This window comes from Trachemys scripta, chromosome 3, assembly GCF_013100865.1.
Source record: "Trachemys scripta elegans isolate TJP31775 chromosome 3, CAS_Tse_1.0, whole genome shotgun sequence".
In the NCBI taxonomy this organism is placed as follows: domain Eukaryota; kingdom Metazoa; phylum Chordata; order Testudines; family Emydidae; genus Trachemys; species Trachemys scripta.
In genome coordinates this window covers 20,913,320-21,057,498 of record NC_048300.1, presented here as the reverse complement: position 1 = coordinate 21,057,498, position 144,179 = coordinate 20,913,320, and the positions used below count along the sequence as shown (strand labels likewise).

Below are 144,179 nucleotides of genomic sequence, written 5' to 3'. Positions count from 1 at the left end.
GGTTTCTAAATGCATTTCTGACCGCAAGGAATCCAGCTCTTCTAGCAAGGGTCCAACTGTAGAAATCAAACCTTCTGGTACAGCTTAATAAAACATACTTTTTTAAAACGCAGGGTTCTTGATAGCTAGCTTTCCTTTGGCTGTCCATACGTTATCACAAAATTGTCTCCGTCTGGGGCTGTGTGCACTCCACCCTTAGCAAGGGGAGCAAGGAGTCTCATGGGGGGAAGAAAAAATGCCCACCCTGTTCCAAAGGGAGTGTGTGGAGGGCAGGGCTTAGAACAAGGCCTCACTAAGAAAGTGCTTTAAGAGGGATCAGACTCTGCTCTGGGTATGGGCCTCCCCACCGGGCCAAAGGGCACTGAGGGTGGGAGACTCTGAACTCAGTCTGCTTTCGTCTCATGGGACTGTCATAGTGATCCCTGTAGAACCAAGTGCAGATGTTGGGAGTTAACCCCTTTGGGGGACTGGAATAAAACTTTGCTCAGTAGCTACTCCTGTGCTGTGACTCGCTGTAGGAATTCCGAAGACACCCGGACCCGGCCCCATTACTCCCAAAGTCCCCTCTTCAGACATCAGTAAGTGTATGTCCATCAGATATATTAGAGAAGCATTCAAAACCTAATTGTCATAAAGCAAGAGTGCTCACAGGCTCACTGTATGCTTGTTTACATTGGCGGTGGCTGTAGGATACATGTAAAGCAGGGTGCATCCACACTGCAATGTGTATCTACACACAGCAGTGAAAGGCTCTGGCAGAGGGGAGGCAGCCCTGTTGCTGGAGCCTTTCCCAGCTGCTTCCCCCTGCCAAAGCCTCTCTCTGCAGTGGCTGGGGGGAAACAGCAGGACACTACACTGCTAACAACAGCAGGGTAGACGAGGGAGGCACTGCTTGGGCATATAGAGAACTGTGTAGGGTACATACCGTAAGGTTCTGGAGTGTCTTTACTTTACTCACCTAAGTCATGCCTCACCACTTACCCTGCTATTTATACCTGTGCTAGTGGGGAATGTAGTGTCAGTACTCTACACGCTGCCATAAGTGTAGACATAGTCACAATGTGGCCCACTTCTTAATAGAGAGAGTGCCTTGAGGATCACCTCCCCTCCCATTCACAATGGCGCAGACCACCTCCCATCCCAATCACAACTGCATAACATCCCTCTGGCAATTGTTCTGAGGGAGAAGTAACATTAGAAAAGTACTTAATGTATTTGTAGCTGTCTTGGATACAAAGCTAGCATCTGGAAACAAAAAGAAGAAGGCAGCTGCATATAACCAGTCAGCTCTCCATGGTCTCTTCTGCAGACCATTGGCATCTACAGACTACAGTTTGGGAACTAGTGCCATAAGGCAAGGCCCATGTGTAATTTTTGAGTGCATTTACTGCAGTAGTGTATGCAAATTGGTCATTTGCATGTGAAATTACTTTAAACCTATTTGTGCACATATTTATGCCTGATTTGTGCATACAGTTGTGACATTTGCACATACAAAAGTAGGTACCCAAATGACTGCACAGATGTGCCTGGATCTCAGGTTTCACTTTATGACTCTCAGGCCTTCAGAACTTTTAGTCCCTTATGCTTCATGATGTTTCAAGACTGAATGAAACTGGTTCCACCAAAACACCTTTCATCTCTTTTCCTTCACTCCATTTAAAGCGAGTTTTCCTCCCATCTTTCCTTTTCTCACTCCAGATTCTCTTCCTCCCAGCTCCCATATGAATTTGTGTCATCCTCATGCTCCTGAGTTCCTGATTTTCCCTTCAAATGATCCAGACCAAACCTGTTACCCAATTCCTGAGGACAGCCTAAAATGAACAGAGTATAGTTGCAGTCAGCCATGTGCTTTATCACCACCTGCTGGTCTGCCTTCAATACACCAGTGAGCCGAGCCCCTTTGTCCGCAGGACCCAGAATCCAAGGGTCTTGTCTTAATTTACCACTTAGTATTTTAAAGACTGTACTAGCCACTAGCCAGTTCAGTAACATACCCACCGTTTTTTCCAGATAACACACTTATCTTTTATGCTTTCTGGCACCATTATTAGTCTCCTTTTCTCTACAGGAGCCTTAGTAAGTCTTTGCATGTAGCCAAAATAACTTTTTTATTCTTCTTCCTCTTTCTAGTAAAACATTATTCTGAAAAGGAATGGGTGTAATATATCTTGTCTTACAGTTTTTGTCTTGCTACAATATTTTCTTTGGGACTATTTTGATAGAGAAATAGAACTTTAAAGTGGTAAGATAAAACTCTTCCTGAGGATTACGTTATTTAAGTACTGGAGAACTACTGAGTTAATCAAGGAGTCAGTGGGTATTGATCAACATCAGGGGACTCAGCTGTAGGGATATGTCTGCACAGATATTGCTGTCCGAGATCCTAAAAGAAAGAATGTGGTTAGTTTAAACCAGAGAGGAGTCTACTGGTTTAGCAATTACTTACATATCTCAGCACATGATCTGGGAGTGGCTGGTGGAATCACTGTTGCAGGAAAGTGGGCAGGAGCTGAGGGCTCCTGGAGAGAGTGGTAATTTTCCTGCTCCATACTTTGGCCTTGTACCTAAAAAAACACATGGCTTGAGGACACATAACCTAAGGTCAGCATAATTTCCAGTATTAAACAGTTACAGCTGTTGCGGATTTCCTAATTCCAATTTACAGGAGGCTGTGAAATTGCTTGTTTAAATTCATGAAGATCCAGGAATAAAAATGTAGATTTAAAAAACTGTAAAAATTGCACTGGATTGTACAGTCTAAAATTGTGATTTTGTGTATTTCAGTGGAATTACAACAGGACTGTCCTTGTATTATGATGTGTTTCCCATTGCCTTTAAACAGAATCACACATACAGAAGGATCCAGGAATAAAAATAAAAGAAACATTTATTCTTTCAAGGCTGACCTATTTTGTTCAGGTCATCCTCAATTACTTCTTGTTGGCCAGACAAGCAAACCTGTTATTTGACGATGCACCATGATCCAAGATAATAAACTTTATCATGCTAGGGTCATGAGAAAATGGCCAAGGGTACAGTTTGCTAACCTTCACCAGATAATTTTTCACAGTTATCATCTAAGCTCTGTAAAAGCACAAAAGATATCCTATCTTGGAGCTCAGTTTATTATAAGGTGTGGGTGAGAATCCCTATAAAAGCACTTACTAAGTAACTGTTGCGTGTTCTTCTGCACAGAAAGTTAAATCAGTAAGACATCTTTTTGACACTGTAAGACTCAGGAATAAAAGGACGGTCTCCTACAGGAGAGTAGCACATTATTTATCATTCCACTCTGCTTTTCCCTTCCTTGCCACCCACCTGCTCTCTCCACAAAAAAGACTTCACTGTTTCATTTGCTATTTTCTTATTTTTATTTTTTTTTACACATTAGTTACTCCAGATTAATATTCCACATAATGTTACTTGAAAATAGAGATGAGTCTGAGCCAAGAAGTTCAGATCTAGATCCAAATTTTCCCATCATTTTGAAATGTTTCAATTCAGGATTTTGATCTGGGGCTAGTTAGGAAATTTTGACTCATCTTTGAATGTCCCAAAAGTTCATAGGTGTCAAATTAGAGTTTCGATTCAGGCCCATCTCTGACTTGAAATACTAACTGTCTTCAGTTTCATTATGGACAAAATAATAAGCTAAATTCACATTCACTTCTAGTGTAACTCCATAGACTTCAAGACTGATATACACTGCTCGCTTCTGTCTTTCTCTGAATGTTCTTGATAGTCCAAGATTTTGTGGTCCACAAGATCATGTGTTTTAAATAGAGACCAATAGACCTCAGGGATGTTTACTGCTAAATTGAAGCGTAGCCTGGCAATAAAGTTCTACACTGTCTTGGAATAGAATAGCAAAACTCCTGGGCCAGATTCTCTTTAACTCTAAGGCATCTTTACATCACTCTAGCAGTCACCCTTTTCACTGCTTGCACGTCCATTAATATACATGAAAACCAGGCCCATTGAATCATTTTTTGAGACCTCAAGTATTGTTGAACAGCCAAACTTAGCATGGCAAAGTTCATTGCTGGCTGAAATTAAAGTAGGAAATTGTTAATGAAGATTTGTATGCTGAGTTTTCTTCACAGTTCCGCTGTTCTCTACAAGCACGCGGCACATCCTTATTATAGTCATTATTAGTATCGTGATAGTGTAACACCGGCAGCGGCAGGCGGGATTGAATTTGGGATCTCTGGAGCTTAGTGCATGAGCCTCTACAGCCTGAGCTAAAAGCCAACTGCCTGTTAGCTAAGGCTGTAGAGCAGACTCATTTTACCTCTCTCTCTCTAAGTGGTCTCAGTGTCACTAGATGGGACAGAACACCACACCCAGGAGGTGTGTGGGTTACAATAGCACCCAAGGGTCTCAGTCAGGATTAAGGCCCCATTGTGCTGTGCGCTGTACAAACATAGAAGAGACACAATCCTTGCCCTGAAGACTGGCTACAAAGTGTAAGCAAAGGGGCCAGTGCTCTGAGGCACTGAGCTCCCTCCACTTCCATCAAGGTAAAGGAGTTGGGGATGCTCAGCCTTTCACAGGACGCACGCAGCACCTCACTTTGGTACAATAGTACAGCATCGGATCATTTATGGCTCCTTATCTCACTGCAGTTTCACAAATCCGGGTTAATTCTTTTTAAAGGGTCACTTCTATCTGTATGGGTTATTCCCTTGTTGTAACAGACTTTTCAGTAGTGTGGGGAACCAATGGAGGTTTCAGTTACTCTTGTATCAATGTTCGTATCACAGAAGCTCATAATGCTGCTCTATAGTGAGCTTGAAACAAGCTCTCTGCAGTTACAATGTTTTGTGGAGCTGTAGCTGGCATTACCGAGATGGCTTGGATTGCGTGAATTTACCATTGATTGTAGACTTCCTGGATGTACTGCTTATTTGATGCAGTGCTGCTGCACAGACAACCATGGTTTTCACATATTTCCTGTTTAGATTTGGCGATAATAAATAATTAATTCGGAGAGTCTATGGCAATCATTTTTCTTATATTCATGAAAATTGTCAGGGAGACCACTGCAAATGTGCACAGTAATTGGTAGTTAGATTTCTAATTACCTGGTCTGCAGTAGAGTGTCCTGACAGCAAGTGTGAAAAATTGGAATGGTGGTGGGGGTGTGGTAATAGGCACCTGTATAAGAAAAAGCCCCAAATATCAGAACTGTCCCTATAAAATCAGGACATCTTGTCACCCTAATCTGCATACGCAAATCCAAACTTCCTAAGCAAACAAATACTTATGGCCCCAAATATGTGAAGTCAGTGTGGGTTGAGAGGGCTCAGCAGTTTGCAGGAGGCATTTGATATCTCTCCGTATCAGGCCTTAAAATACTTCTGAAATTTCCCCTCTCAGAAGCAGTTAACTTTATACAATCCTTAGCTCCAAATCATCCTGTGGCTGGAGTTGATAATTTAAGTCCTTAAGTGACAAGTTTTCAAATGATCTCAGGCCTGCTTCTAAACTTACTTCACAGAGGTAGCCGTGTTAGTCTGTATCAGCAAAAACAGTGAGGAGTCCTTGTGGCACCTTAGAGACTAAAATATTTATTTGGGCATAAGCTTTCGTGGGCTAAAACCCACTTCATCAGCTGCATGGAGTGAAAAATACAGTAGGCAGATATAAATATACAGCACATGAAAAGATGGGATTTGCCTTACCAAGTGTGGGGTCAGTGCTAACGAGGCCAGTTCAATCAGGGAGGATGTGAAATGGACATATTTTGAGACAGATATGTATGGTTGCTGCCCAGGACTGGATCAGATTAAATGCCATTCCCAACAGTTGACAAGAAGGGCTGAATATCAACAGAGGGAAAATTACTTTTTGTAGTGCTAACAAGGCCAAGTCAATCAGGGAGGATGTGGCACATTCCCAACAGTGACAAGAATGTATGAGTATGAACAGAAGGAACATTACTTTTTGTAGTGACCGAGCCACTCCCAGTCGTTATTTATGCCAAATTTGATGGTGTCAAGTTTGCAAATTAATTTTAGTTCTGCAGATTCTCGTTGAAGTCTGTTTTTGAAGTTTTTTTTGTTAAAGAATGGCCACTTTTAAGTCTGTTATTGAGTGTCCAGGGAGACTGAAGTGCTCTCCTACTGGTTTTTGAATGTTACAATTCTTGATGTCTGATTTGTGTCCATTTATTCTTTTGCGTAGAGACTGTCCAGTTTGGCCAATGTACATGGCAGAGGGACATTGGTGGCACATGATGGCATATATCACATTGGTAGATGTGCAGGTGAATGAGCCCCTGATGGTGTGGCTGATGTGGTTAGGTCCTATGATGGTGTCCCTTGAATATATATGTGGACAGAGTTGGCGACGGAGTTTGTTGCAGGGATTGGTTCCTGGGTTAGTGTTTCTGTTGTGTGGTGTGTAGTTGCTGGTGAGCATTTGCTTCAGGTTGGGGGCCTGTCTGTAAGCGAGGATTGGCCTGTCTTCCAAGGTCTGTGAGAGAGAGGGATTGTCCTTCAGGATAGTTTGTAGATACTTGATGATGCACTGGAGAGGTTTTAGTTGGGGCTGTAGGTGATGGCTAGTAGTGTTCTGTTACTTTCTTCGTCAGGCCTGTCCTGTAGTAGGTGACTTCTGGGTACCCTTCTGTCTCTGTCAATCTGTTTCTTCACTTCCTCAGGTGGGTGCTGTCGTTTTAAGAACGCTTGATAGAGCTCCTGTAGGTGTTTGTCTCTGTCTGAGGGATTGGAGCAAATGCGGTTGTATCTTTGGGCTTGGCTGTAGACAATGGATCATGTGATGTGGTCTGGATGAAAGCTGGAGGCATGTGGGTGAGTATATGGTCAGGAGGTTTCCGGTATAGGGTGGTGTTTATATGACCATCGCTTATTTGCACTGTAGTGTCCAAGAAGTGGATCTCTTATCATTTTTGGGCATCTAAGTATTTGTGAACACCTAGGTTTGTGCATGCTCATGAGGTTGTTAGACACCTAACTATGTAGACAAAGGGATCTTCATTTAGGACCTGATCCAAAGCCCAGGGACATCAATGAGAGTCTTTCCTTTGACATCAGTGAGCTGTGGATAAGACCAATCATCACAAAATCTAAACTGGAAGTAAGTGGAAAGCCATGGTCATTTGTGCTGCCTCACAGTGATGAGTTAGCAGTACATCCAGGAACTCCATAGTCAATGGTAAATTCAAGCAATCCAAGGCATCTCAGTAATGCCAGCTACAGCTCAATAAAACAATTACAGAGAGACAGCTGTACTGTTTCAAACTCACTATCACTTATAGAACAGAATCACACCATGAACTTCAGTGATAAGAAAAGTGATAAAACAGCAGCTAAAATCACCAATAGATCATGGCGCCACAGAAAAGTGTGTGTCTCTCTAATATCCTGGGATCGACATGGCTTCAACTACACTGCATACAAGAGTATAACACAGACAGAGGGAAGTGACGGTTTAGAGAAAATGAACGAAGACTTGTGAAACTGCAGTTTGCCATAAGTGGAGAAACCTAGGTTAATTTCAAGAACAGACTAAAGATCTTTCAGCCAAATTTACACCTGAGGCCTCATTCCCCTCTGCCTTGTTCCTTGTGTAGTCATTTAGACTTAGCATTTTTAGGGTTACCATACGTCCATTTCTTCCCGGACATGTCCGGCTTTTCGGCAATCAAACCCCCATCCGGGGGGAATTGCCAAAAAGCTGAACATGTCCGGGAAAATGCCGTCCGGGCACTTCCCCTCCCGCAGCTGTTCTGCTCCTCCCCTGACTCTTTGGCTCTGTTTAAGAGCCGAGCTGCCCGTGCGCTATGGGCTTCAGGCAGCCCCCTTGCCCCCGGACCCCAGCCGTCGGCCGGGCACTTCCCCTCCCGGGCTCCGGCGCCGCAGGGTCCGGAGGCATGGGGGCTGCCCGAAGCCCGTAGCGCTCGGCTCTTAAACAGAGCCGAAGAGTCAGGGGAGGAGCAGAGCCTCCGGCCTCCGGAGCTCTGCCCCCTGGCTGGGTGCTTTCCCTCCCGGGCTCCAGCTGCGCTGGGGAAGCACCAGCCGGGGGTGCAGGGTCTGGGGGCTGCCCGGCAAACCGTCAAGCCGGTAGCGCTCGGGCAGCCCTTTTCGCGTAGCTGGGAGTGGGAGGGAAGAGGGGGCGGAGTTAGGGCAATGGGGTCCTCTTTTTTTATTTGTTAACTATGGTAACCCTAATTTAAATACATGCTTACCTTTAAGCACACAAGTGTTTTTTTTTTTTTTTAATGGAGATATCCTATCTCCTAGAACTGAAAGGGACCTTGAAAGGTCATTGAGTCCAGCCCCCTCTGCCTTCACTAGCAGGACCAAGTACTAATTTTGCCCCAGATCCCTAAGTGGCCCCCTGGAGGATTGAACTCACAACCCTGGGTTTAGCAGGCCAATGCTCAAACCACTGAGCTATGCCTCTCCTTTAGTTGTTCCACTGAAGTCTACTTATTTGCTTATAGGTAAGTACACACAAATGCTTTATTGGATCAGGGCTCAGCACCTAGTAGAACTGAGCCCTAACTAGCCAAATGTGCAAACTGTGGAAGTGATGTCTAGCTTAGGGTACTAGCAAAAAGGACCGGAGACTCACAAAAAGTAGCTGTGCAATAAAGGAGCTCTCTGATTGAATCAATTGAAGCATTTAATCTGATCCAGTTCTGTGCAGCAACCATACATATCTGTCTCAAAATATGTCCCTTTCACAATGCAAAAAAAAGCAAACAAAAAAACCAGCTTATGGCCTTTATATTATTAAATATCTTAACAGTATATGCCAGTAAATGTATTCTCAATATGAAATTTTTTGAGTGTTATTTTTTCAATTGCTACCGAAGACAGATTCATATTTTAAAAAACTCAGTGCAATGAATTATCATTTGTCTTGAGACACCCACTGATTCGTACTGAAGTAAAACCACACACCTGGGCATCATCTGACCCAAAACAAACTGGCAATCTTTGTATTTATATCCTGCTGCAGTCAACCTGAAGGAGCACCATCTGGTGAAAGGAAGTACAAAACAGCCATGAAATGGAGGAGGATTTTTTTTTTTTTAATGCAGCAGTCAGTAATCCTGAAAATGATCACATTAGGTGGAAAAAAGGAGGTCTTTAGGGCAGCATCCTAGCATGTATATGCTCATGCTCCGAGCCATGGAAGAGCCCTATCTGTCTCACCTCTGCATTTCCTACAGTAAACATACATACATATGCCACAGTACATTTTTCATCTACTCATTTAAAAAAAAATTGGTTATCTTAACTATAATTCCTTTTCATTTGTCTGTGTTTTATTTCAATTCTATTCTAGCTACTGGTCTGGATAGATTATACTTATTGGCTTTCCCTATTATATTTTCAGGTTTTCATTTTTTATAATCCTTTGTTTTGTTTTTCTTTCTCATTTTGACTCAACTCCTTTTTCAAGTTTTAATCCCTTGGGCCTGATTCTCTACAGCCTTGCAACTTGGGTGACTATTTACAGCTGTGCAAAGTGAATATAGCGTAACCCAATGAAAAGTTACACCTTACAACTTCTGTTGCTTTTCTTACCAAACTTCATGTTCCACTGCACTTAATCAAATGTGTAAAATAACAGAATCTGGGTTGGAATAAAAGTGGATTTTTTTTTTAAACACAATGGTAACATTTTAAAATCCAAGTGTAGACAGGGAAAGTCATAGTTTTAACACATTTTAGCTGAATGAGGTGAACCCCTAGGTGAGGGAGAGAAAAATGAAGACACACATGCAAGATGAAACTATATGATCTCAGATAAGCTTTTAAAGGAGAAATACAGATCATATACTCATACTCCACCCACAATACTAATGGCTACACATATGAATAATTTTACATATATATGATTACATGATCTACTTATATGGGCAATATCTCGTCAGTATTTTCTTCTCTAGCTAGAATAAAAAATAGTACGAATACCTTGATCCTACTTGTGTTCTGACTCCCGTAAATAAGGTGTGGCCGCAGTGAAGTCATTGAGATTACACCAGACTCAGACTTCTTATGTATAGCTACCATGCAGTGGCAACAGGAGGTGATGACAATTCATACAGCTGATAGTGGCCCCCAGAATGTTCTTCCTGGGTCTTTCTCCTGCCTCTTCTCTCTAGGCAGCAAAAGGCTGGATCACTAGGCAAACCTGCACACATTACAATGAAGCCATCAAACTGGTATGGATGAATGCAAATTGGTAACCAAACCGATAAACTTTTTCATTAATTGATGCACTCTGGATAAACCTTACATCAGGTCAGATAGATAAAGTCCACAAAAGGAGAAATTAGATTAGTCTGTGAACCAATTTTGATATTTGATATTCCATCTGTTCTATTTGCATTGGCTAAAGACTCTGTCCACTCAGGCAATTTATAATGGTTATCTAAGTGAATATAACTCTAAATGTAACAATTTATTTTATGGCCTATTTTTCATTTGTCTGAAAAAGCAAGGATGCCCCCTTTTGACAACTTTAAATGTTTTCCATAGAATGCCAGGAGAGAGAGCAGTAGGTATACTTTCCTTTAAAAAAACAATGTTGTTTGCTTAGCAAACACTCTATTCCCCAGCAGATTAGGGTTTAATCTCCAGGTTTCTTAAAACCATATGGAGAACTTTGCCAGTTAAGATGCACATAAAGAGAAGATTGTCTAAAATTACTTGTGGCAGGTAACAAGGACTGTAAAAACACTCTCAAATCAATGGAGAGACAAAAGACGTGTTGGGAGATAGAGCATCCTCTGATTAATAGATAATGGGCCAATGCTGCTGTCTGGTATATCTATGTATCAGAGGAGTAGCCGTGTTGGTCTACCTTACAAGTGGAGAACCAGTGTTGACAAGGTCAATTCAGTCAGGGTGGATGTGGTTCACTCCCAATAATTGATCAGGAGATGTCAATACCAAGAGAGGGAAAATTGCTTTTGTAGTGAGCCAGCCACTCCCAGGCCCTATTCAAGCCCAAATTAATGGTGTTAAATTTGCAAATGAATTGTAGCTCTGCAGTTTCTCTTTGAAGTCTGTTTTTGAAGTTTTTTTGTTGAAGGATGGCTACTTGTAAATCTGTTATTAAATGTCCAGGGAGATTGAAGTGTTCTCCTACTGGCTTTTGTAGGTTACCATTCCTGGTGTCTGATTTGTGTCCATTTATTCTTTTATGTAGAGACTGTCCAGTTTGGCTAATGTACATGGCAGAAGGGCATTGCTGGCACATGATGGCATATATATCACATTAGTAGATGTGCAGGTGAATGAGCCCCTGATGGTGTGGGGCTGATATGGTTAGGTCCTCTGATGTTGTTTTTGTGGCTACAGACTAGCATGGCTACCCCTCTGATACTTGGCACCATGCAAGGCACTGAATTTAGCCGTATGAAGTGGAAATCCATCAACTTCATGAAAAAACTCGCACAGATACAGACAGACATCATCTTCCTCTCCAAGTGCAAACAGATGGACATCATACCAAATGGACTGAAGGTAAAAAATCCATTGCAGTCGACATACTACACTGACTATGGTGAGAGATTGTGCCACACACTCTCAAAGAAACTGAGGAACCACCTGATCTGCATCCTGTACAGCAAACAGGAGAAGATCAAGAATGAGCTCTCAAAACTGGAGACGCTCATACAAAACAAAAATAAATGTACTCCCCCTCTTCAACTATGCAAGGTGTAATGAAACATCTGAAGGAGCTACTCCAGCATCTACATCAAAGCTTGTAGCATTTGTACTGTTGATGATGAAGAGTGAAAGCTGTGGGCTGCTTCAGGTCCATTTGAAATTGTCATGATATTGAACCTAGTTTATAATAACAATTGAATATATACTGAATCTGAAGCCAATTTTGAACACAAAAATCTCTGCAAAGTTCAAGTCCATTCAACCCCTCTCCAAAAAACAGAATGTTTGTGAGAAGCCTTGTAATATTGCTTGAGGCTTAATTGGGTATGGACTTGCCCAGGTCCATAACTGTTTCTCCAGGGGAGACCATAGTATCTAGGGTACTTTTGCCATCCCTTCCTGCTCCTACCGTGCATCCATCTTCTCTTCTAGGCCCATGCCATCGAGGGGCTAGTATAACTCCCATTGTTCCCCAGGCTGGCTTGAACCAATTTCATTTAAACAAACTCTCCGTACAAGGCTCACAGAACTGCAACTTAGTTTTCCAGCTAAGACTCATGGCAGCTAATATTTATTTATGTATTTATTTTAATTAAGATTCAAAAATTGTCCTAAATAAATGAACACAAATTATAATAACTTAGTGACTTTCATCCAGAAGAATTCCAAAGAGATTTACAAAGTGATTACAAAGTAGTTTGTTCAGAACCTCACACCTAGCATCCTGAACCCTAGTCAGGAGACCTTGGGTTCTGTTCACAATCCCAGCTCTACCGCTGTTGTGTACCCTTAGGCAAGTCAATTCATCTCTCTGTTCCAGTTTCCCCACCTGTAAAATGAGGTTAATTATACTTACCTTCCTTTGTAAACCACATTAAGATCTATGGATAAAAAGCACTATATCAGAACTAAGTATTATTGTATATTACTTCTAGAGAAAAACACAGCAGCTGTTTAACAATGTGTAGCAACACTACACAACCATTTTATGATAGAAAGTGCAGAATCCTTTGGCCATTTGAAATAAAGGGAATTGTAGGCAAGCAGAATGGCATAACTTTGGTCAGTCACCAGGGCTAACATCCCTACAGTTTTTACTTCAGTTTCACATCTACTTGGCCTCCATACACAGCTGTAATTCATCATTACTGATCCTGTTCACTGATCCTGAAGTTCTTACTCTACCCTTACTCAGGCCTACCTCAGGCAAAGTCAGTGGGACTTTTGCCTGAAAAACGAAGGAAGGATTGCAGGAGTTGTCCCATTATTTATTATTTTTTATCTAGATCCTTAAGAGTCTGTATCACACACGCAAGTGCATACAGCCAGCCAGGGGAGAACTCCCCAACCACAGGCCCACTCATTAGGCCTGCCATGAGCAGCACGCTGGGTGCAGAGCCAGGAGGGTGGTAGGAGGAATGCAGTGCTACATACATGCTGCTGGGGGCTACTTCAGCCCCAACGGCAGCCCAGAATTGGGAGGGTGCAAAGTTGTCTTGGGGCTCCCAAAAGGCATATGACAAAATCTAATTCTATACTTTTTATCCTAAAGAAATGAAGTCTCCTTTTGCAATGCTTGAGAGAGTGAAAAATAGCTTCACTGTTGCTTCCTGGCTTTTGAATTTCAGGTCAATAAGTGGGTTTCCTGGGCCAGCAATTTCACCTCCAATATTGTTTTTGAGGTGCATTGCTGCATTCACCAGGGTCACTATGACCTGTTGCAACCCAGCTACTACATTTTCAAAGAGTTGCATGGCCATTTAGCCACACATGTCCCATTAAAGTCAAATTGTCTTAGATCAAAAAATCATTGTGTGTCTAATTACCCGTGCAACTCCCAGAGAAATTGTAAGAGACTATATTTACGTGATATTCTCACTTTTCCCTTAACGGAGCCAAAGATTTATCAACTCATTTCTTTCTTGAGCAAACTAAGTTTTCATGCATGTTTTCATTAGCATGTCATTCACTACTAGTGCCGGCCTTGACAATTTTTCATTAGCAGCACTGGCCTGACAATTTAAAAATTCTACCCTTCACTGTACTAGGTATCTTGGTCTAGATCATCAGCTGGTGTAAACTGTCAATGGAACTATGCTGATTTACACAAGCTGAGGATCTGGCCCATTATTTCTAAGCAAGGAAGAGACATAACAAAAAATAACCAAATTCTCTATCCTGTCTAACATTTATCCAAACAGTGTCATTATAATAGCCCACATCCAACAGAGCTGCTTCTTCCAAGTGCTATATCAGCACAAATATCAGGTGAAACCCGGTAACAGAAAATTAATTCAAGACCCTTTCCCAGAGGTATTTTCTGTGTTGTCATTGTAAGGAATCTCAGTCTGCTTAAATAGAGAAGTATTTGCTATTCTGTGAGCAAATTAAGGCCCTGCAGTTAAAGGAGGTCACCTTTCCTAAAGGTTCTCCATCCATCATCTAAGGGTCAGATCCTATATGGCCCTAAGCATAACCTGAGATATGCTGAGTGCCCTCCTCTGGAAATCTCAGTTAAAGCAAATAAGCACTCAGCCTCTTTTAGGACCGGGTTCTAACATACAGATATGACTGGCTAAATCCAATAGCCACAAAAACCAAACTTCAGAGTTCATTATTTATTTACTTTACCTTGATTTGATTTAATATATAGTTAGATTTTTTAAAATGTCTCTTCCAATGCTCTAGACCACAGGTTCTCAAACTGGGAGGCATGCCGGGGGAAGAGGGGTTGAGACGCTTCAGGGGAAAAAATGTGTTGCGCACATTTTACCCACAGCAATAAATAACAAAGCTGATTCCTCCAGACATATCAGCTCCTCAAATGGCACTGTGCATTTGATCCTAGATGGTGCTGTGCATTTTGACAGATTTCTGTTAAGCTTGCATACCATTATACAAAATTGTTGCCCTGTATACGTTAATCTGTTTGCTACGATGTGTGTGCACATTTAATTGTAAGTGTAGGGATATTAAAGAAGGTACTAACAGTGATTCCCCCAAGTGACAGTGACCCCCTCATAATTTGTCCCCCACACTTTAAGTCCAACAGTTTCACCAAGTACAAAAATCTCTTGGGTCTTCTGTTAAAACTTGTAAGCTACTGTCTGTAGAAACCATTGATTATATCTATCCTGTGAAAGATACTTTATTACTATGTAAAACTTACAAACAAGTTAATTGACTTTGTTCTTGAAGTAATTGATACAATGTAAACAAACACTATAAGCTGTTAAGTGACTTTCACTTCATTCAACGGCTCCTAGGACAGACCCCTACCCTCTGTGATTAAAGGGCCCGGAGTCTCAAATGAATTAGCACACACCCCGAAAGTGGTGGAGACAGTAAATTAAAATATGGTTAAGATATGGAATGTATACTGATGAATGCTTGATGTACATGAATGGTTAGAGAGGTGCCAGCCTAGAAAGGGAGTATCCATCGGCTGAAGAATGTGGCAAGTGGACCACCAGAACCCCCAGAGGGTAAATTGGGATCCACCCCATCCTGGAAGGATGAGAAACACAAACTTTGGACAGTTTGGAGCCACCAGGAATGTGCCCAGGAATGTGCCATCTGCTGATTGAGTCAGCAACAGCAGAATGAAACAGCTCCCATAGACTAACATAGGAATTAATTCCTATAAGAATGGACTCTCAAGACTGATGACTTTGAGTCTCTGGTTCTGCTGCCAACTTCTAGGAGCATCAGGTGCATCTGACACAGACTTGGCTCCATCCTCATGACCAAGATACCTGGCCAGTAACTTGGCATGAGCAACTTCTAGGCCGGTAACTATAACACCTATACAGAACTTGAATGAATGATTGTGTGAATGAATCTATGTGTGTGTGTGTGTGTGTATGTATGTATAAGGAATAAATAGTGATAGGAATAAGTAGTCAAACAATGTTGTTTACTTTTATCTTTTGCTTTATAATTATATTTACAATAAATGTGTCATCTTTGCCTTATCCCTCTTAAGACCCTGCTGGTTTTTATTCTATTGGTATAACATAAGCACTGAGCACAACCACAGTTTTGCTTTTGCTCTTATTACAATGGATCCTTGGCTCTGTTTGAATCAAAGCCTTACTGTTTTTAATAGTTAGTAAGAGTTGCGTTTTCATTTTTTTTCAGTATATGTACTTGTGTAGTGGGGGTGGGGGAATAAACTACTACAGACACACAGAAGGGGGACATGATCAAATCAATTTGAGAACCACTTGCCTAGACTCATCTACTAACATTATAAAAATATACATAGGAAGTAGGCTCTAGAGTTCCTAAATAGAAAGGTCCTCCTAAAATCCCACAGCTTAAAAACCCTCAGCATTGCAAAACAACGTGCCTTTCCCATCAACCTCACCCACTTTTAATCCCTCTTGCTCCCAATAGACCTGAGAGCTTTAGTTGTAGTGGAACCTGGAGGAAATAAATTCAGGTTAACTGCAATTCCAATCTTGATGTGGACTCATACACCCCACACCAAACTTCAGCAGGGCATTCATTTTTGTGGTTTTCAGTTTAGACCTATCTTTAAATTCCTGGTTCTACAGGTCCTTATATATATATATAGATATATATTGACTTCCTTATGCTACCCAGGCCTTTAGCAGCTTAAAGTGGTTTGTATTTGTTCCCTCACCTCCCTAATACTGCTATAAGAGGTTTTACCCTTCTCTTTCCTAAATATTGTTCACATTTATACTTAGTTTGGATTCTGGTTTCCTAAAGTAGGGCTGTATTCAGAGATAATAATCACTTGATAGATTTAGAAAATTAATTTAAATCATTTTAGCCTTTTTAGAGCTCCAAGAACATTCACGGCTATGCTTCTCTGACCACTCTTTTCATTATTAAGTAGCTTAGGGATGAGATTATTCTTTGACTTAGAGACTATATTATTGGCAGCAAGTTCCAAGGAGATCCTTTCTTTTCATATTCAGTGTGTTTAGCATTCACTATCAGCTCTGGGATTTACTGCAAACTCAGAAAAGTCTGTTCTCATATTTTGTCAAAGATTAGAAATTTTAGGTTTTTCTATAGACATAACGAATTGGATTCTAGACATCTCTTTATCACAAATGAACTCTGCTTTGCTGAAATTAGACTCGTAATATTTTGAAAATTCTCAAGATCATCTAGTCAGTATCAAAGGGATTGAATCAGTGGCTGCGCAAGCTGCACTTATTATGCCCCTCTGTTTACCAGAAAAGAAATGGTTACCTACCCCTCATAACTGTTGTTCTTCAAGATGTGTTGCTCACATCCATTCCAATTAGGTGTGCGCGCATCACATGCACGATTGTTGGAAGGTTTTTCCTCTAGCGGTACCCGCCGGGTTGGCTGTGGAGCTCCCTGGAGTGGCGCCTTTATGGCAGTTTATATAGGTCCCTGCCGATTCGCCGCCTGCTCAGTTCCTTCTTGTTGGAATACTCCAACAGAGGGGTAGGAGGGTGGGTATTGGAATGGACATGAGCAACACATCTCGAAGAACAACAGTTACGAGAGGTAGGTAACCATTTTTTCTTCTTCAAGGGCTTGCTCATGTCCATTCCAATTAGGTGACTCCCAAGCCGTACTCTTGGAGGAGGGGTCAGAGTTCATCTGGTTGCAGATTGCAGCACTGCCCTGCCAAATGCTGCGTCATCTCTGGATTGTTGCGAAATTGCATAAAATGCGAGGTGAAGGTATGGATAGAGGCCCAGGTGGCTGCTCTGAATATATCCTGAATGGGTACTTGAGCTATGAGAGTGGCAGTTGTAGAGCATGCCATCAATGTCGGGGCTGGAATCTTGGCCAAGTTGTAGCAAGTCCTGATGCACGACATGATCCAGGATGATATACACTGGGAGGAGATCGGAAGCCCTTTCATCCTCTCTGCAACAGCAATGAAGAGCTGTGGGGACTTCCGAAACAGCTTTGTGCACTCGATATAGAAAGCCAGGGTGCGTCTCACATCCAAGGAATGAAGCATGTGATCTCTGTTATTGGCATGCGGCTTGGGAAAAAACACTAGTAGGAAAAATGTCCTGATTTATGTGGAATTGAGAGACTACCTTAGGGAGAAACGTGGGGCCTGGGCCTAGTTGCAGCTTGTCTTTATAAAAGATAGTGTAAGGGGGCTCAGATGTCAGTGCCTTGAGTTCGGAGACCCTTCTGGCTAAGGTGATGGCCATGAGGAAAGCTACCTTCCAAGATAGGTAGAGCAAGGAACATGTCGCCATGGGCTCAAAGAGGGGGCAGGGGTACCCATAATCCTGGCGAGGACTAGATTGAGGTCCCAAGGAGGAAGAGGCTGCCTCACCTGAGGATACAGTCTATCAAGCCCCTTGAGGAAGCAGCTTACCATCGGGTTTCCAAAGACCGACCTACCCTCCACCCCTGGGTGAAAAGCAGAGACGGCGGCCAAGTGAACCCTGATCGAAGAGGTCTCCAACCCCTGCCATTTCAAGTCAAGCAGATAGTTCAAAATAAATGGGATCTAGGCTCGTGGTGCAGGAGTACCCTTCTGCATAGACCAAATCAATAACCACTTCCACTTGGCGAGGTAAGTGGCTCGAGTAGAGGACTTCCTGCTTCCAAGAAGGACCTCCTGAACTGAGTTGGAGCATTGAAGTTCAGACTGGTTTAACCATGGAGCTTCCACGCTGTGAGGTGGAGGGACTCCAGGTTGGGATGTCGTAACCTGCCGTGGTCTTGTGTGATGAGGTCCGGAAACAGAGGAAGGGCTACGGGCCTGTCCACTGATAAGTCCAACAGCATGGTGAACCAGTGTTGGCAGGTCCATGCCGGCGCTATGAGGATCAATGAGGCCCTGTCCAGGCAGACTTTGAGGAGGACCCTATGTATGAGAGGGAAGGGTGGAAATGTGTAGAGCAGGTGATTCACCCAAGACAGGTGAAAAGCATCCGTGATGGAACCTGGGCTGTGGTTCAGGAAGGAGCAGAAGCGCTGAAACTTCCTGTTGCTCCATGTCGCGAATAGGTCCAAGTGGGGAAAGCCCCACCTCCAGAAGATGTCCAGGGTGATATCCACTCTGAGGGACCATTCGTGCCCATTGAATGAGCGGCTGGACCGGTCTGCTAGCTCATTCTGAGCTCCCAGCAGATATGACGCCTCCAGGTGGATGGAATAGGCGACGCAGAAGTCCCACAGGTTGAGGGCTTCCTGGCACTGGGGAGAAGAGCGAGCACCACCCTATATAGAGTATCGCTGTGGTGTTGTCCGTCAGTACTGACACACAGTTGCCTTGAAGATGAACTTGGAATGCCTGGCATGCCAGATGGACCGCCTTCAACTCTCTGACATTGATATACAGCGATAATTCTGCCTGGGACCACCTGCCCTGTGTCCTGATAGTGCCCAGGTGTGCTCCCACCCAAGCGCCAAGGCGTCCGTGACTAACTCTAGTGAGGGCTGTGGTTTGACAAAGGGTACTCCCCCGCAGACCACCCGAGCCTGCAACCACAAACCAAGGGACTCTAGAGCCTGAGAGGGAAGTGTGACTATTTTGTCCAGAGAGTCCTGACTGGGCTTGTATACCTGTGCCAGCCACATTTGTAGGCGACGGAGAAGCAACCTGGCATGCAGGTCGCAATATGCCTCAAGAGTTTCTGGCAGTGGTTGGGGGGAATCAGCGGAGGTTCTTGATAATGTCCCTGAGAGCTTGGAAGTGGGCCTTGGGCAGGGATGCCCTGACTTGCGTGGAGTCCAGGAGAGCCCCAATGAATTCTATCCTCTGCATTGGGGTCAGTGTGAACTTGGGAATGTTCAGCATGAGGCCCAACCTGAGAAAGGTGGCACGAGTGAGGGCCAGGTGCTCCTCCACTTGTGCTTGCGACCTGGCCTTGATGAGCCAGTCATCCAGGTACGGGAAGACTTAGACCCGATGTTTGCGGAAGAAGACCACCATGACGACCATGCATTTTGTGAATACCCAAGGGGCCTCTGCGAGCCCGAATGGGAGCACTGTAAACTGGTAGTGCTGGACGTTGACCACAAACTGGAGAAATCATCTGTGGGACTGGATGATGGAGATGTGGAAGTATGCGTCCTTCAAGTCGAGGGCAGTATACCAGTCCTGCGGATCCAGGGAAGGAATGATGGAGGCCAGAGAGACCAAGCAAAACTTCGCTTTCTTTATGAATACATTGAAGTCTCGCACATCTAGGATAGCTCTGAGACTGCCCTTGGCCTTGGGGATGAGGAAAGTGTCTGGAGTAGAACCCTTTTCCCCTGAACTCCTGAGGAACCTCATCTATCGCCCTGAGAGCGAGGAGCGATTGCACCGCCTGTAAAAGGAGTTGCTTATGAGAGGGGTCCCTGAAGAGGGACGGGGAAGGGGGATGGGAGGGCAAGAACAGAATTGAATAGAATATCCCACCTCTACCATGCTCAGTACCCAGCGATCTGAGGTAATCTGGTCCCAGGCATGACAGAACTGTGACAGACGGTTCATAAAGGGGGGAGAAGGATCCGGGAGATGGACTGGTGCTCCGTCCTCGGGCACACCTTCAAAAATTAGGCTTAGGGCCAGGAGGCTGTTTGGACAAACCATGGCCCTGATAAGAGGGGGATCTTGATGGCCTCCTCCTGTTGTTCCTGCCCCTCTTTTGACTGAAGTCCTGCATCATGCTCCCCAAGTAGAAGTGCTGGGGAGGCTGGGACTTGAAGGTCTTCCTCTGCGGAGCTGGGGTGTGGATTCCCAGGGACTTAAGGGTTGCCCTAAAATCCTTCAGACTGTGCAGCCGTGAGTCTGTCTGCTCTGCAAAAAGACCAGCACAGTCGAAGGGGAGGTCCTGGATGGTATTCTGGACCTCCACAGGAAGGCCCAACACCAGAAGCCTGAGCTTCAGCGCATAGTAATCGCGGTGGCCACGTCCACGTAGCCGAGTCCACCGAGTCCAGGGCCACTCGGAGGGAGGTCCGAGCCACCACCTTATCCTCCTGGAGTATTGTGGTGAACTCCGAACTGGAGTCTGTGGGCAACAATGCCAGGAACTTGGACAGGGAGGCCCAGGAGTTGTAACCGTACCGGCTAAGCACTGCATTCTGATGGGCCCGCCAGTAGAATACACCTTGCAATCAAAGAGGTCCAGCTTCTTGGGCTCCTTGGAGCGGGACCGGGCTGTCCTTGTTGTTCCTTGCAATTGTCAGCATCCACCACCAATGTGCCCGACTGAGGATAGATGAAGAGGTGCTCATACCCCTTCTGTAGAACAAAATATTGGTGTTCTACCCCTCTAGCTGTTGGTGGGATAGAGGCTGGATTCTGCCAGAGAACCTTAGTTGTATTTACAATAGTCTTAGTAAGAGGAAGGGCCACCCTAGAAGGCCCCTCAAGAGTCAGGATATCAAACGTTGGGTGTGAATCCTCTGTGCCCTCCTCAGCCTGTAGGTTTAAGTTTTGTGACACACACCAAAGGAGCTCCTGATGGACCCTGGTGTCTACTGCTGGCAGAGAGGTAGTCATTCCTGCCACCGCCTCATTGGGCGAGGAGGAAGAAGATGCCCGGGGAGGGATTGGGTCCTCTTGCCCTTCCGAATCTCCCTGATGGTCACCGGGGCAGTTTCAGGTGCATCAGCTATAGGTGTCTTTCCTTGCACCGAGGGTGGGTGAAAACAGCTCCCATCTGAGGATTGGATTGCCCCAGGTTTTCCTCTGGGGATGCAGCTCACACTCCTAGATCCCTTAAGACCCATGTGGCCGACGGGGTCCCGAGGCCACTGAAGTTGCCCTCGAGCCCAGTCCCTGGACCTGATGGAGTCCAGTAGGGCCACTGCACTGACTTCTGCCATGACACCGTTGGCACCGGTTGGGGTGCATTGCTTTTCGAGTGGTGCTGGGAACAGTGCTGCGATTTAGAGTGGTACCGGCTCCGCCTGGAGGGGTAGGAGTCCACTTCCGACTCAGAGGAGTACTTAGATGCAGACCAAGGCGTGGCAGAAACCGATGGTGCCGGAGATCAGTGCCGCAGCAAGGATGAGTGATGACCCATCATCACAGATTTGCTCTTATGTCTGATGGAGACGGAACCGTCATCAGTGCCGTCATTGTCAGAGCCGTCGATGTCGGCACCGTGGTAGGTGGTGGTGCCCGGGGATTGAGCTGTCATGGCGATCAGATCCCAAGCCACTTGGAATGTGTCTGGTGTGGAAGGAAGATTGAGGTCTTCTCCCTCCCAGTCCTCCGGCATGGGAGAGTCCACCCACACTGGACTCGACAGCACCCCTGTCACGGCTGGAGTCGATGGCTGCTGGACTTGGAGGCCAGGTTTGGGGTGTCCCAACACAGGATGCACCTCACTGGTGTGCCATGCCAGCAAGCGGCCCCTGTCTGCCTTCTTCTTTTTATGTGGCACCGATGATTGTGAACGGTGCCTCAAGGTGGAGCTGGGCCTTGGGGCTGGGGAGTGGTGCTGATGCTCCATACTGGAGTCCTTTCTCGGTGCCAAGGGTTCCCACGCCGGTGCACTGAGGCTGCCGGTGCCATGGGAGAAGTGCAAATTTCACTAGGAGGAGCTTCAGGTGAGAGTCCATCTCCTTCTTTGTTCTGGGCTTAAAGCCCCTGCAAATCTTGCACTTATCCACCAGATGACCCTCCCCGAGGCACTTGAGGCAGGAGTCATGCAGATCGCCACGTGGCATAGGCTTCAGACACGTCTCACAGGGCTTAAAGCCTTGGGACTGGGGCATGCCCCGGTCTGGGGGAAAGGGAATAGGGGAAAATCCCGCAGCTAAGTACTATTCAACTAATTAACACTAATGGGTAACTAACTATTTACAACAACTATTTGAAGAAAGACCGCTAAGTAGGCACTTGCGATACAACAGAGAGTCCTGTGGCACCTTTAAGACTAACAGACGCATATACGAAGTAGGTATTCACCCACGAAAGCTTATGCTCCAATACATCTGTTAGTCTTAAAGGTGCCACAGGACTCTGTTGCTTTTTACAGATCCAGACTAACACGGCTACCCCTCTAATACTTGCAATACAGAAGACCGAGCTGCTCCAACAACCGTCACTAGCAGTAAGAAGGAACTGAGCAGGCGGGTTCAGCAGGGACCTATATACACCCATAAAGGCAGGGACCTATATACACCGCCATAAAGGCGCCACTCCAGGGGGCTCCACAGCCAACCCAACAAGTACCGCTAGAGGAAAAACCTTCCGACAATCATGCACATTGCATGCGCACACCTAATTGGAATGGACATGAACAAGCACTCGAAGAAGAACTTAAGGCTTATCTACTGACAGCCAGGAAACATTCACTAAACTGGAAATGTGCAGTATAGCCGTTACACACGAGTATGCAGTTTGTAAAGGTAAAATCTGAATAGTTCCCATGTTTTCCCTTTTTTTTTTTTTTTCCAAGTCCTATACATCAGGTTAGGGTGCTGTTTTGAATGGGGTTAGTTACAGTAGAGTGTGGAATTAGAAAACCTGAAAACCTATCAATCCTAAGTATAAGCAAACTTGACTAATTAACAATTTTTGTTATCTTCTTAGATACTCCATTGGTGGTATACATATAGAGGGAGTGTAGAATGAATCCACATCAATTTCAGATCTAGATATGAAGATATGGTACCAGAGAAAAATGTCTCCCAACCTACATTTCTGAAAAAGAAAAGGCATTAGATTTTTTCCCCCAGGAGTTAAAATCTGAAAGATTTTTTTTTTTTAAATCAAAAATACTTATCTGCATCATGTACGGACAGTCCAACTTTAGATCTCTTTGCTGTGAAAGGGCTTATGCACTGGACAACTGTACTTTTTGAGCTCTCTCTTTATTCTGCATCAGTTGTACAAATCTAGACAGTCTCTAGAACAGGGGTGGGCAAACTTTGGTCCGGGGGCTGCATTTGGCCCTCCAGAAGTTATAATCTGGTCCTCGAGCTCCCACCAGGGAGCAGGGTCCGAAGCTTGCCCGCTCTGGCACTTCAGCTGGGGAGCAGGGTCAGGGGCTTGCCCCACTCCACGTGGCTCCTAGAAGCAGCGGCATGTCCCTCCTCCAGCTCCTATACATAGAGGCAGCCAGGGGGCTCCACACGCTGCCCCCACCCCAAGCGCCGCCTCCGCAGCTCCCATTGGTCGCGACTCTGCATAGAAACCAGAGGGGGGACATGCTGCTGCTTCTGGGAGCTGCTTGAGGTAAGTGCCACCTGGAGCCTGCAACCCTGACCCCCTCCTGTGCTCCAACCCCCTGCCCCAGCCCTGATCCGCCTCCCGCCCTCCAAACCCTTCGGTCCAAGCCCGGAGCACCCTCCTGTATCACCAACCCCTCCTCCCCAGTCCCACCCTAGAGCCCTCACCCTTCCTGTACCCCAACCCCCAATTTCGTGAGCATTCATGGCCTGCCCTACAATTTCCATATCCAGATGTGGCCCTCAGGCCAAAAAGTTTGCCCACCCCTGCTCTAGAGGGATGGAACTGAATACGTGGTTGCTGAGATTCAAGGCAGCAAATTAGTAGCTCCTGTTCTGTTTCTGTATTAACAGTAAATATTACTTCAATCCCAACCAATAGGAGAGGTTTTAAGACAAAACCTTCTGTAGTGCTACAAAAGCTATACGAGGGAAGACTTTTTTTTTTTTAAAAGATGCAAAGAAGAGGGATTTCCCATGTGAACACCTTGCCTCCATGTTATGGAATTTGCATCAATGAGCGAGATATTTGACAAGTTGGCTCTCTTTTTCCTCTGATGAAAAATTGCATCTGTGGGTGTAATTTAGGTCTATTAGATGTCTCGGTACTTAATAGCACTCTACTACTTTGATATCTAAAAATTTACCTAAATTGTGCCTGCAAGTATTGGCACCACTAAATAGTAGGCACAAACAGGGAGACTCATTTAAGGCCAGGATGAAAATCAGCCTGTATGTTTCTACCTTTCCACTACTACAGACAAGGTCAAATCCTGTAACCTTGAAAGGATCACAAAAGGCCTCAGAACAGCAGAACCTCTACAGTTCTGATGCTGGAAGTTCCCAGCTGTGAAGTCTATCCAGAGGCACTCTGCCCCTGCCATGCTGTACAGAGCAGTATTCCGTAGTAACTCTCCATGCCACTGGGATCAGAGGCAAGTTCAGGAAGCAACAGGTGTGTGGCAATTAGACCACACGCCAAAACCTCCCATGAAAGTAGCGACAGAGGCTGCAGATAATGCACCCTAAAGGTTGCAGTAGTAACAGCCATGGAAAAGCCTCACAAAGGGTACTCTGCAGTGTGGGGAGCAGAAAAGCTTCCAATCTCTCACTGAGAATCCCTGCACTCTTCCCTGTTAATAAGCTTTGCACGGGGCTCAGTATTTGGCCCAAAGTGATTATAAAAATCATGGGGAAAACAAAGATGGATAATGTGTGATGAGTACCCAGATCACGGTTCAGATCTCTAAATCAGGTGTTAATAGACAATCCCCAAGACTTGGAAGAGTTTTCGGTTTTTGAAGTACCTTTGAAGTACTTTGGGGTTCTCTTCAGTAAAAAATCATCCCAATAGAGAGCCACTTGTCTTATTCAGGGAATCATTGCAACTAATGATACACAAACAGCGACAATATGTATTTGTTATTATTCCCTTTTATTAGCACGCATTCCCTTAGTCCATAGGTGCCACTACATACATTTAAAAAAGCAAATCAATGATCCATCAAGAGAAGGAAGCTGTGTGTAGTTTGTCAAATAGGATATTGGTGTGGACATGGGCCACATCCACTTACAAATAAACAACACTCCTTTTCCCTGTGCCATACATTCACCTATAGGACACATGGGGATACATGTCTGTTTTTATCCCCTCATGCACAATTGCAGCATCATGTATTTTCAGTGTGTAGCAGTTTTCAGTTATCTTAAATTGACATATCCCTTTATTTTCATGCCTATGTCCATGTGGCTCTTCTGCCAGAATTTGTTCTTCATTAGGGTGCATATGGATTTAGCTATGTAACTCTCTTTAATCCCTGTAAATGCTGGTTGTTTGCACAAGTTATGTAGCAAAGACAGAAAAGTATGTACAAAAAGCAAGTGTTAAAGTGTGACTTTTTAATCTTCTACCTGTCCCCAGCCTCACACTATAATAAAACATCCCCAAAGCTTGTCAGAGGAGAACATAATTAAAAACAACTATGTGCAAATTAATTAATACTGTTCCCTAAATATCTGCAAAGAATGAAATATTACTGTATAAAATAGCAAAGTGCAGAGCTGCAAGAGACTTGCCTTTGAACAGTGAACTGAACCATCCCAGGAGGTGCTACCATATCTAGTTCTCATCGATTAAACAAGAGCTCCTTATGGAAAACAAAGTGCTTCAAAGATGGAAACCTTATCTACCGACAAATTCCTACTGCATCAAAAAAGAGATTACTTGAAAAACAATAATACAGTACATTGGAAAGCAATGTACAGGCATCTACACTGCAAACACCTCCCTTTTTATTACATTATCACAGACAGCAAGTATATTAAGTGGAAGCTTTTAGATTAAATTGGAATTGTGTTCCCTAAAAGAAAAAAAGCAAATATACATCATTTAACAGGATGTGGATGGACCAGAATGGTACAAAACTAAATGCCACTGACACATACAGTAGGGATGCACTGAGTTATAGCACCTGAATTCTGTGGGCCCAATTCTCAGGCATACTAAGGCCACTTTACACCATCCCAGTAGTGTAAAGGAGTCTTAAAGTGAGAGTAAATTATATTTATAGACCCTCTAATGCCCCCTTTGCATTGCTAGCACAGTGGAAAGTGACCTTAGTGTACATAAGAATCAGGCCCTATATTTCAGTAGTTCCCTACTTTCTTTTCTGTTGGAGCCCCTCACCCATTGTGAGAGATTGATAGATAGACCCACATTTGCCCAATTCTCCAGCAGGTGTCATGACTGTACATCTTTCTGTCCATTCTCTCTCTTTCCAACCCCTTTCCATTCACATTCTTTTTTCCCCTTCACCTCCTTGTTTTTTCTCTCTTTTGACTTCTCTTTTTATTTAATTTTATACTTTTCCTTGGTTGTGGGGGTTATTTTAGCTCCTCTCTCCTGATTGCTCCCCTTAACTGTTATGTCACACACCAGAAGCCTACGTATTCCTCGGGGAAGGGGATCCACTGGAGCTCTGTGGAGATGGCATACAGGTTCTCCCAGCTGAATGATGTGTTGCAAAGACATAAAGCTTTGAACCTCTGAGCTGCTTCCTAAGGTCTCAGTTTAGCCAAACACTGAAATACATGCCTAACTTCAAGCATATAAGTAATCCCTCCGGGTTGAGGAAAGCACTAAGGCATGTGCATAAATTTAAGCATGTGCTTAAGGGACTTTGCTGACCAAAGATGGGATTGTTCACATGCTTTAAGTAGCTTTATATTCATGAGCTGTTCCTATGACCAGCTGTATTGGGACCAGAGCAGAAGAAATGTGGGTTGGTGGGTTTCAAAAAGCTGTTCACTGCTTTCCCCAAAGCAGCACATTTGCAGACGACAGTTGGAAATTCATTAGCTCAATATGGTACTTCTGTGATTAGAAGTAGAGTGCAAAAAGTTAAGGTTATTTAGCTTGGAATGGAGAAATGCAAAGGGGATTTGATTGAGGAATTTAGAATTATGAAGGCCATAGTGAAAATTGATTTGTCTTTCCTTTTTACAATGTTAAATAATACAAGAACAAGAGGACTTTTAATGACGTTAACAGGTAGCACCAATAAAGGGGAATAGTGCTTTTTGCAATGCACAGACAACCCATGGAATTCAATGCCACAGGTAATACAGACTATACTAGGGCTAGAGCTAAAAATCTAAGATAACAAAATTAACAGCTGTGCAAGCCAAAAAACCAACAACAGGATGCAAATTTCTCCCTAGTACAACATCTGAGATTCAGGATACATGCAGGAATCGTGGAGCAATGTGTCCCTTATGTATAGTTTATACCCACTGGCTAGATGCATTTTTGTCCCACCTTCTTTTGGAGCACCAGGCTACTGCTAGAGGCAGGATACTAACTAGACCAGCAGTTCTCAACCCGTGGGCCGTATATGGCCCAATTAGCACACAGCTGCAGCCCAGTTCAGCTGTGTGCTAAAGGCTGGCCTGCGTGCTGGGGTCCGCAGCGGGGGTCGGGGCAGCCAGTCAGCCCAGTGCAGTAGGGGGTCTGGGGCGGGCAGCCGGCTGGCCCAGCGCAGCGGAGGTCCGGGTTGGGACTGCTTGCCCGCCCAGTGGGGCCTGGGGTCTGAGGCTGCCAGCTGGCCCCACGGGGTCCAGGGTCTGACTGGTGCAGCTGTGCGGTGGGGTTCCGGGGTAGGCAGCCAGCCAGCCGCACATGGTGGGGGTCCAGAGTCAAGGTCCCGGGCTACTGCTGCCCTGCCACCCAGCCCCTGCAGCCCAGGTAACACATTGTGTAATACGTTGAGAACCACTGAACTAGACTATATATCAAGTCCCTGGTGGACAGGGGGGAGTATAACATACTGGCTATTAGGTCCCTTACTTGTAATGAAAGAAGACACAGTGAAGGTGAACTGTGAAACTTTTACATGGTTGAAAGCACATAGAGGAGCTGCTTTCCTAGTTGCCTACAATGTGCGCTCTGCCCCCTTGACCTCTGCTTACTAGTCATCAAGGTAATCAGGGCCGGCTCCAGGCACCAGCTGAGCAAGCTGGTGCTTGGGGCGGCAGATTGTTGGAGGCGGCATTCTGCCCAATCCTAGGGTGGCACGGCTGCTTTTTTTTTTTTTTGTTCTTGTTCCGCTCCAGCGTCCTGCAGGGCAGTTCTCTTCCTTCCCTCCCCGCCGACCGGAGCGGAGCCCTCACGGCAGGCGGCAGGAGGCGGCACAGCGGGAGGGGCCGCGTGGCAGCGCCCCTGCTGTAGCCCTGGCCGCCCACTTCTCTCTCTCTTCTGCCCGCTCCCTTCCCTCCTCTCCCCCCACCAGCCGGTGCCCCTGCACCTGCGCTCCAGCCACGCCGCAGGCTTTTTTTTGTTTTGTTTTGTTTTTGCTTTGCCATTCTGGCTGCCCCATTTTTTTTTTTTTTTGCTTGGGGCGGCCAAAAAGCCAGAGCCGGCCCTGAAGGCAACAGTGCTATGTTCATGTATACATATTTATATACAAACATGTAAAACAGCTTCAGGATATGCACATAAAACTACGTAACCACATAACCTTATTCTGTAACCGTTTCCTCCCTTCCCAAGTTCCTTGTCACATTGTTTAATAATAATTACACAGGAAATGCATCCCGATTATGTCTATCAGGAGTGGGAGCACAAAATGGAGGCAGACACAAAGGGAACAGCTGGAGTTTGTAGAGCCGGCCTACACTCTTTTGGTCCCCCTGCACCTCCAGCATTGACCAGAAGTGTAAGTAGTTGGTGAATACATGCAGTAAACAACAAAAGCTTTAAAAACCCAGAACAAATATGGAATTTACCTAATAAGAACTGAGGAAATCTTCTAGGTCAATAGGGCTCCACCTACACAGGTGTCCACCCACAGAGAGCTCATTGTGGGATGAGGGCTATGTCTGTGACTGCCTGCAGGTCGCATCCTCCTGATCACACTGACTATGGGTCCGATTCCAGCTCAGTAATTTCATATCTAACTTTTTATACAAGGAGCATTTATAAGAAGTGCTCATTAGTGATTTAGCATTTTACATTCAATCAGATACTTGGAAACTATTTTTTATTCACCTGAAGCTTTCCTTTAAATCGTGGGCCAGATCCTGAGCTGATGAAAACTGGCAAACTCGCATTGATTTCCATGGAGCTCTGTTAATTTACACCAACTGAGGATATAGCCCATGGTTTTCTCAAGGCCCAAGAAACAACCAAGGCACAGCAGGAAGCCAGGGATTTGAGAGTTCCTCACTATGAGTATGTCTGCACTGCAATGTAAGCCAAGTTCATGGACCCTGGATTTGAAAGCCCAGGGCTTGACTGTCCACACTCATTGGAGACCCCAGGTTAAGAATTTTTGAGCCCAGGTCTCACACCAGGACCCCAGAGTCCACACTGCAGTAGGCAGACCTGAGTCCAACCAATCATATCCGAAGTGACCTAGTGCCCTCCCAAAATGTGGCCACTCTAGCACTTTGTTCATGGTGTTGTGTGGGAAAACTTAACTGTCTCCCCATCAGACCACCCGACATCACAGGAAGATTTTGTAGGCTGCCAGCACATTTTGTCAAGCCATCATTTTGGTCTGCACAATCCCAGCAATGTGGAGAAATCACCATTTGAAGAATTTCTCTTGCTTGGGCTTTTACTCCTATTTCAGGAAACAGGCAGAACTGAAATGAGATGCTGATGGACCTTTTGGTGGTGTTTTCTGACCCACAGAAGGAACTTGACAGAACTCATGATGGAGCAGGAGGAGGAGGAGGAGGATATAGACGTGGAAGATCCCAACTGGCTGATGCCGCTCATGACTCTCAGAATAGCCACAGATGCCCCCTGCATAGATTGGCACTTCTGGAGCAGAGCCAGAAGTGCAGACTGGTGGGATCACATCATCAAGTGGACCTGGGATGACCAGCAGTAGGTCCAGGACTTTCGCATGAAGAAAGCTACATTTCTGGAGCTTTGCGAGCTGTTTGCCCTAACCCTCCAGCATCACAACACACACATGAGGGCAGCCACATCAGACCAGAAGCGAGTTGCTATAAGCATCTGGAAGCTGGCTACTCCAGACTGCCACAGATCCATTGCTAACCAGTTTGATGTTGGGAAGTCAACTGTAGGTAAAGTGGTGGCAGAGGTTCTGAAGTGATGAGGCATGTGATTTATGCAAAAGTGATGGACATAAACAATACTCCTAAAATAATTACTGGCTTTGAGAGAATGGGCTTTCCAAACTGCACTATTGATGGGACTCATGTGCCCATGGTTTGGCCTTCTGGGGGAAGCAAATACCTCTATACCCAGAGGCAGATTAAGCTTTTGTGGGCTCCTGGGCCAGAGCAAGTGGGGGCCTCTCCCCACCCTTTCTGCCTGCAATCATAGAATCACAGAATATCAGGTTTGGAAGGGACCTCAGGAGGTCATCTAGTCCAACCCCCTGCTCAAAGCAGGACCAATTCTCAACTAAATCATCCCAGCCAGGGCTTTGTCAAGCCTGACCTTAAAAACCTCTAAGGAAGGAGATACCACCACCTCCCTAGGTAACCCATTCCAGTGCTTCACCACCCTCCTAGTGAAAAAGTTTTTCCTAATATCCAACCTAAACCTCCCCCACTGCAATTTGAGACCATTACTCCTTGTTCTGTCATCTGGTACCACTGAGAACAGTCTAGATCCATCCTCTTTGGAACCCCCTTTCAGGTAGTTGAAAGCAGCTATCAAATCCCCCCTCATTCTTCTCTTCTGCAGACTAAACAATCCTAATTCCCTCAGCCTCTCCTCATAAGTCATGTGCTCCAGCCCCCTAATCATTTTTGTTGCCCTCCACTGGACTCTCCAATTTTTCCACATCCTTCTTGTAGTGTGGGGCCCAAAATTGGATACGGTACTCCAGCTGAGGCCTCACCAATGTCCAATAGAGGGGAATGATCACGTCCCTACTTAGTAATGCCCCTACTTATACCGCCCAAAATGTCATTAGTCTTCTTGGCAACAAGGGCACACTGTTGATTCATATCCAGCTTCTCGTCCACTGTAACCCCTAGGTCCTTTTCTGCAGAACTGCTTCTTAGCCATTTGGTCCCTAGTCTGTAACAATGAATGGGATTCTTCCGTCCTAAGTGCAGAACTCTGCACTTGTCCTTGTTGAACCTCATCAGGTTTCTTTTGGGCCCAATCCTCTAATTAGTCTAGGTCCCTCTGTATCCTATCCCTACCCTCCAGTGTATCTACCACTCCTCCCAGTTTAGTGTCAACTGCAAAGTTGCTGAGAGTGCAGTCTATGCCATCCTCCAGATCATTAACGAAGATATTGAACAAACAGTCCCCCCTCCCCCCCACACAGACACACTCCTGCTGGGGAGCAGAATCGGAGTGCGGGGGCTTCCCCCGCTCCCCGGCAGAAGTGCAAGGCAGGTGGAGCCCGGCAAGCCCTGCACACCCCAACCTCACTCCCCAGCAGAAGCACTGGGTGGGGGGAACAGGGCAAGCCCCCACCCCCTGACTCCATTCCCTGTCAGGAGTGCTGGATGAGTGGATGGAGCGGGTCAGGGTGCGGGGGCACCCATTTTTCCAGGGCGTCCCAATTGGCTTGGGCCCCTGGGCACGGGCCCCGTTAGCCCAGTGGGTAATCTGCCACTGTATATACCCTGTATTTATCTTTATTATTCAAAATACACATGATAAGATGTGATGTAATGATCACATCATTTGTATTACAAAACTAACAATATTAGAGCATTGCCAGGCTAGCCAGCTGCCACTAGAACACCTAAACATCAGTAATTAACCCACACCACAACCAGTTATCAAACACAGTGCACAGACCAAATGTTGAGCAGTGCAAACTGTGCTGTCAAAAAATCCCCTAATTTTGCATGTCCCCTGGCATGTTCTCCTTTCCCTACCCTATGTGCATAACATGTATTTTGGGCCACTGCACAGATGTGGAGACTTGCTTCAGATCCTAGAAGCTCTGTGGACACAACTGGGTTAATTACAGTGAAGAGTGCACAGAGAATGGCAAATTAAAAATCACAATTTTGTTTAATAATTGCAGACTGTTTTGTGGTGCACATTTTCTAAGTTATTTTTGTTGTTCTTATTGATCTTTTTTTTTTTTAGCTCTAACATTTTTGAAAGGTAATATACACTAAAAACACTGATAAATGCCTTCAACCTTAACTTGATTTTAACAAAAGATTTTTGTGTTGGATTACATTTGTCTTCTAATTTACTTTTCCCATTGTCATTCCTTCCAAATGAAACATAAGAACAAGTCCCTCTCCTGATTTTGCTGGGAGGTTGTCCACTTCTAATGTAATATCCTCTAACACTAAGGCTACCAGCCATGAGGGATTCAAAGTCATAACTAGCTGTCTATATCTACACAACTTTTAGTTTGTCCTCTCTGCTACCGGTGTTAACCTGTGTCTGAGGCATTACTTTTCCCTGGCCATTAGCAAATTATAAACCCTTTTTACAGAAAACACAGTAATCAAACTGCAGCTGGAGTCAGCGCCATGAATTATTAATACTGCACTATCACTTAGAACAGGGGTGGGCAAACTTTTTGGCCTGAGGACCACATTGGGGTTGCAAAACTGTATGGAGGGCCAGGTAGGGAAGTCTGTGCCTCCCCAAACCGCCTGGTCCTGACCCCTATCTGCCCCCTGCCACGTCCTGCCCCCTGACTGCCCCCCTCAGAATCTCCAGCCCATCCTACCCCATCTCCTTCTTGTCCCCTGACCGCTCCCTCCCCGTCCCTAACCACCCCCCAGGGACCCCACCTTCTTCCTGACTGCCCTGACCCCTATCCACACCCCTACCCCCTGACAGGCCCCCTGGGACTCCCACGCCTATCCAACCCCCACCCCTGTTCCCCATCCCTGACTGACCCCCCCCAGAACCTCTGCCCCATCCAACCGCCCCCTGCTCCTTGTCCCCTGACTGCCTCCTGGGACCCCCCACTCCCAACTCCCTTACCATGCCGGAGCCAGCCACGCTACCCGGCAGGAGCGGCAGGCCAGAGCGCGGGCGGCATGGCGCGCTGAGGCTGTGGGGGAGGGGGATCACTAGGGGAGGGGCCAGGGGCTAGCCTCCCCGGCCAGGACTCAGGAGCCAGGCAGGATAGTTTCGTGGGCTGGATGTGGCCCGTGGACTGTAGTTTGCCCACCTCTGACTTAGGTCTTGGCTACACTGGCACTGTACAGCGCTGCAACTTGCTGCGCTCAGGGGTGTGAAAACACCCTCCCCCCCGAGCGCAGCGCTGTAAAGCGCCAGTGTAATCAGCGCCTGCAGCGCTGCACGCTCGCTCACAGCGCTGCAAGCTACTCCCCTAGGAGCGGTGGAGTACATACAGCGCTGCGAGAGCTCTCTCGCAGCGCTGTGAAGCGCGAGTGTAGTCGCGCCGCCAAGTGTAGCCAAGGCCTCAGAGGCTGTAATCAAGGCCGCATTGTGCTAGGCACTATACATACATGCAATAAAAAGACAGTCCCTGTCCAAAGAGGTTACAATCTTAGCATATGACAAGAGACAAATAGTGGAGAAAAAACAAACTTACAGCACTCTAGAAATAATGAATGCTAATGACATAATATAGAAATACATCTCATGCACCAGTAAACTTCCCCTTTGTATTGAGAAATACAAAGGTCACTGAATAGTTATGAGAATTCTAATAATCAAGATCATAAGTGTTCCACTCAGTTTCACAAATATTATCAAATTAATGTGAACTCCTACCCTCACACCTAAAGCTTCTCTCTGCATGTCCTGAAACAACTCATTTACTGAGTAACTAACCATTAAAAGCCCCCTTCCTATGCTCTATCAGTTTTCCATTCTATTCTGGAGGTGCTCAATTGAACAGAGCTGATGCTTGGGCTGTTGGGCAAGAAGATTTTAAAGATTCTGTCTATATAACCTGTGTGTTGCAATGATTTTCAAGAACTGGTAGGGTCGGGGTGGAGGATTGTTGTTTAGATACCTTATTTGTGGAAGGAGCTGTATAATCCATTCTACTGTCATAAACCCAAAGCTAGCCATGCTAAAGGGAGGAGAGGTGGCAAAGAGAGATTTTCAGCAAACTCCTGGTTCTCTAATAATCAGTCCTAGTTTGCTCTTACTCTGAAGCGTATTGAGAGAGAGACTTCTCTTTTACGGGGCAGCACCAGAGTTGAGCAGTGTATGGAAAGAGGGAGTAGAGTAGGAGGAGGATGAACAATTTCTTTGGGATTGGGTAAGTGTGCAATAGAGGTGGGTCAGAGGGTGCGTAGCAAGGAGAGAACTAGCAGCTCCTTACCTCCCTTCATGATCTTCTGCTGGGACTGGGAGACCATGACATTTTAGGAATTGTTTTTTTTCAACCCATGGGATAGCTATCAGGAAACAACCCCTCACAACTCACCTGTAGGTTGCACTCCATCTATTGAAAAGTCTTGCTTTAAATGAAACAGAGGAGTCTTTCAGAAGACTGGCTCAGGTAATCAAAGTAGCAAACTACAAGCCATATACTGCCAAATGGTTAGAAGAGAACAGGTTGTAAATTTAAATACCACTTTTATTCATTAATCTCCAATGGCTAAAGACAAACTAGAAGCAAAATTAACATGATTGTAAACTAAGCACTCGTATCCTGTGGCTATGTTTTGGCCTGCTGAGAGAGAATGAGTTGGTCAAAGAAAGAGACCCTCATTGAGAGCAGTGAGATTAGCATTGCTTCTGTGAGCTCACAGAGAGTTTCTATAACCTAACTTGTTTTAGAGGCTGGTGAATACTACAATTAATCTTGGCTTCAATTTGGAGTGAAATGGGGGAAATGACCTGTTCAACACACTAATCCTAGTGTCCACTGGGATCCAGACTAATGTACAATCTCCCGCAAAGATATTTCTGTTGAAGGGGTGAAAAAATATAGAAAATCTTGTGGAAATCCATGGGTGCCAAGTAGAGCATAACATTAAGAGACATCTCTAGGCAAGATGAACACTATTTGTCTCTCGCTGGTTCAAACGGAAGCCTCGCTGTTCAAGCTGAAGTCTTAAGCAATTGAAAATAAGCAAGGATTGAACTACAACTGTCAGTACTAGACATGAATAGCTCACGCCAGTAGTAGCAAACCAGCTCAGTCAGAAAAATTACATACCACAGGCTAGCAGAGAAATCCCTTTCTTGGCTAAATATCCAGAGCCATGTTCTTTGAAGACAATTTCTGAGTATGTATTATAGCAGAGGGCCAGCTCCACTGTAGTTCAAGTAAGGGTCACTTTCTGTTTAATGGATGACTCTTCTAAGTGCTCTAAAATCTGGATGGTTACTTGGATTGCTCTGAAATTTGGTGTGCCTTATGGGGGCATGGGTTAGGGTTAATGAGCTAATTTTGGGGCCATTTGAGCACAAGGTGCCTGATATACAGTCTCCCCAAAAACATCTTTCCTTAAGCATGACAGATTCTATGAACATTTTTTGCAAGCCAGGTCTCTGATGAGTGCCTGAGACCCTTTGGGGACCAAACATCTAACCCAATTAGTGCTTGCCATCCACTATCCCTTTGGAACAGCAATACTGGGAACACTATTCAAGAAAGAGTTAGGTTATACAGACAGGGTCATGCCTAATCCTCACACATCAAAAGGATTACACTGCTCATATGCAGATAGAGTGCCCAAGAGGGTGGCTAGCCATCTGCTATTCACCGGCTCTGTGTGGCCGGGACATATTATGTCAATTAAACCTGCACACCATTCAAGCACCGCAAATTCAAACCCAACCTTGGGCAGAAATCTGAAAATGAAATGTAGACATGTTGCTACCATTGGCCTCTGTCAAAGGGTTTTAGCAGGGGAGAAGGCAGGTTATGTTGAGGAAATGTAACCCTACTACAAGCAGAAAATTCAGAAGACCCCCAAAGTATTTTCCAAAAGAAAAATAAATGACATACATAAATGCTTGCTGGGAGAGGAGAGGGAAATGGAGGTGGGGGGAATAGGAGGAGAGGGCTTTGGGGCTGCAGCAAGCAGAGGGAAATTATGGGAAGAGGGATAAATAGGGATGCATGATAGGGGATGAGAACTCCGGTTGGGGGGTGGAGATGTAGAGATTGGGAAATTGCAAGGGAAGAGGAGAGATACTGGAAGGGGTTACATGTAGGCAGGTAGCAGGATGAGTGGGGGGCATTAGGGGTCCTGGGAACCTGTCAACCACACATTCTCCCATCCTGTGTATGCTGGGATCTGGGGGTGGGAGGCTGTCCCTCTGTGGGTGTCCAAGCATCTCTCTCTGCCTCCCATTTGAGTGCAAGGATCTGGGGACACCCTCTCCCTCTAGTATGTAGAGCCCCTCTCCCTACCCCGAGGTGAGCCAAGATCTGGAGGCCCATGTGAGCCAGTATCTGGAGAAGCCCTGCCCCCCTGGAAAGCTGAGTGGGGAGCTGAGAACAGGCATGCTGGGAGCATGCACCAAGAATACACTGCTGAGACTGGGGTGAGGAGTTGAGAACGGGCATGCTTGATGTATATCAAAGGTTCTCAAGCACTAGCATTGAGGTAGGTGTGGGGGAGGAGGGGTACTAGGCCACCCATTGAGATGAATGGAGAAGTTTCTATGTCTCAGAGCTATTTTTCAGGCTGTATTCATCACAACAAGGTGTTCTCATTCATCTGAAAATATCACATTGAGATGACTGGCCACTTCACACCTCTCCAAGCCCCGTGTTGTAGATGGAAATGTAGGGCCCCTCCCAAGTCATTTTTTGTGCCTCAATTTCCTCATCTGTATAATGATGTTTTCCCTTCCTGGTAAAGTGCTTCAAGCTCTATTGAAAAACACTAGCAGCTAGGTATAATTATTACCTGGCCACAATAGCATGTCAATTGCAAACCTACATAACTACAACTGCCTAAATAACTACTAACTCCTACCAACAACACTTCTTTCTGCTTAAAAAAATTAACAGACAAAAACTTAATGCAGAGTTAAGGTTGCCCGATGATATCTCATGCCCTTTCAGAACAGTGAGTTCAGCAAAATTCAGACTTCTAAACCCCAGGAAATATAGTGTTAAGGTAAATGCCCACATAACCTTAACTCTGCCCCTTTTAAGAAGGGCACAGAACCTTAACTCTGCCCCAATACACCCAACGCACATACTTGTATAACCTTTGGGTCAGCTAGAGTTCACTTCATTGCCCTTCTCCAGTGCCTAAGAAAAAAACAACAACAACAAAAACTCCCATGGAAAAGTAGCTAGAGACCCAGGGTTCAATCTCTAAGGATTTTCAGCAAGGATTGCACAGGGTCAACCTCCCCACATTCAAGTCCCAAAAAGAACTAAAGAAATGAAGTTAATTAAATAACTTTATAAAATCTTATAATAAAGAAACAAATAATCTATTTTTTACAACATAACATGGCTATTTTATAACCCAGACATTGTCTTCACAGTTATACATAAACATAAAGAAAGAAAACAAACCAAAATCTGAACAGTTTAGTCCCTAAAGAAACTGAGAGTTCCCAAAAGCTTAGGTTTAGTTCACCTAAGACTCACAGTCTTAGATAACCAAATCTAGACAGTCTGCTGAGTTTAAAACAACATTTTCCCTTCACTTGCTTGTAGGAACCTTCAGTTGGAATCCATACAGATTCTTCCTCTGTTGAAATCACTGCTAGCCAGTCAGCAAACTGATTAACCAATCACTCAGTTAAGTCACAAATGTACAGATTTAAAGAAAACCCTGCTGTAAAATGCTTCCAAGTTAGGGACAACAACCTGCTTTCTGCTCCTGGGCTCAGCTTCTCCCAACTCACCACACAGGCCATGTGGCCTTTACTAAAGCAGCTGCCCTGACTCTTTGCCCTCATGGAGTCTGACCCCAGCAACAAGGGAACCCATTGGAACATACTAGAAACTACCACACCCAATTCCAGAAGCTTCTGGATATGGAGTGATAAATCTGCCTAGCAACAATGACCCAGACCCAACTCACTCCTACCTCCCCTCAATAGGTCTCTTAAAGAGATATCTCCCTATTAGGCACCTGGGTTACACTTGCACTCTGCATGTGCACTGTACTGAACAGGAGCTATGCCGGCCCTCCACTCAAATTTATACTTAGCCTACTCCACAGAAAGAATATATGCTAAATTTTACAACCCCTTCATCCTTATGCACATGATGCCATCTAACATTGCTTAGACAGTATTTGGTCCTGCCATTAGGGCAGGGGACTGGACTCGATGACCTCTCGAGGTCCCTTCCAGTTCTAGAATCTATGAATCCTTCATTAAACCCACAGACCATACTCATCTCCCACCTAACTGCTGACAATCCCCATAGCAGGAAGACCCCTGTGCCCTATTACTGAAACAACCTACACAATGCAGTGCTGAAATTAGACATTCCGGATCTCTCAGTGTACACATGCACCTCTTTCCTTTGATTACACACACAGGGATCTGGGAGAGGGACTCAACCTGCTCCCAGAGGGCATGCGCCCCCCGGCTCACCTCATATCACAAACACAGCTCTAACAAACTGCTCCAACTAATCCTTTCACCATGCAGTACAGCTACACATAACACAGTGAATGCAGCTGGAGTACATGCAGAAAATTCCCAGTAGCTATTGCCAGCTTCACAGGGCAGCGTTGAGATCACATTGGTATGTACCTTAACTCTACATTTCTTGGTTTTCAGAAATTTGAGTTGTGCTGAAGTTTATGTTCTGGAAGGGCATAAGATATCAGCAGGTAACCTTAACTCTGTGTTAACAAAGTTTTTTGTCAGTAAATATAATTACATATGCCAAGTAGTGTGACAGGCAACCTTAATCCTGGCATTTCCTAACTTTTGAGTGCTTGACTTTGCAACCTTTACATCATTTCCAAATTAAAAAAACAGAAATATGATGAGGAACCCTACAGACCCATAACTTGGGTCAGTAGCAGGGTCCAGTGTTTAGATCCACAGCACATACCTCTACCACTTGAGCTAATGGTAACAGTAGAAGCCTGTTATCCTCTATGTGAACCAGTCACTAGAACACTTTGCCAAAAGGCTTCACAGCTTTTTGCCGACAGGACTCATGAGCTCAATTTCAGGTTCTGCATAGGAGTGTGAGATAATGGTTATAGATACTTCTGCCCTTAGCCCATCTCCTTCCCCATCTGCTCTTACCCACCCATCCCAACCCAGCTCCTGTCCCTATTTCCCATCCACTGCTCCATACCAGCTCCTTGCCCTTCTCTCCCTCTGCTCGTATCCTCCCAAGAGCGGCGCCAGGGATTTTGGCACCCTAGGCGGGGGGTCCTTCCGCGCTCCCGGTCTTCAGGGCACTTCGGCGGCGGGTCCTGGAGCGAGCGAAGGACCTGCCACAGAATTGCTGCTGAAGACCCAGAGCGCGGAAGGACCCCCCGCTGCCGAATTGCCGCCGAGGGCGGCAAAATGCCGCCCCCCCCAAATCCTGGTACCCTAGGCAACCGCCTAGGTCACCTAAATGTAAGCGCCTCCCACATATCCAAGCTCCGTCCTGTCCATCCACTCTGCTCCTATCCAATCCCCTTTCACCCTGACTCCTGTCCCCCTCCTCTGTTGTTGACCCTTCCCCCCTATTCCTGACCTCCTCTGCTCCTATTCTACCCACCACGCCAGCTACTGCAACCTCCCCATCCTACTGTCCTGCTCCTCTAGGGCAGTGGTTCTCAACCGGGGGTCTGGGATCCCCTGGGGGGCCATGAGCCGGTTTCATGGGGTCCATCAAGCAGGGCCAGCATCAGACTCACTGAGGCCCAAGGCTGAAAGTCAAAGCCCCACTGCATGGGGCTGAAGCCCGAGGCCCTGAGCCCCCCCCCCCCCCTTTAGCTTCATGGGGCTCCCTGTGGCCTGGGTCTCCAAGCAATTCTCCTGTTTGCTAACCCCTAATGCCAGCCCTGGCTTTTATATGCAGAAAATCAGTTGCTGTGACACAGATGGGCCATTGAGGTTTTATAGTATGTTGGGAAGGCCTCAGAAAGAAAAAGGTTGAGAACCCCTCTTCTAGGGCCCTCTCTGCCTATATAGTCCCCAATCACTTCTGCTTCTACTGCCCCCCTCCTCAGCCTCATCCAAACCCCACTGAAGTCAATGGAAAGACTCCCAATATCAGGCCCCTAGTACAAATTAAGGCCCCAATCCCGCAAACACTTATGCAGGTGTTTAATTTTACTACTGTTGCCCCTTTTTGAACCAAGCAGTCAAAGTTGAGGGTGAAAGTAGAGACTGGTGGAGTCTGGTATTTTCCTTAATGCAGTCTTATTTATTTACAGGGAACATATAAAGTCCTTCTCAAAAGGCAGGAGGAACTGAGACCAAAAGGAGCCATTTCTTAGCTTACAGCTTCAAGCCTCTTTTGCCAACAGAGCCAAGCCCTGGCTCTCTGTCTTTTTCTAGGGTCACTGTCAGGATGGACTGAGAACTTGCAGCTGTAGCTGCCCAGTCTCCAAGCAGCCTATGAGCACAGCTGAACCACAGCAGAGCTACTTGATTGACTCCACTTCCTGATTGGCTGGGGAAGTCAGCAAACCTGCTCTTAACCCCAACAGCAAGAGGTGATTTCTGGATATTCAATGCTTGTGCTATCTTTCCCCTTCCTCCTGGCTTTGTAATTCTAATGCTGACCCTCTTGGCTTTAGTTTTCTGTTGATAGCTGTGACCTCTGGCTGTGGTTCCTGACTCTTGCTCCAACCACTAGGTCTGAGCTCCCACATCTTGGTTTGTGATGTTTGTATGGTCATATTTTGGCTTTCTATGCTTGGCTTTCTTGCTTTTTTTCTCCTCTCTGCAGTAGTGCTGGAACACTTTTAGTAGTAGGGGTGCTGAAATCCAGCCCGCTTACCCCTATCTCCCCCCCTGCCCTGCTAAGGCTTGGAGCAGAGCTATGTCTCCAGGAGGGGGGGATCTGGATGGGGTAAGGGGGCCAAAGCCACAGTTGCAAGTGGGGCCAGGAGTGGAGCCCCCAGCAGGGCCTGGCAGCTGCGACCCTATGTGTGGAGCCAAAAACAGAGGGCCCTGGGAGCTTAGGGCCAGGCATGGGGCTGGTGGCTGGGACCCCAGGACCTGAGCTGCAGGAGTGGGGGGTGGGGTGGCTGGGCATGGAAGCCTGGGAGCGGGGGGTGGGGCTAGGGCCCCAGGCATGGGGCTGGGAGTGGGGTTGTGGGCACCGTGGCTGGGGAGTGGGGCTGATGGCCAGGACTTGACCACCATGTGAGGTGGGGGGTTGGGGAGTAGAGTGCGGGCGGAGAGCTGGGAATAGGGCATAGGTATGGGAAGCACCCCCAGGATTTATGCGCCAAGCCAGCGAGTGGGGTGTGGGGCCAGCAGCCCTGCATAAAACCTGGGAGTGCTGCAACACTCCCTGCACCCCTACTTCTCATGCCTATGCCCTTCTGCCTCTCTCTGTTCTTGTCTTTGGTCTTTTCTGCCTTACCGCATGCCCAAAACAATACTCAGCCAACAGCTCCTGGACTGGTTCAGATGCTCTTTTAATCTTAGGTGGGGGCGTATGCTTACTTAATTACAGGGTGAGCTTGCACAAATCAATATCAATGGGGGTTTTAATGCAACCCCAAAAACCATTCCACCCAGCTCATTACTCTTGCCATGAGCAGTCCTAGTGATTTTTAATGGGACTGTGTGGGATAGTAAAGTTAGACACTGGAGTAAGTGTCTAGAAGAGCTCCCCTGGACTTCCTCTTCCATGGGATTGATATTTGTATTTTTCTTCTTTAGGCATCTAGCTTACTTTGATTTAAATAACAAGCTCAAGGGGAGACCCCATTTGGTATAAATAAGATTCTGTCCTTTTCAATATTAAAGGTAAAAATAAAGTAAGAACATACCATTGATTTTTTTTATTCCATTTACTGTTTTAAGATAAGCTATTTTCTTTAACTAAGAAAAAGATCACCAATGAAGAAAAGAGCATTCAGTGCACAGTGTATAAATATACAGTGCATAATAGCTATGACTGCAAACATATTGATAATTCTGTGTATACTATTGCAGAGGAGATCCCAAAAAGATCCTGTTTTCCTGTAAATTATTACAAAATGGGTGGGAGGAACAAAATAATGAAAATATCTCTCAGATCCAGAATTGTGTCTAGGCAGATTGTTATAAACATTTTTCACAAGGCATTAGCTACTCTTTAATAAGCTGTTATATCTTATCTGTATCTTTAGGAAAAAGTGATGTTTAAAACTCTTGAAAAAGAATTTATTTTAAATAGAGTGGCGTTAAAGATTAAGAATTTTTCCTAAGTGGGATTGGATAATTGTGATGGGGCTTTCACTACTTAGTCAGTAGTAACCAAAAGTTGTTACAATCTGATGATTTTTGGTGCCCTGTTGAGAAATGAGTTTGCTTTCTGTTTAGATCTCAGTGGCCACATCACAAAAATCACCAGTTAGTATTCACTGTCAGTTTCATCAAAGAGACCAAGAATGACTAAGTATGGAGACTGATCTACCCTTTCACCTCTAGAGATAGTCACCCTAGGTCAGGCTTGAAACAATGCCAATGTGCATAAGCTTCAACTGCCACTGCTATACTTGTTCTGTGAATATATACAAAGGACTTAGGCATGGATGGCACGTGAACCACTGGCTGGGGAGGCTAACCCCAACCCCAGCCATTCTGCACCCCTCCCCCCCCAGTGGCTGTCAGTCCCCAGCCCCAGAGTGCCGGGAGGCATCCCCCCACTAGCCCTGGAGCACTAGGAGGGCGGGTGGCACAGCCGCAGGGCCCCTCCCGGAGTGCCGAGCCAGGGCCCCTGCACAGGGGGAACTGCAGTGGTTTGCAGGAGGGGGTCTGGGGATGAAGCATGGCTGGGGCCAAGCCCGGCTGTTTGGGGAGACACAGCCTCCCCCAGCCTATGATACCCGCCGCCCATAGACTTAGGCCCCAATCCTGCAAGTTGGTTCATGTATGCAGACGCCTTATAAAACTCTACAATAGATAAATACTGCTATCCATTCTGTAACTTTCACAAGCACTAAATTTACACAGACACAGTATGACTTAAGGAGAGCAATGAAAAGTAAGAATCTTTATCCACCCTTGTAAATTGTACTGAGAGTTTCTGTGGCAGGTACTGTAAAATGATTCTGCACCGGCAGAAGGGTCAGCTCTTGTGGATCACTTTCCAGAATTGGTGCCTAAGTGGACTGAATAAAGAAAACTGAACTACTGACACCCTACCACTAGATGGACCTTAAAATTACATTTATCCTTTTATCTGAACTGAGAGGTGCAAATCCAATAAAGATCCCTGCCACCTGATTTCCCAGACAAGAGCTGTGAGGCTAATAGGTACAGTGTAAACCAGTAAAAGACTTTCACAGAGTTATATCTTATCTTTATGAGAGATGTACAAAATTATTATTTTGATGAGCACCTGGATTTTCTGTTTGGGACCAAAGGAAACTCAAGGGTATATTACATGTTTGCACACAGATGGCTTTTTAAAAATTAATACTATTGGCTTCTTTTAGACCAACAATTTTCCGAAGATATTATAAAAGTTATGGTGTATATGCTTGAGAGGGCTAACAACTTAATACAAATAAAATATTTACAGATTTTAATGAAAAATTTCAAAATGATAATAACATTGTTCTGCCATGTTGTGAACCCAGCATTACACTGGTGCAAGAGAATCAAGAAATGATCATGACCAGTTTGGTTTCCCCATCCAAATACATTCAGTGAAATACAATAAACCATATATACATTATTAATTTTAATTAGCAAAAGCTGTTAGTAGGACAAGTAAGTACAATGAAAGTGAGTGTGAGCGTCTTTTGTGTACATCTTGGCAGTTTCCACTGTGAGAACAATGTGAATGGGAAAGATTCAATACCTCATTGAAAAACACAAAGGCAATATGCACTGCATACTTGAGATACCAAAATAAGGTGTCACTCACAATAGATTGTGCAGACTTAAGTTCTTTGGGAAAGGGACTGTCATTTTCTATATGTCGGTGCAGCACCTAGCATAACAGGGTCCTAGCCAGGTCAGCTTCTAGGCACTACTTCAATATAAATATTAAATAAGATCATGTGTATCCTAGGGGCTCTGTTTCTTCCCTCAGGTTAACTCCCCCCCTTCCCTCCACAGTGGGACTCAAAAGTGCATCTGGGCTGCTTGGACTTGATTCTTTGCAGAAAAAAATAAGGGTGTCTTCACTGCAGTGTTAACCTGAGTTAGCCTGGCCCAGGTGTGAGCTATCTACAGGGGAAAGGGGGAACAGGGCAGAAAGCCAGATACCCAATGCCCACTGCCCCACTACCTATGAGGGAAAGGGGGAACAGGGCAGAGAGACACCCCCCCTCCCAATACCCATTCTTCCCACCACGCTACAGAGGAAAGGGAGAACATGGCAGATAGATAGATACCCTGATCCCCTCCTGCCCCAGCATCTACTGGAGAAGGGGAGAACACAGCAGAAACAGACACCCAAATTTTCTTCCACCTCAGTAGCTACTGGAGAAACAGGAAACATGGCTGAGAGTCAGACACCCCAACCCTCTTCAATCCCACCACTGCCAACTTAGCCCAAGTGACCAGCATCCAGGTGTAAGCAGCCACATTGCAAAGCCCTGCCTGAGTTACTGTGTCCTCACTGGTGCTGTGCTCCCCCTTGTGTGTCACTTCTGGGGACACATCCTGTGCTTCTTTGTGCTTCAGCTCTATGATTCTCCCCTGGTAAATTGTGGGAGAACTTGTCTGTCCTTCCCTGGGCAGAATTGTGGGACTATTACTGCAAAGGGGGTTGGTAACCAGCTCAAGGCCTTTACTTCACTGCTAATAGAGGTACGGTATGTTTTTATACTGAGGGAACTAACATGCATGAGCTATCCTGAGGTAAAACCACTATGAAGACAAGGCACTTTAGTTTTAACATGAGGTAAACTAGGTGAGGTCAACCCCAGGCAAGGGTATTGTGCAGACCTCACCTGGTTTACTTTGTGGTAAAACTAAAGTGCCTTGTTTCACTGTGATTTTACTTTGGAATAGCTCACAAGCCTGTTACCTGAGATTAAAAAACACACCTTTTTAGCATTAAAGACAAGGCCTCAGCAAAAGCCTGACTCTGGTTCTGTTCTAGCTCCAGATAAGCCGGTTACCCTCAGTTGAAAGCATCTCTCAACTTTGGAGAGAGAGATTTGTGTGTCGACACAAGGGGGTTAGGAGCAACTCCTGAGTAAGAGCCCAAATTAACTTTGCAATGGAGTAATACCCTCCCCAAGACATTCTCTCCCAAGTTGATGGCACCAAAAAGAGTTGTCACTCAGGTAGATTGCTTAGAGTTTCATAATATGATCTACTTCTTTATTACATGCTTTGATGGGCAGTGAAATAGTCAACACTTAAAGCACCATCATTGGCATCTGAGTCAGCACTCACAGAGATGAATGGGGCAGATCACACTTGTCAGTGCCATGGCTGCAAACTCTGCACAGACATGCCTTTACCCTTGTTTCTTGGGAGAGATGCTGGTATACACTACTGCCAAGGAGAGCCCCAGCTCATGCTTTCCTTCATAAAGCAACATCCTCCAACTACAAAGGAGAGTCACCAATTTGAAGTTAAATTCCAGTGAGTGAGGGGCGCCTGGAGCAGCATCTGTGGGACAGAGTCTCCTTCCCATGAGCAAGAGGGGCTCAGGACTGGGTCTGTATGAGGAAGGGTCCCCCTAAAGAATGAGGAAGCCCAAGACAGGGTCTCTGTGAGGGAATGTCCCCCTGAGGAGTGAAGGGGGAAACAGGACAGGGTCTGTGTGAAGAGTCAGTCTCCCTCCATGTGCATTTCCCATCAGAGACTGTTTACACTCCCCAATAGGCTGCAGGCTGAGGGAAGGGCGGGGTAGTCTTTGGCGTCTGGGGCTACTGGGAAAGCTGTGACTTGAAGAGGCGTGGCACTATATAGAGGCAGGCAGGGGCCGGCGGCAGCTTGCTTTTGGAGCAGAGTGTTGGTTGGTTTCACATGTGCAGTGCTTGCAGTGGAGGCTATGAAGGAGATGTGTGGGTGAGGATTGGCTGAACAGCCCTGGGGAGCTACTTTATTGTAGCTGCAGTGAAGTTTTGGGGCTGGTCCCTGCCCCCCTTCTCTGGCTATATATTGGTGTTCTTGGACTTGGCTACTTTCCCTGGGGTCCTTCTTTTTACCATGACTGTTGGGGGTGGATGGAGGTTTCACTAGAGCTGTTTGTTCTCCTTGGGCCCGGCTGTCTGAGGTTTTGGGGTGGACTTTAGGAGGGGTGAAATTAGCTGCTAGAGGAGCTCTGCTGTGGCAAACTGTATGGCCAGGTTCTTCCCTAATGTTTAGTTATCTCCATTTCTCCCTATACCCCATCCAATCATGCTGCTTTATGCCCCTTTTCTCCCCCCACTGTCTTAGGAGAGGGGACCAGTTGAGGCCAGTTTCCCTGTGAGATTTTTTTCACAGCCCTGAGTGATTCAACTAGGTCAACCTAAGTTTTAGGTCTAGTCTAGGCCTGATCTTCTTTCTTATGTGGTTTGATGAGCAGTGAAATAGTTAATACTTAAAGCCCCAGCACTGGCATCTGAGTCAGCACTCACTGAGATGATTGGGGCAGCTCAGACCTATCAAAGTTATGGCTACAAACTCTCCACAGACATGGCTTTACTCTCGGCTCAACTCTTGGGAGTCCTGGTATGTGTTCCTGCCAAGGAGAGCCCCAGCTCATGCCCTCCTCCATAAAGCGACATCCTCCAGATACAAAGGACAGTTGTCAATTTGAAATTAACCTCCAGTGAGTGGGGATGGGGACCTGGGGCAGAGTCTGTGTGAGGGAGCCTCCCTCTCAAAGAGCAAGAGGGACTGGCGGAAGGGCTGTGTGAGGGAGTCCTTCCTCCCCCTCCAGCCATAATGAGTGAGGGGATCCCAGGGCAGCATCTGTGTGAGAGAGTTTTTGCTTCCCTCTGCTAATGAGTGAAGAGGGCTGAGGGCAGGGTCTGTATGAGGGGGTGCCCAGTTCAGGGTCTGTGTGAGGGAGTCTCCCTGCCTTCCCCCCCAAAATGGGGGGGGGCAAGTCAGGGTCTTTGTGAGGAGTCATGAGTGAAGTGGGGATCCAGGCCACAATCTGTGTCGGCTGTTCTCGATAACCACTCAATCTCCCTGCATCTGCACTTCCTACCAGGGACTGTTTACGCTCCTCAGAGGCTTGAGGGGGGTGGCCTCTTCCTGCAGGGGCTGCTGGGATGGCTGTAACCAGTGGAGGTTTCATTATGTTGCAGATGGTGCTGCACTGCACCATATAAAGGTAGGGCAGCGGGGCTGGGTTGTTCTTGGAGTGGAGTGTTGGTCTGTTTTGCACTCATGGAGCTTGCAGCAGAAGACATGATGGAGATGTGAGGGTGAGGATCTGCTAAGCAGCTCTAGGGCAGGGATGGGGGCTGCTTTATTGTAGCTGCAGGGTAGCTTTGGAGGTGGCCTCTAGGGCCCTCCTCTCCTGGCTGTTTGAGGGAGGTCTTTGGACTCGGCTGCTTTTCCCAAGCCTTTGCTTTTTCCCCAGGCTGTCTGGCAGGGTTATTCCTGGACCCAGTCACTCTTTCTGGGACCTCCAGTCTAGGGTCATGGTCACATTTACTAAGCCTTGGACAGGGTGAAGTTAGATCCCAGAGGAGCTCTGCTGTGGAAAAACATATATGGCCCTTCTTTAATGCCTGCTTGTTTCCCTCCCCTCCATCCAATCATGCTGCTTCACATCCCTTCCTCCCCATTTTGGGGAGATTGGGGGAGGGTGTCTGCTTGAGGCCAGTGTCCCTCACCTTCCTACTGACTGAGCCCAGTCCACACATTCCTGATAAGCATGTGGGGAATCCTTATTGTCTTGCACTCAACCATGTCTTTCCCCCGTGATGGCTATGGGGCCCTTCAGCCCATTTTTATTACTCATCTTCTACTGTCTGTTAGCCAGTGTTTAAAGCACCCCTAATCTAGAGTGACAGGGATTTGTGTGTGAACAGGTAGGAGCAACACCTGAGTAAATGCCCAAGTTAACTCTACAATGGAGAAATATTCTCTTCCAAGTTGACAGCACTGAAAAAAGTTTCAGTGATTGCTTAGAGCTTCAATATGATCCATTTCTTGCTTTCATGCTTTGTTGGGCAGTGAAATAGTTAATATTCAAAGTATCACTGGCATCTGTTTTAGCACTAAGATGAGTGGGGCAGCTCACACCTGTCAGAGCTATGGTGCCAGCTCTCCACAGACATGGCTTTACACTTAGGTGATTCAGCTCTCAGGAGGGATGCCTGTGCCCTGTGAGGGCAGTAGAATGCCATACCATTGTTCTTTGCCACCTTCCGCCCCGCCCCCAACACAAGACAACAAAACATGACTGAGTGGGGGCAGTGCACTCCAAAACAAGGACACAAGTGGTTAACAGGCCACCTGAGAGGGTTTGAGCCAATGAGCAGAATTTGGAGGGGGAACAAAAGAACCTGGAGCTGCCCCAGATGGACTTCAGCAGCACAGAAAGATGCTGAAGCCCAGGGTTGTGCGAAGTCAGAACTAAGAGCTGCTTGAAGGAGAGCCAGCTGCTGTACTGGTGATTGTGCCCACATGGGTCCCCTTTTTGCAGAGCCAGACCCACCCTTTTGAACTCTCAGCGCACCTTAATGTCTGACTGCGTGGCCAGGTTGGACTGACCCTGGGGTGGGGTGGGGGGTTGCATTGATGTGGGCAGAAAGTCTGTGTGTTTCTTGCTAGGTTAGAGGTCAGGGCTGTGGGGTGTATGTTGTGCTGGAGCTGTAATGTCTGCTAGAAATTCTACCCTGGATTTACTCCTGACTTTGCCTGGGTTAGATAAGTGTTCTGTTATTGTGTGGTACCTTTTACAGGGGTTAACTCTGACCCCTAGGAGGAGGGTTGGTGTTTGTGCAGAGGCATATGGCTAGGACCCTTTCCCCAAACCGGGGAATCCCACACCTGACATGCTGGTATGTATTGCTGCCAAGTAGACCTAGTTCCTGTTCTCTCTAAAGCAAAATCCTCCAGATACAAGACAGAGTCACCAGTTTGAAATTAATTCCCAGCGAGTGGGGGCAGATGGCTGGGGCCAGGGTCTGTGTGAGGGAGTCTCCCCACCAGTGAATGAGGGGGACTGGGTTAGGGATTATCCCCCAAGGACTGGGGGAGAGGGGGTCAGGCCAGGCCAGAGTCTGTGAGGGAATCACCTCCCAAAGACTGAAGGGAGATAGGGACAGGATCTGTGCGGGGAATCCTGGACAACTAAGTTCCCCCTGGCTGTGCACTTCCTGTTCCTCACAAGTTGAGTAGGGGTGCCAACTTTCTAGTCACACAAAACAAACACCCCTGCCCCTTCCCTGAGGCCCTGACCCCCGCTCGCTCTCCCCCACACTCACTCACTTTCATCAGGCTAGGGCAGGGGATTGGGCTCTAGGTGGGGCCAGAAATGAGGGGTTCAAGGTGTAGGAGAGGGCTACAGGCTGGGGCAGAGAGTTGGGGTCTCCGGGAGTAAGGACCCCGGGTAGGGATGTGGGCTCTGGGGTGGGGCTGGGGCTGAGGGGTTTGGAGTGCAGGAGGGGGTGTGGGCTGCAGGGTGGGGCTGGGGATGAGGGGTTTGGAGTACCGGAGGAGGCTCAGGGCTGGGGCAGAGGGTTGGGGAGGTCCAGTTGTGGGCTATGGGAGGAAGTTTGGGTGCAGGAGGGACTCCAGGCTGGGGCAGGGGTTTGGGGTGCAAGAGGGGATTCCAGGCACGGGGTCCCAGCAGCGCTTACCATAGCTCCCAGGAAGCGGCCTCCTGGTCCTTGTGACCGCTAGGCGTATGGGAGGCCAGGGAGGCTCTGCATGCTACCTTCGTGCCTGCAGACAACGGCCCCCAGCTCCCGTTGGTCTCAGTTCCCAACCAATGGGATGCGCAGAGTCTGGGCGAGCAGGTAGCCTGCCTTAGCCCCAGGCCCCCACTGTGCCACCGACTGGACTTCTAATGGCCCAGTCAGTAGTGCCGACTGGAATCGCCAGGGTCCCTTTTTGACCGGGTGTTCCGGTCAAAAAACAGACACCTGGCAACCCTAAGGTTGAGGTGGGGCTGGTGTCCCTACAGAGGTTGTTGGGAAGGCTGTGAGCTGTGGCCATGTTGCTGAGGTTGCTGGCCATGCTATATAGAGGCTGGCTGTGGGAGCAGGGTTTTTTTTTTGGAGAGGAGCATTGGTCAGTTTCTCACACACAAAGATTGTAGTGAAGGTCATGAAGTAGATGCGGGGATGAGGATCTACTGGGCAACCTCTAGGGTTGGGGGCTACTTTATTGTAGGGTTGGGAGTGGCTCCTGGACCCTTTCTCCTGGCTCTCTGGAGTGTCATTGGACCCCAGACACTTTCTTTCGGGGGCTGTTTCTCCCCTCCAAACCCCCTGGCCCTAGCCCCACCCCCAGGGCAGCCTGAACCCCTAAACCCCTCATCCCTGGCCCGCACTCCCCACCCCAATTCTCTCCCCTAGTCCTGAGCAGCCTCCCACACCACAATCCCCTCATCCCCAGCCCCACCCCAGAGCCTACACCCCCAGACAAAGCTCTTACCCCCCCTTCCCGCATCCCAACCCTCAGTCCCACCACACATCACCTCCATATTAGTTCACATAATAAAATTAATTCCGCTCATGGACATAAAAAATTAAAGGGAATGCTGCCCAGTCCATACATTACTGCTAAGGGAGTGTGGGGATCCCCATTGGGCCTGTGTCACACTCAACAATGTCTGTTCTCAGTGATGGCTATGGGGTCCCTTCCATTAATTTTTTTTTATTCATCTTCTGCTGAGTTCAGCCTTGTCTAGGTTAGGAAAAAGATCATTTTAAAAAATAGATGACAAACTCTATTTTAAATATCATGTAGGCTTTGTCTAGACTAGGATATAAAGGTGTGATATCACTGGCAAATATTACATAGACAAGGCTCCCTACTCTTAAAGCCACTGAAAACTCAGCAAGTTTAGCAGATGTTAAATGCAATGTGTCCTGTTGTCAACATTAGACTCTTTCAGTATGTTAGCTACGCCATGACTAAGAGTTGGTTGAGGAGATCTCTGGCCTGCTGATACTGTCTTTTACTAAACCTTGGAATACCAGGGATATTCCAGAAGAGGGTTAATGTTGTACCTATGGTCAAAAAGGGTGAGCTCAATGACCCAGGTAATGATATGTCAGTTAGCCTGACATCAGTCCTAGCAAAATATGGGATTTAACTGAGAATTAAAAGGAGAGAAATATAATTAATGCCAATCAATGTGGCTTTATGGAAAATATGTCCTGTTATACAAACCTGATTCTATTTGAGATGACAAGATAAAGGTAATTGCATAGATTTAGTATACATGATAATATGAAATCACTGCTGATAAAATCTGCAGATGACATAAAGATTGGCAAGTCGTAAATCAGGACAGGGCAACTTCACAACATGATCTGCATCATTTGGTAAATGGCACATTCAAGAAAATGCATTTTAATACAGCCAAATTAGAAATTTAGGAACAAGGAATGCAGGCCATGCTTACAGAATGAATGGGGGCCAATATCCTGGACGGTGGGTGACTCTGAAAAGGATTTAGCGGATATGGTGGGCAAGCAACTTGATACGAGCTCCCAGTGCAATGCTCTGGCAAAAAAGGGCTAATCCAATGCTTGGATATGTAAACGGGAGTTAGTAAGTAGAAATAGGGAAGGGATTTTTACCTCTGTATACAGCACTGATACGGCTGGTACTGGAATACTTGAATATAGTTCTGGTGTCAATATTTTATAAAGGATTGAGCAATTGGAGTGTAGAAAAGCCACAAAAATGGTTTGAGGGCCGGAGAAACTGATTTATGTAAGTTCTCACTGCAAGGCAATCTGAGTTAAATAGTTAATACAAAAGATTGAGGTGACTTGATTATTCTGTAGCAGTTCTTGTGCTGGGAGAAAATACCAGGTGCTAAAGAGCTCTTTAATCTAGTGGAGAAAGGCATAATAAAAACCAACAGCTGGAAGCTAAAACCAGAGAAACTCAAATTAGAAATAACAATAATAATAATAATACAAATAACAGATTTGTAAGGGATGGTGTTTAACCATGGAAACAAAATGCCAAGGGAAGTGGTGGATTCTCCATATCTCGATGTCTTCAAATCAAGACAGGATGCCTTTCTGGATGTTATGCTGTAGCCATACACAAAATATTGGGCTCAATACAGGGGGTAAAGGAGTGAAATTTAACCTCCTGTGATATACAGGAGGCCAGACTGGATGATCAAATGATGTCTTCTGGTCTTAAATTCTTTGTTTAAAAGTGTATTTTAACAAGTGTTAAAAGGAAACAGAAGCTTTTATGCCATAATTAAAATGAGTTATGCCAAAATGCTGCTGTGACTCACCATTGTTGGCCCATATCTACTTTCAGAGGGGCATAACTGTCCAGTTATTGACTTTGAATGTGGACACTGACCTATTGACACCCCTCATGCGAAGGCAAAGACACATTTGGCCTGTCATAAATATTGACTTTGTACACACTTTACAATGCTGCGTACACATTGGAGAATAACACTAATATTGTATGTTAATTATATATATTAAATTAGAAGGAATTTTAATTTATTAGAAATATGATGCCTTCATAAAATCAACATGATTTCACTTTCAATGAGACTTTAAAAGGAGGGTAACATGAAGGGAAACAAATTCACATAAATACTTGATAGACCAGATCTGAAGCACCTACAGATGTACATTCCAAATAAATGCTCTTACTGAGGGAGATTAGCTTTGAAATCCCTAATTATGTCTCACAATGCTGCTGCATGTTCTATTAACTTGACTTTATCATTGATGAACCTTAACCCAATCCACAAAAAATGCAGGGTGTTGTCCATTTTGTGAATTGTTCACTTCTAAAAATAAACCAACTCAGGAAGATGCGACTTTAGTCATTGCTTTCTATACCCCTCTCCCAGAGGCTGCTTCCCTATCCTCCCCTTCTGGTGTTAAAGATTGTAAATCATTATCCCTATGCTCATTCTCTAACATGAAGAGGTTGAACTAGGTTTCCTTTCTCTTCCCCCTCTCCTCCCCTCTTTCACAGCTCCATTAATACCTGACTCTCTGCCACTGTTGATCAGCTGTTCTCTTCAGCTGATATGCTGTGATGGAGCCACAGAGAATTCTGTAAACATGAGAAGAAAAACTTTAGGACTAACACAAATTGGTTCAGCTTTACTTCTCTTGCAGACACCTACTTTCACTATCAACTTTCTCTCTAGAGTCTTGTCTTCCCTAGGAAAAAAGTGTTCTTAACTTGTTAGCTAACTTGAATTAATAAACTTCTGCCAGGAGAGCCTTGTTGAACCTGTGAAGAACAAGCCACTTTATACCTCTGCTATCCTCCTATGCTACAGTTGGGTGTGCAGAGCCTGTTCCCCATATGGTAGGCCCAGATTTGGAGTGGGGAGTCTGTATCTCCATGCTCCTTTCCCTTCCTGGCTCCAGCTGGTACATATACTCTTTACTGCCCCCACCACCTTCCCTTCTTATGTAACCCCTCAAAGTTTACCAGGGGCATGGAGAAATCTGGAAGAAATGGGATTTGGTAGCTAAGTGGTGATGAAGTATGCCCAGATGTGCCACTGGGACATGGGTAGTGGTTGTATGCAGATTCATGGTCATTTGGTGAAGGGAGTTCCTGAGATACAGCACCTCCAAAATGACCTGCTTATAAATTTCATAGTGCTTTAAAATTGACGTGCAAAAGGAAATAGCTTTAAAAATTGGGGTGGAGTTTGTGCTTCTAATTCAGTGTTACTTGATGAAGTTCCCAAAATGCATCCCCAAAACTACTTTTTAATTTTAAAAATGTGCTAAAATCCACATGGATAGCTAAATTGTCTTGAATGTTATCCTGGAACAAGGGCAGGGCTATATTTTGGTGAAAATTTGGGATCATCTGGCCCAACGTACAGATACAGCCCCCTAACAAAGAGCTCATTTTAATACTTGATTTAAAGCCCATCTGCATAAGGAGATTGGTTTTTAAAATTGGTATGCTACAACAGTGGCTGGGCTAGGATACCTTTTATGGGGGTAAGGGAAGAACGCTCATTGCAGAGGTGCAAAATGACTCCTCCATCTCAGTCCTCATATGCTGCAGAAAATTATGCAGAGCCCCTTCTCCTACACTACCCCTGAAGTGAAGCAGGAAGTCTGGAGCTCCCCCTCTCCCATTTACTGCTGGTAAACATGCTCCTCACAGCCCATTTCATACCATTTTCCTTCTTCCATAGATCCTCTCCAGCCCTACTTTGGAGCTGGTAGTGGAGGGGCAGTGGTGTCTTCCCAGGAAGACACTTCATTCCTACTACCATAGGTACTTCAGTCATGCCCTCAGATTACCACCACTTTTCTCGGAAAATGGTTTATAAGGCTTATTTTGTTGAACTTTAAATGACACTGGTTTACTGTATCTAATACGTAACTAAAAGTAAACCAGTAGTGAGATGTTCACTTCATATGTCTTCATCTTGCTGGGTTTGGAGTTAGCAGGAAATAAATTGAAAATTAACTATAATTTGAAAAAAGGTGGGGAAACAGAACAAAAGTAAAACTTGAAAGTAGCCACTGTTATCTTTACTAGCCCAGTGACCATCTTTGTCCACCTGACTCTATATGTAAATGGCTTGTATTAAGGTCTTGAGTATGGCAGCAGTAAATTTCTTTTCCTTCTAAATCTATATTGGTTAATAAAATATAATGCTTTCATTATCATTGCAGTGCCATTAATTTGACCTCTTGCATTTGGATAAGCTCATGGATAATCATTACTTTCTCCTCAGTCAGGATTAAGTCTGGCTTCTGATTTTGCACCTGCTTGTCACTGTGGGTGAAAGAGCAGAGGTTGGTTTTGAAAGTGTAAGCAAAAGTGGTGTAACCATTGACTACAGTAAGAGTACCATTTCTGGCATTGGTTATATTTAACATTACTGTTTCCTTCAACAGAAATTCTATGCTGGAGAATCAGCCTCAGAAGCACTATGGAATAACATCTCCAATTAGCTTGACTCCTCCTAAGGAAATAGATTATATTTACACTCAGAAATTAATTGAAGCCATGAAGCCATTTGGAGTATTTGAAGATGAGGAAGAACTAAATCACAGGTATAACTTTTAATATAATTGAAACACATTGCTTGAATATATTTTAAAACGAAGTCTAATGATAATTCTCATTACAGGCTGATTGTTCTTGGTAAATTGAATAAATTAGTCAAAGAATGGATTTCAGAACTCAGTGAGAGTAAGGTAAACCATTTTTAAAATTCCAATTCAAGTAATTCTCAATCTTGTATTTTGGATTCTGTCCTCTGACTTTCTGCAAAGGAATAATAAATTTTCCATCTACATATTGGGCAATAGACTTGTAGCAACTGTCACTCAAGTTAAGGTTTGGAAGATTTTAACTACCTAGATCCTTAAACCTTGTTGTAGCAATTAAGTGAATTGGCCGTAAATAAATAATCAGTGTTTAGCAATACAAATTAGAACCAGATAACTTTTAACCAATGAGTGTAGGGCCTGGCAAAATGAGATTATTTTTTTTTTAACTTCCATGATCTTATCAATGTGCTAGAGATTTTTTTTTCTAGTAACTATTTTTATTTTTACAGTTACAGGGGGTAGGGTGAGGGTAGTTCTGACAGCAGGGCTGCAGGGGGCTCCTGGTGTGGCCAAAGGTCCATAGCCACCGGGGCACAAGATTTGGGGGTGGGTGCAGTCATTTTGGCTCGGAAGAGCAGAGGCCCCCTCCTTCCAGGACTGTAAAGAAGAGGAAGAGCCTCAGTTGTGGGTGAGGCCACCCTGCTGCTCAACAGTTCCTGCCTGGGGATAGCTCCTACGCTCCTGGCTGGTGAGTAGGCGAGCAGGGCAGTGACAGCAGAGCTGCAAAGGGCTCCCGGGATGGCCACAGAGCTGGTGACGCTGGATCCCTGGAAGGCTGGGATCCGGGTGGGTCAGAGCAGAGAAACCCTGGCCAGGGCTGAGAGGAGTCATCATCCCTAGCCAAGGAGGAGGCCACCTGCTGCTAAATGGCTCCTTCCCAGGGATGGCTCCTCCTCCTCGCCCTGGTTGGGGGCTCTACTCAGCCAGGCCAGGACCGCAGCCTTTCTTCACCTTGTTCCTGCGGAGATTCAGTGTCACTGGCCCCACTCAGTCCTTGCCAGCAGTGAGGAAGTTGTCTCTGGGCAGGAAGTATTAAGCAGCAAGGTGGCCGCTACCACCGCTTCCTCCTTGCAGACCTGAACAGGGGTTTCTGCTCTGCCCTGCCAAAACCACAGCCAGCCTGCCGCCGTCCCCCCCACCCCACCCTAGTGCCTGCAAGGATCAGGTGCCGCTAGTCCTGAGGCAGTGCAGGGAGCCCTCTGCAGCACTGCTGTCACAGACCCACTTGCTCCAGTAACAGCAAGGCTACAGAGGGCTCCCTGCATGGCTGCAAGACCAGTGACACCTGATCCCAGCAGGCATGCCCACTGTTAGGACTGATAGTTTTTCGTCAATTTCAGCATCAATCGAAATTGACATTTGTTGACAGTTATTAATTAAATGTAATCCTGCAGAGCCTCTCAATAAAGCAGAGAGTGACAGTCTAGCCTTGATCAAAGTTTTAAAAGTATTTCAGTCTGGCAGTGAAATAGCTATTTATAGCTCATCAGTTATGATCCAGTTTATATCCTATACTGGCTGTATTTAATTTATTACATGGCTCTTCAAATTCACATAAATGGAAGTATCTTTTACCTACACTGCAGATGTTACTTTTATAGTAATAAATGCTTCCATTGTATTTTTGTAAATCCACCAGGAAATGATTGCCACCATGATTTCATATTGCTGTTACTTCAGTTGGCTAGAGAAGATTGTTACGAAATGGGTAACAAAAGTTCTTAATCCAGTGACAACCTTTTGTACCTGAGCAATCAGTGTGTTGCTGTTCATCAAGGCAGCCTAAGCTAATGTCCCCACATACAGCAATTTTTATTTTTGTTTAGAAATTGCTGAGATCTTCTTCTCAATTATTTCACCTGTAGTAACTGCACTTTATCTGTTGAAATCTTACTAACTGCCAAAACAAGCCAACTTAAGCTCTTTCATAGTGCTAATATAGCTTGTAGGGCTCTAGACCTTGGGAACCAAGAGCTGTATTTTAAACTTGTATTTCTGCTCTATTTATAGAACCTCCCACCTTCAGTTGTAGCAAATGTTGGTGGGAAAATATTCACATTTGGGTCCTATAGGCTTGGAGTACACACCAAAGGTATGTCCTTTTTAATAGTGTCTAGTCATATAGTGTTTCAGACTAACTGCTTGATTAACTGAAGATGTATGGGATATTTTTGCAGGTGCTGACATAGATGCTCTTTGTGTTGCTCCTAGACATGTGGAAAGATCAGATTTCTTTCAGTCATTCTTTGAAAAGCTAAAGGTTCAAGATGGAATCAGGAATTTAAGAGTAAGTTTTCTACTTGTATTCAGAGTAATAAACTTGTCCATGTTAAAGGGACACTGTCAACTAAACTCTTAAACTGACCAATTTCACAAAATTACTGTTGCTGACAGCAGTCTTCAAATAGTATTGTACACACAACTCTGTTAAAACACTAAGGTTGCAAAGTCAAGCACTCTAGGTAGGAAATATCAGAATCAAAGTTGCCTGTGAAACTTCAATCAACCCCTTTGTATATATGCATTATGATAGTGGTTAATATTCTTTCTACAAATTACACACTAATTTTGTGTGCCCAATTTGAGAGACCCTGAGAAAAAGCATGTCCCAAGTGGTTAGTATTATACTGCACTTAACATGTTTAAATCACAGCGCCCATTGATTTCACTTGCAGTTGAATGCTCAGCATTTCTGCAAAATCAAGCACAAAGGTCCAAAGTTGGGCATCCAGACGATGAGAAATGCACACATTTAGTGAAATTTTTGGTTTTAAGTGACTTGCCTAGATTACATAGGAACTGTGCAGCAGAGGCAGGGATAAAATTCAGTTATCCTGGGCAGCATTCAGCTGATCTAACCAGGAAACCATCCTTCCTCTTCCTACAGTCCCCTGCCTCATTCGCTACATGCCTTCCAGCTTCTGCAACACGAGTCCTATAGGAACAGCCTCCTTTAATATACATCCCCAATTCATCCTCCGCGCATATCCATCCTGTGCATTGAATGAGGCAAGGGTCCTGCAGAAAAAACTAATTAAAACTGTATCATCATGCAGGCACACAAGGGGGTCAAATGAAGGTTGAACAGTCAACCTTAATTTTGGCATTTCCTAAATTCTGAATGCTTGATTTTAAGAGCATTAAGGTTGTAAAGTCGTTTTTTGTAACTTCCCATAATAATAATAAAAGGCAAACTGAAAAAACAAACTCCCTCATGTTGCATTATACTGATACCTACAGGGGTCATCAGCAGGGCTGGAACATTTAAAGCTGCCACACAGATTTTGCCCACTTGAACTAACTGGGTAACTGATACTGTAACCATTATGGAATAAAACTAAACTGAAGCATGTGAAAAAAGGCTGGTGTGTCTTTCTCCTCTTCCCACTATCCCCAACAACATATAATATACCCTGAATCAACAGCTCAGATGTGTGAACTACTCCATTCATCTCAGTAGGTGTTCACCCCTCTCCCCAAGCCTGTGATAGGCATGAAGCTGGCTGGTTCTCGGATCATCCCAGTCTCAGCAGTGTTCTTGGTGCAAGCTCCCACTATGCTTGTTCTCCGTTCTCCACCCAGAGGGACATGGCTTCCTCATATGACAGCTTGGGGGAGGAGGCGAGAGAAGGGGAAATCTGGTAACCCCCCTTTTCCCAGATCTGAAACGGGAGTTGGACATGGACAGGAAAAGGGATTTTGACACCCACATGGGGCAGGTGTCTCCTACATCCTGGCACATATATGGGAAAGGAGAATATGGGACTGACAAGCACCCCGCTCCTAATTCCTTCCTGTAGTCTCACCACCCACCTTCATGTCATCCCTCACCTTGCAACTCCCCTTACACCTGCTCCTCATCCTGAGTCCCACAACCCTTCTCCCCTGCCATCCCTCCCCATGTATCTTCCTCTCCTCCCAAGAAGCATTTCCTTGTGTAATATTATTTTCTTTTCAAAGATAGTTTGAGTGCACTCAGAATACATGTTCCCAAAATTTAAAAAAAAAATCCTTTGACAGAGGCAGATTTTTAGAAACATGCTTACATTTTTGTCCTGATTTATTTATATTTTTGTCCAATGGCCAGATTAGAAGTTACTGTGCTCGGTGTTGTTCAGGTTCAGTGGTAGTAATATGTACCTTTGAGCTGCTCAGGTCCTGTACTTCATGGCTGGCTAGCAAGCCTTTTGGGCTCTCTTTCTGCGCGCACACGCACACACACACACACACACACACACTGTAAACAGTTGACACTTGAGCATTAGGCATGTACATCTCTAGAGAGCTAAGCTTCCTGGGAAATACTATTCAGTTTTGCTCCCCCAAAGGTTTAGTGGGTGCCTTGCACTAGCTGGAGTAAATGTCAAGCAACTGAGAGCATTTTGCATATGATCAGAGCCATGGCTTGATTCCCAAGTCTGTGCAAAGAAGTTGACTGACTGGCAACCTTAAAACAAGCTTTTTTTGGGAGGTGGGGGTGGGATGAAAGCTGTCTCTTAAGAAAATGACCCTAAACTTGGTTCAGTAACTCTGCCCAGTGCCCCCCCGAGTTAATCCTAGTTTCAGTATCTAGCAATTGGTGGAAACCATAAGAGAGAACAGAATTATCAGACACATAGATAAACGTGATATATTGGGGAAGACTTTGTAATGATCTTGGGGTTCATTAAATAACAAACCAATCAACAAGAAAGGAATAAAACTTTAATAAAACAAACTGGAGAGCTTCTGTAGTGCGCTGCTGCACACAGCCAATTTGATGTTCCCAATGCCTGCCTCCAGGGTACATCTCCAAATTCCTATGCTCATAATACCCCTTATGAGGGAGCATCTCTAAATTATACTCTTCTACAAACATATCCTTACAGACTCACATGGCTTTTGTAAAGGGAAGTCATGTCTTGCCAATCTATTAGAATTCTTTGAGGGTGTCAACAAGCATGTGTATGAGGGTGAACCAGTGGATGATAAAAGAACAGCAGTACTTGTGGCACCTTAGAGACTAACAAATTTATTAGAGCATAAGCTTTCGTGGACTACAGCCCACTTCTTCAGATGCATATAGAGTGGAATAAATATTGAGGAGATATATACACACACATACAGAGAGCATAAACAGGTGGGAGTTGTCTTACCAACTCTGAGAGGCCAATTAAGTAAGAGGGAAAAAAAACTTTTGAAGTGATAATTAAGATAGCCCAGTACAGACAGTTTGATAAGAAGTGTGAGAATACTTACAAAGGGAGATAGATTCAATGTTTGTAATGGCTCAGCCATTCCCAGTCCTTATTCAATCCTGAGTTGATTGTGTCTAGTTTGCATATCAATTCCAGCTCAGCAGTCTCTCGTTGGAGTCTGTTTTTCTGTTGTAAGATTCTGCGTGGACTCCTCCGGATGGTCGAAACAACAGACTGGATTTCTACATAGATTGCTTCCGTCAACGTGCAAAGGCTGAAATTGTGGAAAAGCAACATCACTTGCCCCATAACCTCAGCCATGCTGAACACAACGCCATCAACAGCCTCAGAAACAACCCTGACATCATAATCCAAAAGGCTGACAAAGGAGGTGCTGTCATCGTCATGAATAAATTGGAATATGACCAAGAGGCTGCTAGACAGCTCTCTAACACCATATTCTAGAGGCCATTATCCTATGATCCCACTGAGGATTACCTAAAGAAACTACACCATCTGCTAAAAAAACTCCCTGATAAAGCACAGGAACAAATCTGTACAGACACATGCCTAGAACCCCGACCAGGGGTATTCTATTTGCTACCCAAGATCCATAAACCTGGAAATCCAGGACGCCCCATCATCTCAGGCATTGGCACCCTAACTTCAGGCTTGTCTGATTATGTGGACTCTCTCCTCAGACCCTACGCTACCAGCACTCCCAGCTATCTTCGAGACACCACTGACTTCCTGAGGAAACTACAATCCATAGGTGATCTTCCAGAAAACACCATCCTGGCCACTATGGACGTAGAAGCCCTCTACACCAATTTTCCGCACACAGATGGATTACAAGCTATCAGGAATAGTATCCCTGATAATGTCACAGCTAACCTGGTGGCTGGACTTTGTCCTCACCCACAAGTATTTCACATTTGGGGACAATATATACCTTCAAGTCAGCGGCACTGCTATGGGTATCCGCATGGCCCCACAATATGCCAACATTTTTATGGCTGACTTAGGGGACGAGAGCTAAGGAAGCATTGTTCTAATGCCCCTACTCTACTTGCGCTACATTGATGACATCTTCATCATCTGGACCCATGGAAAAGAAGCCCTTGAGGAATTTCACCATGATTTCAATAATTTCCATCCCACCATCAACCTCAGCCTAGATCAATCCACACAAGCAGTCCATTTCCTGGACACTACTGTGCTAATAAGCGATGGTCACCTAAATACCACCCTATACCGGAAACCTACTGACCGCTACACTTACCTACATGCCTCCAGCTTCCATCCAGGACACACCACACGATCCATTGTCTACAGCCAAGCTCTAAGATATAACCGCATTTGCTCCAATCCCTCAGATAGAGACAAGCACCTACAAGATCTCTATCAAGCATTCTTAAAACTACAATACCCACCTGCTGAAGTGAAAAAACAGATTGACAGAGCCAGACGAGTACCCAGAAGTCACCTCCTACAAGACAGGCCCAACAAAGAAAATAACAGAACACCACTAGCTGTCACCTTCAGCCCCCAACTAAAACCTCTCCAGCGCATCATCAGAGATCTACAACCTATCCTGAAAGATGATCCTTTACTCTCACAGATCTTGGGAGACAGACCTGTCCTCGCTTACAGACAACCCCCCAACCTAAAGCAAATACTCACCAGCAACCACACATCACTGAACAAAACCACTGACCCAGGAACCTATCCTTGTAACAAAGCCCGATGCCAACTCTGTCCACATCTATTCAAGTGACATCATCATAGGACCTAATCACCTCAGCCATACCATCAGGGGCTCGTTCACCTGCACATCTACCAATGTGATATATGCCATCATGTGCCAGCAATGCCCCTCTGCTATGTACATTGGCCAAACCGGACAGTCTCTACGCAAAAGAATTAATGGACACAAATCTGACATCAGGAATTATAATACTCAAAAACCAGTGGGAGAACACTTTAACCTGTCTGGTCATTCAATGTCAGACCTGCGGGTGGCTATCTTACAACAGAAAAACTTCAAAAACAGACTCCAACGAGAGACTGCTGAGCTGGAATTGATATGCAAACTAGACACAATCAACTCAGGATTGAATAAGGACTGGGAATGGCTGAGCCATTACAAACATTGAATCTATCTCCCCTTGTAAGTATTCTCACACTTCTTATCAAACTGTCTGTACTGGGCTATCTTAATTATCACTTCAAAAGTTTTTTTTTCCCCTCTTACTTAATTGGCCTCTCAGAGTTGGTAAGACAACTCCCACCTGTTTATGTTCTCTGTATGTGTGTGTATATATATCTCCTCAATATTTATTCCACTCTATATGCATCCGAAGAAGTGGGCTGTAGTCCCCGAAAGCTTATGCTCTAATAAATTTTAGTCTCTAAGATGCCACAAGTACTCCTGTTCTTTTTGAGGATACAGACTAACACGGCTGCTACTCTGAAACCAGTGGATGATAGTGTAGTTGGACTTTCAGAAAGCCTTTGACAAGGTCCCTCACCAAAGGCTCTTAAGCAAATTAAGCCATCATGGGATAAGCCATCCTGGATCAGTAACTAGTTAAAAGATAAGAAACAAAGAGTAGGAATAAACAGTTTCAGTAATGGAGATAGGCAAGTAGTGGGGTTTCCGCCAAAGACCTGTACTGGGACTTGTGAGGTGGCAAAATTTGCAGATGATACAAAATTATTCAAAATAGTTAAGTCCAAAGCTGAGCAAGAAGAGTTAAAGGGATCTCACTTGACTGGGTAACAAAATGGCAGAATAAATGCAATGTTAAGTGCAAAAAAATGCACCTTTAAAAAAAAAAAACTACACCTATATAAAGGTGGTGTCTAAATTAGCTGTAGAAAGAGATCTTGGAGTCATTGTAGATAGCGCTCTGAAAACATCCATTCAATGTGTGATGGCCATCAAAAAATAGTCAGGAACCATTAGGAAAGAGATGATAAAACAGAAAATATCATAATGCCACTATATAAATCAATGGTATGCCCACACCTTGAATGCTGCATGCAGTTCTTGTTGCCCCATCTCCCAAAAGATGTATTAGAATTGGAAAAGGTATAATTTGTGTTGCCCTTCTTTGTTAAGGGTATGGAATAGTTTCTATATGAGGAGAGATTAAAAAGACTGGGACTGTTCAGCTTAGAAAAGAGATGACTGAGGGGATATGATCGAAGTCTATAAAATCATGAATGGTGTGAAGAAAGTGAATAAGGAAGTGTTATTTACCCCTTCACATAACACAGGGGCCACCCGATGATATTAAGAGACAGCAGGTTTAAAACAAACAAAAGGAAGTGCTTTTTCATACAACTGACAATTAACCTGTGGAACACATTGCCATAGGATGTCATGAAGGCCAAAAGCATAACTGTGTTTAAAAAAAAATTAGATAAGTTCATGAAGGCTATCAATGGCTATTACACAAGATGGTCAGAGATGTAACTCCATGCATGCTCTGGGGATCCCTAAACCTTCAACTGCCAGAAGCTGGGACTGGATGACAAGGGATAATTCACTTGGAATTGCCCAGTTCTCTTCATTCCCTCTTGGTCATTTGGCACTGTTAGAAGACTGGATACTGGGCTAGATGGATGATTGACCTAGTATGGCCATTCTTATGTTCTCTCATACTCCAAATTTCAAGGCAAGGCAATCCAAGTAATCATCTAAATTTTAGAGCAGCTAGGAGTCACATTTCAAACAAAGCTTTTCTCAACTTTGAAGATAGCTGAGTGTTAACTGTTGTCAGTTGCAATCTTACTGATTACAGTAGACAAATGTAAACACCTTTTTTTTTTTTAAAGAAATAGTGGACTTTCCACCTTCTCAAGAGAAATGGGAAGACTTAACTAAGTATTGTATTGCATATATGCAAAGTAGTCTAGCAAATTGATTTGTTAGTATTTTTAAATACTGGTAAAATACTTTTTCTGGCCTTACACCCAGGAGGTGACAAAAGGTCAGAAGGTGAAACACAAGACTTGCTTTTAAAAATGCAAAAACTATTAGACTTTTTCCCTTCCTGCTTTACAGGCAATAGAAGATGCGTATGTACCAGTTATCAAGTTTGAATTTGATGGTATTGAGGTAAGAATTAAAGCTTAGTGTCTAGTTAAAATGCAGATTGTTTTTTTGCTTTGGAATTTGGATGATATAACACTGGTTCTGGTCTCACTGGCACAACAAGCTATTTTGCAAGGTTATTCATTAGTACTCCAAAGTCTAAGGGCTTGTGTACGCAGCTCTGCAGTTCAGATTATGGGGGTGTGAATTGCAGTATGCACCCAAGTGCTACACTGTAACTGCCACATGTGGACGCTGCTGGCATGAACTAAAAGACACCTAGCTTGGGTTAGAACCATGTTAACATGAGCTAGGTGCCTTTTAGTTCATGCCAGCAGTGTCCACATGGGGGAGTTGCAGTGCAGCACTTTGGTGCATGCTGCATTTCAGACAAGCCTTAAGGGATGTCTACACAGCAAAGAAAACCCCCCAGCTGGCCTAAATCAGCAGACTCAGGCTGCGAGGCTGTTACATTGCTGTGTAGACTTCCGGGCCTGGGCCCGAACACTAGGACTCTCTCACCCTGCAGGGTCCTAGAGCCCAGGCTCTAGCCCAAGCCCAGAAGTTTACACAACAATGAAACCGCTCCACAGCCTAAGCCCAAGTCAGCTAGCACAGGCCAGCCACGGGTGTCTAATTGCTGTGTAGACATACCATAAGAGCTTGTCTCCACAAACATTAAGCTGGGATGTGAATCCAGCCTGCACTAGGTTGCTGCAGTCTCCTTGTTTGTGTCCCCCCTGCTGACATGAATTAAGTCTTGTTTCAAAGAGGACTAGATCAAAGCGTGTTAACAGACTGTTAATGTATGTCAGCAAAGTACTTGAACAGATGGTCTTATTGTGGGCTAGATTCACTCCCCAGCTTGCCACTAACTAAATGTTCACGTCCTTAAATGACTACAAAGTTAGTCAGGCTCTCATGTGGGCCATGCCTTTCCCCAGATTGCATATACTAAACTTCTATTTTAGGAAAAAGAAGAACAGGAGTACTTGTGGCACCTTAGAGACTAACAAATTTATTAGAGCATAAGCTTTCGTGGACTACAGCCCACTTCTTCGGATGCATATAGAATGGAACATATAATGAGGAGATATATATACACACATACAGAGAGCATAAACAGGTGGGAGTTGTCTTACCAACTCTGAGAGGCCAATTAATTAAGAGAAAAAAAACTTTTGAAGTGATAATCAAGCTAGCCGAGTACAGACAGTGTGATAAGAAGTGTGAGAGTACTTACAAGGGGAGATAGAGTCAACGTTTGTAATGGCTCAGCCATTCCCAGTCCTTATTCAAACCGGAGTTGATTGTGTCTAGTTTGCATATCAATTCTAGCTCTGCAGTCTCTCTTTGGAGTCTGTTTTTGAAGTTTTTCTGTTGTAATATAGCCACCCGCAGGTCTGTCACTGAATGACCAGACAGGTTAAAGTGTTCTCCCACTGGTTTTTGAGTATTTTGATTCCTGATGTCAGATTTGTGTCCATTAATTCTTTTGCGTAGAGACTGTCCGGTTTGGCCAATGTACATGGCAGAGGGGCATTGCTGGCACATGATGGCATATATCACATTGGTAGATGTGCAGGTGAACGAGCCCCTGATGGTATGGCTGATGTGATTAGGTCCTATGATGATGTCACTTGAATAGATATGTGGACAGAGTTGGCATCGGGGTTTGTTACAAAAGTTTTTTTTTTTTTTTCTCTTAATTAATTGGCCTCTCAGAGTTGGTAAGACAACTCCCACCTGTTTATGCTCTCTGTATGTGTGTATATATATCTCCTCATTATATGTTCCATTCTATATGCATCCGAAGAAGTGGGCTGTAGTCCACGAAAGCTTATGCTCTAATAAATTTGTTAGTCTCTAAGGTGCCACAAGTACTCCTGTTCTTCTTTTTGCGGATACAGACTAACACGGCTGTTACTCTGAAACTTCTATTTTAGGGTATGTCTACACTAGAAACGTAAATTGAGCTATATTAGGTTGATTGACCACCAGCTCAGTAATTATTGCTGTGGTGCCTGTCCACACTAACCTCCTTGAGTCGGTGCTGCATGTCCTCCCCAGGTGTGCTTCCACTGGTCTGAGAGGCAGTGTGGGGAATTCAGAGGCCTGTCTCTCAGCTCTGCTTGCAGCTTGCCCCACAGGCTCCCAGCGGGCTGCCCCCATCCCTGTTTCCTACCAGGAGCGGGAGGGGGGAGAAGCTGCTCATGGCTTTTTGGCTCCCCACTGGGAGCTGGGCAGCCTGGTCAATTTCCCAGTGGGGAGCGGGAGCAGGGTCCAGTAGCCCAGGGATTTTTGCCCCAGCTCCCAGACAGGAGCAGGGTCTAGCCACCCGGGGTTCCTGCCAAGAAATTGACAGAGAGCCAACAGCTGATGTAAGTAACACACACACTGCATTGCCCTAACTATATGGACGTAAGCCCTATGCTTCTCATGAAGGTGGAGTTGTGATGTCAATGTAGTAGGGCACTTACCTCATTGGGAGCAAGGCTGTAGCATAGACACTGACATAATTAGGTCGACATAAGCTGCCTTATGTAGACCTAACTGTGTAGTGTAGACTAGGCCTTAGTAGAAAAAATATCTGCAGGATGAAAATAAGAGCTAGGGTTTTGGGATACACATGTTCCTACTCAGTGACCCCTTTTCTTCTCCCTATTGCCGCTACAATGTATAGCATGAATTGACTTGAGTAAATGTGGTGAGACTTTCAAGGAAGAACCTATCACATTAACAAAGCAAAACAGACTTGCCACCTTTTAGAACAGGATTTTCCAGTTTGTCCCTGAGGCCTCTTGTGACCCTTCAAGGAAACTTACTTAAATACACATTTTCTTATGAATTAAAAATATGTTCCCTGAGCCACAGACTCTTAAAATGAAGTCTTTGAATTAGCTCTCACTGTAGTGAGTGGAGAGTGTTGCAGAGGAAGGCAGTTCTGTGGAGTAGTTCTGGTGTGAGCCAGATGTGTGCTGAGCAACTACCATCCCTTCTCTGCTGCAGCCACTTAGCTTCCTGCTGGCTGGCTACCATATTCCAGCAGAGGGAGGTAAGTAGCTCATTTGCTCCAGTCTGCCAGAGACCCAGAGCAGGATTTTGTCTCCAGAAACTGTCCCTGAGCAAGGGAAGGGGTTTCTAAGTGCAAAAGCTGGTGTTCTCTTCCCCCACATGGTTACCCTGGGAAAGACAAAGCTGGGAACTAGCAACCAGTTCTCTCTGAATCTCAGCCCCAGGTTCCTTGAGTCATCTGGCAAATGGTTCCTTAAGACTAAGCTGGGGAAAGGTGCAAGCACATTCCAGCAACTCTTGGGGCTGTGCAGGGGGAGCCATATGAGCTGGTTGAATACATTAGCTGGGCAAAATAATAAACAGGTAGTTGCAGAAACCAGTTGATCAAACAGCGAGATAGCCACATGGGACAAACGTGAAAGTTTGAGGAGCAAAAGTCGAGGCAGTGATGGCAAACAAAGGCTTCTAAAAGTTCCTCATTTAAGTCCTGGTTCACAGTGTCTGCCAGTTGCGGGGAATGCTGTCAGAAGTAAGTAGTGTATTTGAGGATCAGGGTGCTATTTACTTGTTCTATGTTGACAAGTTCTATGTGCTAATATAATAATATAATATGGAGCTATACCTCTCTCATAGAACTGGAAGGGACCTCGAAAGGTCAAGTCCAGCCCCCTGCCTTCAATAGCAGGACCAAGTATTGATTTTTGCCCCAAGTGGCCCCCTCAAGAATTGAACACTCAATCCTTGGTTTAGCAGGCCAATGCTCAAACCACTGAGCTATTCCTCCCTCCATACTTGTTCTATGGTTAATACCTAAACAGTACGTTACCAGAAAGTCTTGGCACTGTATATTGGTGTAGACTTTAACTCTTTTACAAAAGTAGCTTATTGTTTACAATCCCACTTAAACTGTCTAAATACTAAATATACATCAAGGAACAGGAGCTGCAAAATGAGAGGGAGTTTCAGAGAACTTAGGTAACAACTGGGTTTTTTTTTAGTCTTTCCTGTTTTGGATCACTATCTAAACAAGATATTGTATTTTGGGTCCTTATTTCCTTGAGATTAAGCACTGTTTTCATATAAATAGGCCAGATTGCTATATATCCTCTCCCCCCCTCCCCCCAAATGAACTGTATTACTATATTGCCTTAATATGTTGACAAGACAAGTCAGACTACTCAGAACAGTACATCTGCTCTGATGGGCGGATACCTCCTAGAAAAATGAAACTGTTGGCAGAGCAGTATAGTGTTGCTGATTTAACTAAATCAAAATCTAAAAATTCAGAGGATAGGAGATTAAGAAACAGTACTGAAAACTAGGGATGTAAATATTGGTTTTAAAAGTTAACTGGTTAAATTATATCATTTAACCGGTTAACCAAGGTCACTGCGGCCGGCCTGGCACAGCGGGGGCAGGGGTAAAAGTTAAGGTCGGTTAAGGGTAAGCGTAATGCTTATTTGTTTAGAAAACCTCCACTTCTTGAAAATTTTGTTTTGAAAATTAAATTATAGACAAAATGGCTTCTTCCCTTTTAATAGGCCGTGGGGGAGGGGGGGAGTGGCCTTTCCTGTCAAAAGAAAAAATGTGAAATTTCAAACAAAGCACACAAAAAAAGTTTCCCATGAAACATACTTCTTGACACTTCCAGTATATGTCCTGTTTTCTTGATATATCTAATGCATTAAATCCTAATAATCTGGTAATGAACTCTCCAGATTTGCGCAGTTGTAGCATTCATTGAGGAGAATTTAAAATTGTTACTTAGCTTGTACTTCTCTATAGATGCAAAGTATAATGCACTTTAAATTTTTCTTCCTAAGATTGATCTTGTGTTTGCAAGGCTGGCTGTACAGACTATTTCTGATAACTTGGATCTTCGAGATGATTCACGTCTAAGGAGCCTGGATATAAGATGTATACGAAGCTTAAATGGTAACTTCTGTTTTAATCTTAAACCTGATAACTCTTATTCATGTGGGATAAGAACATATTTTGTAAAATGTTAAGTTGAATTACTAATGGACATGTATTTTGTTTACAAATTACTACCTTTTCCAAATTTGTACAAAAAAGACATTACTCCTGTTGCATAGATTCCTAATATTCTCCTGTATGCTTTATTGGATGAGATCTGAGATATTCAGATACCACCGTGATGGGTAGGTTAAAAAAATCTGGATAGATCAAGGTCCTGTCAGTTCTGGATATTAGACACTTTAATGGGTCGGGCAAATGTCTGACCATACCCAACATTTTCCTGCTTCTTTGTTCACTGTGCTTATGCCAGTTGGTTGCCTCTTCCACTACAGAGGGAGCTGTATTCCAGTACCACTGTATGTAAATAGCTAAAGCTGGGGTGGGCAACCTTTCAGAAGTGGTGTGAAGAGTCTTCATTTATTCACTCTCATTTAAGGTTTCGTGTGCCAGTAATACATTTTAACGTTTTTAGAAGGTCTCTTTCTATAAGTCTATAATATATAAGCTAAACTATTATTGTATATAAAGTAAATAAGGTTTTTAAAATGTTTAAGAAGCTTCATTTAAAATTAAAATGCAGAGCCCCCCAGACCGGTGGCCAGGACCCGGGCAGTGTGAGTGCCACTGAAAATCAGCTCACGTGCCGCCTTCGGCACGCATGCCATAGGTTGCCTACCCCTGAGCTAAAGCATTTGACATGAGGTGATAACTATAAAAGTAAACTATTGCTATTAATTACTTAAAGTAAAGGAAGTCTTCTGATACTTCGAGCTTAACCTCACTACTCAGCAATCCTGAGTTCTGTCTAATTGTGTATGGCTCTTAAAACTGACCGACTTGGCTCTCGGATCCACTCCCACCTCCAAATGATCTCATGGCCTTTCACTTGTTAAAAATTGGTTGATTATAGCTGCAGCCTAAACTCTAAAAACCTCTGATATTCACAAGGTATGTGGATGCATACTGGAGGATACTAACATGTCTGCTAACCATAGTTTACTACTGTAAATATGGTTCTAAAAGCAATTGTTATCCAATGCTTACTTTAGAAACCCTTTCACCAAGACAAAAAAGTGGTAAACTAGTAAAAACCTGAGATTATTAAATTTGTAATTTAAATCTCTCTTGCAGGTTGCAGAGTTACTGATGAAATTCTGCATTTAGTGCCACACAAGGAGAACTTCAGACTAACACTTAGAGCAATTAAACTGTGGGCAAAACGTGAGTAAAACAGTCATTCTTGATCTCTACCAAGAAGCTTAATTGTTCTTGAAAAGTTCGTGAAAATCTAGATAACTAAAGGCTGAGAGTAACATGTCCAACCACTTGAGGAATATTTCATGGGGTAACTCAGGAATCTTTTAAAATGCCAAACTTGCCATGTATGTGATTGTGAATAAGAACTGTGATCTTTATTTCAAAACTAAATTTTATTCCAACATGCTAAAGTAGTAAACACTCATAAATAGGGTATTGAGTAGTCATGATGCTAGGTAAATAGTCATACATAGAAGGTGAGGCAAATGTCTCCATGGGGGTCAAAGTAGCTTAAAGCATGTTCATATATTTGTCATGAGAACTGCTGAACACAACCTTTGTACACCATAACCCTCTACTTTTCATGTGCCTATTTGCACAATGGACTATATAAACTTAACTAACATTCTTCTTTGAGTGTCCTCTGCATATTTTCAGTCTTGGGATGTGCTGATCAGTGCAATTTGGACAATGGAATTTTCTGGTAAGAGTGCTCATTAGAGCGCTCCCACACCCTTCCTGCCCCTCACCCCAGTGTTTGAGTACATTCTGAGGCTTTGGCACCAAATCTGCCTCAGTCTCTTCCAACTGCAATGGACAGATGGATGTGGACTTCTCTAGATCTCTTAGATCCATAGTTTAAGTGCCTTGGTGGTGGGTGGGAAGGAGGTGTTTTTTTGTTTTGTTTTTGTTTTAATGTTTTTTTTAAAGATTAATCAATTAGGTTAGGTTAGGTTTTAGGATAGGTTTTAGGATAGTTCAGATATTCAGCAGGACTTTTTACAGGTGTCCATGGCAGATCTGAAGATGAAGAAACATGGCTTTAAAAGATATCATGCCATGCAGTCAGACATCCTTATCAGATGTCTTAAATGCCTTGGGAAAGGCATTCCCCTTTGCCTTGCACTATTTATAGTACGTTCATTCCCCAGGCCAGAAAGACTCCAAGCCTTCTTATTGCAGGAAGCTTTGACTGCCAGACCTCTGGGATTGTAGGTGATGAAGAGATCTGAAGGAAAGGATAGGAGGCCTGAATAGGCTCAGAGTATTTCTGCATCCAAGCAGAATACCATGGTAAAGGTGTCTGCCTCAGCACCAAGCTCCGGTTGCAAATCAATGGAGCTTTCGGTACCTAAGACATCCAATCTGGTTCCAAAACACTCAAGCCCCTCTGACATTCTGGGGGGCAATCTAGACCAGTGGGGGGTTGTCAGCACTATCCTGCAAACTTAGGTGCCTCACAATGCTTTGCTGCTGTAGCTCTCACCTGGGCCACTCAGACTTCCAGCACGCAGGTAAGATCCTGAGTATCTGTGTATACTGAAGCCTGTTATCCACACATCAGTCACACTTTGGCTTCCACCAGGTTTGGTTATCACTTGCAAGGTGACCCCAACATATTCCCAGTCCCAAAGTTTCCCCCCAAAATGTGTTCTGTACTGTCCAGCCCTGTCCTGGACAGTCCAGGTAACTTAGAGGGGCAATGGATCGAATATTTCTACCCTAAATGGAGTTACCCGCACAGTTTAAAACACTGGATTAGTCTTGATTAAAGAACGAAACAAACTTATTTAACTACAAGGAGGTAGGTTTTAAGCAAGTACAAGTATAAAGCCGTAAAGTCAGAGAAATGGATACAAGAGAAACAAAGATAAAATGCTTCCTAGTACTAAAACTTAATAAACTAGACTTGGTTCAAGGTGAAGTACCTTACCATGTGTTCCCAGTAACATTGCTGACTGAATTCTCAGGCCAGAACCTGCTCCCAAAGTCCAAAGGCTGTTTCTTTCCTCTTCTTAAGGGAAAGACTGAGAGATGGTTAAGGAAAGATAACTTGGGATCTTTGCCCCTCACTTTTACAGTTCAGTCACACTCTGAAACACATTTTTCTGAGGGTTACCCTCAGATAAAATTAATTCCCACTGTGAGGATGGAGACAAGGAGTCCGGTGGTGAAAGAGGTTCCATACTGTTTGCTAAAATGTAGATTGATCTGTTCCTGCCCTGCTTCTTTGCCACAGAATCATCATTTGACAGGTGATTGCCCATCAATTTTGACATCTGGCTAGAGGCATCAGCTTGTCCTTTGTCTTTAAGAAACTGGTTTACCCAGACTTATCTGGTAAACACATTTCAGGCCTAATTTCAGCTTATGTTCATAACTTAACATATAATGTTGCTATATGCATTTCACCATGATATTATTCAGCAGCAAGTTATTAATTTTCAAATTATACCTCACAAGGCATATTTTGTACAAAGATTATTACAGTGGTTTGTAGGGAGGCGGTTCCAGATAAGGGACCCAAACAGCTAGATAACATACCAGAACAAAGAACTTCAGTACCAAGGAAAAGGAAGGCTAAATCAAAACATGTCTGACCTCCTCTCTCTGGTGACTCATCAAAAAAATTCTCACCATTATCCCTTCTACAAATTCCAATTTCAGTCATTTCACCAATAGGTTTCATTATTGGGTCTGCTTGTGTATATAGTTTTAGAAGTACCCTTAGTATTTATTTAGTTAGGATTTAGCCTGATGTGATGCCTTCACCAGGTTTTAAACACTGCCTGTTGTGTGGGGTGGCTATCCCTAAAAGGGACCCCTCCCCCCCCCACACCACACACACACACACTGCATTTACTCTGCCTTGGAGAAGGGCACATTTAAAGGAAAGTGCTCTATCTGTATGTCATTCAAAGAGAGCACTGGTGATTAGAGATTTCTGCTTGAAGCAGCACCTTATGGAGCAGGCCATGAGCTTGCTTTGGTACTGGAGAACTCTGCCAATTGTCCAATCTCTCAGAGCACTTCAGAGCCGGTAGGGGCTGTTCCACAGCCAGATTCTGATTTCTATCTTAATTGGAAGAGAGATCATTCTCTGAGGAAAAGGAGTCACAAAATGGATGAGAGCCATTGCAAAGCTAGGAGAGATTCCTCCTCCTCCTAAGAGGAGTGCAGACTGACAGAGATTCCTCTAGTACACAGGATAGTGGTGGGCTGTCTTACTCTCTTGTACTGAGATGAGAACAATTGGACAGCATACTGTCAAGTCCGGTACCAATGACATTGGTGTTGACACCGATTTGTTTCTGCTCTGACATATCAGGCAAATCTGACTTGCTTTGCCTTTCTGCCCCAGACATTCTATTAATTCAGCACCACTCAACTGTGGTGGCCTCTTCTGTGTTATCAATAGCTCATAGACTGGGTTAGATTATTCACTGTTGCCAGCACTGTCTTCTGCACCGCTTAAAAATCAGGATGCAGAGCTGAGTTTGGCCCCTTTATCGGTACTGAGGGGTCATCAGTGCAGCTACAATCTTCAGTAATGGACAGTTTAGGAGCAGACCACATCTGCAGGACTAGTACTGGGCTCGACTTCATGACTGATGTCCATTTCAGTGTTGTGTGAATGCAATACCCCTACCGCTACTCCAGGCACCAGCTGCTTTGCCATCGACAGCATTGATGCAGGCTGTACGTTGGGCTTCAGATGAGTCTGGATGTTTGCCTGCTCTACCTGAGTGGTTCCTCCATTGCCACAGGACTGCTTGGAAAGTTCTTCAAGAGAGAATTTGGGAACATCTTCTGCCTCTCCGTCACCTTCAAAATACCATTCTCAAAAGTCTGAGACCTCCTGGGGAATCACTAGAGGTACAGATATTAGCACTGCTCCCACAGTAGAGATAAGGGTCTTGGTCCAGTTCCCACTGGCCACCAATCCTCAATGGCCTCCTTGGGATGTTCCTCAATCTGCAAGGTCCCAATGCTTAGGTTAGTCCAGGGCAAGGTCACTGATCTTTGTTCATCTCCATTCTGAGCTAGTTTAGCCTCAACCATTGTTACAGGGGCAGGTGTTTCCACAGGAGATTTCATTGGTTCCACTTCATTTTTCTTTCTCCTCACTGGATAATTCTATGGTGCCAGCTTCCTCTTGTCCTGTACCTGAGGATTTTAAGTCCTATCAAGATCTCCTGAGGTGAATGGCTACAAGCTTGGGCATTCAGACAGAGTTTGTTCAGGACAGTACTAATAAGTTGGTATATTTTCTCGAGTTCTCTCCAGCGAGAGTAGCTCTCCCTATAAATGAAGCACTTTTTGGAGCCTGCAAAAATGTACCTTACGTTCCTTTTCATTCTCAGTGAAGCATACTGAAAAGAGGTATTGTGCCCTTATGCAGGGTTTTCAGTGCTTCTACTCTCATCCAGCCTCTAACTCACTTGTCATAACGGCAGCAAGTGAGAGGTTGTGTCAAGGGAGATATAAGTCAGCACCTAAAGACAGAGTCTAAAAGGTTAGATTTAATGGGAAGGAAAAACTTACTCAACCTCTTCTTTAGAAATTCACATTGCTAATCAGCAGGTGCTGTTAGCCTCCTAATTTACAAAATCCTATGTCCAAATTTACATATAAATTGCTAGAATCCTCCAGGGAAGAGTTTAAGACATTCATTGTGGAAGGTTGTCTGGTGGCCAAGACGTCACTGCAATACATGGAGGACACTCTTCTCTCCCCCTCCCCCCACCCCCCTGGATTATTATCTTGGCTGTAACAATGAGAAGAGCCTCATGGTTACAGAATTCTGGCATAGCTTCTGAGGTCCAACAAAGCATTGAGGATTTACCTTTTGATGGTTGGTTTTTGTTTCCAGAAAAAAACATGGAAGGCAGCAGAAGCAGCAATACCATTCACAGTTACTTCTGGCAGTCAGCTTACCCCACTAAGCAGCAAGGCTTCTCTAGGAAGGGACATAAGTCCCAGCAGAGGTTGTTTCCTAGTCCCAGTAGTAACCAGCCAGCCCCTCACCTATCAAGAGCAACACTCCAGTCATCAACTTCCCGACCATATCATCTCCATTTGGGGGCAAGCTATTTCACTTTTACAGGGCTTGGGGAAACAATAACTATCATAGAATATCAGGGTTGGAAGGGTCATCTAGTCCAACCCCCTGCTCAAAGCAGGACCAATCCCAGACAGATTTTTGCCCCAGATCCCTAAATGACCCCCTCAAGGATTGAACTCACAACCCTGGGTTTAGCAGGCCAATGCTCAAACCACTGAGCTATCCCTCCCCATGAACAAATGATCCTAAGTACTGTGGGATAAGGTTATGCCATCCTGTCCATTTCCCCATTCCTACTCCCTACCCCATCCCTTTTCAGGGACCCCTCTCACAAGTCACTGCTCCAACAGCAGGTTCAGACTCTGTGTGCTTCGGGAGCTGTAGAAGAGCTTCCTCTTCATCATTGGGAGAAGGGGATTTCACTCATGGTATTTCCTGATTCCCCCCAAGTCTAAGGGAGAGTTGAGAGCTATGTATGAACAAGTACAACAAACACATAAGAAGCAGCATGGTTACCCTAGTGATGATTCTCACCAAGTTGGATCAATATGACTAGTGTGCTGATCTTCAGGAAGCCTACCTCCATGTGGCAATTCTCCCAAGCCACAGAAAATTGGGATTTATAGTGGTAGGTCAACAGCAGTACATAGTGCTCCTCTTTGGCCTATTCTCAGCTCCACATGTATTTACTAAATGCATGATTGTAGTAGCAGCATATCTCAGAAAGAGGTATTAATGTTTTTCCTTATCTGGATGATTGGTTAATGAAGGGAAAATCCAGAAACCAAGTCCTACATCATGTCCATTTCATGCTGTTTCTTCAATCTTCTGGGTCTGATTTGAACAAAGATTTAAACACAAAACATTGAGTTCATTGGGGTCCTACTGGACTCTGAGTTAAGGGGATTTTCTGCTCAATGAGAGATTTCAAGCAATTCGTTGCCTGTGTCTGTCCCTCTGATCACATCCTTCAGGCATACACAGACTATAGTTGAAGTTGCTTGATCATATGGCCACTTGCATGTACATAGTCCAGCATGCAAGATAGTCTTCATCCTCTTCAAGGCTGGTTGAAGTTGACCGATCTCCTGAATTGTCAATCACTGGACAGCCTAGTACAAGTGCTACCCAGCCCTCCTAGAGTTTGTAGAGTGACGGATACTCTACATCCGATCACTCTACATCAGATCAGTGAATGCACCAACCTCCACCAACCAGGACCATAATTATAGAAACCTCCAACAGATTGGAGAGTACATTTAGGGAAATGGAAAGTTCAAAGTTTGTGGACAGAAGAGAGGTTCTCCATGTCCATGTCCTGGAACTTTGAGCCATTTACAACACATGCTGGCCCTTTCAGGCTCAGATCAAGGGCACAGTGGTTCATATACTCACCAACAATACCACCACAATGTGTTATGAAAGATGCAGAGGAGCCTGCCTCAACCAGCTCTGTCCTAGAGCAGTGAAGTTTTGGCTTCCTTGCTGCAAAAAAGTGCCATCATTCCCACAGCGGCACTCTAACTGGGTGCTCCGAATCACTGGCTGATCACCTTAGCAGGCATTTCTCCCAGAATCACAATCAGTCCATCACCAGGGTTCTGAGGTCCATCTTCAAAGAATGGAGTATTCTGACAATTTACCTGCTTAGAACAAAAGACAGCAAACAGTGCTGCCAGTTTTGTTCTTGAGCAGATCTCAGTCCAGGCTCTCTAACGGAGCCTTCCATCTGAACTGGGGATTAGCAATGATGTATGCCTCTCCCATCCCCCCCAGCCAATCCCACTCATTCCTCAAATTATTCTCAAACTGAAGTTAGATTTTGCCAAACTGATACTCGTTGCACCACTGTGGCAAAGGCAGTGTTGGTTCTCTGACTACCTCAATCTATCTGACCTCCCAAATATCTTCTGCTGTATCCCAACCTACTGATTCAACACCATGGTCAAATTTGGCATCCAACACTAGGCAAGCTGCACCTCCGTGTGGATGCTGCATGGGTAGATGAAGAGGAAGGACATTGTTCAGAAGCAGTCCAGCGACTTTTACTTAACAATAGTGGAATGTTTTCTACTATTATTGATTTGGCCAAGTGTAAACATTTTTCCAGTTTGGTCACTAGCTCAGAGAATTCAGGTGAGTCTAGCCCACATTCAGGACACTTTGGATTACCTGATTACACCTTCAATCCTCAGATTTATCTCTGTTTGCTGACTGTCTATTTACAAGCAATCTCTGCATTCCATTCTCTGATTCAGTGGAAGTCAATTTTTTCTAACTCCACGGTAGTCATATTTCTAAAAGGTGCTGTCTATCTCTTTCCACCTCAGAAGAAAACATTATGGGACCTTAGCAGTGTACTGGCTGCCCTCCTGGAACCTCTGTTTGAACCCCTAGCAATTTGTTCTCTATTCCTCCTTTATTAAAAAACAGCTTTTCTTACTGCCATAACATCTGGAAGGAGAGTAAGCAAACTGAATTCCCTAATGGAAGGACCTCCAAGCATTTCAAAGATAGTGACCCTAAGGCCACATTCAAAAAAAAAATCTGAAGTGGTTTCACAGTTGGCTATTAAGAGCAATTTGCTTACTGGTATTCTTTCCTAAGCTACGCTCAAGTCTATATGAACACCGGCTTCATATGTTGGATGTGAGACAATGCTTGGCATTTGTCAGGGTTCCCTCCCCACTCTGAACTCTGGGGTACAGATGTGGGGACCCGCATGAAAGACCTCCTAATCTTATATTCTACCAGTTTAGGTTAAAAATTTCTCCAAGGCACAAATGCTTTTCCTTGTCCTTGGACAATATTGCTATCACCACCAAGTGATTTACACAAAAATTTAGGAAAGGGTCACTTGGAGTCCCTATTCCCCCAAAATATTCCCCCAAGCCCCTTCACCCCCTTTACTGGGGAGGCTTGAGAATAATATACCAACCAATTGGTTAGCAATGTGAGCACAGACCAAACCTTTGTCTTAGGACACTGAAAATCAATCAGGTTCTTAAAAGAAGAGTTTTCTTTATAAAGGAAAAAGTAAAAGAATCACATCTGCAGAATCAGAATGGAAGGTAACTTTACAGGGTAATAAGATTTAAAACACAGAGGATTCCCCTCTGGCTCAGCTTCACAGTTAAAAAAACAGGAATAAAACTACTTCTGTAGCATAGGAAAATTCACAAGCCAAAACAAAAGATAACCTAACACATTTCCTTGCCTACTTAGAATTTTTGTGAGTTTTAGATCATTCCAGGTATATTTTCAGGAGATGTTGTTCCTGCTTGGCTTCTCTCTCCATCGAGAGAGGAAACAAAGCCACAAACAAATCCTCCTCGTATTTTGAAAGTGGTTTTTTTTTTTTCTCATTGGTCCTTCTGGTCAGGTGCCAGCTAGGTTATTTGAGTTTCTTAACCTCTTACAGGTAAAGCAATTCAGTACAGCTGCCCCAGAGGGATTTTATGCTAACCTTATTTCTATGTGGAAAAGGCTAGACCATCTCGTTCATTGCCTTGATTCTTTCTCTCCTATGCAGGATGGATGAAATGTCAGGCAATTTCTTCAGACAGTTTCCAGGTGGATAACTTCTTGCTTTACCATGGCATATGGAGTAATTCAGACTACAACAATCATAGTCTGCAGAAGAGAAGAGTGAGGGGGGATTTGATAGCAGTATTCAAGTACCTGAAGGGAGGTTCCAAAGAGGATGGAGCTCAGCTGTTCTCAATGGTGGCAGATGACAGAACAAAGAGCAATGGTCCCAAGTTTGAACAGGAGATTGGACTAGATGACCTCCTGAGGTCTCTTCCAACCCTAATCTTCTATGTTTCCTAGGCGATGTTTTGATATTGGACATTTGCAAGACCTTCAATGCATATTTTTACCAAATACTATGCTGTTACAACTGCATCTAGGTTAGATGAAACTTTGGGAAGTTTGGGAAAGTTCTGCAGTCGTTCTTTAAGTAGACTCTGAGCCCCGAGTCTTTGTTACTGCTTGTGAGTCAACTGAGTGGAATACAGATCTGCAACCACTCAAAGATGAAAAAACCTACTTGTACTGTAACTGATATGTGGGTGTAGATGTCTATTCCAGGACCCACTCTGTCTCAGTTTGCTGTTCAGTGTGAAGGAATTAAGGGAAGTCAGGGTGGTGCTGCACTTTAATAGCCAATGGAGGGCTATGAGGGGCCAGAGTGCCACCCTGACAGGTAGTGCTAAGCAAAGGTCACCAGTATCAGTGTGCTGGGCACGCACGCACCTGAATGGAATACATATCTGCACTCTCATCTTGAAGACCAACAAATACATTACAGGTAGATAACCATTTTACCTTCAGCGGCTTTCGAAGAGGTCACCAACCCAGTTTTTGACATTTTAGATACCACTTCAAGAAATCAAGTACCTTTACCAATACTAGATGGACTTTGGGAACCAGATAAATCAATATGATCCAACCCTTATTCCTATCAGCCAGTTTCAAAGAAAGCTGACAAGTCATATCAGATTCCTGTTTTCCTGTACACCTTCCTCTTAACTGACTGACTCGTTGTATCAGCTATGGTCAAATGATCCAAAACTGGTCATTTACTCCTTGTCAAAGAGAAGGGACAGAGTTAATTCTCTAGGAAGAAAATTGAACATAAGTGGCCAATTACTAAGCAGTCATGTCAAGGTACCAATTCCATTTTGGGGAAACTATCTCCCTTTTCACTAAAAATCTTCCAGAGATCAACAAAACTAGCTAATGCCCTCCTAAAAAGTCAGAACATCACAAAACATGCACTTAAAGCATCATCTGAGGTATCTGACACTGTGTCCAGATCAATTCCTTCATTCACTGATCTCTGCAGATATGTGGCTAAGATCATCTTCTCTGCTTCTGGAGACAGCCTAGAACAGAGGATCTTCCTTTTAAGGGTGACTGTTTATGTAGTGTCAAAACTGATGAAGTTCTAGAAAAGACAAAAGAAACAGTCTTCTGCAAGATCATTGGGAGTGTTTCAATCCTTTAGATGGTCACCTGGCCCCACGTTTAGATATCATAAGCAATACTACCCTCCTTCATCCTACTACACTCAAACAGTATCAGCATCAACAATAGTCCTCCTTTGTCTTAGCAGAGGAAGAGAGCCTTCAAGCATCAGGAGGATGAAGAATTCTTCAGCTATGTCTTTGTTGCCTTATGTTAGGCTGCAGGTTTGAGATAAGATTTGAGCGCTATGAACCAATCCTGGATCAATTTATCCTTGTTTTAGGAGAAGTCTCTCAGAATTCCATGAGTCGTAAAAATCACTTCAAACAGGTGAATGTTGGACATAATAAAGGAAGGCGTATACCATCCAATTTGAACACCTTCCTCCTTACAACCCCCCCTCACTCCTCCCTTTCTAGGGGGTCCATTTCACAAGAGGGTACTAAGACCACAAATACAAACTGTTACAGGCAGGAGCAATAGAGGAGATCCTAGAAAAGCTCTGGAACCAAGGGGTTTATTACAATTATTTCTGATTCCAAAGAAAAAGACCAATCCTAGACTGGACAGTATGTTCAAAGTCATCACCATTCCCCCCAAAAAGCCACTAGCCTCTTTACTATAGTGGTTGAGCCTAGAGAATGCTCTCAGAGGAGTATCATTCTACCTCCCCCACTCTCCTGCAATAGCTATATCAAATGTATCCAAGAAGGGATGGGGGAGGGGTATCTCAATCTATTCAAGGTCTCCGGAGTTCTCAAGAGTCACACTTGCACATGAATGTTAGAACTGAAGGCCATCTTTCTGGCTGTCAAGTCATTCCTCCTACAAGTACAGGACAGGGTGGTTCAAGTCACCACAGAAATATATCAGCAATGTAGTATGTGAACCAATAGGGAGGCACACGTTCATCTCAGCTTTGCAAGGAGGCAAGAAAGCTATGGAATTGGTGTATTCTACACAGTCTCTGATCGCCCTGAATGTAGTGGGAGCTCACGAGCAGTTCATGAGCAAGCTGAACAGAGATTAGACTAAGATGCTTGAGTGCTTAGTAAAGGACTCAGTAGTTCAGGACATTTTCAGCCTTTGCGACTTTCTGGACATGGATATTTTTGCACCAGGTTCAATACAAAATTCCTTTGTTTTTGTTCAAGTGACAGATGCCTTTCTTCTCTGCTGGGGGACCAGTTTACTGTATACCTTTCCTCCTTTCCCACTAATGTTAAAGGTAGTGAAAAAGATCTATCAAACTTGGCCAAAATTATGCAAGTTGCTCTGGCATGGCTGAGACCGCAATGGTAGACCCACATAATTCTTCTTTCCAAGGGGAAATGCAAACTTCTACCAGTAACACCAGCCCTATTGTCCCAGCAGAGAGGGAGAGTTCTTTATCTAGCTCTCCAATTGTTACATCTAACTGCTTTGGGCAATAGGACTTTAACAGATCTAGAAAGATCTTGTTCTGTAGAAGTGCAGCATGTCCTAATTCTAGGAAACCGTCAATTAGAAAATGTTATGATTTTAAATGGAAAATATGTCTGATAAGGCTATTGATCCAGTATTTGCTCCAATTCAATGTATTTTAGAATATCTCTAGTACACCTAAAATGTGTGGGTTTGTCTATTTCTTTGCTTAAGGTCCATCTTGTGGAAATAGCCGCCTTTCATAATCCTACTGATGGTAAATCTATATTTTTCACTTGACTGTTTTAAAAACCTTTTAAAGGGTTTTTGATCTTCTGTCCATCATTAAGAAATCCAGTTCCTCCATGGTTATCTAAATTTGGCATTAATACATTTTATGGCTATACATTTAGACATCTCTCAAATTGTTCATTGTTTCATCTCTCCATTAAAAACAGCCTTTATAATAGCAATCTCTTCAGCTAGAATAATTAGTTAATTGTAGGCCTTGATGGCTGACCCTCCTCTTACAATTTTCTGTAAAGACAAGGAGGCACTTTAGCTTCACCCCATATTTCTTCCTAAACTAATAATTAGTTAACATGAAAATCCGTTTCTCTCCTCCTCCCCTAACCTCATGTTGATACGTGAATCTGGATTGCATTATTTAGATTTTAAAATCTCCTTATTTTACTGTCTAGACAGGACTTAGGAGGTTAGGGTTTTCCCCAAAACTGTTCACTTACTGTGCTGAAAATTGCAAATGCCTCAATTTTTCTGTGCAGACATTGTCTAGATTGGTTAGACAGAATATAAACTTATAAGGAATCTTCTCTCTCCAGCATTGGGTCTCAGAACTATCTCTACTAAAGCAGTTCCTACCTCCGTAGTGTGTTAGATATGATCCCCCTTACTGAGATATATAAAGCTGCCACTTTGGTGTTCAATTCACGCTTTCACTAAATTTTATGCTTTTAGATTTATCTGATAGATCTGATGCTCAGTTTGGCAGGGCAATGTTTCAATCTCTATTTAATTAGGACCTTGTGTCCCTCCATCCTTTGAATATTGCTTGTCAACCCCAAGAGTGGGAATATGCAGAGGACATTCAAAGAAGGAATGAAAGTAACCGGAGTTCTTCCAGATGGACTCTGCATATTCATGCTCTCCACCGATCTTCCCCTCTTCTGCAGAGTCCTAACTAAGTAATACTAATGTACCCTGCACTAGTTGTGGGGGGAACTGAGCAAGTGCTAAACACCAGGCTCCTTTTTATAGCCACACCCTTACAACATGCTTGAACACTGAGGGGACTAGTATGAGAGGCATGTAGGCACTTACCAGCCATACTACCAGAAAGTTCCATCACAGCGGGGAGGGATAGCTCAGTGGTTTGAGCATTGGCCTGCTAAACCTAGGGTTGTGAGTTCAGTCCTTAAGGGGGCCATTTAAGGATCTGGGGCAAAAATCTGTCTGGGGATTGGTCCTGCTTTGAGCAGCAGGTTGGACTAGATGACCTCCTGAGGTCCCTTCCAACCCTGGTATTCTATGATGGCACATCACAAAAGTGAATATGCAGAGTCAGTTTCAGAGAAATTGGGTTACAAGTGAGTAACCTTCATGTATAACAACAAAAAAGACACAAAATTAATGCCTTCAGGATAAATGTTATGGGAATTGAAATAAATTGGAGCAGTAAACTGGATGTTTGATAGATGACTCTATTGACCTGAACAGACTTAATCTTGTCTGACTTCTAAAAGTAAACCAGTCTGAGTCTGGCTAATGTTTAAATGGATAACTGAGAACTGTTACTGTTCTAGACTTGTTGCTGCTTTGTGATAGCAATGGCTACTCTTAATTATTTTGTCTTGCCTATGAACAATGTGAAGTGTTATGAATGGTCTTTGAATGAAAATTACAATCTCTAGCCTATGATCTTGGTCAGCATGAAATATTACAATATTAGGATGGAAAAGTCCATGGGTAATCATGTGCACCAGACTATATATGTTAACTTGGGAAACATTCTATGATCTTTGAGATGGGAAAGAATTGCAATCTGCCTTGATAGGAGGGATCTCAGATAGTGCTGATCCAAAACTGGCAAAGCTTTCACAAAATTTAATGAGAAAATTCTTACTAGGCCTCTTTCAAAATGTTGACCAGCTCTAGTCTCTGAGCAGGACCTGAAATCCTGTGAAGTCAGGGAGATGAGTTGCTGAATCTGGCTACAAATGCTTTCCTTCCCTGGCATGACTAGGGTCTGAGGAAGGCTGCCTGGAAAACACTGATGAAAATACTCATTGACTAAAGCAGCTACAAATACACTGTCAACACTTGTCTCTGTTCTTCATGTGATAGGGGCTGATGGGCCTGAACCACAAGTCTTGAAAAGGAAGGCAAATTTTAAAGGCTCCCCTCTCCAGCCGCCAGAACAGTGCAAAATGAGTACAGCCAAAGAGCGCACTGGTTCTGCAAATTGGCAGTATGAATGGGGCCTTCAGTATATCTTACTGTGAGAGAAGGGCAACTGGAATCAAATATCTTTTTGGCTTATAAATATGAATAAGTAGACATAATATAAGTATAATCTGTAAAGTTTGAGTTGTAACCAGTTTTGGAAATCTTTTCTAGAGCTCTAAGTTTGGAAGGAAACATACTTGCACACTTTAAAAATAAAGGCTAACTTTAAAATGTATCTATTCTAGGACGTGGTATTTATTCCAATGTGCTGGGATTTCTTGGTGGTGTTTCCTGGGCGATGCTGGTAGCAAGAACATGTCAGCTCTATCCACATGCATTGGCATCTACTCTAATTCACAAATTCTTCCTAATTTTTTCAAAATGGTAAGTTTAAACACTTCTTATAGCAAAACAAAAAAATTTAGCTAAGCATTGTCTTGTCAAACTAGTTCTACACTTAATTAGACTTAAGCTAAATTGTCTTCATTTTGTGTAATTTAAAAAAAAATTACTTTAAATGGACAAAACTATACATAAGTCATTCTTTGGTCTCTTGTACAGGGAATGGCCAAATCCTGTGTTGCTCAAACAACCTGAAGATAGCAATCTAAATTTGCCAGTCTGGGACCCTAGGGTATGTAGATAATGTATTTTCTTACTTACTGGTAATTTATAATCACTTTAAACACACTAATTGAACCATTCTAATGCCATAGGTAAACCCATCTGACAGATATCATCTAATGCCCATAATCACGCCAGCCTATCCACAGCAGAACTCTACGTATAATGTGTCTACTTCAACACGAGCAGTAATGGTAGAGGAGTTCAAGCAAGGTAAGGCATTTCAAACCTCTTCATACTTTTTATGGATATAAAAAAGATTTGTAATAAATAGATGCCAAGTAAAAATTTGTTCAATCTCTTCCTTTAGAAGAAAACACTTTTACATGTTAAACAATTATATGCTGTGAGAACCAATCCTGCACTGGCGGGAGGATGGAAGAGATGAGCTAAGTCTCTTCTGTTTCTCACTTCTAGGAATCAGTTTGGACTAGCATGGTGATGCAGAGGGTCAACTTTCCAAAATGTATTGAGATTACGGTAGTAGGTGACCCAGTTCTGTGCAGTGGCAGGAATTCACATTTGTTCTATCCTTTAGTGAACAGTGCAGGATGATAATTACTAGCTTTCATATAGATTTATTTATTTATTTTCATTGATAGATCTCAGAGGACTTGGTATCCAAGATCTGGGTAGAAATTTAATGTGCTTACCTGGTCAGGTTAACTGTCTACAAAAATAAAACATAGCAAGCTTTTTTTAAACATAGGTCTTGCTGTCACAGATGAAATTCTCCAAGGAAAATCAGACTGGCCAAAACTCCTTGAACCACCAAACTTTTTTCAAAAGTACAAGTATGTATGAATCCATTGTCTGTTTGAAATATTTTGAACTACAATGTAATTGGAATAAATTTTTTGCTGTGATTTAATAATTTAAAAAAAAAAAGGAAAAATTTTCCAGGTTAGTACAACTACCATAATTTGCTGTTTGCCTGTAGGGACTTCATTTTCTCCCATCCCTATTCTGCCCAATGAATTAGAATGCAGTAAAAGTAAAATGCAAACTACTCTTCAGTGAAAGAACCTGTAACTTTTATACTATGCAGAAATGTTTGCAGTACCTCTAAATGTGGCTTGAAAATAGTTTTGAAGAAAAGGGGATTGGAAGAGGCTTATTTCCATTTAGGCTGAAATAACTGAACCATTCCCCACATTTATCCTGAATCTATGAAGAAGCATTACTTAATTCACCCTAAAGAGCATAACTCCTAGCTTATGGTGTCATGTAGAGTACAGGCATTACACATGTAGCTACATGTGGCAGTGAAAGGCTCCGGCAGCGGGGAAGGGCTCCGGCAGGGGGGACACTAAGCAACTAAAAATAATGTAGATGTGGGAAACACTGTGTGGATGAGAGCCTACCATAGGGCTTCAGGTGTGTAGAACATTTACTCTACTAAGTCATACCCATGCTAGCAGGGCATGCAGTGTCTTTACATATGTACAGGTATGTACGTATGTCTCTACATACCACCATAAGTGTGTAGATATACCCCCAGACACATAAGTACCTATTCCAAAGAGAACGCATTGGTTGTACATAACTAGAGTTCTTTTAAGAGCCATCCTAGAACAGTTAAAATATTCCATTGGTTTGGAGAGATTAAACTTTCAAACTGCATTAATGTTTTAGGATTGTTCCTTTGTTAAAATATAGTATAATGCTAGATGATGGGTGGTTAAGCAGTAAGGTATAATAATACATTAATGAACTAATACAAGAGTAAATTGCATGTGTATGTTTTGGGTTCAGTGGAATGTGATCTTTGAATCTGTTTTCAGTTACAACTATCCAGGGTAGATTTATTTTTCATAGTTCTGGGAAAGTATGATCCAGGACTTCTTTCATGTCAAGAAGTCTTGGAATTGTTGCAGTGAGTTTTCTATTCTGAGTTTGACGACAAAGCTCTCTGATCCCAGAGACGGGCTAAATATTTTAATGTTTTTCAGGCATTATATTGTGTTGACTGCTAGTGCCTCTACTGAAGAGCATCATTTAGAATGGTATGTCATTCTTAAATATGGGTTTATTCTTTTTTAATTTGAAATGTGGTTTAGAATTGGATTTTCTTCATGTAATGGGGGAAATGGCGGAGCACTAAACTCTCCTTTGCCTAAAACTATACAACTTGGAATTAACTATGGTAGTGTATTTGAACACACAGGTATGGATGCTAAATGTGGAAAAGCTTTCTATAATTTTCTTGGAAAAGGTAGATAAGTGTTAAACCTCCAACCTTCTGGTGTAGTTTCTCAAAACACCACAAGCAATGATGGGTGCTAGTAAATGAAACAAGTGCTGCCCGACTGTTTGGCAGTATGCAAGAAGAAGACATGCTATCGGCACCAGATAACTTGAAATTAAAACACACAGTGGAGAGCAATAATGCATCAAGTGACCAATTTAATCATAAAACTAACCATTTTTAATGTTAGTGATAAATTTTGGCTGATCAGTATTAGTGGCCTGGGCAGAAGTTTGATTAATGAGGAATTTGAAAGATGATAAAGGATTGGGACATAGATGATATGTAAAAGCATACAAGGAAAAATGTTTGAGTGTTTTTCTGTTTTTGTTTTTGGCCCTGGGTAAACCTTGCTCCTGTCTAAAAAGCTCCATTGGTATGGTGACTCTGAAGCAAGTGGGGAGTGTTTGGTGCTCTTATGTTATGCAGCTGTATGGTCACTGCTCTGAAATTGGCTCTTCAATTAATGTCTTTCCAAATGCACGATTTCTCTTATTACTTTCTTCTGAATTACAAGTGTATGCTGGAGTTTACAAGTAAGCTTCGGTTTCAAAAATAATTTTTCAGTAGTTATAGTATCACCATATCACATGATTTGTTCTTATAGGGACTTGTTTCAGTAATCAACCATCTCTCTGAGATCTAGATATGGGATCACACTTCTGAGGCTGAGAATTTAAACACTGACATGGTGATAGACTTTTTCCTAGATTAGCCAACAGCATTGCCTTCAAATCAAGCTCGTTTCTATTCAGAGCTAAAAGCAGTCAGGATTCAAAAACAGTTGTGTAGCCATAAGCTTTTAATAGGCTGCAGAACACTAGCAGCTTTAAACTAATCTATAGGACTCAGTGTGAGAACACTATATCAGAATAGCAATTCAAGAAAAAATTGGTTGGCACCAATTGCTATATTCTAACCTATTTCTATTTGTTCTAATGAAGTGTGGTGTGACAAAGTTCTGTCCTTGACTCCGTGGGTCCTGCGTTTCATGACAGATTTTTGCTAGCCTCAGAGACTCACTGTGACCCTCCACATACCCTTGCATCTAGAGAGAAGAGCTCACAGTCTATTGAGCCATTTTCATCATAAGCCAGCAAGGGAGGTGAGGAGAAACAACCCTCGCTCACACAGTCTGTTGTCTCCCAGTATCCGTGATTAATCAGGGAGAGGAGGGGGGTGCCCGGGCCCGCCCTCTACTCCGGGCTCCAGCCCAGGGACCCTAAACTTAGCAGCTATGAAAGCTGACTTTTTGGAAATAGGGCGTGTACAATTCCCTGGGCTACTTTCCCACAGCAGCCCCCACTCAATATCTTCTTCACAATTACCTCAGGGCCTCCTTCCTTGCACCTGATATGGATTCGTACTACTTCGTTCCTCCAACAGCACAGCTCCCTCCTATAGCTCCTGACACCCACACCGTACTGACTAACTGGGAGGCTTTTAACTAGTTCCAACCAGTCCTTAATTGGCTTCAGGTGTCCCAATCAATCTAGCTGTCTCTCTTCCTTTCTAGAAGGATCTTAATTGGCCCCAGTTGTCTCGATTACCCTGGAACAACTGCCATTTGGTTACCATGGTACCAGGGATTGTTTAGCCTGGGGCTAACATACCTGTTCCTCACTGTAGCCATTTGGCCTTGCCCCATCACATATTCCCACCCCCTCTGCTCAACACCATAGAGTTGGGCAACTTGGGATGCCAGGCAGTGTGCTCGTGACAGACCATCAGCGTTGCCATGGTGGCATCCAGCCCTGTGCCGTATGCAGAACTGGAACGGTTGGAGGGATAAGAACCACTTGCATTCTTTTCCTTATTCCGCTGCATCGACTGGAGGGGTGCATGGTCCGTCACAAGAGTAAATCGCCGGCCTAAGAGGTAATAGCACAGTGTCTCCATGGCCCATTTGACAGCAAGGCATTCTCTCTCAACTACTGCGTATTTCTGTTCTTTTGGGAGAAGCTTTCTGCTTAGGTAGAGGATCAAGTGTTCCTCTTCTCCTACCATTTGCAACAGAACTGACCCCAACCCCACCTCAGAAGCATCTGTTTGTAAGATAAATTCCTAGTTAAAGTCCAGGGCTATGAGTACAGGGTCATTAGAGGGCTGTCCAAAGGTCTATGAATGCCCCCTCTGCTGCATCGGTCCACTTCACCATGTCTGGACCTCAGGCCTTCACCAGGTCTGTTAGGGGACTTGCCCTAGTGGTGAAATGGGGAATAAAATATCGGTAGTAGCCTACCACCCCTAGGAACACGCAGACCTGCTTCTTTCGGGTCAGCCGGGGCCAGTTTTCAGTCGCCTCTAGCTTATTCATTTGGGGCTTCACTATGCCCCTCCCTACACTATATCCCAGGTACCTAGCTTCTGCTAGCCCTATGGCACATTTAGCAGGATTAGCAGTGAGGCCAGCCTGCCTTAAGGTGCACAGTACTGCCTCAACTTTCTCCAAGTGGGATCCCCAGTCTGACATATGGATGACGACATCATCTAAGTATGCGGCTGCATAACTAGTATGGGGGCGCTGCAGCTTATCCATGAGGCGCTGGAATGTGGCCGGGGCCCCATGTAGCCCAAAAGGGAGGACAGTGTACTGGAATAGCCCATCCAGGGTGGAGAACGCTGTCTTTTCTTTAGCTTCTTTGGTCAGGGGAATCTGCCAATACCCTTTTGTCAGATCCAGTGTAGTCAAGAATCGGGCACTACCCAGTCGGTCAACCAGTTCGTCGATGCCTGGTATGGGATATGCATCAAATTGGGATACTTCATTCAGTCGGCAAAAGTCATTGCAGAATCTCATGGTACCATCAGGTTTAGGCACTAGAACAATTGGACTGCACCACTGACTTTAAGATTCTTCAATAACCCCTAATTCTAACATTTTCTTTACTTCAGCCTTGATTTCTTCTCTTTTTAGCTGCTGGGATTCGGTAGGGTCTCAGTGTTACCTTGGCTCTGGGGATCGTGCGGATATGGTGATAGGTCTCAGTCGTCAGCCCCGGTTTTGTAGAGAACACATCTCGGTTGCGATTAATCATGTCGGCTGCCTCGATCTTTTTGGATCGGCGTCAAGTCGGGTGATATCCTCACTTGCTCATGTAAGTTATCCTTCTGGGGAAGGATCTCCTGGGTGACTAAGCATGCCTCTCGATCATGCCAAGGTTTTAGAAGATTGATGTGGTAAATTTGTTCCAGTTTCCTGCGGCCTGGCTGCCGCACCTTATAGTTTACCTCTCCCAGGGCTTCGATCACTTCATAGGGTCCCTGCCACTGGGCCAACAGCTTACTTTCTGCTGTGGGCACCAGGACCATCACTTGATCCCCTGGTTGGAACCGTCGAAGCTTTGCTTGGTGGTTATAATGGGTTCGTTGGGTTTCCTGTGCTTTCTCTAAGGGTATGTCTACACTACGAAATTAGTTCGAATTTATAGAAGCCGGTTTTATAGAAATCGGTTGTATACAGCCGATTGTGTGTGTCCCCACATAAAATGCTCTAAGTGCTCTAGTCAGCGGACCGCGTCCACAGTACCGAGGCTAGCGTCGACTTCCGGAGCATTGCACTATGGGTAGCTATCCCACAGCTATCCCACAGTTCCCGCAGTCTCCGCCGCCCCTTGGAATTCTGGGTTGAGATCCCAATGCCCGGATGATGCAAAACAGTGTCGCGGGAGGTTCTGGGTACATGTCGTCAGGCCCCTCCCCCCCGTCACAGCAATGGCAGACAATAGATTCGCGCCTTTTTACCTGGGTTACCTGTGCAGACAACATACCACGGCAAGCATGGAGCCCGCTCAGCTCAGCTGAGCTCACCGTCACCATATGTCCTCTGGGTGCCGGCAGACGTGGGACTGCATTGCTACGCAGCAGCTGCTAACTGCCTTTTGGCGGTAGACGGTGTAGCATGACTAATAGCCATGGGGCTGGCAGCCGTAGGGCTGCATTGCACCAGCCCCTTGCCCTTTGGCAGTAGATGGTGTATTACGACTGTTAACCGTCCTATTACAAGTTGGGTCATCGCACATTAGCAGAGTCTTCCCTGAGCAGCAGATTGTGCAATAGGCCTGAAGGCCATCGTAATACACTAACTGCCAAGCACCCAGTATTTGCTGCCAAGCACCCAGAAAGATGCCGAGGGCTATCAGTCACGCTGCACCGTCGTCTTAAGATGTAAAAAATAGATTTGCTCTGTATTCATTTGCTTCCCCCTCCCTCCGTCAAATCAACGGCCTGCTAAACCAAGGGTTTTCAGTTTAATCTTTGGGGGGACCATTCTGTGTGACAGTTGTTTGTGTTTCTCCCTGATGCACAGCCACCGTTCTTGATTTTAATTCCCTGTACCTGTACGCCATGTCGTCACTCGGACCGCCCTCCCTCCTTCCCCTAGTCCGTCAGATACTACTTTCGCGCCTTTTTTTTTTTAATTCTGGGTTGAGATCCCAATGCCCGGATGATGCAAAAAAGTGTCGCGGGCGGTTCTGGGTACATGTCGTCAGGCCCCTCCCCCCACACCCGTCACAGCAACGGCAGACAATAGATTCGCGCCTTTTTACCTGGGTTACCTGTGCAGACAACATACCACGGCAAGCATGGAGCCCGCTCAGCTCAGCTGAGCTCACCGTCACCATATGTCCTCTGGGTGCCGGCAGACGTGGGACTGCATTGCTACACAGCAGCAGCTGCTAACTGCCTTTTGGCGGTAGACGGTGTAGCATGACTAATAGCCGTGGGGCTGGCAGCCGTAGGGCTGCATTGCACCAGCCCCTTGCCCTTTGGTAGGCGATGGTATATTATGACTGGTATCCGTCGTCGTCGTACTGGAGTGGCTGTCAATCATAGTGGATGGTTTTGCTGAAATGGGATTCCCAAACTGTGGCGGGGCCATAGACGGAACCCATATCCCTATCTTGTCACCGGAGCACCAAGCCACCGACTACGTAAACCGCAAGGGGTACTTTTCAATGCTGCTGCAAGCCCTGGTGGATCACAAGGGACGTTTCACCAACATCAACGTGGGATAGCCGGGAAAGGTACATGATGCTCGCGTCTTCAGGAACTCTGCTCTGTTTCGAAAGCTGGAGGAAGGGACTTTCTTCCCGGACCAGAAAGTAACCGTTAGGCATTTCAACATCCCCATCGTGATCCTTGGGGACCCAGCCTACCCCTTAATGCCATGGCTCATGAAGCCGTACACAGGCAGCCTGGACAGGAGTCAGGACCTGTTCAACTACAGGCTGAGCAAGTGCCGAATGGTGGTGGAATGTGCATTTGGACGTTTAAAAGCGCGCTGGCGCAGCTTACTGACTCGCTCAGACCTCAGCGAAAAGAATACCCCATTGTTATTGCTGCTTGCTGTGCGCTCCACAATATCTGTGAGAGTAAGGGGGAGACATTTATGGCGGGGTGGGAGGTTGAGGCAACTCGCCTGGCCGCTGATTACGCGCAGCCAGACACCAGGGCGGTTAGAGGAGCACAGCAGGGCGCGGTGCGCATCAGAGAAGCTTTGAAAACGAGTTTTGTGTGACTGGCCAGGCTACTGTGTGAAACTTCTGTTTGTTTCTCCTTGATGAACCCTCCAACCCCCCCCCCCCCCGACCCGGTTCACTCTACTTCCCTGTAAACCAACCACCCCACCCCACCCTCCCCTCCCCAATTTGAGCACCACTTGCAGAGGCAATAAAGTCATTGTTATTTTACATTCATGCATTCTTTATTAGTTCCTCACAGAAGTAGGGGGATAATTGCCAAGGTAGCCTGGGATGGGTGGGGGAGGAGGGATTAAAAATGACACACTGCATTTTAAAACTTTAACTCTTATTGAAGGCCAGCCTTCTGATGCTTGGGCGATCATCTGGGGTGGAGTGACTGGGTGGACGGGGGCCCCCCCACCGTGTTCTTGGGCGTCTTGGTGAGGAGGCTATGGAACTTGGGGAGGAGGGCTGTTGGTTAAACAGGGGCTGTAGTGGCGGTCTCTGCTCCTGCTGCCTTTCCTGCAGCTCAACCATACGCTCGAGCATATCAGTTTGATGCTCCAGCAGACGGAGCATTGACTCTTGCCGTCTGTCTGCAAGCTGACGCCACCTATCGTCTTCAGCCCGCCACTTGCTCTTTTCATCCCGCCATTCAGCCCGCCACTTCTCCTCTCGTTCATATTGTGCTTTTCTCATGTCCGACATTGACTGCCTCCACGCATTCTGCTGTGCTCTATCAGCGTGGGAGGACATCTGCAGCTCCGTGAACATATCGTCCCTCGTCCTCCGTTTTCTCTTTCTAATGTTCACTAGCCTCTGCGAAGGAGAAACATTTGCAGCTGGTGGAGGAGAAGGGAGAGGTGGTTAAAAAAAGACATTTTAGAGAACAATGGGTACACTTTTTCATTACAAGGTCGCATATTTCGGCTTGCAGGCAGCCATGGTAGGCAGGCCACAGTGTTTTGGCTTTTTGAACCTTCTTAACATGCGGGAAAGGTTTCAAACAGCAGCGCATTTCCCATATCCAGGATGAATTGGGTTGTCCATTTAAAATGGGTTTTCAATGTAAAAGGAGGGGCTGCGGTTTCCCGGTTAACATGCGGCACGAACCCAAGTAAACCACCCCCCCCCCCCCCACACACACACACAATTCTCTGGGATGATCACTTCACCCCTCCCCTCCACCGCGGGAAACATTTCTGTTCAGAAGAGCAGGAACGGGCGCCTCTGAATGTCCCCTTAATAAAATCACCCCATTTCAACCAGGTGACCATGAATGATATCACTCTCCTGAGGATAACAAAGAGAGATAAGGAATGGATGTTGTCTGCATGCCAGCTAACACCGGGACCATATGCTGCCATGCTTTGTTATGCAATGATTCCAGACTACGTGCTACTGGCCTGGCGTGGTAAAGTGTCCTACCATGGCAGACGGGATAAGGCAGCCCTCCCCAGAAACCTTTTGCAAAGGCTTTGGGAGTACATAAAGGAGAGCTTTCTGGAGATGTCCCTGGAGGATTTCCGCTCCATCCCCATACACGTTAACAGACTTTTCCAGTAGATGTACTGGCCGCGATTGCCAGGGCAAATTAATCATTAAACACGCTTGCTTTTAAACCATGTGTAATGTTTACAAATATTTACAAAGGTACACTCACCAGAGGTCTCCTGTGTGCCCTCAGGGTCTTGGGTGAGTTCGGGGGTTACTGGTTCCAGGTCCAGGGTAACAAACAGATCCTGGCTGTTGGGGGAAAACGGTTTTTCCGCTTCCTTGCTGCTGTGAGCTACCTACAGTACCTCCATCCTCATCTTCCTCGTTCCCCGAACCGTCTTCCCTGTGTGTTTCTCCAGTGAGAGAGTCATAGCACACGGTTGGGGTAGTGGTGGCTGCACCCCCTAGAATGGCATGCAGCTCCGCGTAGAAGCGGCGAGTTTGCGGCTCTGCCCCGGACCTTCCATTTGCTTCTCTGGCTTTGTGGTAAGCTTGCCGTAGCTCCTTAATTTTCACGCGGCACTGCTGTGTGTCCCTGTTATGGCCTCGGTCCTTCATGGCCTTGGAGACCTTTTCTAATACTTTGCCATTTCTTTTACTGCTACGGAGTTCAGCTAGCACTGATTCGTCTCCCCATATGGCGAGCAGATCCCGTACCTCCCGTTCGGTCCATGCTGGAGCTCTTTTGTGATCCTGGGACTCCATCACGGTTACCTGTGCTGATGAGCTCTGCGTGGTCACCTGTGCTCTCCACGCTGAGCAAACACGAAATGAAATTCAAACATTCACGGGTCTTTTCCTGTCTACCTGGTCAGTGCATCTGAGTTGAGAGTGCTGTCCAGAGCAGTCACAATGAAGCACTGTGGGATAGCTCCCGGAGGCCAATAACGTCGAATTCCGTCCACACTACCCCAATTCCGACCCGCAAAGGCCAGTTTTATCGCTAATCCCCTCGTCGGAGGTGGTAAAGAAACCGGTTTAAAGGACCCTTTAAGTCGAAAGAAAGGGCTTCGTCGTGTGGACGTGTCCAGGCTTAATTCGATTTAACACTGCTAAAGTCGACCTAAACCCATAGTGTAGACCAGGCCTAAGTGTTCCCGTACAATGGGTGTAACTCCGGCTATCCGATCCCTCCTCTGCAGTATATGCTCGACTATGTTCCTTCCGGGATTTGGCTCCTCTTCCCAGGCTTCTCTGGCTATATCCAATATGCCCTGGGGGTGGCGCCCATATAGTAGTTCGAACTGAGAGAAACCTGTGGAGGCTTGTGGGACTTCCCAGATGGCGAACATGTGGTAAGGCAATAGGGTATCCCAATCTTTCCCATCCTGGCTCACCACTTTCCTGATCATGGCCTTGAGGGTCCTATTGAACCTTTCCACAAGGCCATCTGTTTGAGGGTGGTATACAGAGGTCCGTAGGGCTTGTACATGGAGCAATGAACAGAGATCTTTCATCAACTTGGATCAAGGTGTCCCTTGATCAGTTAGTATCTCCTTGGGTAGCCCAGCCCGGGAAAAGATCTGTACTAGCTCCTTAGCTATTGTCGAGGAAGCAGTGTTGCATAGGGGGACGGCTTCCGGGTATTGGGTTGCATAGTCTAGTACAACAAGCATATGTTGGTGGCCCCTAGCTGTCTTCTCTAGGGGCCCAATCAGATCCATGGCTATGCGTTCAAATGGTACCTCTATTATTGGAAGAGGTATCAAAGGGGCCCGCAAGTGCGGGTGAGGGCTATGTAGCTGACACTCTGGACAAGAGGTGCAGTATCGCCGGACATCTTCATGTACTCCTGGCCAGAAGAACCTCCGCAGGCTCCGTGCCTGGTTTTCTCTACCCCTAGGTGTCCTCCAAACAGGTGACTGTGAGCGAGGCTCAATATGGCTTTTTGATGTTTTCATGGCACCAGAAGTTGATGCATTTCCTACTCCTGCATTTGCACCACGCGGTACAGGAGATCTTTCTTCACTATAAAGTAAGGTCCTTGACCCCGGACCTTCCCCTCCACTGGTATCCCATCTATCTCAGCCACCTCTTTCCTGATGTTATATCTAGGGTCCTCTGCCAGGTCCCGCCCAAAAGTCTCTCGCCCGGGACTAACCTGTCTAAGCTCCCAGGGGCTGGCTTTGGCTTCTTCCAACGGCTCACCGCTGTCATGGCTGGGGCCAGCCTCTGGCTCACCTTCCATGGTGGTAGTTTCTCTGATGGCTGCTCGTGTCCCTCTGCCTATTAGGGCGATCTTCTGGCCCTGGGTCAGGATCCGGGTTCCCAAGGCCTTCACAGCCTTCCTCTTTTTTTTGTCTTCTGGGCCTTTTGGGGGGCTGGGAATAGATCCTGAGAAATCTCAGTGAACATTGGGGGTTGACATTCCCCAATGATGAGTCGCTGCCATCAGGGTCCCCACTTCCCTCCAGTCTCTCCGGGGGGAGTAAATTATCAAACCCTGGATAGTCCCTCCCAATGACTACAGGATATGGGAGTTTAGGAACCATGCCCACTGTCACCTCAATGGGGTTCCCCTGAACCTCTATCTCCACTGGGATGGTGGGGTAATGGCTCACGGCCCCATGCACGCACGTCACTGCTACATGTTTGGCTTGTAGCAGCTGGCTACTTTACCAGCTTACCTGATATAAGGGTGATAGCACTCCCCGAGTCCACAAGCGCTGTAGTCTCTGCTCCATTTATCTTCACCGGCCCGGTGTAGTTATGCGGGGCTAATGCGATGCCTGCAAGGTGGATAAGGGAGCACAGGATCTCCCAATCCCCCAAGTTGCATTGCATAGGCTCCTCAGTGCTGGGACTCTGTGCTGCTATGTGTCCCCACTCCCCACATGCATAACAACTATAATTGTTTCTAATCACTCCCCTATCATGGAGGTTAGGGGGTTTAGTCCCAGGGTTCCCCCCACTCAGGGCAATCCCTTCCTCCTGAGGTCCCCTCTGGTTTTCAGCCCCCCCTTTCTCCACCTAGGACTCCCCAGAGGTTTGGCTGTCCCACCTTCCAGGGTTGGGGTCGGGTGCTTGCTTCAAAAGGGGCCTTCCTTGGGTAGTCGGGTCAATTCCCTGGCTGTCATGCGTCTTTCTACCAGCGTGATCATCTCATCATGGATGGATCGTTCTGGCCTACCCATTTGCGGAGATCTGGTGGCAGTCCTCGCATGTAATGGTCCATGACCAGGGTTTCCAAAATCTTCTCTGGACTGCACACCTCGGGCTGTAACCACTTCCGTGCAAGGTGTATAAGGTCGAATAGCTGGGACCTCAGGGGTTTGTTCTCCTGGTACTTCCACTCCATGAACCGCTGCTGTCACCCCTGATTGTGCTAGGATCTCTGCCTTCAGTTGGGTATAGTCAGTGGCGTCTGTGGCAGGCAAGTCAAAGTAGGCCTTCTGGGCCTCTCCGCACAAAAAAGGGGTGAGAATGCTGGCTCACTGCTCCTGGAGCCACATCTCACGCTGAGCAGTCCTTTCGATTGAGAGGAGATATGCCTCTACGTCATCTTCTGATGTCATCTTTGGCAGACAACCAGTGGCCCTCAGGGTTCGCGTCCCATCTGACCCCCGGGCCTGGGTGGTGAGGATCTTTAGCTGGTCCACTACCTCTCGTAAGAGGGCGTGATCTTGGGTTGCCTGGCCCATTAATAATTGATTGGTTTCTTGCTGTAGCCGCATAGACTCTTGCGCCTTTGCCTGAACCCGGGTGGCCTCCTGCTGGGCTGCAGTGGCTTGTACCAGAGCTCTTACCGCCTCCTCCATTGTGATACAAAGCAAACCAAAAAAAAAACCAAAACCAAAAATAAATCCAAAACCCCAGTGCACTTTTTTTAACCTCTTTCTTCTGCCACGCTGTGAATGATGATCCCACCTCTGACACCAGTTGTGACAAAGTTCTGTCCTTGACTCCGTGGATCCTGCGTTTCCTGACAGATTTTTGCTAGCCTCAGAGACTCACTGTGACCCTCCACATACCCTTGCATCTAGAGAGAAGAGCTCACAGTCTATTGAGCCATTTTCATCATAAGCCAGCAAGGGAGGTGAGGAGAAACAACCCTCGCTCACACAGTCTGTTGTCTCCCAGTATCAGTGATTAATCAGGGAGGGGAGGGGGGAGCCCGGGCCCGCCCTCTACTCCGGGTCCCCAGCCCAGGGATCCTAAACTTAGCAGCTATGAAAGCTGACGTTTTGGAAATAGGGCATGTACAATTCCCTGGGCTACTTCCCCACAGCAGCCCCCACTCAATATCTTCTTCACAATTACCTCAGGGCCTCCTTCCTTGCACCTGATATGGATTCGTACTACTGCGTTCCTCCTATAGCTCCTGACACCCACACTATACTGACTGAGAGGCTTTTAACTAGGTCCAGCCAGTCCTTGATTGGCTTCAGGTGTCCCAATCAATCTAGCTGTCTCTCCTGCCTTCTAGAAGGATCTTAATTGGCTCCAGGTGTCTTGATTACCCTGGAGCAACTGCCATTTGGTTACCATGGTACCAGGGATTTGTTTAGCCTGGAGCTAACATACCTGTTCCTCACTACTTTACTGTAGCCATCTGGCCTTGCCCCATCACAGTGGTTATAATAGTTTATTTACCTTCTGTAGCAACACCAGGTAATAGTTACATATTTCAAAATATCCTCCTATTTGTTCTGTAACTAACAATCCAAATGTGCTCATTTCAAACAATGCCATATTTAATACCAATAATTTTTAAGCCAAAACTATGTATTATTTCATAATAGCCTATGTTAAGCATTAGTTTTGTTTCTAAAATGAAGTGCTTAACTGTGTTAAGGCTGCATGTTAGAGTTAATGGGGGCACCCTGCTAGAAACTCCATACTTAGAGTTCTGTTTCAAAAAGGAGCATAAATCTTACTGCTCTAAAAATAAGTGGCTTTTTGATGCAAAACTGATTTTTTTAGGCCCTTTGATTTTTCTGTGCAGCCTTAGCTTTTTCTCATTTTAATAGGAAAGATTTGAAATTTGGCTCTCGTTTTCCTTGGCAGTCTGACCATCCACTGGCAGCTTTCTCTTTATAAAATGTATGTATGTTCGCACGCACACGCGGCAAAACAGTACAGTATGTACCACCATTCGTTCATTCACTCAGATGCTGCTTCCCTTCACACACTCCTCTACCAAATGACCCTGTCCTACTGGTGTTAGTTGTGATGCACTGGAAGGGGATAACTCAGAGGTGATGAAAGGCTGGCATATGTAGGGGACAGAGTTAAGTTTGTAGTGTAAATAATTGTGGTAATGATAAGGTATCTGGGTATAAAAGAGGACATGTACTGTTGAGTTGGCATATCCATTTCTGTTTTTGTGGTTTTGAGTCAAGTACGAGTGTAGCAACCCTAACTGTTGCACATTTTGTGTGTGTATTAATACAGGCAGGAGTAACTTACAACGTGCTATATAAATGCAGTTAACATATGCTTGTCACAGTTTCAATAAAATATTGTTTTAACTGAACTAATAGTTGTCACAGGTGGCTACTCAAGAGCAAAATCCATCTGTAAAACATGGCTGTTCTGAGGATATAACTTATGCTATGTTGATTAACAGTATAACTGATTGTTTCACTATACTTTTGGTTCATTATGAAAAATGTTCAAGCCCAAATCAAATGTAACCAAAATTTATGGCCTATAGACACACAATGCAATACAAAAAGGAGACATACATACCCACCTTTCAGGAAGCAATTCTTACCTTCCAGCATGTTCACCTTACACAGTAAGTGTGCATTGAAGAGGCACCTCCAAAATTACCTCCATTTATATCATGACTGTTTACAAGTTTTAAAAGCACTTTATACATCACCTACAATCCAGCCCACCAGTTCCTTAACATGTTGTTCTGTACCTTTCATTACCTCTGTTTTGGAAACCACATTCCAAACCAGTTGGACTTAGAACAGGTTGGGATTTACCTGTAGGACACACCATTTGCGTAATTTGGCTTTGACAGGCTTCTTATTTTCTAATGCCAAAGCTGACTTCAGCTTTGCAGTCTTGCAGGATACTTGACATGGGTGAACAGAATTGTGGGAAGAGTATAATACATCCAAGTAACACAACTTTCCAATACCTACACATATTAACGCTGTGCACGTAATACCAATTAATGTAGTGTGTACTATGGCTAACATGTATGTATTGGCTAACAACTGTTACCATACACTTAGGGAGTTTCTTTTGACATGATCCATGTATCTTTTTAATTGTAGCATGATTGATAACTAATTATGTTACAGTTCTAATGTATGATGAAACAATTTATGTACAATAACATTCTAAGGAACAAGGAAATATATTTTTAAATCACTCTTTATGTAATAAAGCAACATAAGGACAAGTTTGGTCTTTTTCCTGTCCTTAACATTTCTTTACATGATACCATGAATTTAATTGTTTGACTTTTTAAACTTACTGGTTTATGCAATAGATATGCTAAAGTACTAAAGAAAAGGGGGGAAATAGTTTGTCATTGTGTACAGAAAGAGATGTCAAGTCTTTCTTCCTTTTGTCTTCCACACTGCCATAAGAGTTTTTAAATTATATTTTCCTAGTCAAACAATTTTCAGGTGGATTCAGGGGTCAATACAGTACCTGAATTCTTTGAAATTTATGGAATTGACTAGAAATTTCAATTTTTTTTAAACTGGCTTCAGGTTAGCATTCCCTTAAGTAACGGAGGAAAACACACTACTGTTCAGGTCTTCAACATAATGTTAAGTGTGTTCCAGAATAATTTGGATTATTCTGCCCTTATCCTCCTTACAGACTTTCCTCTTGGTTTGGAGAGGAAGGCATTCTCCCTACACTTTCACAAGGATGGACAGCTAGAGCTAATTGGGAAAATGCCAACAAACTGTTTTGTTGGCAAAATCTAAACATTTTGGTTAGATTTAGGCAAGATTCTGATGGGACCCAGAAGAAGCTCCGACAGAACTTAAGTATACCACTCCTTTCCCTTTTACGGGGAATTCTGCATTTTTGGCTTGCCTTCCAAATCAGAACAAGATCAAATTTCAAAATGTCTCAATACTTCAGAAACAGAACTGTCTTTCTCTACTTAGCTCTGACAAGAACTCTGCTCTTCCAGCTAAAAAGCTCTGAAATGCAGTTTTCAAAACACAATCTGCCCATGACATCTCAAACTACAAACTAAAGTACCTTTCCAAGCATAGTTTGCTTCAAACTGACTTTCCTGCCTACCTACAATCCAACCAATGTTAGAACTTGCAACCTAGTATCTTGATCCTACAACCCCTTGATGTCATAGGCTAGAATGGTAAGGGCTGTATTTTAACTCCTTTCGAGGATGATGGTTATCATGAACTTGTCACTAGTTTTTCAGTCTTATTGTCTAAAGGGAACTTCCTCTAGTCCTAATTAAAGTGAACATAAATTTTGAGATCCAGCCTTGGGTGGTTGTATTTAAATCCCCAGGGCCACCCGGGGGAGGGGCAAGTGGGGCAATTTGCCCCGGGCCCCGCAGGGGCCCCCATGAGAATATAGTATTCTATAGTATTGCAACTTTTTTGTATGGAAGGGGCTATCGAAATTGCTTTGCCCCAGGCCCCCTGAATCCTCTGGACGGCCCTGTAAATCCCACTGAGCTACCTGTCATATTGGGCTGATTGGACTGGTGTCTAACTAGTAGCTCAAACTATTGTATAGTGCCTGATTCAGTAAAACCAAACTAACCTAACACTTGATGTTTTTATTAGGGTTGGTCTAGTTGAATCTAAAATTCGGGTACTTGTTGGGAACTTGGAAAGGAATGAATTTATAAACCTTGCACACATTAATCCTCAGTCTTTCCCTGTCAACAAGGAACACTGCAAAGAGTAAGTTAAGTTTTTAATTTTTTTTTTTTAAGTTTAAGAATGTGGTAGTTTGGTCATTGTTAAAATTAAATTGAAATCTACTAGTCTTCAGTTATTCTAGATATCTTGCAAGAATGCATGTTGAGCAGGGCCGGCTCTAGATTTTTTGGCCCCTCAAGCGCTGCCCCCCCCCCCCCAAACCCCCCCCCTGCCCAACCCCCGGGGCGCCCCCCCCCCCCCCCCCCCAAAAAAAAAAGTGGCCGGAATGCCGGCCCTGAAATTGTTCCACCCCAAGCACGTGCTTGGTTTGCTGGTTCCTAGAGCCAGCCCTGATGTTGAGTTATTTCAAGCTAGTCAAACATTGCTCCACAGCTGTATATCTTCAAGAAAAGGCAATCTAAACATGTCATCTCATTTAAGAATGAGTGAAATATTGTGCCTCTGACTAGTATACCAAAACACATAAATACTAAAGTACAGCTTAAATCTGAAACGCTAATATTAATGAACAGCTAAATGATGTAGATTACTTTATTTAATCCACTTCCTGAAGGTCAATTGGAAACATCCAAATAGAACTGACATTGACACACAAATAAGACACATCTGTGATATATATATATATTTTTTTTTAAGGAGCAACTATGTATCAATGTGGTTCCTTGGAATAATTTTTAGGAAAATGGAAAATGCAGAAAGTGTTAACATTGACTTAACATATGATATACAATCATTCACAGATACAGGTAAGCTTATATTTCACTTTAGTCTTGGTATGGTTTTTAATTTGACTCTTACAAGATTGTCTAAATAGCTAATATAATCAATAAACTCTCTTTCCAAACTCTGCCTCCTCCAGGGTAGTTATGGTGAAGCTCTAGGCACAGAGCATGTGGAGGTTTAATTTTAAAATAGTAAACTTCCTATTTTGACCACAAAACAGATATCTTGGACGTGTACCTGCTATAGCCATACAATGAGTGAGAAGGAGCATCACTTGTCACATACACAAACCATATTAGGAACATGGTGAAGACTGAATTGAAGCACTCTATACAATAGTCTCTTACTCTAAAAAGTTCTGCTAGACTTCTAAACATGACACTATTTATATTCAGGGCCGGCTCCAGGGTTTTGGCCGCCCCAGGCAGCCAAACAAACAAACAACAACAAAAAAGCCGCGATCGCGATCTGCGGCGGCAATTCGGCGGAAGGTCCTTCGCTCCGAGCAGGAGTGAGGGACCGTCCGCCGAATTGCCGCACGTGCCGCCCCTCTCCGGAGGGGCCGCCCCAAGCACCTGCTTGGTAAGCTGGTGCCTGGAGCCGGCCCTGATCATATTTTTTTTTTTTTTTTAGTGGCAGAAAAATCAGTAACATCAGAGCTACCTGTAAAACAATTAAAATACACATTCTGTCCATGTAGCACAGTGGTAATGAGGGAAGAGCTAAAACTCAAGTAGCACAGTAGATGTGTGAACCTCTTCTCTGGCATAGAATCATAGAATATCAGGGTTGGAAGGGAACTCAGGAGGTCATCTGGTCCAACCCCCTGCTCAAAGCAGGGCCAATTCCCAACTAAGTCATCCCAGCCAGGGCTTTGTCAAGCTTGACCTTAAAAACCTCTAAGGAAGGAGAGTCCACCACCTCCCTAGGTAATCCATTCCAGTGCTTCACCACCCTCCTAGTGACAAAGTTTTTCCTAATATCCAACCTAAACCTCCCCCACTGCAACTTGAGACCATTACTCCTTGTTCTGCATCAGGTACCACTGAGAACAGTCTAGATCCATCCTCTTTGGAACACCCTTTCAGGTAGTTGAAAGCAGCTATCAAATCCCACCTCATTCTTCTCTTCTGCAGACTAAACAATCCCAGTTCCCTCAGCCTCTCCTCGTAAGTCATGTGTTCCAGCCCCCTAATCATTTTTGTTGCCTTCCGCTGGACTCTTTCCAACTTTTCCACAGGGGATAGCTCAGTGGTTTGGGCATTGGCCTACTAAAACCAGGGTTGTGAGTTCAATCCTTGAGGGGGCCATTTAGGAATATGGGGCAAAAATCTGTTGGATGATTTAATTGGGGATTGGTCCTGCCTTGTGCAGGGGGTTGGATTAGATGATCTCCTGAGGTCCCTTCCAACCCTGAAATTCTATGAAATCACTTTTGCTTCCCCTACTAATTCTTCCCAGTTTGTGAGCAGCAGGTCTAGAAGAGCTCTGCCCCTAGTTGGTTCCTCCAGCACTTGCACCAGGAAATTGTCCCCTACACTTTCCAAAAACTTCCTGGATTGTCTGTGCACCACTGTATTGCTCTTCAAGCAGATATCAGGGTGATTATAGTCTCCCATGAGAACCAGGGCCTGCAATCTAGTAACTTCTGCTAGTTGCTGGAAGAAAGCTTCGTCCACCTCATCCCCCTGGTCTGATGGTTTATAGCAGACTCCCACCATGACATCACCCTTGTTGCTCACACTTCTAAACTTAATCCAGAGACTCTCAGGTTTTTCTGCAGTTTCATACCGGAGCTCTGAGCAGTCATACTCCTCTCTTACATACAATGCAACTCCCCCACCTTTTCTGCCCTGCCTGTCCTTCCTGAACAGTTTATATCCCTTGTCAAGAGTAGCAACCAAGAACTTAGAACCCAAAATTTTTATACTATTGATAGTTCTGAACTAACTCCCATCTGAGTCTTAAAACTAGATTGAACATCAGAAAACATATTGTCATGGACACTTCTACATTGGTAAAGGCATGAATACTCTTCTCAGGACTTGAGTATGGAGTCATTCTAATGTTACAAACACACAACCTTTATTAGCTTATTAACTCAGGTTATCGACTCTTCCCTTCCCTTTCATTTGTGATGTGTTAGAGCCACTGAAGTGTAGATCTGAATGGACAATGTTAATTTAATTCCATAATATTTTACTTAGTATTGTTGCAAGTAATCCCCAAGGCTACTATAACTGAAAAATAAGATTTTTTTGTTTTTGTTTTGTTTAGTTTGATCATTTGACAGCAATCTGGCTTGTTGCTCTTTTGGCTTACAGTTTCTCAGTATGTTGTTGGAGCTATGGTGAACTTATTGCCTTGAGTGCATGGGACTGGACTAGATGACCTCTCGAGGTCCCTTACAGTTCTATGATTCTATCAGAAAAGTTAAGTTAAATTCCACATGGGCATCTGATGAGTAATGAAAAAGTGCTTGTTAGACTTCAGTTGTAAATGAGGTGGCAGTGGTGCTTGGATAATATGGTAACTTCTAAAAGCTCCTCAGGGCAAGAGTCATTGAGAGCTAAAGCAGTTGAGAAGCTTGAAGAAATCTGGCATACAAATGTGTAAGCATTTGAAAATCTTAGTGTGGAAGCCCAGTATGCTAGTTTGTTAGACTTAGGAGTGGACTACCTGATACTTACACTGCAAAAACTTTGCTCATGTATATATTTGAATGTCAACTGTCTTATTTAACCTTTAAAACTTTAATACTGTACTGATGTATTTTTTTTCTTGCATTTAAGTTATAACGATTGGCCCATATTAATGCATTTATGGATGCAGTTATGGATATTTTTGTGTGCAACTCTGTTACCGGACACCTGTTTGAAGTCATTTAGGCAAATGTTGGGCCTTTCTAAACAAATTGTACCATTTTAACTATAATCAGTATAATTAGTAGTTCAACACTTAAACTGGTATAACTGCATCCACAGTAGAAATTTGCTTTATATGACACAGCTTATTCCTTGCTTACCCAAGCTCTGCCTTGAGGCACAGGCTTTCCTAATCAGATTGGCAGGGGGAGGGGAGACACAGAAATCCTGTGTTTAGGTAAGCCCTTAGACTTTTTCTATTGATTTGAAATCAATATAGCTAAATTGGTGCAGCCCACTAGTGTGTATGAAGTTATACCCAGGAAAAGGGGCTTACGTTGGTAAATAAGCTATGTGTAAACTTACCAATATTAACACTTTTATACTAATAGTACATAGTTAAATTGGTACATAAACCCACTGATTTAGATTTAAATGGGGGGGTTTTGAGTGGAGCAGGGTGAAAGATCAATTGAAGCCCAGGATCTTTTAATTAATTCTAGTATCCCACATGCTCTTGGCAGCCTACTGAACAATTAACTTAAACTTAGATTGCTACGCATCAGTTAAACAAATGCAGAATATAAAGTCCAATAAGTAAACCCTTAAGACTGAACATCCACAAAAGTGATGGCCAGTATTAAACTTTGAATCAGTAAGAGTAAGGATGGTATCACTGTGCTTGGTTTATAGGGGATGGAAACTGAAGATGCTGCCCTAAAGGGATACCATCAAAAAATGTGCCTAATTTTAACTTACATTATCAGTTCTATTTTGTGTCTACCTCTGCTTTGCCTGTCTGCTCAATTTGTGGGCAGTCATGCTAGTAAAACAAAATAAACTGCCTCGAGCTTTTTTTGTCTGCATTTTTAGATTTAAATATTTAAACAGCTGAGTTATTTGATCTGCAAATTATGCATATTTGAATCCATCAATTACCCAACACTGTTTGCAGAGGCTAAAGTTAACTGAACTTTTAGTCCAGTGAATCAGAGGGAATTAAATTTTTTAATTTAAAAAAAAATACATTCCTCCTACTTTCCACCATTGTTTGCAACCTTTTTAAGCAGCACAGACACCTGTAATTAGTTGTTTTAAAGAGGTATCTTTTAAACAAAGTTAAAATTACTACAGGATGGTGACGAACTACAAATATCAAATGGACCAGGTTGATTATGAAATGTAAAGTAAAATGAGCTTCCCAGCATACAGTCCCCCTATTTTTATCAACTGGCATGAATTTGGAAACTCTCCTGGTAACCTTCTGTTATTGTAGCTTTAGTTTAAATGAGCTTCAACATATTGACAATATTCCAATATGATATGTTCAGTGTAAAAACACTTAATGAAGGCCTGCTGTTGGCTTCTTCATTCAGAAGCATAATTTTACAAAAATATAATCTAAGTTGAGGGAATTGGAATCTACATGTATTGTGGCTTTAAATTGGGTAATTGCATATTACAGTTCATAGGCAGGCAAATAACATCAATATGCTAAAAGAAGGCATGAAGATTGAAGCAACTCATGTGAAGAAAAAGCAACTGCATTATTATTTGCCTGCTGAAATCTTACAGAAAAGAAAGAAGGTATGATGAAGTTTTGATCCTTCACATAATATTTGCGTGTGTGTGATATATATATATATATATAAAATTATATCTTGTAACCTTTGTTTTCAGCAAAGCATACCAGACATTGGTCGAAACATTAGTGGACTTCCATCCAAAAGGGCTTCAGTGGATGTAAGCTCTTTGGATGGTTCCACGACCACAGACCCAGGAACACGATATAGCTCCCCTTCTTTGTTAAACAGGATCTCTAAATTGGACAACTCTCTGATAGAAACAGAAAGGTTAGTAGTTTGTAAACTTGGATAATTCAAGGAGATTGTACACTTGTTACCAATTGATAGACGAGCTTTGTAACCTAAAATATGTGTAAGAGCATATACAATGCTTATTTAACAGGAACACTCTACTTCAGAGAACCAGTGCTGCTACCAGTAGAGAGAAGCCATTGAATGTCACTATGCCATCAGTGCCTGTTAAAGGACTGTCCATTCCAGTTATTGGTTCAAGTATGTATCTAAACATAGTGAGGAAAATGTAACCTTTAACTTTATGTAACTACATTTTAAAGGCTGTTTTCTTTGTGCAGAGACAGAAATTGCAGGTACAACAAAAGCAGTGCTACCTCCAACTGGATGCACCATACCTACAGTAGTAGGACGAAATGTGATTCCTCGACTTATTACACCTCCTTCTGCACAGGGACAACAGCTCCTAAATGGAATTTCAACTATAAACTCTAAAAATGCTGCACCTAAAAGACCTCATTCACCTTCCTCAGAAGAATGCACTAAAAGACTTAAAGATATAGAAAAGGTAAAAACACATTTCAATATGGAATCAAAGGGAGAAAGAGTTGGAGAGATGTGTATAGATAAACTTCAAAAGACTTTGCAGGTAATCTTATAGCTTCAATTTCTAATACTGTCCTTTAAAAAGAAAATACTGGCTGCTAGAATTAGAGTAGTGTTTAATGTTCAAAATTCGTGTATGTAGAATGCATTTTTTAGATCTGACATAACCATTTCATTCCAGCAATCCAGTGACTAAATCCTAAACTTTGATTATAGGCTCTCAGAAAGTTGAAACAATTGCTATACCACACCTACCACTAGATGCTCTAGGAAGAAAGAAAAACTGGTCTCATAGGAACAACGTCTAATCTGAAGCTCTATGAAACATTTTAAAATAACCTGGAAAAATTTTATTTTTATTTTTTTTTTTTAACTAGGCTTGTGCCCTTTATTTGTTGCTTAGTGATTTATAAAGTAGGCCCAAAAGTTCCTATTGTTATGCTTATTTTAACCATAGAAATAGTCCAGAATTAACAATGCTGATATCTTTTTGCTGAATGACCTAGATGCATATTGTTAGTGCCTTTCATTATAGGGGTGGTATTGAAATCTTGACCAAAGCCTATCTCCATAATGTTCATTAGTCATTGAAGTTTGACTAAAGAGTCTAAATTTCTACTTCTTCTTTGAGTGATGATCCCTATTGTATTCCACTGTGGGTTATGCATGTGCACTATGCATCTGGAGCTGGAGAATTTGAAAATAGATAGAGAGCAGGGCAGATTGATCACCTCTCCAATTTCTTCTCACCGCTGCATGGTCCAGGTTGGACTCTTCAGTGTCTGCAGCTTTGGCTACATCCTACAAAATAAGAATTACCTAGTTTGTAAACAGCTTTAACAGTTTAGTGTTTTATAGATCAGTTTCTTGGGGAAAACCACCCTGTTTAGGTACAGGACTATGCCCAGGACTCCAGGCATCAAACGCCATGCTGCCTTCCCGTGATCCTTCTCGGTCAGTGATGAACACCTCAGTCTATACTGCCTTGAGAAAGCCCACATCATGATGTGGGCTCAGTATCTGCCAATTGTATCCCAGCCATACCCGAGAGACAGGAGCTTCATCTCCACAAATACCTCATGGAGTAGGCCATGAGGCTCCAGTCAGATCCACCTCTGAGGGAATTGACCATGGGAAGAAGTTTATCACCCATCCCATAAACAGAACACATCTCCCCTCCAACGGCACAGACAGTACCGCCACTGGAACCGGAATCAGACTTCTCTTCTTCAGGGGATTCTGAATCATCCCATGAACTTTTCTTCCCCTACCCATGTGTTCACCACCACCCAAGAGACCTGCACTAGTTTGGGACCAACCTCTCCCCCATGTAACTTGGAGCCGCTGGTACCCCATGCCATGGGGGCCCTCATGACCACCTACTGACCCTTCCTACTGGGGGACCTTGGAACCAGTAGTCCCATGCAGAGTCTATCCAATGTGCCAGGGAGTCACCCTTTGCCTCCCCTCTAAGGGGACACTCCGATCTTCCCCCAGATCTGGCATATGAGGAGAGGGACATTATGCTATAGATCAGGTGGTTCCACTGGAACCAGTAAGGCTGCCATCTTCATCCCTGGACAAAGCAGTGACTCCTACTTTTCCTTCCACCTCTCTCCCACAATGACTTCAGGAAGTTCCAAGATCATCTCCACAGAGTTGCTGGAGAATTTGATTCCTCTCCAGGAGATCCAGGACTCTCAGCACAAACTCTTAAACATCCTCCGTGCATCCAGACCCCAACATATTAGGTTCCCCCACTAATGAAGCCATACTGGAGCCATTTAGAACAGTTTGGTGCTCCTCTGCCACCTGCGCTCCTAACCTGAAAAGGGCAGAAAAATGTTATTACATAGCAGCCAAAGGAACAGAATCTATTTTCTCACCCCACTCCCAATTCTGTGGTGGTCCATCCCATTCTGAAAGGGCCATGCAGAAGTCAAAATTAACATTGAGGACTTCAATGAATCACACCTCTTCAACCAGAAAACAGACGAGTCCCTCCATACCCTGAAGGACTCGAGGGCTACCCTTCGTTTCCTGGGAATATACACACTTGCTTCTAAGAGGAAGTTTCACCGCACATTGGTCACACCTAGGCACATGGCTCAGCTGTTTTTTTTCCAACAGAGGCCCTATGAGCCATGTAAGAGACAGAGGGTTCAAAAGCCCTGCTTCCATATATCCTCTTCAACAGGCTCGGCATCTCGATATCCGCTCCTGGCTCAATGTTATTTTTGACCAGTGCTTGAGAGCCATGAAACGCTAAGCCCGACACCTCCTGACCCCATACACCATTTGGGGGCCTTTCTACGCTACTTCAGCACTTGGACTGCTGCAATATAACAGACAAGCGGGTGCTGAATGTCATCCACTCTGGCTATGATAGTATGCATCCCTACTACCTTCAAAACCCTTGCCCGCCCCCTTTAGAAGCCACTCTGAGAGTATTCTCAAATGAGGTGAACTCCTTGCTGCAGCAAGGAGCAATAGAACTTGTCCCTCCTCAATACCAAGGGAGAGGGTTTCACTTGACTTCCTGGTACTCAAAAAGAAGCTTGGTTGGAGACCACTCCTGTACCTTCCCCGTCTCAACCACTTCATTTGAAAACTAGGATTTTGCATGGTCATGTTGGCAGATATAATTCCATCTTTAGAAAATGGCATGTGGTTTATGGCACTTGATATGAAAGACACTTCCTTCCATGTAGACATTCATTCCACTCACAAATGCTTCTTCAGATTCCTGGTGGACTCTACCCATTTTCAGTACCGAGTACTCCCCTTTGGAATAGCGACTGCCCCCAGAGTCTAGCAGCCCATGTCAGACATTGGTCTCATTGTCTTCCGCTACCTTGATGACTGGCTCATTGTTATCAAGTCCTGCAGGGAAACTTTTGTGTGTCAACTTCCATGATGCTACAGACCTGCTCTCCTCACTGGGAGTCAGTGTAAACACTGAAAAAGCTGTTCTCACCCCCACACGATCTCTGGATTTCATCCAGGCAACCTTGAATTGTATTACAGAAAGAAAGAACCTGCAGGACAGATTCCAAACCATGAATGATATCCTAGTCTGCGTCACAAACAAGCCTCGAGTACTGGTCAAGCCATGTGTCTCTCTCCTGGGGGGGGCGGGGATAGCTCAGTGGTTTGAGCATTGGCCTGCTAAACCCAGGGTTGTGAGTTCAATCCTTGAGGGGGCCACTTGGGGATCTGGGGCAAAATCAGTACTTGGTCCTGCTAGTGAAGGCAGGGGGCTGGACTCAATGACCTTTCAAGGTCCCTTCCAGTTCTAGGAGATGAGATATCTCCATTATATTATATGGTCTCATGCAACTACAGCACTCCACTTTCGTTGCCTTCAAATGCGGCAGTCTGTGTACTCCCCAAAATGTCAGTCAGTAACCCTCATGATGACCGTTCTGGCCAGTGTCTTCCCTGCTATGGTGGACAAATCCAAATCCTTGTCGGGTATGCATGGGTTCCTTTTTTTCTCCCTTCCTCTCCAGACAGAACCATTACTACAAATGCATCCCTGTTGGGTTGGGGAGCCCACATGAACAACCACACAGCTCACAGTACCTGGACATCTCCAGAGTCTGACACCCTCATGATGTCATTGTCCTCCTTTTATATCTTCCCACTTGCTGGAAAGCTCTTTTGCTGTGACATGGGTCAAACAGTTCCCATTGTATAGTGCTATCTCTGAGAGGTTTCTATTGTACACAGTTCCTGGGGTAATCCTTGTGCTTGTGTGCATTTCCTCAATAAGCCATTAACATTGTTTGGCCTTTTTACTGTTGTACCTGAAAAGCTGCTTGTGGGTGTTTTTAACCTCACAACATGTTTTAGTAACACATACATAGCCTAACTTCACACATGACAATAGCACACACAATCCAACAAGATATTAATGTCTAGCAGATCAAGACTTTTAGACTACCTCACAAGACATATTTTTACAAAGTATATCCTAATTACATGACAGTAGTGAATATTGGGTAGGGTGACCATAGGGACAGTCCCGATATTTGGGGCATTTTCTTCTATAGGCGCTTATTACCCCCCAACCCCCATCCTGATTTTTCACATTTGCTGTCTGGTCACCCTAATATTGGGGTGTCAGAGGGTTATCCTGATTGCCCTCTTCTGTTCCACACAGTTCTGGTTTCCCAAACTCCTACACATGTTATCTTGACCACCAATCATCCTTCCAACATTTCCTGAGCCAGTGGGATGGCAAGATCAGGCATCCTGATTCACATCCGCTCCACATCAGGATTTGGTATTTGGATGGGCATCATCATCATAACATTCATGCTCTACAGGTGTAAGAGACCTCCTCTCTAATAATAGAAAGGACTCTACTAGAAAATGTTACCTAGCTAAATGGAAGCGCTTTTCTTGGGCACATCAAAGAAGCATTCTCCCAGAAACTAGATATTCCTCTGATCTTGGACTATATCCTGTCTTTTGAAGACATCAGGTTTGTCCATCAGCTCCTTGAGAGTCCACCTGGTGATAATCAGGGCATACCATCCACCTTCTTAGGGCTACCCGGTCTCCGCACATCCTCTGACCAATAGGTTCTGGAAAGGCCTAATAAGAACCTTTCCAGCTATTCAGAAGCCTACTCCCCAGTGGTATCTAAAACTTGTTTTCTCGGTACTCAGAGGCGCGCCCCCCCACCCCCCTTTGAACCTTTAGCTTCTTGCACCATGTCTCTCCTTTCCATGAAGGTCATTTTCCTTATAGCTATCACCTCTGCTAGAAAAGTTGGCAAACTTGGAGCAGTGATGGCAGATTCTCCATACACTATATTCCATAAGGATAAGGTTTGTTTGTTCTACACCCCAAATTCACCCCTAGAGTAGTAGTTTTGGAATTTCACATTAGCCACATTGATTCACTTACCTGTGTTCTTCCCAAAACCACACACACTTCCGCAGGGGAACGAAAACTCCACTCCCTTTTACTTGCACAGAACAACACCAATCAAGAAATCCCTGAGACTATTCATCACTACAGCAGAAAGTCAGAAATCTCCACCCAGAGAATTTCTAAATGGATCTCTGACTGCATTCAATTCTGTTGCTATCAAACCTTCTCCCCAATGATGGGATAAGAGTTCATTCTACCAGAGCACAAGCAACAACTATGGCATCTCTTCAGAAGGTACCCCTCCTGGACACCTGTAAAGCGGGCACATGGGCCTCCATTGAGATGGTTGCAAGACATTTCGCCCTGGTGCAGGACTCTTCTGCTTGTGCCTCCTTTAGGACCACAGTACTCCTCTCAGCCCACAGTCTACATACTTGCACCCTTTTCCTACTTAAGTACTGTTTGTCTATCAACCCCAGTGGAATACAATAGGGACCATCACTCAAAGAAGAAAAGGAGGTTATTGACCTGTAATTAGAGGTTCTTTTAGATGTGTGGTCACTATCTATATTCCACTACCTGTCCTCCTTCCCCTCTGCTTTGGATCTTATCTGATTCGCTGTAGAGAAGGAACTGAAGAGGCAATTGGTCCACCCAACCCTGTATCCCTTCAGATGGAGGCAATGAGGTGAGCCAGGTTGCATATGCGCACCAGCGGACACTATTTTTCTCTGGCTCTGGACGTATGGTGCGCAGGCACCACCCAGATAATGACTACATATCTCAAGAACTTCCAGTTACAGGTAAGTAACCTCCACTTTCAATTGCTCAGCTTTCACCAACCTTTGAGATGCTGTCATTTAACTAGTTCCTAAGTCAAGTTTCTAAGCAAAACATTAATTTTCATGACAAAAAAATAAAGCCTGAAAGGTATTTTTTGATAATTTGACATAGAAAAAGCCAAGCCAAATGTTTTGCTCGTCATCTTTCAAAAATTAAAACCTCATTGGTCTAAGCAGCAGTTATGTAAAGAAGTATTCAATTTCTGCAGTCTAGTTGCATAAACCCACACTTGTCTACTCCATAATTGCTATCAAGTATCTTAAATATGGATTGTAGAATAAATTATGGAAGCATTAATTATGTATCTTGGCTGAAGTAAATAATCCCTTCCCCACCACTTTTAGTAGGTATAGGTGTAAGTATAGGTGTTGATAGTACTATAGCAAAATATAGATGAAACTGATTGTTAAGACGGTTCATCAGCTGCTTGGATTAGCTAAAATTCTGTGGAGTGTGAGGCCTGGTTAATCTGTGAAATTTGCACTGACAAGTAGCAGACCAAGAAAACTACAGAATCTTCCCTACAAAATGTTAATGATTAAACCACAAAGATGGGTTAAAATGGTAGAAAATTGAGTTCATTTGTCCAATGCTACACAGTTGACAGACGCAGTATGTGCCTTCTGATATACTTATAAAAGGGGTAATACACTGGAGAAAATGGCTGTAGGATGTCTTCCTACTATGATTAATCTTCCCTGTAGTATTTTTCTGTATAGTATCTCAGGTGCAGGTGACCTTTAGGAGCAGACACTTAACCTGCTGGACAGGTTATCAGTAGCTGACATTGACCGAGCACTAAGTTGTTTTGATCAATTCCATTTCCCTGGAAAAAACATAGCTTTTGCTAATTTTACCTCCATTTTTGTGGAAAGGCAAGAAAGAGCTGGAAAACACTACATTTTTGGAATTTGTTTATACATTTCCAAAAATTTAAACTTTAATTCTCAACTAATTGAAAGTTCCTACTGGACCTCAGAACAGGCCAACTCCTCTGGTTTTTGCTTGTGTTTTGTAGTCAAACAGCAATGCTTTCTTCAACAAGGACTGTTCGTGCTAGGTCAAGTTCAGCCTCAATATGCTCTCTCAGCTCCTGCTGATTTGAATGAAAGTTGTGCTTGTATCTGAGGGTAGTTTGGTCCATGAGCTCTAACCATATAAATGGCTTTGATACTATGTATCCTGTTCTAGTAAATTGGACTGGATTCAGCATTCAAAGATTGTAGCATCCAAGATGATATAAAGAGAAAATCTACAGGGAAAAAATATAATTTGAGGCATTCATCTTACTTTTTTAAATCCTGAATAAACTACTTTAACTCTAACTAATTAAGTGAAATTCTTTAGCTATTCCACTTAATGACATGACTAAGAATAAATTTCAGTTAAAATCAGACAGAAAAACCTTTTTGTATTACTTACAGCTCTTATCAAGCTTTATCCATTTTCCTGTTTCTCCACACATCACACCCAGAAATTATTTGCTGGGAAGCCAAAGTGTAACCTGGTTTAGTTCTCTCAGAGCATTTGAATTTGTAGACCCAAAACTAGAACTGGGTGAAATGTTTTGGACAAATAGCTTATTGGATGAAAAATTCAGTTTTGGTCAACTCTAAACTATTTGAATTTTGACACTAATTTGCCCAATGATTTCAGCCAAATTTTTTTTTAGCTTAGGCACCATTCATAAAATGGTGGGAGGAGGTGGTGCCTTCTTTTTATGACCATGTTGCATTATACCACTGGGCTATGGAATATTATGGGACAGGTCTCTCAATTTCTTAGTCATTGGAGCAGGTACTTGAACTTGCGTCTTCCCCTTCCAGATGAGTACCCTAATCACCTGGCTATAGTCTGTGTCTCCCAATGACTATTCAAATATTTTTGTATACCAAGAGGAACAGCTTCAATAGGAGCGATTGAGACACCCAGCCCAGATCATGCTATGGTCTGGTCATTTGGACACTTTCCTACAATGTGGGAAACTCAAGTCAGGAGTGGGAGAAATCGAACCCCAGTCTCCCACATCCCAGCTGAGTGCCCTGACCAGTGGGATAAAAGGTATAAGGGAGGTACAACCGTTACCTCTGGCCATCTTGAGAATCCTTTCCTTTGCTGTCATTTTGTTTGACCTAAAGTTTTTATTGACTTTTTCAGTTTGGCAAACACTTTTTTGAATTTGGATCGACCCAAATCCATTTTTTTTTTTTCAGAACTGCCAGTAAACCAAAAAAGCAGTTACTTGCTCAGCTCTTCTAATTCTTTATAACAAACAAAATTTAAATCTTGCCTCCTTCAAACATAAAAATTTTCTATCAACTTCTTTAAAGAAAAGGCAGCCAACCTATAGGCAGAAGCTGGGCACTGCTTACGTAAGTTCACAGAGCCTGGATTTATATGTAAAATAGCCATGTCAAATGAACAGTCTGTTTTATGTACATTCAAATTTTGAGCAATTTTAAAAAGACTCTCACTTCCCCTTTCCTGTGAAAAAGGTCTGAATATGTAACAAAAATTTAGCTAAAAAGTATTATCTTGAGGGGGCACACCCTGTGATTCATCTCTTTGGGTACATACGTAGGCCCTCCTTTACAGAAGAATAAAATGACCCAAAATACCTTCCACATAAAGAATAGATATCACGAGACTTTTAAAGTTTCATAAATGCTTTCTTGTTAGTTGGAACCAGAAATATAGATACAGCAGGCAATTAATAAGCATTTGTTTGTTAGCTGATATTTGTGCTTTTCATATAAAGGAACTTAATTGCAATGCATTCAGTACACTATTCTTATATACTTTTGGGTTTTTAGGATAGCCTTGGAGGAGGGGAATCCATGCCTATTCCAACTATTGACACATCAAGATCACAGGTACTGTCTACTGAGTCTTTTGCTTTATCAGTGAACCTAAACTAGTGAATATTTCCTGCATACATTAAGGTAATATTTGTTTACACACACTAGCTATTTGACAGTGTCAAGTACTTTTCTGTTGATTTACTATAATTCTTTAACTCTTGTGGCAACATATGATAACTGTGATTCTCACTTACACACTGTGCAGTGGTATTTTGGAGAGCTGCTTTAGCAGCTCTCAAACAGACAGAAGCCCCAAACTGCCATGCTTACTTAAAGGTTTAGGCATCCAGCCAAAGATTGAAAAACACTTCATTTGCACACACATGCATCTGTCTCCTACCATCTCAGGCATTCAAACTTCACAACCCCTTCAAAAAACTAGACAAAGCCCCTTTCTTTCCAAACTGCCTTCTTAGGCCTGGTCTACACTTGGGGTGGAATCGATCTAAGTTGCGCAACTTCAGTTACGTGACTAATGTAGCTGAAGTTGACGTACTTATACCAAGACAGTGCGGTGAATCGACTGCTGCTACTCCCCCATTGACTCTGCCTGCACCTCTCATGGTGTTGGAGTACAGGAGTCGATGGGAGAGCGCTTGGGGGTTGATTTATCACGTCTAGACTAGATGCGATAAATCGACCTCCGCTGAATTGATCGCTGCCTGCCGATCCGGCGGGTAGTGTAGACATACCCTTAGTGTCACTAGAATCTATCCTCTGCCTCAATCACATTCTTCACTGAGTGCTCTGAGCTGTTAATCAACCTCCATATCACATGCAGGGCTTCAATGCCAAAAACTGGATATGCTCAAAAACATCAGCAAATTATAGCAATTACACTTCAGATTTTGAAACCTAATTTTTTCATGCTCTCTTGATCTAAAGCTAGGCCAATCAAGATATATAGTCTGAAATTTAACATTAAGACTCTTACCCCACTCTTAAAAAACAAAACAAAAAAACAAAAAAAAACAAAACCCAACTCAACCAGCAGAGTTTGGACTCCCTGTAGGATTGCCAACTTTCTAATCGCTCAAAACCGAACACCCTTGCTGCGTCCCTCCCCTGAGGACCCTGCCCTATCTCCAAAGCCCTGCCCCCACTCACTCCATCCCCCTTCCCTCACTCGCTTGTTTTCACTGGGCTGAGGTGGGGGTCTGGCTCTGGTGTGGGGCCAGAAATGAGGGGTTCAGAGTGCAGAAGGGGGTTCCAGGCTGGGGCCAAGGGGTTCAGATTGGAGGGGGGGGTTCTGATTTGGAGCCGAGGTGGTTGGGGAACAGGAGGAGGTGCAGGCTTCAGGAGGGAGTATGGGTGCGGGAAGAGGCTCAATGCTGGGGCAAGGGATTGAGGTGTGAGATGTGAACTCTGGGAGGGAGTATAGGTGCAGGAGGGGTCTCAAGGCTGGGGCAGGGGCTGGGGTGTGGGAGGGGGTGAGTGGTGTGAGCTCAGGGTGGCACTTACTTCAGGAAGCCATGTTGCCTTCGCCCATAGGCACTGCCCCTGCAGCTCCCATTGGCCACAGTTCCCAGCCAATAGAAGCTGCGGAGCCGGCACTTGGGGCAGGGGCAACACATGGAGCCCCCCGGCCGTTCCTCCACTTAGGAGCCGAAGGACATGTCACCACTTCTGGGAAGCCATGCAGAGCCAGGTAGGGAGCCTGCTGGCCCCAGTGCAGCCAGGGTCCCTTTTTGACTGGACACCTGGCAATCCTAGCAACATGCCGCTTGATGCTGGTTTGCCTAATTCAGCTGAACTCTTGAGGAAAGACTATGCAGGACAGGGGAATGTCCCTTCCCCTACACTATTGTAGTGAATAAATGCCATCACAGTGAGAAGCAGACACTTCGCCTGCAAGTGTCTAACTTCTAGTAGAGAATTGGCAGATATTCACTATGGTGGGGGGAATAGCATATTCTAGACCTCTTGGTTTGGTATGGTAGGTCATGAAGTTAATCTGTAGGTCTTGTTTATAGCTGAAACAGTTTCACTTTCTACCCAACTTCTGTTCACATTATGCATATTTAAAAATATTTTCCCCTTCCCCTCTTGATTTCCATTTTTCTATTGTAGAGACTTGCCAGTAAAGAACTACCAGATTCATCTTCTCCTGTTCCAACAAATAACATTCGTGTCATTAAACATTCCATCAGATTGACCCTTAATCGGTAACTACAGTGCCTTTTCAGGTAAAGATAATATGCACTTGTTTAGTCGTTTACACAAGCAATTAACTTTTATACTGCAGTTGCTGTCCCACATAAAATATGGAGTTACTATCACCGAATTGGAGATATTTTTCCAGTTATTAATTTTTGTCTGCATTTTGACCTGCAGATGCTGTAGGATACTTCCATTACTGTATAGCTTTTCCAAGATCGCCTGCTGACAAGCCACTGTCGAGACAATCATGGCTTTTGTCTTTTTTTAATTGCCTTTAGTTTAAATATTTGCTACTTCTGACTGATCTACTTCTCATTTTGAACCCCCTTCCAACAGCAGTCCTTGTTTTTTTTTAAATACTTTGTTATCATTGTCTTGAGCTGAAAAAAATTGTTCTGAAAATACAAAAAAAAATGTCCTGTGATAACATTTTTCTGAATGTATGTAAACATGTTTACTTCAGTCACTGGAGCCCCATTCTGGTTAGAAGTGTGTGTATGAAAGTCCTAGTATTGTTTCTGCTTTCCTAATGGTGTCGATATACATTATTTTGTGAACTTCAATTATTTTTTCTGGTTTAGCACACATTCTTTTCTACATCTGTCACGCTGGTGCTCAACATCTATAAGCAATAGCTTTACCGTATTTAGCACGTAGCCAGGCACTACCCAAGTTTTACAGACTGCCTCCCATGGAGGCCCAAGAAATCAATCCTTAATTTAAAAATAAAAATTCAACCATTAAGGATATCTGCCAAGATACTGAAATGGTAGGAATGTCTTATGCTATGGAATCTGATTCTTGTAAATCTTGTTCTGAAACAGGCTTAGGACCTCTTCCAGTTTTCACTGGTTAATTAAACAAATTTCCCCACAGCAACAAATTTCTTACCCAAAATACTTAAGACTTAGCTAAATATTGAGACTAGGAAAAACCTGTTGTGATATTACGATCTACTCATTTTGCAGTTATGCAGAACAATTCTTCACTGATTAGGCATGCAGAAACAAATATTGGTTTCAATAAAACGCCTGAAAACATTTCCTTTTGAATAACAGTGGTTACGGAACTCTGGCTTGAGACCACTGCAGTCTTCATGTAAACCAGCATAATCATAATACAGCTTACCCAGTTAAATAGAGTGAAGTTTCAGGGGAAAAATGCATCTTCTACAAAGCAAATCCTAGACTACCTAATTTCTCTTGTAATTTGTTTAATTCAATGTTTTGTAAATGAAGTCGTATGTATTTTCAGAGTATTTTTGTATGTACTGTAAGATAACATCTTTTCAAAAAGAAAAGTTTAAAAACTTTACAGTTTCTTCTTCAGTTTACTTTTTTACATAGGTCAAATCTTCTAAAAGCCCTTAGCATAAAAGCATTTTGAAGAACATAGGAATATATACAATACCTCTGCTTTGAATAGAATTCTAATTTGCAGATACTCCTTAATGGTAGTTTTCCCTCAGTACCACAGCTTTCATGTGTCAGCTGTATGAGGCAACCAGGAACGCCAATAGTTTTGAGACAAATACTAAATAAAATCTTACCATGCAGTGTGTGCCTTCATTAGAAAGTAGTAACATCTGGTGCACTTTGCGAAAGCATATACAGTAAAAGCTTTATCTGGCATGTTGGGGGAAATGGGGGATGCCGGTAAGTCAAAAATTCCGGTTAACTAAGAGGGAGGGAGGGAGTTTGGGTGTGGGAGGGGCTCTGGGAGGGAGCTTGGGTTCGGGCAGGGGCTTGGGGCATGTGAGGTGGTGCGGGGTGCTGGATCCAGGTGGTGCTCACCTCTTGGCAACTCCCCGAAAGCGGAAATATATCCCTGCTGCTCCTAGGCAGAGGCATGGCTAGGCGGCTCTGCGCACTGCCTCTGCCTGCAGGCGCCGCCCCCATTGCTACCATTGACCATGGTTCCTGGCCAATGGGAGCTGGGGAGCCAGTGCTCAGGGCAGGCAGGGGCAGCACACAGAGCTGCCTAGCGGCACCTCTGCCTAGGAGCAGCAGGGACATGTTGCTGCTTGCAGGGAGTCGCCAGAGGTTAGCACCGCCTGTATCCCGCATCGCAAAACCTCTCCCGTGCCACAACTTCCTACCCTGAGACTCCTCCCGCACCCAAACTCCCTCCTAGAGTCTGTGACCTGCACCCCTTCTGCACTCCAAACCCCTTGTGGTCATTCCTCCACCTAGCAGCAGCAGGGAGCCAGATAGGGAGCCTGCTGGCCCCATGCCAACCAGACTATAAACCGGACTTTCAATGAAGATCAGAAATGCCAGTTTATAGAGGCTTTCCAGTTGGTAAAGTGCCAGATAATACAGCTTTTCTTGAACTACAATCCCCACATTTTGCATCTGACAGCTGAGTTGATGGCTGAGGTACCAGTTCAGCATCCTGATAATAGTGTATCTGGATTTTTTTTTTTTTTTTTTTCAAGAATAAGAGTTGTTTGAAATAGATCACAGCTCCAAACTTCAATTCATCTCATTTTAAAATAACTAAGACCTAAGGGATGGGAGCAAGGGAGAGAAATACATGTCTTGCCAGGCCTTCTTCCTCTTTCCATATCTGTGTGGAGATAAGGTAACTAATGGTCAGCATAGAAAAGTTTCATGATGTCTTTTTTTTTTTTTTTTTTTGCATGATTTACTTAAAGCTCTAACCTATAGATTTGGTTCTCAAGGGTGCCTCATTGTGCAGGTCTGATCTGAGAAATTACTGTAAAAATGACATTGGGATTCCATATTTGTCTCAAAGGCTACTTAATCAGTTGTCCTTTTCAACTGCAAGCTCTCCCTGGTATCTGAATCTAAGTTGTTTGTTTGGGGGTGGGTTGTCTCCTCCCTTCCCCCCCCCCCCCCCCCCAACCCTCCGGCCCACTCATCGATGCAATGTGACGTTCACACGTCATGGCAGGTTTGCAGGGCTCTGTTTAAGAAAAGTTGAAATGGGAATTTAATGTGGAAAGAGAAACACAGACTCATGCCATTTTAATGGCTTCTCAGAATAAAACTACACTTTAAAATTTATAAATGTGGCTACCACTCATTTTTGTAATGCTATAATTTAAATAGCCTGATTTAAATTGTCAGATCTTTGTATGAAAACTATAGCATGTATATAAATTACAATCAAACCTAAACATCTGTATATTGTATCTGAAGATTCGTGAATTTAAAGATATTAGAGAACTGATTTAAAGGTGATCAAAGTGACAAACTGCAAAACAAATATTTAAAACTAGTTTTGTTTTTAATATCTACCACCCAGCTGTGACATACCAGAACACAATCCAGACTAGTGGTGGACTGTCACCTATGCCTTGCAACCTTGGGTGCCTTACAATGCCTTGCTGTAGTAGCTCCTACCTCAGCTGCTCACAAACAGCCTTGCAGCATGCAAGCCACACCCTGAGTGGCTGTGTGTAACTGCAGCCTGCCAGCTCCACCCTGGTTCTCACCAGCCTACATTATACTGCATGGTGACCCCAACATACCACCAGTCCCAGATCATCCCTCCAGAAATGTTATGTCCTATACTTCTCAGCTGTCTCCTGAACAGTACAAATATATTGTCAGTTATTCTTTTGAGGGACTAATATGCCAGTTTATTACCATAAAAAGTTACCCAGACAGTTCCATTTAAACACATTGGCTGAGATAATACAGTAAAACAAGCTTATTAAGTACAAAAAGCGATTTTAACGGAGTATAAATAATGAGGCAGAAAAGTCAGAACTGGTTACAAGAAAAATAAAAACAAAAGGCTTACTAGTACCTCCTTAAGAAACTATCTTAGTTGTAAAGCAGACTTTGTCACTGTTTCCAGTAAGCGTACTGACCAAACTCTTCAGATCAGGACTCCTCCCCCAAAGTCCAATGGCTGTTTCCTTTTGTCTTCTTGGGTGGAGAATGAGTTGGGCAGAGAGAGAAAGACATGCCTTGGCATGTTGGTCCCTCTCTTTTATAGCTTCTCTCCCTTTTGAAAAACATTTCCAGCTGAGAACCAGGAGACAGTGTCTTTTGTGGAAAGATATTCCCTGCTGGCTTTTTTCCCCTCTTTGAATTTCCTTTGTTTTCCCTTCCTGGCTGATGACTGTTTACTGGTTAAATGCAAAATTAAGAAAAACACACATTCCTTCTTTTGTTTAGGGTAGATCTGACTTCTGCCTAGACTGTGCTGGAGGGGGGGCGGTTGGCATATGTGTTGGTAACATAATATAGGGGAATCTTTTAACTTCATGTACAGTGTTGCCACACATTTTACCAGAACAATACTGACCAGCAAATTATGAGTTTGCAAATGGTACCTTACAAGGCACTTTGTAATAGTGTGTAGGGTGTGAATACAGGGGTGTATTCTATCACACCAGCATGTAGAATAACAAATATGTCAATGTAAAAGGAGAATTTTCCTATGAAGTCTTGATAGCTTGAATGAGGCAGGAGCTATCTCTAATGGTGTCATGCAGGGGGTTAGTACTGGGTCCAGTACTGGACTTGGATAATGGAGGGGAGAGTATGCTCATAAAATTTGCGGATGATATCAAACTGGGAGGAGTTGCATGCACTTTAGAGGTCAGGATTAGAATTCAAAATGACCTCAACTAATTAGAGAATTGATCTGAAACCATCAAGATTAAATTCATTAAAAACAAGTGCAAAGAACTACACTTAGGAAAGAAAAAATCAAATGCACAACTACAGAATAGCTAAGCAGCAGTTCTGCAACAAAGGAACTGGGAATTACAGTGGATGAGAAGCTGGATGAGAGTCAGCAATGTGCCCTTGTTGCCAAGAAGGCGAACGGCATATTGGGCTGCATTAGCAGGAGCACTGCCAGCAGATCGATGGAAGTGATTATTCCCCTCTACTCAGCACTGGTGAGGTTACATATGGAGTATTGTGTCCAGTTTTGGGCCCCCCACTAGAGAAAGGATGTAGACAAATTAGAGAGAGTCTAGTGGAGGGCAATGAAAATGATCAAGGTGCTGGGGCACATGACTTAGGAGATGCTGAGGGAACTGGGCTTGTTTAGTCTGCAGAAGAGAAGAGTGAGGGGGGATTTGATAGCAACTACCTGAAGGGGGGTTCCAAAGAGGATGGAGCTCAGCTGTTCTCAGTGGTGGCAGATGACAGAACAAGGAGTAACGGTCTGAAGTTGCAGTGGGGGAGGTCTAGGTTGGATATTAGGAAACACTATTTCACTAGGAGGGTGGTGAAGCACTGGAATGGGTTACCTAGGGAGGTGGTGGAATCTCCATCCTTAGGTTTTTAAGGCCTGGCTTGACAAAGCCCTGGCTGGGATGATTTTATTTGGTGTTGGTCCTGCTTTGAGGAGGGGGTTGGACTAGATGACTTCCTGAGGTCTCTTCCAACCCTAATCTTCTGATTCTATGAATGGGGAATAGCTGGCTAGGTGATCATACTGCTGAAAAGAATGTGAGGATTATAGTGGGGCATAAATTGAATGAATCAACAATATGATGCAGTTGTGAAAAGGGCTAATGTCATCATTCTGGGGCATATTAATGGGAGTGTCATATGTAAAGACATGGGAAATAATTGTCCCACTCTGCTTGGCACTAGTGAAGCCTCACCTGGACTACTGCGTCCAAAGGAGCTATTCTTTAGGAAATGGGGGTAAATTGGAGAGAGTCTGGAGGAGAGCTTCAAAAATTATAAAAGACTTAGAAAACCTGTGAGGAAAGGTTTAAAAATGAGCATGTTTAGTCTTGAAAAGAAGATTGAGGGGAGGACCTTATAAGTCTTCAACTATGTGAAGGGCTGCTATAAAGAGGATGGAGATCAGTTCTTCATGTCTTCATGAGGAGCTAGAGAACAGGAGCAGTTAATGGGAGTTTTGTGAGGGAGTTTAGAGCAGGAGAGTGGGGGGGCTAGATACTCAAACATTCTTTAAACTTAAGGCCAAAAACACTCCCTGATAAAAACAAAATATCAACAAAGGAATGAGCTGCAGAAGTAAAAAGAGAATGCAGGCAGATGTCCAGCAGCAGAGTGGGGGATATTTAGTTTATTGCACCCAATGCAGCATGTATGATTATCTGCCTTATGGGCACATTCGGTGGCAGGAGCTCCTGGCCTTCAGAGCCTGTGTACGGGTTTTGGAGACCAGAGTGGCTGAGCTGGAGGAGCTAAGGGAGACAGGTGCATAGATGAGACTTTCTGGGATGCAGTAGAACAGTCCCACCCCCACTCTGACAGCCACTGGGCTGTTCAGGAGGATGAAGGTCTCAGGGAAGGAGAACATCCAACTGGAGCAGAGGAAAACGATCCATAGTTGGGACCCTCCCAGATGATGTGGTATCCTCTCGCACTGAGGATACTTCTCCAGGGGAGGGAACTCCAGTTATTAGTAAGAGACAAGTAACAGGGGGGATTTGATCATTAGAAACATAGATAGCTCCCAATACTTCTGTTAGCTTTAAAGGTGACACAGGACCCTCTGTTGCTTTTTACAGATTCAGACTAACACGGCTACCCCTCTGATAGATAGCTGGGTTTACAATGACCAGGAGCACCGCATGGTGACTTGCCTGCCTGATGTGAAGGCTGCAGATCTTTCAAGACATCTAGATAGACTTGTGTGTAGTGCAGGGGAGGAGCCGGTGGTATATGTAGGTACCAATGACACAGGGAAGGACAGGAGAGAGGTCCTGGAGGCCAAATTTAGCCTGCTAGGTAAGAGATCGAAGTCCAGGACCTCTGTGATAGCATTCTTTGAAATGCTTCCAGATCCATGCGCAGGGCAAGTTAGACAGGCAGAACTGTAGGGTCTCAATGTGTGAATAAGACGATGGTGTAGGGAGCAGGAGTTTAGCTTTATTAGGAACTCAGGAAACTTTTGGGAAAGAGGGAACCTGTACAGGAAGGATCGGCTCTACCTAAACCACAATGGAACCAGATTGCTGGCACTTAATATTAAAAAGATCATAGAGCAGTTTTTTAACTAAGGGCTGGAGAAAGCCGACAGGTGCGGAGGAGCATATGGTTCAGACAGAGACATCCCTTAGGGGAAGGATCTATTAATGGAGGTTCTCTGTCCTAGTAAGAAGGAGAGGATGGGAGATGATCAAATACAGGTAGGATCTTATAAGAAACAGTCAAATGAAAGAGTCCCATTCAATTACATCATGTAATGGCAGACAGCTAAAAAGTGACAAGTTTTTTAAGTGCTTATGTACAAATGCTAAAGTCTAAATAATAAGATGGATAAACTAGAGTGCCTTATATTTAAATGGGAATATTGGTATAACAAACCACACAGAAACTTGGTGGAACGAGGATAATCAACGGGACACAGTAATACTAGGATACAAAATGTATCGAAAGGACAGAACCGGTTGTGCTGATGGGGGTGTGGTACTATATGTAAAAGACAGCATAGAACCAAAGAAGTAAAAATCTTAAATGAACCAAACTGTACCACAGAATCTCTATGGATAGTGATTCCATGCTCGAATAAGAAGAATATAGTAGTAGGGATATACTACCAACCACCTGACCAGGATGATGATAGTGACTGTGAAATCCTCTGAAATTAGAGAGGCAATAAAAATAAAAAACTCAATCATAAAGGAGGATTTCAACTATCCCCATATTGACTGGGTACATGTCACCTCGGGATAGGATGCAGAGATAAACTTTCTTGACACCTTAAATGACTGCTTCTTGGAGTAGCTAGTCCTGGAACCCACAAGAGGAGAGGCAATTCTTGATTTAGTCTTAAGTGCAGCATAGGATCTGGGCCAAGACGTGAATGTAGTTGGACCGCTTGGTAATAGTGACCATAATATAATTAAATTTAACATCCCTCCGGTGGGGAAAACACCATAGGAGCCTAACACAGTAGCATTTAATTTCAGAAAGGGGGACTACACTAAAATGAGGAAGTTAGTTAAACAGAAATTAAAAGGTACAGCATCAAAAGTGGAATCCCTGCAAGCGGCCATGAAACTTTTTAAAGACACCATAATAGAGGCTCAACTTAAATGTATACCCCAAGTTAAAAAACATAAGAGAACCCAAAAAGTGCTATTATAACTACACAACAAAGTAAAAGAAGCAGTGAAAGGCAAAAAGGCATCCTTTAAAAAGTGGAAGTTACTTTCTATTTTCCTCACTAGAATATAGCATAAACTCTGGCAAGTGAAGTGTAAAAATATAATTAGGAAGGCTAAAAAAGAATTTGAAGAACAGCTCAAAAAGTAATAGCCATTTTTTTTTAAGTACATCAAAAGCAGGAAGCCTATTAAACGACCAGTGGGGCAACTGGACAATCAAGATGCTAAAGGAGCACTTAAGGACGATAAGGCCATTGCGGAGAAACTAAATGAATTGTTTGCATCGGTCTTCCCAGCTGAGGATGTGAGGGAGATTCCCAAACCCGAGCAATTCTTTTTAGGTGACAAAGCTGAGGAACTGTCCCAGATTGAGGTGTCATTAGAGGAGGTTTTGGAACAAATTGATAAATTAAACACTACTAAGTCACCAGGACCAGAGATCATATTCACCCAAGAGTCCTGAAGGAACTCAAATGTGAAATTGCAGAACTATTAACCGGTTAGTAACCTGTCATTTAAATCAATGTAACAAATGACTGGATGATAGCTAATGTGATGCCAATTTTTAAAAATGGCCAGTAAGCCTGACTTCAGGATCAGGCAAACTGGTTGAAACTATAGTAAAGAACAGAATTGTCAGACACATATACGAACATAATTTGTTGGGGGAAGAGTCAACAGGGTTTTTGTAAAAGGAAATAATGCCTCACCAATTTACTAGAATTCTTTGAGGGGGTTAATAAGCATGTGGACAAGAGGGTTCCAGTGGATATAGTGTACTTAGATTTTCAAAAAGCCTTTGACAAGGTCCCTCACCAAAGACTCTTATGCAAAATAAGGTCTTCTCATGGATCAGAAACTGGTGAAAAGATAGGAAACAAAGCGTAGGAATAAATGGTCAGCCTTCAGAATGCAGAGAGATAAATAGTGGTGTCCCCCAGGGGTCTGTACTGGGCCCAGTTCTATAAATGATCTGGAAAAAGGGGTAAACAGTGAAGTGGCAAAATTTGCAGATGATTCAAAACTACTCAAGATAGTGAAGTCCAAAGCAGACTGCAAAGAGCTATAAGGTGATCTCACAAAACTGGGTGACTGGGCAACAATATGGCAGATGAAATTCAATGTTGATAGATGCAAAGTTATGCACATTGGAAAACATAATCCCACCCATACTTATGAAATGATGGGGTCTAAATTAGCTGTTACCACTCAAGAAAGAGATCTTGGAGTCATTGTGGATAGTTCTCTGAAAACATCCACTCAATATGCAGCAACAGTCAAAAAAGCTAACAATGTTGGGAATTATTAAGAAAGGGACAGATAAGACAAAAAATATATTGCCTCTCTATAAATCCATGATATGCCCATATCTGGAATACTGCATGCAAATATGATTGCCCCATCTCAAAAAAGATATATTGGAATTGGAAAAGGTTCAGAAAAGGGCAACAAAAATTATTCGGGGTATGGAATGGCTTCCATATGAGGAGAGATTAATAAAATTGGGAGTTTTCAGTTTGGAAAAGAGATAACTACATGGGAATATGATAGAAATCTATAAAATCATGACTAGTGTGGAGAAAGTAAATAAGGAAGTGTTATTTACTCCTTCTCCTAACACAAGAACTAGGGGTCACCAAATGAAATTAATAGGCAGGTTTAAAACAAACAAAAGGAAGTATTTCTTCACATAATGCACAGTCAACCCGTGGAACTCTTTGCCAGAGGATGTGGGGAAAGCCAAGACTATAACAGGGTTCAAAAAGACCTATATACATTCATGGAGGATAGGTCTATCAAGGGCTATTAGCCAGGATGGGCAGGGATGGTGTCCGTAGCCTCTGTTTTCCAGAAGCTAGGACTGGACGATGGGATGGATCACTTGATGATTACCTGTACTGCTCATTTCCTCTGGGGCACCTAGCATTGACCACTGTTGAAAGACAGGATAGTGGGCTAGATGGATCTTTGGTCTGACCCTATATGGCTGTTCTTATGTCCACTGAAGGTAGGAGAAGAAGTATTGGGCTTAATCTGGAGCAAAGATAGATATTTGAAAAAAAAATTCTAACTGAAAGGGTAGTTAAGTTCTGAATAGACTTCCAAAGGAGGTTGTGGAGTTCTCCATCACTGGAGGTTTTTAAGAACAGGTTGGACAAACACTTGTTAGGAATGGTCTAGGTTTACTAGGTCTTGCCTCAGCGCAGGGAAGTGGACTTGATGAATTCTTGAAGTCTCTTCTAACCCTACATTTCTATGATTCTGTGATCCCAGTATGTGATGTCACAGTAAAAGGATTGCAAATTATAAGAGTTGTCCATCTAGCTCAGAAAAATACCTCTGCAGCGAGGGGTGGCTCTATGCTTTTTGCTGCCCCAAGCACGGCAGTCAAGCAGCCTTCAGTGGCATGCCTGCGGGCGGTCCACTGGTCACGCAGATTCAGCGGCATTTCTGCGGGTGACCTACCGGTCACGCACCTTTGGCGTATCCACCGCCGAATTGCTGCCGAAGCTGCGGGACCGCGGACGTCCCGCAGGCATGCCGCCGAAGGCTGCCTGACTCCCGCCCTCATGGCGACCAGCAGGCCGGCCCCTGCAGCTTGCCGCCCCAGGCACGTGCTTGCTGTGCTGGTGCCTGGAGCCGCCCGTCTGCAGTATGAAGTAACAAGACAATTACAGTGTAATCGGCCGGCTTTAGGCCGATTCAGCCGATTCGGCTGAATTGGGCCCCGCGCTAAGAGGGCCCTGTACCGCAGCTTTCCACCCTGCCCCCAGCTCGCTTCCCCCTCCCCTGAACGCTCCGCCCCCTGCTTCTCCCCCTCCCCTGCTTCCCGTGAATCAGAGGTTTGCGGGAAGTCTGAAAAGAAGCAGGGGCGGGCAGGCAGCACCAGGTAAGCTGGGGTGGCGGGGGGTGCGAGAAGGGCGCCGGGGAGGCGCGGCCTAGTCCGGCCCCGGTTCCAGCCTAGCGTGCCGGCCCGGCTTGGCTCCGGCCCGGCCCCCGTGGCGCAGCTCCGGCCCGGCCCCCATGGCTCTGCTCGGCTCCGGCCGCCGAGCGGCTCTGAGCCGGACCCAAGCCTGGCGAACGCGGCCGGAGCGCAGCTTGATTCCTGGAGGCGGGGCTTGTAGCAAGCCCCGCCCCCAGGAATCAGGTCCCGCTCTTGCTAAAGCCGGCCCTGAGTGTAATGGAATGAGTATTGAAAAAAATGTTGGGCTCAAATACCCCACCTACTATCCAGGCATCTACTTACTCATTTTTCAATACTGCTTTCTAGTTCACCTTTTAAACACATTTGTTCAATTTTTTTTCTCCTGCTTTTCAAATGTTTTAAACAGACTGTGCCTTATATGGAGATATTATTCTAATTAAATACTCACTGGGACTTGTTTCTGCCTAAACAGGATCATGTATTTTCTCCCTGTCTCTTATTTATACCCCGAATTAAATACCACCTCCATATGCTGGACCAAGTGTGTGTTTTACTGTTTTGGAGTTTCCACTAGATGTTGTATAAAAGCATTATTACCTCACTGTTATCCAGTAAGCTGGTGGCTTCTTCAGTTACTCTGAACTTTGGCCTCTTAGCTATCACCCATTCCTTCTGAAGGGTAAGATCTAACCTGGAGCGTTCACAGGCATGGAGCCCCTCCGCTTCTCATGGCCGCGGTTTGCCATTCCCAGCCAATGGGAGCTGCGTGAAGTGGCGCTAGAGGCTTACCCTAACGGGCCAGGAGCCGAAGTTTGCCAACTCTTGAAATATAGGGTCGCTTATGAAAGGTTCAACCAGTTTTTGCTATTTTTACCTAACTATCCTAGGGGGTCAGCTTATAAACGAATGGGCTAATGAGCGAGTATATATGGTAACCTGTCAAAAGAAAAAGTCTATGTAGAGCTTTAAATTTAACCTGTGCCTTGTCTCTGACCATTTTAAAAAAAGGGCTTCTTACAGCCATTAAGATAGTTCAGGAGTATTTTTTTTTTAATAAGAATGATTTATCCACCAGTGAGCCAGTCTCCATATTTTGCAATTCTCTATTGTAGTTTTTGGGTAATGCAGGGTGCAGAGACCAGCTAATGAAAATCATCTACATCTCACAGATAAAAGTGACCAAGTAAAAATGAACATTGCATGCACTCAATAAGTGAAAACTTAAAAGGAGTAAATAAAGGATCCCTCCGTTTCTCATTTTTTTAATTCTAATATAGCCTTGAACACACATTCTTAATTCAATGCTTTGAGCTGTTTAGGTAATAAACTAGGAGGACCCTTGCACCTATGTCAATTACTATGTAGTCAATTTCCTCCTTCCACTTGTTTCAGAGGCAACATCGGTGTCTCGACCTGTAACTGCGGGGGGCTCTGTAACAGGGGTGGGGTGCTCCCTTCTCGGGATGCTGATACATAGAAGACTTGCGGCGAGAGCAGAAGACAACCCTATTGGCATTCATTTCTCCTGCCTCCTACCACACACCCCCTTGGGCTGTCCTGCACCTTGCGCAGCAGCTGGGGGCGGTGTGCTTTCACCCTAGCTCCACGCTGAGCCATGCGCCGTGTGGCTCCGCGGGCAGAGACGTGCTTGCGGGCTCTGGCAGCGGGGCCCAGCCATGCCGCCTGTTTGGGGAAAGCGACACAGAAGCCCAGCGCCCGATGGCGAGCTGCGCGGCTCCCGGGGCGAGCCGGGGGCAGGGAGAGCGAGAGCCGCGACGTGTCAGCGGGCGAGTCAGGCGCACATGACGGCTCCTGGCCCGGCCGAGTGGGGGCGGCTGCCGCAGTTTCCCTCTCGCAGGAGAGGCGCGTGGGAAGCACCGAGGCTCCCCCTCGCAGCAGCGCCAGACCGCGCAGACGTCGTTCGCCTCCCACTCGGGCTCGCCCCGCGGTTTCGTTCCCCTCAGCGCGGGAGCGCGGCCGCGCTGCTCTCAGAGCCGGGCGCGGGACCCATCGCTCTCGCCCGTGGCTTCCCGGGCCGTCCCACGGCTGCCTGGGTTTCCTTGAATTCAGGGCGAGAGCGGTGATGCGGCGGGGTGTTTCCCAGCCCGGGAAATGCCCTGGCAGTGGCGTGGGGAAAGCTGGGGAAGCCACAGGGAAGAGAGCCGGCTGCGCACGCCAGCCTCCGCCCACTCGCTTCCCGCCTGCAGCCGGGAGTCTCGCTGAGGGGTGCTCAGGGAGCCAGCGGGCGAAGGGCTCCCGCTGGAGCAGCTGCCCAAAGGAACTTGGCAACTTTGTCACTAGATTGAGTGACTTTTTCATTTTCCTCCCCAGACCAGAAAATAAGTGTCAAAGTCACCAGTGACACTTGTTGGTATGGCAACACCCATTTTTTTCATGTTCTCTGTGTATATATATCTTCCTACTGTATTTTCTAGGGCCTGCATCTGATGAAGTGGGTTTTAGCCCACGAAAGCTTATGCCCAAATAAATTTGTTAGTCTCTAAGGTGCCACAAGTACTCCTCATTCTTTTTGCTGATACAGACTAACACGGCTGCTACTCTGAAATGCAGGTTCAGGAGTCCTCTGCTCAGAGAGGTGGAACAGAGATCCAGCTACAGGATGCCTGTTGCCCTGACACCAGCGAGTACGTTGGTGGCAAATCGGTTGAGCCTGAGGCTATATTAACTATTCCCGGATGTTTCCAGGGGCTGTGGTGCCTACTGAAGTCTGGCAGGGTGGAATGACTGGTCCAGCCAGGACAGAATGGTTTATGGGAAAACTCAGTCCAGACTGGTGGAGTTTTACTAGGCCTTCTCCTGCAGGCACTTCTCTGTATGGTGTTTTACCTATTACCATCACACACACAAAACTACATTAAAAGAGCATTATTAAGGCTGCAAAGTCACGCTCTCAGAAATTCAGATAGCAGAACTGAGATTGTTTGGGCAACCTTAGTTCTACCTCCTTGTGCATATGTATTATGATGCAGTTTTTAATTATGTGATCACATACTGTTTTTTCCGTAGGACCTTTTAGAGCACAGGATGGTGCTCTCTGAATGGGTAGTTAAACAATATTTTGTTCTGTTCCATTTATGGCCCTTGCCTTATATACTGCACACTATTCAAAATCTGAATACAGAATTGCTAATTTCCTCATGAGCTTTACTGTGGTTTTCATCACTGTGTGTGCTTCACAAATTCTAATTTTTTTTATAACTCTTCTGTAAGTTGAAGGGGCATTATCCCCATTATACAGATGGGAAAACGAGGCACAGGCAACCTTAATTCTGGCAATTCCTAACTTTGAGTGCTTGACTTGGCAACCTTAAATTAATATAACTTTGTGTGTGGTGTACTGGGTTTCTAAAAAAGGAAACTGGAAAAAAAGATGTCTCAGACTGACACCCACATGGGCCATTAGCAAGACTTTAGATCCGCAGCACAGACCTCTGCACATTAATAAAGGAGTAACTAATAACAGTAATAAGTTGTTAGCCTCAATGTAGACTGGCACTAGAGGGGATTGAGATGCGCAGTTTGTCAATAGGTTTCATATATATTTTCTGACAGCAGAAGGATGGTGGGACTCAGATTCTGTTCCAGGTTCTTCAGGGGAATATGACTGAGTGGTCACAGACCCTTCTGCCTTTGTTCTCCACCTCCATTCCCCAAGCCTGACCCCTTCTGCCCTGTCCCAGTCCTGTCTCTCACCCCACTCAGGCTCCTGATCCCAGTGTCTCTCCATCCCTTGGCTCTTCATCCCTCCTTCTCCTATCCAAGCTTCTCATTTGATTTGCCTCCCCCAGCACCTTTGGGTTCCAGTCGCCTGTTCCCACTCCCAGATGCTTGTTTAATCACAGTCTCAACCCCTTACCAATTACCCTCTTTCCCTTCATCTTGACTCATGTTCCCAATCTCCTTGACCAATCAGTCCCAGTCTTGTCTACGCACACATATCTATCTCTTGTCCCCTCTGTATTTGAATCAGGTGGCTTTCTCCATCAGGCTGCCTGCATGCCGTCAGGGAAAGCAACAAGACCACAGGAGAAACAGTCTTAGTTCTAATGCTATCATGGCCCACAGCAACCAAAAGAAACAATTGCAGGGAATGTCCTGTTCAGTCCCTGCCTTCCTGGGCTGGAGCATACTCAGTGGAGATACAAATGTCAGAGAATTTAACTACTAAACTCAAGTGTCTACTGAGCACGTACAAACTGAGATTTTTGAAAGGCTTAAACATGGGCCAGTTGTGGGTGGTTTTTCATTGGAATAGCAAAAGGCACATCCCTGATGCTAGGGTGATCTCCCTGTCAAATATCAAATTCCCACTGCATAACATGGAGGTGCTAGAACTTAACAAAAGTTATAAGAATCTTTTTAATATAGGCAAAACAATATATTTTCCCTTAATGTCGTTCTCAAAAATGACTAACTTTACAGAAAAATTAAGACTGAACCAGACACCTAGCATGGGAAATTTCAGCCCATACATTAAAGTTTGTCAAAGTTATGAGCAACTGAGAATAGTGGTATAATGGGAAGGGTTGGGCAGCCTAAACGATAGGCAGCATTACCAGCTCTGCCTTTAATAACATAGCAAAAATCTTTGTTAAAAGAACATTAGTAAAGTCACAAAAGCCAAGGACTCGAAAAGTTAGGAAATGCCAGAATTAATGTTGTCTGTGCAACTTTAATTCTGCTCCCTCATTCACTGAATGAGGCATGGTCATGTGGAAGAAATAGTATGTGATCATGTGATTACTTATCAGAATGCATATACACAAGGAGGCAAATGAGGGTAGCATGGTTATTAATGTTTGAGTGTTTGATTTTGCAATATCATATTGTCCTTTTAATATGGTTTTATGTATATAGTTTGCAAGTTTTTTAAAAGAACAGATTTGTGCTTTATCATATGCAAGAACCTTCTCCATTAGTGATCAGTACAGTTTGAACCCAGGAGCTTCAGTATTGCAGCAATACAGATGTCTGTTACTTAAGCTAAAGGAGTAACTATATTAGCTGACAGCAGATCTGGTTCTCCAAATTAGGGAGGTCCATGGCCATGAGGAGTCTAAAAACTGGTTCTGGTTCTGAATCTTCTCCTGCAAAGAAACGGAAGACTTTTAATTGGATCAGTAGCTGTTTTTTGCTACTGGTCACTGCAAGCATTTTTTGCTCATATCTGGATATCCTGGTATATGTGACTGGGGGCTGGTCTACACCAGGGATTCTCAACCTTTTTCTTTCTGAGGCCCCCGCAGCATGCTATAAAAACTCCACTGCCCACCCGTGTTACAATAACTGGTTTTCTGCATATAAAAGCCAGAGCCAGCATTAGGGGATAGCAAGCAGGGGAATTGCCTGGGGCCCCATACCACAGGGACCCTGAGCTACATTGCTCAGGCTTCGGCTTCAGCCTCATGTGGCAGGGCTTTGGCTTTCTGCCATGGGCACCAGCGAGTTTAAATCTGGCCTTGCTTAGCGGACCCCCTGAAACCAATTCACGGACCCCTGGTTGAAAATCACTGTTCTAGACTACAAAGGTATTTTGTCTTAACTACATTGCTCTGGCTGCAAAATATTTAATGTCCTGTGTAAGCCAACTTAAGCTCCAGTGTAGACATTGCTGGGTAGATGGAAGAATTCTTCCGTCTACCTAGCTGCCACTTCCAGAGAGGTGGATTTACCACTGTGACAAAAGAGCCCCTTCCATCGACGTAGTAAGTGTCTTCAATACAGCGCTCTAGCTATGCTGCTGTACTGGTTCTAGTGTAGACATACCCTCATACAACTCATTTTTGTAATACATTTTTGCAGATGTTTCCCTCACTGTAACTTTTTTTTTTTTACTATAAAGGGGACTTGATTAAAGTTTGTATAACTATTTACGCTTCATTCAGAGCATTTACATGCAAGATCTACTTTCATGTTATTCATGATTTGTAATAGAATCTGACAGCTATGCAGTCATAATTTCAATATAATGGTTGCTCACAGTAATTTATTTGTGCAGTTCCTATTAGGGGGAAGAGCAACACATAGGTGTGGAAGCCACAGACTGAGGTAAATTAATGCAATGTGATGTATTTAGCTAAGTTTAAAGTTTAAAGACAGAGTTTAAAAGAGAACTGGATAAATTCATGGTGGTTAAGTCCATTAATGGCTATTAGCCAAGACGGGTAAGGAATCATTGCCTGTTAGGTTCACTCCCTCTGGGGCACCTGGCATTGGCCACTGTCGGTAGACAGGATACTGGGCTAGATGGACCTTTGGTCTGATCCGGTACAGCCATTCTTATGTTCTTAAGTTAATATATAGAGGAGAAAAGTAAGTAGCAGATGACAGGGAGGGGGAATTCTCTGCCTCTGTTTCCCAACTAAAAAAATCATGTAACAGAGAATGGTAGGTAGTGTAAATACAAAAACTTTTGTAATTCAGGGTGGGTGCTTAACATATATCTGCAAAGTTATGAAACCTATTCATCAAATGATATTCCTTTTATATGGGAATGTCTTATCACTAGTTTTTTAATCCTATTTCCCTCTTTTACTCATTGTTAATTCAGATGTGAGAAACTCAGAAAAAGAAGTGTCCACACCCTCTCCAGGCATAGTATGCTGAGTTAAAGCTGTTCTCATATCACTTTCCGTAACAAAGAAGGGCTGAATTTCTGTTAGATGGGCCTGCACCAGGAAGCTCAGGTCTGGATTCAAATGTCCCCAAAATTCACAGGTGTTCAAATTCAAGTCATCATTAATTTTGGTGATTGCAATACAGAAGGACCTTTATTTAGCTTTGACTATATTAAGGACTAAAACACCAAATAGAAGAGCAAAGCTGTAAGTTGAGGTCTTAAGTTTAGCAATTGGCCACAAACTCTTAATAAGTGCCAACATTTTCCAATAATTAACTAAGGATTGGATTGCTTATGATCTTTCTCTTTTGTGTGTATGAGTGAATTTAGTTCTTTTCTTCATCCCTGTTCTTTTTCTGTGGGAAAACTGTGAAAATCCTCTGCCAATGAGAATTAATACAAGTGAACATAACTGCTGACTGCACAGTCCTGAAATCTTCAGCTGGAATGTAAGCCCAAGATATCAAACAAACATTGCTAATAGTTGCATTTTTCTCTAAAAGCACATGATAATAGTGTGTACTTTTTTTATGCCTTCCATCTCAGGATCTTAAAGTGCTTTACAAATATTAATTAAGTCTTACAACACCCCTGAGAGACAGAAAACTGAGACACAAAGAAGTTAAATGACTTAGTCAAGGTCACACAGAAAACTGTGACAGCATCAGGAATAGAGGCCAGATTTCCTGACTATTTTGCGCTTTAATCTAAATATGATCCTTCCTCTTTAATGTCATCATGTCCACATCAGCAGTGTGGATTTTTAACAGAGCAGAAAAGATCACAGTGTAGCTCCTTGTTTATTGCTGTCTCTCTGCAACAGCGTAATTAATAATAGCAGCAAGAATGGGCACCATCTTGGAAATAGCATTTCTTAGTTAATTACTCAATCTAGGCCAGCATGTGAGCTCTCACAGTTTAGTTTTGGTGTATTGGGGCGGGGGGAGTGAAAGGGGAGTTGGAAAAGGAAGTAATTCTCAAAAGTAAAGTGGTGCAATTTTATTAATAGTGAAACTTTTCCTAAGAAATCACCCAAGGCCATAGCAGAAATTGATTGTACAGGTGTCCATTTAAATAAAGGTTGAACAAAATGGTACTAGGTACTTCAGGGGATATTTAAAATAGCCTTTTAAAATGGGAGGTTTGTTATTGGAGGTTGTGTCCTTAGTAAAGGTTTCAGAGTGTGTGCGTGCGTGCGTGTGTGTGTGTGTATATGTGTGTGTGTGTGTAAAAACTCCCCTTGACTTTAGTGGAAACAAGCTGCATTTATTTAGGAAAGAGGAAATAGGTACTGAGTCATATGCATATCTAAAGTAAAAATGTATTACATTTTTGTAACTGTCTGATGGAGATTAGATCTAGTCATTGGTATCCATCTCTTTTACTACATTTAGGTGAGTAGAGTATTTTCATTATCAGGGCCTCATTCAAAAAAGTTTTGTGTTCATCCTCACCCAAAACTCCCATTAACTTGAGTGGATGTTTTGCCTGCAAAAGGAGTGCAATATTAGGCCCTTAATTTTTAACTTAAATGTATTGCATGGCTTCAAAGATATACACATGCCTTCCTGTTACTAAATTATATATAGACTAGTAAAGTCTATCTTAGGCCTTGTCTACACTACCCAGTTTTATCGACAAAGGTGATGTTGACCCTCAAAAATCGACATATTTGAAAATCGGAATGTCATGTTCACACTCACTCCCTCTGCCAGCAGAGCGTGTCCACAGTTGGGGCACTATCATCGACAGTGTGAGCAATGCACTGTGGGTATCTATCCCACAGTCCAGCTCAACACCATCTGTTACTAGGTGCTGTGGGAAGGTGGAGTGGATCGTTGTGCATCTTGGGACTGGGCTCAATATCCTGTGATGCATTGCTTTCTGTCCCAGCACTCCATGGGTTTTCTTTCGTGGCATTTTTGCAACAGCCCTTCTTTGCTGTGCACCTCGGCATCTTTGTGAGAAGGGATGGATCCCACACTGCTCTCCTATGCACTGTAACTGTCATGAAGACATCGCGGATGGCAGTGTAGTTAATCATGAAGTTCCTAACTGAAGAAGACTCCCAGGTGCCTGACATGCTGCGTGATATGGATAGGAGCAACTTTAGATTGCTTTTGGCGTTCACAGAACAGCTGGATAGGGTAGACCATCACTTTTGGGCTTGGGAAACAAGCACTGTATCATCATGCAGGTGTGGGATGATGAGCAGAGGCTACAGAACTTTCAGATGCGGGCACAGGTCTGTTCAGTCTGCAGCATAATTAAGGACTTCAGCATCTGTGTTTGCTCCTCCATTACTTTAATCATCCGCTCAGTTGAGTCCTTAACAAACTCTTGATTCTCTTTTCTGTCCTGCCATTCGGCTTCCCAGCACTCCTTGTGTTCCCTTTTCTCTGCATTGAAGCTGTGCAGTACTTCCAGGAACATGTCTTTTTCACTACATCTTGGGTGCTTTCTATCTGGCGGAGACACTTGGCTGGGGTGTGTAGGGTGTTCCTGAAGGCCACATCTGCTAAAGCACAAGGGACAATGCACAAAAGTGGGATTGTTAAATTCACATGCAGCATTGAAAAAATTCAGTTAAATAAACCTTTTGCAACATAACAATAACTCTCTCACTCACCCTTGGCAGGCATACACAAAGCATGGTGAATGTTGGCGGGGGCGGGGCACTCCACATGGGGAAAAGAGCACACACTCTGCAAGGGTTGTGGTGCAGCCAGCCAACTAGGGGGAAAAATTTAAAATTCTCCCACATTTTTCCACAGGCGGGGGTCATTCCAGCAGATATCTCACTACTAAGGGTAAAGCAGAGAAACGAGGGTGCATCTACTCCATGCGTGTGGCTTCCACCCTGCTCCTTATGCTGCTCGCTTATGTGCAGCTTTGGTCCCTGCACAAGTGATTGCTGAATGGCGTGGGAAAGTTTCCTACAATGGGGGAAGGAACGAAGCTACTCTGCCAGGGAACCTTCAGCAGAGGATTACCAAGTACCTCCAGGAAACTTTCCTGGAGATCTCTCTGGAGGATTCCTGTGAGCAGAGTCATCCCTAGGAGGGTGTGGGGCCTGGGACAAATCAGCCCCCGCCATAGGCATGAGAACTAGGGGTGCCAGGGGTGCTGCAGCACCCCTAGGCTCCCAGCTGCCAGCCCCATACCTGGGATCCCGACTGCTGGCCCCACAGGCTCGGAGCTCTGCTACCACCCGGCACCCAGGGTCCTGGCTGCCAGCCCCACGCGCCCAGGGCTCTGCTACTGCCTCCTCTGGCTGCCGCCCTGCCTGCCCAGGGTCTCGGGCGCCGGTGAATCGCACTGGCCCGCGGGGGCCCCCAAAGCGCAAAGCCCAGAGTGGTTGCCCTGATTCTTTGCCTGTGAGATCTCAGTGTGCATCAACACCCTGTTCCATCATACTGATTAGATACACAGGGAAATGTCCAGCTCACAGAAACACAGCTAGCCTTCCACATTTCTATACCCTGAACCCACCTCCGCAGTACACAAACCACAACCACTTACCAGGAGGCCTGGGGGGCTGCGTAGGGCACCAAAATGGCATGGGGCAGCCCTGTTCATAGCCCTTTTTGCACAAGCCTTGAGAAATGTGCCCATAGGTATCCCAATTCCTATGGATCAAGCACAGCTGTGACTGCACAGCCTCCTCTCCCCATATACCGATCAGATCCAACAGCTCCGCAGTGGTCCAAGCGGGAGAGTGTTTGGTGCGATAACCTGCCATGGTCACCTGGGAAGATATGATGAGATCTCTCCACCCCGAGCCAGCAGGAAATGGAATTTCAAAAATTCCTGGGGATTCTCAGGGGGAAGGGCGGATGATTGTTTTCCTGGCTGCAGGGCAGTGGAGTTCAAACTGCTGACCAGAGCAGTCACGATGGGCATTGTGGGACATCTCCTGGAGGCCAATTAAAGCGATGAAATCAAGTGTGGCGTCTACACTGGCACTTTGCTGAGAAAAATTTAGAGGAAAAAGATGTATGTTTCTCATCAGGGTGGTTGTATTTTGTTATCAAAACCAGGCATTTTTCCCATCAAAAGTCGCATTGCAATGTGTTCTCATTCACTGTTTTGTCAACTAAAGGAAGTTTTTTTCAACAAAACTTGGTAGTGTAGACAAGGCCTTAGGGACTGACAATAATTAGTTGCTTATGGATAAGGCCTTCTAACAAAGGTGGAGCAAAAATATACTCAGATCCTCAGCTGGTACTGATACAGCTGAGCTGCTGCAGTGCATCTGGTGAAGATGCATTATGCTGACAGGAGAGAATTCTCCCGTCGGCATTAAAAAACACCTCCGCGAGCGGTATAAGCTATGTCTGTGGGAGAAGCTGTGCATACGAGCACTTATGTTGGTGTAACTTATGTCACTTGGGGGTGGAATATTCACACCCCTGAACAACATACATTTTGCAGACATAGGTTGTAGTGTAGACAACCTTATTTCAGTGTAATTGTAGCCATTTTGGTCCTAATATACTAGAGAGACAAGGGGTGGGGGGGGTGAGATAATATTTTTTTATTGGAGGAACTGCTGTTGATGAAAAAGACAAGCTTTCGAACTCCACAGAGCTCTTTTTCATGTCTGAAAGCAAGTCTATACTACAAAATTAGGTTGATGTAAGGTCTTGTCTACACTACAGATTTTTGTTGACTCTGCAGCTGTTGGATCTGCTGAGTATATAGGGAGAAGAGGCTTGCCAGTCGCAGCTTCGCACCAGCCATAGGAATTTCAGTATCTACGGGCTGATTGCTAGTTGCATGCAGGAGAAGGGGCACAAAAGGGACATGCTGCAATGTCATGCTAAAATCAAGGAGCAGATGCAGGCATACCAGAAGGCAAGGGAGGCCAATCGTCGCTCTGGTGCAGTGCCGAAGACATGCTGCTTCTATAAGGAACTGCATATCATCCTCAGCGGCAACCCTACCTCCATCACCAAGAGCCTTGTGGATATTTTAGGGGGACTGGAGGCAGCAGCCAGTGGACTCAATCACAATGAAGTGATGGATGAGGAGGTGGAGCTGGAGGACAATATGGAGTACATGGCAAGGTCATCCAGTGGTGCGGCGAGTCAGGACCTTTTTCCACTCTGCAAGGGTCTAGCCAGTCCCAGTGCTCCAGCTTTGGTGCACAGGGTGCAGGAGAGGGGAGCTCCAGTAAGTGCTCATTTTGCTTTGATACTGCATGGTGAGAGGAGATTGAGTTGTCATTTACTTTGTTATATGGTAGAGGAGGGATAAGGGACAGAAATTAACAACAGAGCCTGTCCATCTACTCAGTGGGGCCATGGCGGAAAAGTTTGTTAATGTACATGGGTATGTCTCTATAATCCTCCAAAGTGATCTCTAGGAAACTTTCCTGTAGGTATTCTGCAATCTTCTGCCAAAGGTTCCTTGGGAGATCTGCCTTGATTGTCCCCCCACTGTAGGCAATTATTTCTGCAGGGACCATAGTAACACACAGGCGAGCGGCATACGGAACCGATCTGAAACTACACACATGCAGGAGATGCTCCCTTGCATCCTGGGTTACCCTTAGGAGTGAGATATCGAGTTCGATTACCCTGGCCTGTGGAAAAGGGTACCAATATTCAGAATAGGCTCCCTAGCCACTTATAGTAATTTCATTCGCAAACCACCCTTTGTCCCTTCCTCCCCTTACCCACTCTTCCCTCCCCACAAACTCATCATAATTGGGACTTGTGGCAACCTGTGTGCTAGCCAAGGGACAGTGAGAAAGAGGTATGTGTAACTTTTGTGATTCACAGCTGTGAGCACAATCACAACACTGTCTGTTCATTGTTTCTTTGCCTTCTGCAGATGTGCCCTTGAGAACACATTCCTTCACACCGGTGGAGTGCGTCCATCAGGTAAGGCAGTGACCCAGGAGGAGTAAGGAGGATATGTTTCACAAGATGCTGCAGTCAACAGATGCAGCACAGAGTGAAACAAGAGCATGGAAGGAGATAATTAATGAAAGACTGAGGCTGGATAGCCAGGAAAGGACACAGGGGCAGGAGCTGATGATAAAGCTCCTTGAAGACCAGACAGAGATGTTGAAGTCCGTCATTAACCTCCAATTGCAGCAAATCTGTGCCCAACTCCCCCTCCAGCCACTACAAAACTCTGGTCCCTGCCCTCCCCAAACTCCCCCACCGCATTCATCGCATGTTCCCAGTTCCTCACAGTACCCATGCACTCCACACCTAGGGAAAGGTTTCCTAATGAAAGCTGGAGTTACACCCCAGCTGTGAGATCCCTAACTGCGAGACTCTTCTTCTTTCTCATGTCACCTGTTTGACCAAAAGTTTGTGTTTGATCCTGTTATTTAACTTGAGTCTTTGAAATTAAATGAGTCTTTATTTGTGAAATACATACATCGCTCAGTGCTAACATTGAAACACATTGCCTATAGTGAGGACTATTTGCTCCTTGCAATTAATGCCCAAGAAGCAAGTACCACAGGAGTAATTCATGGTGGCAAGTAAACATTGTCTGGCAGAATGCATCACGTACGGACATATTACTGGGAATAATTGTCAAAGTGGTCCTTCAAAGCCTCTGTGATTCAAATAGCCTCCCACTGTGCCCCTCTAATTGCCCTTGTATCTGGCTGCTCAAAATCAGCAGCCAGCCGATCAGCCTCAGCAGCCCACCCCTGAGAAAAGTTTTTCCCCTTCAATTCGCAAATATGTAGAGTACAGCAGGCCACAATGACCATCAGAATATTTTCCTCATTGAGGTCTAACTGGCCAAAAAGACAGTGCCAGCGACCTTTCAGTGAGCCAAAGGCACATTCAGTGGTCATTTGGCACCTGCTAAGCATATTGTTGAAGCACCCCTTACTGCTGTCTGGGTTTCCAGTGTAAGGATTTATGAACCCCGGGAGTAAGGGGTATATGGGGTCTCCCAGGATTACTATGGGCATTTGCACATTCCCCAGTGGAATCTTCTGATTTGGAAAGAAAGTCCCAGCATGCAGCTTTCTGCACAATTCAGTGCTCTGAAAGATGAGTGCATCATGCACCTTCCCTGACCACCCTGCATTGATGTCAGTGAAACTGCCCCAGGCATCCACCAGAGCCTGCAAGACCATAGAGAAATAGCCTTTTTGGTTGATGTACTCCATTACAAGATGGTCTGGGCCAAAATTGGGATATGCATCCCATCTATCACCCCATCACAGTTATGGAATCCCATTTCCTAAAAGCAATCAATTATTTCCTAGACATTACCGAGTCACAATCCTTCGTAGCAGGAGGCGATTAATCATAGAATCATAGACTTATAGAAGATTAG

General features: G+C 44.4%; 1 protein-coding gene and 1 long non-coding RNA gene across 2 annotated transcripts in view; one reads left to right on the top strand and one right to left on the bottom strand.

Moving 5' to 3' along the window:
- The window catches only part of LOC117875586, a 74,866-nt gene extending 64,742 nt beyond the window's left edge, over positions 1-10,124 (bottom strand). Inside the window, exons 1-2 of the long non-coding RNA XR_004645293.1 lie at positions 9,957-10,124; positions 2,450-2,567 (exon numbers count right to left, since the gene is read on the bottom strand). This is a non-coding gene — a long non-coding RNA (uncharacterized LOC117875586). The remainder of the gene's footprint in view (positions 1-2,449; positions 2,568-9,956) is intronic.
- Positions 10,125-30,034: 19,910 nt separating this feature from the next.
- PAPOLG (poly(A) polymerase gamma) lies at positions 30,035-119,222 on the top strand. The gene is made up of 23 exons (XM_034764197.1): positions 30,035-30,171; positions 32,416-32,433; positions 55,347-55,505; positions 55,583-55,649; positions 57,576-57,657; positions 57,743-57,852; positions 64,815-64,868; positions 69,683-69,794; positions 70,971-71,060; positions 85,029-85,167; positions 85,345-85,417; positions 85,500-85,620; positions 86,117-86,201; positions 87,360-87,413; positions 102,357-102,476; positions 103,092-103,201; positions 107,508-107,629; positions 107,723-107,895; positions 108,011-108,120; positions 108,201-108,427; positions 113,208-113,303; positions 117,006-117,065; positions 119,124-119,222. The coding sequence occupies exons 1-23, from the start codon at positions 30,035-30,037 to the stop codon at positions 119,220-119,222; spliced, it is 2,418 nt and encodes an 805-aa protein (XP_034620088.1).
- The last annotated feature ends 24,957 nt before the right edge of the window (positions 119,223-144,179 follow it).

Coding starts and splice junctions, on each gene's coding strand:
- PAPOLG (XM_034764197.1), top strand. CDS start 30,035: ATGGAGCAGGAGGAGGAGGAGGAGGATATAGACGTGGAAGATCCCAAC. Junction 87,414..102,356: donor GAAGAGCATCATTTAGAATG/GTATGTCATTCT, acceptor TGTTTTTATTAG/GGTTGGTCTAGTTGAATCTA. Junction 103,202..107,507: donor ACAATCATTCACAGATACAG/GTAAGCTTATAT, acceptor TGCATATTACAG/TTCATAGGCAGGCAAATAAC.